General features: G+C 41.8%; 4 protein-coding genes across 4 annotated transcripts; all 4 read right to left on the reverse strand.

Moving 5' to 3' along the window:
- Window positions 1-25,526: 25,526 nt before the first annotated feature.
- On the reverse strand, window positions 25,527-35,184 carry LOC132712121 (vomeronasal type-2 receptor 26-like). Its single transcript, XM_087883571.1, has 5 exons — window positions 35,149-35,184; window positions 32,495-33,322; window positions 30,287-30,505; window positions 27,337-27,466; window positions 25,527-26,487 (listed from the first exon to the last, which is right to left on the reverse strand). Exons 1-5 carry the CDS (start codon window positions 35,182-35,184, stop codon window positions 25,583-25,585), a joined length of 2,118 nt encoding a protein of 705 aa, XP_087739697.1. The 3' UTR covers window positions 25,527-25,582.
- A 13,490-nt stretch (window positions 35,185-48,674) lies between these two features.
- Window positions 48,675-67,624, reverse strand: LOC132712107 (vomeronasal type-2 receptor 26-like). Its single transcript, XM_060692621.2, has 4 exons — window positions 66,710-67,624; window positions 59,028-59,246; window positions 51,211-51,340; window positions 48,675-49,677 (listed from the first exon to the last, which is right to left on the reverse strand). Exons 1-4 carry the CDS (start codon window positions 67,622-67,624, stop codon window positions 48,773-48,775), a joined length of 2,169 nt encoding a protein of 722 aa, XP_060548604.2. The 3' UTR covers window positions 48,675-48,772.
- Window positions 67,625-72,732: 5,108 nt separating this feature from the next.
- Window positions 72,733-81,467, reverse strand: LOC132712110 (vomeronasal type-2 receptor 26-like). The gene is made up of 4 exons (XM_087883572.1): window positions 80,556-81,467; window positions 77,960-78,178; window positions 75,103-75,232; window positions 72,733-73,637 (listed from the first exon to the last, which is right to left on the reverse strand). The coding sequence occupies exons 1-4, from the start codon at window positions 81,465-81,467 to the stop codon at window positions 72,733-72,735; spliced, it is 2,166 nt and encodes a 721-aa protein (XP_087739698.1).
- Window positions 81,468-102,905: 21,438 nt separating this feature from the next.
- On the reverse strand, window positions 102,906-129,241 carry LOC117656170 (vomeronasal type-2 receptor 26-like). Its single transcript, XM_087883573.1, has 6 exons — window positions 129,206-129,241; window positions 121,024-121,242; window positions 109,171-109,288; window positions 106,449-106,531; window positions 105,382-105,511; window positions 102,906-103,825 (listed from the first exon to the last, which is right to left on the reverse strand). Exons 1-6 carry the CDS (start codon window positions 129,239-129,241, stop codon window positions 102,921-102,923), a joined length of 1,491 nt encoding a protein of 496 aa, XP_087739699.1. The 3' UTR covers window positions 102,906-102,920.
- Window positions 129,242-134,356: the final 5,115 nt, after the last annotated feature.

The following is a 134,356-nucleotide window of genomic DNA, read 5'->3' on the forward strand; positions in this document are numbered from 1 at the left end:
TTTTATGGATCACACAAAATTACTTCTTTGCAAAACAGACTAAGATGACATCTCCAGATCCTTTGGCAGAGTTCAGTCCTTATTTCATTTAAGCAGGTTTTATCTTGGAAGACTTGAGGATTGAGATCTATGGGGAATACATTAAAATTTCCCGTTCTTCCAACAATTGCAAGAAAAAGTACCATCCTACTCATTTAGCAATACTCTCCAGACACCTGACGGGGAAAACATGTTTATGTTCCTTGCTGTTGATCCTAGGAGCAGATGGACTTGAGGGTCAAGGTGCAGGACAAGGTATTCGGCCTACCTGAAACTGAGCACCTACACCCAAGATGGAGTCTGGCCTTTGCCAGAGTTTGTTAAAATAGAAGAGCATGGTGATCAGTTGTAGCCTTGTGAAAGTGATCAATAATGCAGGTGTATGTGTGTGTAAGAACTGGTTTATTTACTCCTGCATGGTTAGGGATGATGTACAACCTTATTTCTCCTATATTTTTTTAAAATAGAGAGCAGGGTACTCAAGATTTCAAAATAACAGAATGTAAATCACCTACTCCAACCTCACCCCCTTCAATCAGGAGAACCTATACCAGGGCTGTCAAACTCCTGGCCCACAGGCCAGATGCGTCATGTGCTGGCCATGCCCACGCCTGGTTTAACGAAGGGAGGGGGGAAGTCCTGATACATTGCTGTGATGACGTGAGTTTGACACCCCTGCTCTAGACCATTTCAGCCCCTCGTCTCTGTGGCAGCCCCTCAAATGTTAGGACACTGCTATCATGTCTCCTTTGGTCCTTCTCTTCACTAGACTAGCCATGCCCGGTTCTGCAACCCGGTTGCAGAGAAGAGTAACCAAGATGATTAAAGACCTGGAGGATAAAAAAAGCAGTGCTTTGGGAAATTAGTTGATCCCTTCTTCCTTGGGGCAGCCCCTCAAATACTGGAAGACTGCTATCATGTCATCTCTGGTCCTTCTTTTCTCTAGACAAGCCAAACCCAAATCCTTCAACTGTTCTTCATATTTTTTATCCTCCAGGTCTTTAATCATCTTGGTTACTCTTCTCTGCACATTTTTCCAAAGTCTCAACATCTTTTCTATAATGTGATGACCAAAACTGGATGCAGTATTCCAGATGTGGCCTTACTAAGGCTTTATAAAGTGGTACTAAGACTCCACGGGATTTTGATTGTATGCCTCAGTCTCCTGTAGCTTTGCTCTTTCCTGTACAGATGGTCCTTGACTTATGAGCACAATAGATCCCAAAATTTATTTTGCTAAGCGAGACAATTATTAACTGAGTTTTGGCTGATGTTATGAGCTTTCTTGCCACCATTGTTAAATGAATCACTGCAGTTGTTAAGTTAGTAACATGGCTGTTAAGTGAATCTGGCTTCCAAATTGACTTTGCTTGTTGGAAGGCTGCAAAAGGTGACTCCCCAGGATACTGCATGACTCCCCAGGATACCCCAACCCTTATACATATGAGCCAGTTGCTAAGCATATGAATTTTGAGCATGGGGGTGCTGCAAGGGTTGTTACAGAGGTGGCATTCAGCAGGTTCTGACCAGTTCTGGACAACCGGTAGTTGAGATTTTGAGTAGTTCGGAGAACTGGTAAATACCACCTCTGACTGGCCCCATCCCCATCTATTCTCTGCCTCCTGAGTCCCAGCTGATCAGGAGGGAATGGGGATTTTGCAGTAACCTTCCCCTGCCTCACCCACCAAGCATGCCCACCAAGCCATGCCACGCCTACCAAGCCACGCCAAAAGAACCGGTCGTAAAAAATTTTTTGAATCCCCCCACTGGGTTGTAAGTGTGAAAAACAGTCGTAAGTCACTTTTTCAGTGCTGCTACATGTCAGGGTTCCAAGTAACACCCCCCAATGATAGAAAACTCCAAGGCTTGAGGTTCCTCGAAGTTCCATTTTATTAGAGATGTCATATTGGCACATCTGGGAAAACCCGAATCTGAAAGCTTCCTGTCCCTGCCCAGCACCCACATGTCAATCACATGGTCCAATCAATGCACCATCCCATCAGGAGATGCCTCCCAGTCACACCCCTCCAGGTGCAGGGCAGAATGTCCTTGACTCCCAGAGAAAGGAATGTTATTAGTACTATATATCTCCCCAGCTCTATACAATCACCCCTCCCAGTTTCCCCCAGCACTAAATGTGGCAGGCCTGAAGGTTCAATGCAAAAGATGGCTTGCTGGCCTGACGACTTTGAACGGTCACTAAACAAATTGTTGTAATTCAAGGACTATCCGTATCTTCGGACCCGGTTGGATGATGAGCCATCACTAATGCTGCTCAATTTCTTTTCCTCTATTCATTTTCTCTCGCCTATCTTAAAATGGAAACATTAAACCAGAGATTGTGCATTATTAAAAAAAAAAAGAGTTTTCCTTGAGTCACAGCTCTGATAATAAGATGTCTTGAATAGAACCTAAGTGGGGATCATAGTCAGGTGCTCTTATTTTAATGGTTTCTTTGTAGAAGGGGCAGTAGGGTTTATTTTAACCACAAATATTTTCCAAACTTGAGAGGGTTGACATTTGGGGTTTCCTGCTATATTTTAATACAAAATATGATGACAAGACATGTGATCCAGGAAAGGAAAAGAACTAGAAAAGCTAAATATTGTGGCCTGTCAGCCGCCGGCCCCTCCAGCACCCTCCAGCAGCCGACTCAAGAGGAGGAGGAGGAGACGTGGGAGTCAAGGTCAGCATCCTGACAATCTGAGAGCTCCTAGGGGGAAGAGGGAATGGAGCTGCCAGAGAGAGAGAGAGACAGAGACGGAGCCTGGGCCGTCCGTCAGCCCTCAGATGGAGAGTCAACAGCCCCCAGGTCTGGAGGTGGCTGATGAGGAAGAGGAGGAACAGTTGGGTCCAGTGCCTAAAATGAATCTGATTCTGAATCTGCTCCCTACTGGTATCCTATGGAACCCCCTTACCTGTGGGACCTTGAAGATGCTGAAGATGGAGGCCATCTGCTTTGAGGATTTGGTGTTGAGATCTCCGATGACAGAGAGCAGAAGGACATTTTAAAAGAGCATTAATGATTCCAAAAGTAGTTTTGCCTTTTCAAAAAAAACCCACAGAATAATAGAGTTGGGACATGGGAAGTCTTCTAGTCCAACTCCCTGCTCGAGCTGGAGACCCTACATCATTCCAGACAAATGGTTCTCCAGTCTCTTTTTGGAAAACCTCCAGCGATGGTCCAAGCACAGCTTCTGAAGGCAAGCTATTCCATTGGTTCATTCCTCTCACCATTAGGAAATTTCTTCTTAATTCTAGGTTGCTCCTCTCCTTGGTTAGTTTCCAACTATTGTTTCTCTTCTTTGTGGGAGCCCCTCAAATATTAGAACAGTGCTAAATCTGTTTTCTAAAAACACCTCCATTCTGTAAAAGGATTAGGCTTTTCTTTGAGTTTTCCATCATGACCTTCTGTAAAATTGAAATTATAATGAAAAGAAGGACTAGGGGAGATGCCACAAAGAAGAGGGAATCAAGCTATTCTCCAAAGCCCCTGAAGGCAGGACAAAAAGCAACGGTGGAAACTAATCAAGGAGAGAAGCAACTTAGAACTAAGGAGAAATTTCCTGACAGTTAGAACAATTAATCAGTGGAACAACTTGCCTCCAGAACTTGGGAATGCTCCAACACTGGAAGTTCTAAAGAAGAGATTGGATAACCATTTGTCTGAAGTGGTATAGGGTTTCCTGCCTAAGCAGGAAATGGTCCCTTCCAGCTCTGTTATTCTATCCTATTCTATAAGTCTTCACTCAGTCGGCACAGTTTCTAGCCTGTAACCCCTTCCTCAATGTTTATGCTGTTTCATCTTGATGGAACTGGAACATTCTAGCCTATTTAATGAGTCTTAATCTGGGATAGAACCAAGGCTGCTAAACTTCACCAGAACATTATGAACATCACTAGAAGAATAATTTCTGAGGGGACTCCATGAACCCAAAACAAAGAGGACAATCTTCTCCTCTTTCTCTTTTGGATGAAACAAGGCGTTGAGTTGTTAAGTTGCTGCTGCCCTGAGGGTGAGGATGGATAGATGAGATATATGGGCTTTTATGTTGCAGATTTTTAAAGTTGTGAGTTGCCCAGAGTCACCGTTATGTGAGATGGGCGGCCATATAAATTTGTGTAATAAATAAAATAAATAATACCGGTCTAAAAGTGGCATCAGTGATGGCTCACTGTTGAATTCCATCTTTATCAAGTCGGAAAAGGTTGCCAGGGGCAAATTCCCCCCAATAATGAGATCACCAGGCCTGTAATAGTCCTCCAGAATCTTCAAAGGGTTCCTAAGTGTACATACACTTTGCATTATCTTATCAGTCATTGTTGAAGGCAGGAGCCACAGGAGAAGCAACAGGAGAAGCAGCCCATTGAAAGGAGAACTCTGTGGCAGGTAGATTCCTCTAAGAACATGTTTATTGGATACATCATATCGGCACAGCCGGTGAAAACCAACTCTGAACATTCCCACGGTTTTCACCTAATTAGAAATAGAATAACAGAGCTGGAAGGGACCTTGGAGGTCTTCTAGTCCAACCCCATGCCTAGGCAGGAAACCTACACCACTTCACACAAATGGTTATCCAACATCTTCTTAAAAACATCCACTTTTTTAAAATTTTCAAAGTAAAACTCCCCCCCCCAGGTGTCACCAGTCACATTGTCCAATGAATACAGCTGGCATGCTCCTCTCCTCTTCATCAGCCACCTATTACAATGACCTTGGTTCCCACAGGAAAAACTTTTTATTTTGACTGTTACAGTAGGTGGTCTATCTACTTCCCCCCTCCCTTTCCCCTCTCAGGCTTCGTGGCAGCTATGAGGCAGCACAAGATGGTTTCAGCCAGGTCTGCTTCAGAGTTGATAGTATGTTCATCAAGAATCTGAACTGGATTTAGTCCCCAGAAAATCTCACTCAGACTTTAACACAGCAGTCTATGCAACTTGGGTGGCTTCAGGGCAAATTTATATCAAGAATGCTTCCACTTACTTGTGTTTGAGTTGTCATCAAAGAGAAAATTGATACACGTTAAGTTTCACTGTTAGCAAGAAATTACACTTCTGTGCAAGACACGCTGAGGAGACATGTCTAGCCTTCCTTGGGAGAGCCCAGAACTTATTTCTTTCAATTAGGTTTTATCTTGGAAATGTTTTCTGGGTAGAAATCCACAGGGGATACATTATGAATTACTGTTCTTCTGATAATTGCAAGGCAGACTAACATTCTATCCTCCTTAGCAATAGTGTCTCTTTGTATACCAGAAGAGGAAAAACATGTTTGTGTCTTTTATGGATGCAAGGATCAGATGGACTGGAGGGTCAGGATACAGGTGGTATTCGGCCTACCTGAAAATGAGTACCTGCACCCAAGATCGAATCTGGCCTGTGCCTTAGTTTGTTCGGACAGAGTTAGGGCCAAAGGTCAAGGTGCTAGCATGGTGATCAACTGTAGCCAAGTAAATGTGATTAATAATATAGGTATTTGTGTGGAAGGATTATTTATTCCTGAACAGTAAGAGATGATCTTAGAAGCTTATATCTTCCATTGCCCTTAAGAATAGAAAAGGAGTTACTCAAGATGGAAAGCTAATTTAAACCATGCAAGAGTGTTTTTTAATGATTAATTAGAACCTGAGAAATTTGTCTGCTGTCAGCCAATGGGGGAAAAATACTTTCAACCACAATATTGTCATAGATTCACGCTGTAGAACAAGATTTGGAAGATGTTCCTAGGTGTCTTTCCTTTTTCTCTACAGCTGACTCCAGTCAGTGAAGCTTGGAAACAATACAAAACATTTTAAAAGCAATAAATTATGCAAAATAAGTATACACAGCATCTGAGATAGTAAGCCACCAAGCACGCGACATTTCCCGAATCTGAAGTCCCTGCACTCCATCCCTCAAGCCTTAATCATCTCTCATCTGGACTATTGTAATGCACTCTACATGGGTCTATCCTTGAAATCCATTCATAAACTTCATCTAGTACAAAGTACAGATGCTCGAGCAGTCTTCAGGGCCCCTAGAACAGGGATGTCAAATTGGCAGCCCACGGGCCGAATGCATAATGCACAGGCCACACCCATCTCAGCTCCACAAATGGAAAAAAATGTCACGATACATCATGTGACAGCAACATGACGCAGTGAGCTTGACATCTGTGCCTTAAAATATCAATAACAATAGCACTTAGACTTGTATACCACTTCACAGTGCTTTTCAGCCATCTCAAAGTGGCTTACAGAGTCAGTATAGTGCCCCCAACAATCTGGGTCCTCATTTTACCAACCTTGAGAAGGAAGGAGGGGTGAGTCAACCTTGAGCTGAGGAGAACTGAACTGCTGACAGTCGGCAGAATTAGCCTGCAATACTGCATTCTAACCACTGTGCCACCATGGTGCAGTGGTTACACAGTGGCCCATATTACACCTCTGGTCCATGATTGTATTGGCTGCCAGTCTGCTTTCCAAGTGCAGATCAAGGATTATAACCGTTAAAGCCCTTAATGGTATAGGTCCAGGCTACCTGGATCAGGCCCACTTCACTCATGCTGGCAGAGATAGCTACTGCAGATCTCATTCATCAAAGAACACCAGGTGTCAATGTCTACAAGAAGAACCTTCTATTCTACAACATCCGCCCTCTGGGACATCCTACCGCACAGAGTGAGATCTGCTCCCAACCTCCTATCTCTCTTCAAGAGAGTGAAGATCTGCCTCTGCCAACTGGCCTGGGGACCCAATGAGGGATGTTCTGTCCTCACTACACGTTAGTCTGTGTGCAGCTTGACATGCAGCTAAACCCACCTATCCTCCAATGTAAGAGACCGGGTGCATAGATCTGAAGGCTTTATTGAAAGAACAGGATATGGTGAAACTGGGGAAAATAGGGATACATACAATGAGAACCAAATACTAGGTAGGCAGTATTGAGTTACTGCTGAACATAACAATTAATAAATACAAGCAATCTAAATGTCACCAGTGATCTCTGTGTGTGGGATGTGGGTTTGTCCTTGGATGACCATGTTCAACGGATTAAGATTCTTCTTTATGCTTCTGCCTTCTCCAACTGCTAAAGGAAATGGAGTCTGGCTTCCCAGCATGCACTTGTTTTGAGAGTGTGGGCTGATGGGTAATGAGGTGGGATCAGCTTCAAACAATATACTTGGTATTTGTCTCTCAGGAAGCTGCATCTGAAATCAAAAGTCTTTGTCTAAGGATTTCAGGGGCTTCCACAGTGAGAATTATCTTTCCTGCCTCATATCTCAGATGTGACTCCTTTCCACATAGGCCAACTCAATAACAAAGAGATGGAAGAACAGCCTGGGAAGCTTATGGTGCTCTGTAAAAAACAAAGCATAGTTGGTTCAAAATGATCCTGAGTGGGATCAGTTGCTCAGAGATTAGGATCTCTCCCTCTCCAATCACCGGACATTATTTTGGCTTTTTTGTGAGAGAAAGGATACTGTAAAATCTCCATTCTCTCCCCACTCCAGGGGAAGGATACTGCAAAATCCCCATTTCCTCCTGATCAGCGGGGACTCAGGAGGCAGAGAATAGATGGGGATGGGGCCAGTCAGAGGTGGTATTTACCAGTTCTCTGAACTACTCAAAATTTCCGCTACCAGTTCTCCAGAACTGGTTAGAACCTGCGGAATACCACATCTGGCACGCACACACAAACACACATGTAACAGGAGGTGGGAGAGGGAATTTCTCTATTTCAAATCACTTTTTCCCATCATTCAGTGAGATTTTTTTTTGCAGACATAAGTAGATTTAATGAATTTCTCTGACAGGCCTAGATATTTCAAGTGAGATAAGTTTTTAATATCAAAATATATTTTATTCTTTATATTGTTTCCAGTGTAACCTATCAGAAACCAAAGAATCAAAATTTCTTAATATATTGATCTACTAAATGGCTTCCTTGATCCTGAAAGTTCTACATTTCCAGCATACTCTACCTGTCTGATTAGAAATGGTCCCTTCTGGACAAGCATCACACTGGTAGCAGCAAACCTGCTCGCCCTCTGGAACTCTTTTCCTCTCCCCTGCATGGCACCTCTTAATGCCACACCTGGCAATGGGCACCTTCTGAAAGAGAAAAGACAAATACTTGTGATGAAGCTCCCACAACTTCCAAAGGCAACTTCTGTTCCATGGGTTGATTGTTCTCACTGTCAGAATGTTCCTCCTCATTTCTAGGTTGAATCTCTCCTTGGTCAGTTTCCATCCATTATTCCTTGTCTGGCCTTCAGGTGCTTTGGAAAATAGCGTGACCCCCTCCTCTCTGTAGCAGCCCCTCAAATATTAGAAGATTGCTATCATGTCTCCCCTGGTCCTTCTCTTCACTAGAATAGCCATGCCTGGTTCCTGTAACCGTTCATTGTATGTTTTAGTCTCCAGTCCCCTCATCATCTTGGTTGCTCTTCTCTGCACTCTTTCCAGAGTCTCAACCTCTTTTTTATAGCGTGGTGACCAAAACTGGATGCCGTACTCTAGGTGTGGCTTTACTAAAGCTTTATAGAGTGGTATTAGTACCTCACTTGATCTTGATTATATCCCTCTGTTAATGCAATTTAGGATTGCATTGGCTTTTCTTTGCTGCTGGCTCATATTTAGCTGGTTGTCCACTGAGACTCCAAGATCCCTCACACAGTCACTGCTATTAAGCCTGGTTTCCCCCAGTTTATATGTGTATTTTTTTGGTTTTTCTTACCTAGTTCATGGGGTCAAAGAGCAGAGATGGGGGAAGATAATGATTTTGACCACAATGGCCATAACTTTGAGGATGGGAGGTAAGTAACAGTCATTCAGTAACTTCAAACGGTCATTGAACAAATGGTTGTTGAGTGAGGATTGCCTGCAATTATATTCTTGCTCTCTGCCTTTGAACTATAGCTTCTCCTCAAAGGAAGAATCATAATCTTCCAACTAAACAGGAATGATCAATGGAGTTGATTGATGCCTTCTTGACTTGTAATCTGGATTTCAACCAGATTCCCTCTCCCATCCCAACCCTTCTTGAAAATGGCACAAATCAGACATGAATCTGTTTCGTGAAAAGCAGATCATTCAACCACAAAGTTGCCTTCTTTTCTGATTCAATCATCATCATCATCATCATCATCATCATCAATTAACAACCCCATAATCCCTTGCGGGGTGGAGTCTGGGCAACTGAATGGAGCTAACAGAGTATTTACTGGCCGGATGCCCTTCCTGAGACCAATGCGGAGTTTTGTTCAGCAGATATATTTTCATTGTGCCCAGGGAGAGAAATATCTGCCTCTACCTAGGATCGAACTTACAGACTTCTGACTGTGAGGCAAAAGCTCTACCTCTAGGCCACTGCACCACTCCTTCTTTTCTGATTCAATGAACCTTTTTTTAACATTGAGAAGCATCCCCAACAACTTTTTCCCTGAGTTCAGAACATTTCTTTCTATCTCACCTTTCCTGACCAGATGATTGCATTGGAGTTGATGGTGAAATCCTGGCCTGGAGGAGCTCCGGAATCTATTTGCCCAACTTTCATGGAGACAAAAGACCAATTGGGGAGAAAAATCCAGTTGAGAAGATCATACTGAGCTGATCCTAGTCCATCTTCTGAGAAAAAGATTTCATTTCCAACACTATTGTTGAACCGGATGTTCTTCAAAAAGGCAAGAAGCTGAAAGAAAAGAGACCTTAGAAAGTGAGGTAATTAGAAATGAGATATTTTGGCTTCTATCATTCTCTGGTGACCATCATTTTAGGAGATAATTACAGATCTTTAAAGCTAGGCATGATTGGTGGATACCTGAGTGATCTGGAGCAGCATCAAATCACAAGAATCTATTCATGGGGCATAAGAGATAGAATAGAATAGAATAGAATAGAATAGAATAGAATAGAATAGAATAGAATAGAATAGAATAGAATAGAATAGAATAGAATAGAACAGAACAGAACAGAACAGAACAGAACAGAACAGAATAGAATTCTTTATTGGCCAAGTGTGATTGGACACACAAGGAATTTGTCTTGGTGAAGTTTCCAAGCTCTGTTTCCCTATGACTATCATTAAGTGTTGTATCTTATGATTCTTGGTGAACGTATCTTTTCTTTTATGTACACTGAGAGTGTATGCACCAAGACAAATTCCTTGTGTGTCCAATCACACTTGGCCAATAAAGAATTCTGTTCTGTTCTATTCTATTCTATTCTATTCTATTCTATTCTATTCTATTCTATTCTATTCTATTCTATTCTATTCTATTCTATTCTATTCTATTCTGTTTTCCCATAAGTGAGCAGTACAACAAATGGTGTACTAAATAAATGGTCAATGTTCACACAGAATCCTAAGGCATTAAAAAATTGAAGCAAGCTAAAACGAATTGAGCTTAATGTCTTGTTACAGGTTGCATTCATACTAAATCAGGGGTGAAATGCTCCCGGTTCCGACCGGCTCGGGCGAGTAGGTAGCAATGGTGGCGGGCAGTTCGGAGAACCGGTAGCAAAAATCCCTTCCCCCCCAGCCTCCAGCTTGCTTACCTTCGCACGCCTGCCTTGCACTTGCTGTAATTCCTGCAATCCATTGCATCAGCAAGCAACTGAATCTTCCTGCTTGAAAACAAGCTCATCAGTGAGCAGCTCTATCTGCCTGCCTGCCTGCCTGTAAGTTTTTTTCCCCTTTGGGAGCTTTAAAATAAATCGTTAATTGGGGGTTTTTTTAGTTGTTCTTTTTTTAGACCAGCCATTTAAAGTTTAGGAAGTTTTAAATTTAGCTGCTTTTATATAAAAATAAAAATAAAATAAAATAAAATAATATTTGTGCAGCTTTCTGAGATTTTGTGTGTTTCTGTAGTGTTTCACTCTAACTACACAAACACACAAAATCTCACAAAGCTGTATGTGGAATTTTGTGTGTGTAAAGTGTGAAAGTTGTTTTTTTTGGACTTTTTGTGGCTGTGTGAGGTTCCTGCTTGTTGCAGGGGCCATTTTGGGTCTAGCACAGCTGCTTTTACATTGGGTGAGCCAGTTGTGTTGTGTTGTGTTGTGTGTGTGTAAAGTGTGAAAGTTGGTTTTTTGGGCTTTTTGTGGCTGTGTGAGGTTCCTGCTTGTTGCAGGGGCCATTTTGGGTCTAGCACAGCTGCTTTTACATTGTGGGTGAGCCAGTTGTGTTGTGTTGTGTTTTGTAGGTTAAAAAAGGGCAAAGAAGTGACGTCGATTTGGCCACGCCCACCTGACCAACAAGCCACACCCACCCAGTCACCTGACCACCAAGCCCCACCCACTAATTAAGCCACACCCGCAGAACCAGTAGTGAAAACTTTTAGATTTCACCCCTTAACTAAATTCTAATGTAACTTTGCTGGTTCCGCAAATGTGGCCAATATGACTTCTCCTGACCTGGGCAAGCATGTTCAAGACAGACACCCAGATTATCATCTCCCTCTGGGCTGACACCTCCTTCCACAAATAGAGTTTCATCCTCTGAAACTAACTATTAAAGATTATTCAGGACCATTGTCAATGTTATCAAGAACTGGTTCGGTTATCTATCCCTTTTTCATCAAATCATTGTTTTAGCATATTTCATTAATTGCTGATTTAGTTTGTTTTCAGATGTAGTTAGATGGGGTGGCATGGAAATATTTAATGAATTAACCAAGAAACACCCATGAGAAGTTCTAAGAATCTGTGGACCAGATCAAATTTAGAGAAATTACCTGCCATGACTGTATACTGGAGATCCTCTCTCCAAGCCTCATCATGGTTGGTCGTGCTCCATACATCGCATGCAAAGCATGTGCCACGACATAAATGGCATTGTAGATATTGTAACTTTCACCTGTCATGCTAGTTTCAAATATGTAAGATGGCAGATTCTGTACATTTTCCTTTCCTGTGCATTGTTTTTCCTCCTTTTGAAGGATCACTCCTGGTTTGTGGATCTTGCAGTCAAAGACATCTTCCCACCATGGAGGGAGAAAGATATCTCCTTTTGGGTTCAAGGGGTCTAAAGACAAAAGGAAGTGCTGGAATTCTGGGACATCATGGCTATGATCCATGAAATGCAAAGCACCGTGGAAGGGCTTTTTAAATTCCAAAGTCTTGTGATACATACTAATTTCCCAATGGGAAGTCAGGATCCAAACCTTTCTAAATGCAATTTTCGTCCATATTTCAAACAAATGCAGAGAGAGATATAGAGTTACCATACACTTGTATTCTCCAAGCAGAATGATCACTTCAGCTCTAAACCATCTTTTAATTAAAGAACTATATTTTGACATTGTAATACCAGAAGGTTCATATTCCAACAGCTGACTGAAGGCCAGGCAGATCTCCTTCTCCTCCAGCAATGGACTCAGAGATGAGATGAAACGTTCTCCACTGTCACCTTCAGGGGCAATAAGCCCAACCCAGTTCCACTGGAAATACAGGAGCAGCTGGACTAAACCACCATATTGAAGAAATTCACTGGGGCTAATTCGGAAAAAGGAAGGAAAAACAATTCTGTCTTCCTGAGTGAACTTGAGGAAGTCAAAACCGAGCTGCAAAAAAGGAAGTGTCTTGTTTTAGAAATTAATTTTTCATGACAAGGTCATATTTTATGCTGAGGTTAAAGATCATCATGCAGGTTTTTTTTTTTTTAATAATCATGTCAGACATGCAGATTCACAATGATAAGATTCCAGTTTACCACATTACAAAAGAAGATTTTTAAAAAATTGATTTACTATTAAATATGTTTTTTAGCGCTTAATAAACATTGTGTTGTCTGGGTATTTAATTTGCTTAACAATACAAATTCACATTCTTAATCTCTATCCCTCTTTTCCAACCATTGGTAAAATAAATTCCATGTTTGATAATATTCTACATCCTCTTTCTGTTTCGTGTTTAATGTCAATCTATCCATTTCTGCACAATCTAGTATCTTCTTGATTATTTCTTCGACTCACGGTATATCTTCATTTTTCTTTCTTTTCTTTTTTTTTTGATTTTAAAAAACAAACTTTATTAAATTTAAAAAGATAAAATTATATAAAACATTCACAACATTAAAATACAATCAACAATACTAATCACAACAAAGTGAAAATATGTAATATATATAAGTACAATTGTACACATTTCTGCACAATCTAGTATCTTCTTGATTATTTCTTCGACTCACGGTATATCTTCATTTTTCAATATTGTACGAAAATAGAATAGAATAGAATTCTTTATTGGGACCTTGGAGGTCTTTTAATCTAACCCCTTGCTCAAGCAGAAACTCTATACCACTTCAGAGAAATGGCTATCCAATATCTTCTTAAAAGCTTCCAGTGTTGGAGCATTCACAACTTTTGGAGGCAAGTTGTTCCGCTGGTTAATTGTTCTGTCTCCTTAGTTCTAGGTTGCTCCTCTACTTGTCATTCCCTCAGGCACTTGGGAGATAAGTTGACCCCCTCTTCTTTGTGGCAGCCCCTGAGATATTGGAACATTGCTGTCATGTCTCTCCTAGTCCTTCTTTTCATTAAACTAGACATACCCAATTCCAGCAACAATTCTTTACATGATTTAGCTCCAGTTCCCTAATTATCTTCATTTCTCTAGAGTCTCAGCATCTGTTTTATCTCGTGGTCACCAAAACTGAATGCAATATTCCAAGTGTGGTCTTCCCAGGGCATTATAAAGTGGTATTAACACTTCACGTGATCTTGATTCAATCCCTCTGTTGTTGTTAGTTGCGAAGTCGTGTCCAACCCATCACAACCCGATGGACCATGTTCCTCCAGGCCTTCCTGTTCTCTACCATCTTCTGGAGTCCATTTAAGCTCATGCCGACTGCTTCAGTGACTCCAGCCAGCCATCTCATTCTCCGTCGTCCCCTTCACCTTTTGCCCTCTATCGTTCCCAGCATTAGGCTCTTCTCCAGTGAGTCCTTCCTTCTCATGAGGTGGCCAAAGGATTTGAGTTTCATCTTCAGGATCTGTCCTTTTAAAGAGCCGTCAGGGTTGATCTCCTCTAGGACTGACCAGCTGGATGGCCTTGCAGTCCAAGGGACTCGCAGGAGTCTTCTCCAGCACCAGAGCTCAAAGGCCTCCATTCTTTGGCACTCAGCCTTTCTTATGGTCCAACTTTCACAGCCATCCATTGCAACTGGGAAAACCATAGTCTTGACTATACACACTTTTGTTGGCAGTGTGACGTCTCTGCTTTTTAGTATGCTTTTTAGTATCTCACTGTTAATGCAGCCTAAAATAAGTTCATCACTTGCATGAGTTCTTCAAATCATGTAGTCCTGATTTTCCCCAAGTTAATTTGGTTTCATCTTTGGCTTTTGTGCTTGCATCTGTCCTCTCTCTGGTATCCCATGGAACCCCCTTACCTGTGGAATCTTGAAGGTGCTGAAGATGGAGGCCATCTGCCTTGAATACTGGGAGTTGAGACCGCCAATGACAGAGAGCAGAGTGTCCTGCTTGTCACATTTGTAATCTGGAACCATTTGGCCTCGGGTCGAGAGAAGAGAGAGGCTGTTCCAGGAAATTCTCACAACAGTGTCCTTATTGTCATAAATATGGAAGCCAAGTGTGATGTTGGGAAGGAGAGTAACATCCTTGTTGATCTCTGTGACTGCATAGACCAAGGCCAGGAACAGCTGGTAATTCTTGAACGTAGTGCTGTAATGAGAAAACATTGGGGATGATTCAGTGGTGAAATCTAAAATTTGTTACTACCGGTTCTGTGGGCGTGGCTTGATGGAGGAGTAATGTGACTGGGTGGGTGTGGCCATTTTTTAAAAAACTTTTAAAACCATTTTTTCTACAACCTCTTTGGCAAAGAGGTTGTAAAAAAATGCTTTCAAAAGGCTCTGACAATCCCAGCTGAGTTGCCTGATCAGCAGAAGCTTTTTTTTCTTTTAAAAGCCTCTGCCGATCAGGCAACTCAGCTGGGATCGTCAGAGGCATTTAAAAGAAAAAAAGCCTCTGCTGATTAGACAACTCAGCTGGGATCGTCAGAGGCATTTAAAAGAAAAAAAGCCTTTGCCGATCAGGCAACTCAGCTTGGATCGTCAGAGGCATTTAAAAGAAAAAAGCCTTTGCCGATCAGGCAACTCAGCTGGGATCATCAGAGGCTTTTAAAAGCATTTGACGAACCCAGCTGAGCCACGCGATCATCAGAGGCTTTTTTTTTTTTACTTTTAAAAGCATTTTTTCCGCCGAAGGGGTTGTAGAAAAAATTCTTTTAAAAGGAAAAAAAAGGCCTCTGATGATCGTGTGGCTCAGCTGGGCATTGGGGGGATGGGCAGGGATTTTTGCTACCGGTTCTCCAAACCACCCACCTCCATCGCTACCGGATCAGGTGATCCGGTCCGAACCGGGAGCATTTCACCCCTGGGATGATTACACAAAAGCTTTTTTGTGTTGATGGAATTCACCTTTCCTTGAGTATATTTTTGTGCGTGTTCTCCTGGAAGTGATGAATCCATATGTTGCGAGCCACTGGACAAGAAAATGTGATTAAGAAGGTTATGTGGATGGTACTGCCATGAAACCATGGCTCATGAGAAGTACCACATTTGCAACCCTAAAGAGCCATGACTCATCCATGTGAGAAATATCTTAAATAGGTTTGGCAGTTTGATTGTCCTTTCGAAGGCTGTTTCAGCTCTGGGAATCACTGCTGTTCACAATACTCAACTGGAGGCCACAAGGTAGTTTTACAAAAAAAACCCACAAATGATTCCATTGTCTTTTCACACAACACCTCCACAGTGTACATGGATTGACCTTCTCTTTGAGTTTTTCACCATGACTTTCTGGCCAAATTAATACTTTAAGTCAGTGGTGAAATCCAAATTTTTTTACTACAGGTTCTGTGGGCATGGCTTGGTGGGCGTGGTGTGGTGTGGCTTGGTGGGCGTGGCAGGGGAAGGATACTGCAAAATCTCCATTCCCACCCCACTCCAGGGGAAGGATACTGCAAAATCCCTATTCCCTCCCCACTCCTGGGGGAAGGATATTGCAAAATCTCCATTCCCACCCCACTCTGGGACCAACCTTGGTGGCGCAGCAGACTAAAGTGCTGTTAAGTAGCACCAGCTGCCTGCAATTACTGCAAGTTCGAATCTCACCAGGCTCAAGGTTGACTCAGCCTTCCATCCTTTTGAGGTAGGTAAAATGAGGACCCGGATTGTGGGGGCAATAAGCTGACTTTGTATAAAAAAGAACACTGCTTGGGGGGGGCCTGAAAGCCCTACTAAGCAGGTATATACAAAAGTATGAAGGCTATTGCTTAATGCATTGTAAGCCGCCCTGAGTCTCCGGAGAAGGGCGGCATATAAATCGAACTAATAAATAAATAAACCAAAGATGTTATTTGCCGGTTCTCCGAAGTACTCAAAATTTCCGCTACCGGTTCTCCAGAACCTGTCAGAACCTGCTGGATTTCACCCCTGCTTTAAGTCAACTTCTTCACAAAGCCACCACACTTTCTCATACCTACAGTACCCCTACTATAAGTCCATGTTTTTGCCATACGCTAAATAAATAAATAAATAAATAAAGTTCCTGATTAAACTGGAATATTTAGTCTATTTTATGAGCATGGTTCTTCATCTAGGAAAACACCAAAGCTTCTGAACTACAGCTGACCTTGCAGTATCACTAGAACAAGAATTTCTGAAAGGAGTTCCCTGAAGCAATGGGTGGAAAATAATCAAGGAGAGAAGCAATTTAGAACTAAGGAGAAATTTCCTGACAGTTAGAACAATTAATCAGTGGAACAACTTGCCTCCAGAAGTTGTGAATGCCCCAACACTGGAAATCTTTAAGAAGATATTAGATAACCATTTGTCTGAAGTGGTGTAGAGTTTCCTGCCTGGGCAGCGGGTTGGACTAGAAGATCTCCAAGGTCCCTTCCAACTCTGTTATTCTATTCTATTCTATTCTATTCTATTCTATTCTATTCTATTCTATTCTATTCTATTCTATTCTATTCTATTCTATTCTATTCTATTCTATTCTATTTCCAAACAAAGCAGAAACTCTTCTAACCACTCCCTTCCAGGTGAAACATACCTTCTTAGGATTGATTTCTTCAATGGCTTACGGTCAAATTGTATCGTTCTAATGGGAGCAAACTTTTCCAGGAGCAAATTCCCTCCAATAATGAGATCTCCAGGCCTGTAATAGTCCTTCACAGTACGCAAAGGGTTGCTCGGTGCACAAACACTTTGCATTATCTTGCAAGTTGTTGAAGGCAGGAGCCAAAAGAGAAGCAGCAGGAGAAGCAGCCCATTCATTATTCTCACCTTCCTTCTAGATCATGATTAAAAAAAAAATCTCATCAAGGTTTTTAGCACAGAAGAAGTAGACTGTGACTCTTGGGTGGCCTTAATATCAAGTGGGCTTTCTCTTACCTCGTTCAAGTCATCACTGAAGAGGAAATGGAGTCACGTTTTATGGATCACACAAAATTACTTCTTTGCAAAACAGACTAAGATGACATCTCCAGATCCTTTGGCAGAGTTCAGTCCTTATTTCATTCAAGCAGGTTTTATCTTGGAAGACTTGAGGATTGAGATCTATGGGGGATACATTAAAATTTCCCGTTCTTCCAACAATTGCAAGAAAAAGTACCATCCTACTCATTTAGCAATACTCTCCAGACAGCTGAAGGGGAAAACATGTTTATGTGCCTTGTTGTTGATCCTAGGAGCAGATGGACTTGAGGGTCAAGGTGCAGGACAAGGTATTCGGCCTACCTGAAACTGAGCACCTACACCCAAGATGGAGTCTGGCCTTTGCCAGAGTTTGTTAAAATAGAAGAGCATGGTGATCAGTTGTAGCCTTGTGAAAGTGATCAATAATGCAGGTGTATGTGTGTGTAAGAACTGGTTTATTTACTCCTGCATGGTTAGGGATGATGTACAACCTTATTTCTCCTATATTTTTTTAAAATAGAGAGCAGGGTACTCAAGATTTCAAAATAACAGAGTGTAAATCACCTACTCCAACCTCACCCCCTTCAATCAGGAGAACCTATACCAGGGCTGTCAAACTCCTGGCCCACAGGCCAGATGCGTCATGTGCTGGCCATGCCCACGCCTGGTTTAACGAAGGGAGGGGGGAAGTCCTGATACATTGCTGTGATGACGTGAGTTTGACACCCCTGCTCTAGACCATTTCAGCCCCTCGTCTCTGTGGCAGCCCCTCAAATGTTAGAACACTGCTATCATGTCTCCTTTGGTCCTTCTCTTCACTAGACTAGCCATGCCCGGTTCTGCAACCCGGTTGCAGAGAAGAGTAACCAAGATGATTAAAGACCTGGAGGATAAAAAAAGCAGTGCTTTGGGAAATTAGTTGATCCCTTCTTCCTTGGGGCAGCCCCTCAAATACTGGAAGACTGCTATCATGTCATCTCTGGTCCTTCTTTTCTCTAGACAAGCCAAACCCAAATCCTTCAACTGTTCTTCATATTTTTTATCCTCCAGGTCTTTAATCATCTTGGTTACTCTTCTCTGCACATTTTTCCAAAGTCTCAACATCTTTTCTATAATGTGATGACCAAAACTGGATGCAGTATTCCAGATGTGGCCTTACTAAGGCTTTATAAAGTGGTACTAAGACTCCACGGGATTTTGATTGTATGCCTCAGTCTCCTGTAGCTTTGCTCTTTCCTGTACAGATGGTCCTTGACTTATGAGCACAATAGATCCCAAAATTTATTTTGCTAAGCGAGACAATTATTAACTGAGTTTTGGCTGATGTTATGAGCTTTCTTGCCACCATTGTTAAATGAATCACTGCAGTTGTTAAGTTAGTAACATGGCTGTTAAGTGAATCTGGCTTCCAAATTGACTTTGCTTGTTGGAAGGCTGCAAAAGGTGACTCCCCAGGATACTGCATGACTCCCCAGGATACCCCAACCCTTATACATATGAGCCAGTTGCTAAGCATATGAATTTTGAGCATGGGGGTGCTGCAAGGGTTGTTACAGAGGTGGCATTCAGCAGGTTCTGACCAGTTCTGGACAACCGGTAGTTGAGATTTTGAGTAGTTCGGAGAACTGGTAAATACCACCTCTGACTGGCCCCATCCCCATCTATTCTCTGCCTCCTGAGTCCCAGCTGATCAGGAGGGAATGGGGATTTTGCAGTAACCTTCCCCTGCCTCACCCACCAAGCATGCCCACCAAGCCATGCCACGCCTACCAAGCCACGCCAAAAGAACCGGTCGTAAAAAATTTTTTGAATCCCCCCACTGGGTTGTAAGTGTGAAAAACAGTCGTAAGTCACTTTTTCAGTGCTGCTACATGTCAGGGTTCCAAGTAACACCCCCCAATGATAGAAAACTCCAAGGCTTGAGGTTCCTCGAAGTTCCATTTTATTAGAGATGTCATCTGGGAACACCCAAATCTGAAAGATTCCTGTCCCTGCCCAGCACCCACATGTCAATCACATGGTCCAATCAATGCACCATCCCATCAGGAGATGCCTCCCAGTCACACCCCTCCAGGTGCAGGGCAGAATGTCCTTGACTCCCAGAGAAAGGAATGTTATTAGTACTATATATCTCCCCAGCTCTATACAATCACCCCTCCCAGGTTCCCCCAGCACTAAATGTGGCAGGCCTGAAGGTTCAATGCAAAAGATGGCTTGCTGGCCTGACGACTTTGAACGGTCACTAAACAAATTGTTGTAATTCAAGGACTATCTGTATCTTCGGACCCGGTTGGATGATGAGCCATCACTAATGCTGCTCAATTTCTTTTCCTCTATTCATTTTCTCTCGCCTATCTTAAAATGGAAACATTAAACCAGAGATTGTGCATTATTAAAAAAAAAAGAGTTTTCCTTGAGTCACAGCTCTGATAATAAGATGTCTTGAATAGAACCTAAGTGGGGATCATAGTCAGGTGCTCTTATTTTAATGGTTTCTTTGTAGAAGGGGCAGTAGGGTTTATTTTAACCACAAATATTTTCCAAACTTGAGCGAGTTGACATTTGGGGTTTCCTGCTATATTTTAATACAAAATATGATGACAAGACATGTGATCCAGGAAAGGAAAAGAACTAGAAAAGCTAAATATTGTGGCCTGTCAGCCGCCGGCCCCTCTAGCACCCTCCTAGAGCCGACTCAAGAGGAGGAGGAGGAGACGTGGGAGTCAAGGTCAGCATCCTGACAATCTGAGAGCTCCTAGGGGGAAGAGGGAATGGAGCTGCCAGAGAGAGAGAGAGACAGAGACGGAGCCTGGGCCGTCCGTCAGCCCTCAGATGGAGAGTCAACAGCCCCCAGGTCTGGAGGTGGCTGATGAGGAAGAGGAGGAACAGCTGGGTCCAGTGCCTAAAATGAATCTGATTCTGAATCTGCTCCCTACTGGTATCCTATGGAACCCCCTTACCTGTGGGACCTTGAAGATGCTGAAGATGGAGGCCATCTGCTTTGAGGATTTGGTGTTGAGATCTCCGATGACAGAGAGCAGAAGGACATTTTAAAAGAGCATTAATGATTCCAAAAGTAGTTTTGCCTTTTCAAAAAAACCCACAGAATAATAGAGTTGGGACATGGGAAGTCTTCTAGTCCAACTCCCTGCTCGAGCTGGAGACCCTACATCATTCCAGACAAATGGTTCTCCAGTCTCTTTTTGGAAAACCTCCAGCGATGGTCCAAGCACAGCTTCTGAAGGCAAGCTATTCCATTGGTTCATTCCTCTCACCATTAGGAAATTTCTTCTTAATTCTAGGTTGCTCCTCTCCTTGGTTAGTTTCCAACTATTGTTTCTCTTCTTTGTAGGAGCCCCTCAAATATTAGAACAGTGCTAAATCTGTTTTCTAAAAACACCTCCATTCTGTAAAAGGATTAGGCTTTTCTTTGAGTTTTCCATCATGACCTTCTGTAAAATTGAAATTATAATGAAAAGAAGGACTAGGGGAGATGCCACAAAGAAGAGGGAATCAAGCTATTCTCCAAAGCTCCTGAAGGCAGGACAAGAAGCAACGGTGGAAACTAATCAAGGAGAGAAGCAACTTAGAACTAAGGAGAAATTTCCTGACAGTTAGAACAATTAATCAGTGGAACAACTTGCCTCCAGAACTTGGGAATGCTCCAACACTGGAAGTTCTAAAGAAGAGATTGGATAACCATTTGTCTGAAGTGGTATAGGGTTTCCTGCCTAAGCAGGAAATGGTCCCTTCCAGCTCTGTTATTCTATTCTATTCTATAAGTCTTCACTCAGCCAGCACAGTTTCTAGCCTGTAACCCCTTCCTCAATGTTTATGCTGTTTTATCTTGATGAAACTCGAACATTCTAGCCTATTTAATGAGTCTTAATCTGGGATAGAACCAAGGCTGCTAAACTTCACCAGAACATTATGAACATCACTAGAAGAATAATTTCTGAGGGGACTCCATGAACCCAAAACAAAGAGGACAATCTTCTCCTCTTTCTCTTTTGGATGAAACAAGGCGTTGAGTTGTTAAGTTGCTGCTGCCCTGAGGGTGAGGATGGATAGATGAGATATATGGGCTTTTATGTTGCAGATTTTTAAAGTTGTGAATTGCCCAGAGTCACCGTTATGTGAGATGGGCGGCCATATAAATTTGTGTAATAAATAAAATAAATAATACCGGTCTAAAAGTGGCCTCAGTGATGGCTCACTGTTGAATTCCATCTTTATCAAGTCGGCAAAGGTTGCCAGGGGCAAATTCCCCCCAATAATGAGATCACCAGGCCTGTAATAGTCCTCCAGAATCTTCAAAGGGTTCCTAAGTGTACATACACTTTGCATTATCTTATCAGTCATTGTTGAAGGCAGGAGCCACAGGAGAAGCAACAGGAGAAGCAGCCCATTGAAAGGAGAACTCTGTGGCAGGTAGATTCCTCTAAGAACATGTTTATTGGATACATCATATCGGCACAGCCGGTGAAAACCAACTCTGAACATTCCCACGGTCTTCACCTAATTAGAAATAGAATAACAGAGCTGGAAGGGACCTTGGAGGTCTTCTAGTCCAACCCCCTGTCTAGGCAGGAAACCCTACACCACTTCACACAAATGGTTATCCAACATTTTCTTAAAAACATCCACTTTTTTAAAATTTTCAAAGTAAAATCCCCCCCCCCCAGGTGTCACCAGTCACATTGTCCAATGAATACAGCTGGCAGGCTCCTCTCCTCTTCATCAGCCACCTATTACAATGACCTTGGTTCCCACAGGAAAAACTTTTTATTTTGACTGTTACAGTAGGTGGGCTAACTACTTCCCCCCTCCCTTTCCCCTCTCAGGCTTCGTGGCAGCTATGAGGCAGCACAAGATGGTTTCAGCCAGGTCTACTTCAGAGTTGACAGTATGTTCATCAAGAGCTGGATTTTGTCACCAGGAAATCTCACTCAGACTTTAACACAGCAGTCTATGCAACTTGGGTGGCTTCAGGACAAATTTATATCAAGAATGCTTCCACTTACTTGTGTTTGAGTTGTCATCCAAGAGAAAATTGATACCTGTTAAGTTTCACTGTCAGCAAGAAATTACACTTCTGTGGAAGACACGCTGAGGAGACATGTCTAGCCTTCCTTGGGAGAGCCCAGAGCTTATTTCTTTCAAGCAGGTTTTATCTTGGAAATGTTTTCTGGGTAGAAATCCACAGGGGAAACATTACGAATTACTGTTCTTCTGATAATTGCAAGGCAGACTAACATTCTACCCTCCTTAGCAATAGTGTCTCTTTGTATACCAGAAGAGGAAAAACATGTTTGTGTCTTTTATGGATGCAAGGATCAGATGGACTGGAGGATCAGGATACAGGTGGTATTCGGCCTACCTGAAACTGAGTACCTGCACCCAAGATCGAATCTGGCCTGTGCCTTAGTTTGTTCGGACAGAGTTAGGGCCAAAGGTCAAGGTGCTAGCATGGTGATCAACTGTAGCCAAGTAAATGTGATTAATAATATAGGTATTTGTGTGGAAGGATTATTTATTCCTGCATGGTAAGAGATGATCTTAGAAGCTTATATCTTCCATTGCCCGTAAGAATAGAAAAGGAGTTACTCAAGATGGAAAGCTAATTTAAACCATGCAAGAGTGTTTTTTAATGATTAATTAGAACCTGAGAAATTTGTCTGTTGTCAGCCAATGGGGGAAAAATACTTTCAACCACAATATTGTCATAGATTCACGCTGTAGAACAAGATTTGGAAGATGTTCCTAGGTGTCTTTCCTTTTTCTCTACAGCTGACTCCAGTCAGTGAAGCTTGGAAACAATACAAAACATTTTAAAAGAAATAAATGATGCAAAATAAGTATACACAGCATCTGAGATAGTAAGCCACCAAGCACGCGACATTTCCCGAATCTGAAGTCCCTGCACTCCATCCCTCAAGCCTTAATCATCTCTCATCTGGACTATTGTAATGCACTCTACATGGGTCTATCCTTGAAATCCATTCATAAACTTCATCTAGTACAAAGTACAGATGCTTGAGCAGTCTTCAGGGCCCCTAGAACAGAGATGTCAAATTGGCAGCCCACGGGCCAAATGCATAATGCACAGGCCACACCCATCTCAGCTCCACAAATGGAAAAAATGTCACGATACATCATGTGACAGCAACATGACGCGGTGAGCTTGACATCTGTGCCTTAAAATATCAATAACAATAGCACTTAGACTTGTATACCACTTCACAGTGCTTTTCAGCCATCTCAAAGTGGCTTACAGAGTCAGTATAGTGCCCCCAACAATCTGGGTCCTCATTTTACCAACCTTGAGAAGGAAGGAGGGGTGAGTCAACCTTGAGCTGAGGAGAACTGAACTGCTGACAGTCGGCAGAATTAGCCTGCAATACTGCATTCTAACCACTGTGCCACCATGGTACAGTGGTTACATAGTGGCCCATATTATACCTCTGGTCCATGATTGTACTGGCTGACAGTCTGCTTTCCAAGTGCAGTTCATGGATTATAACCGTTAAAGCCCTTAATGGCATAGGTCCAGGCTACCTGGATCAGGCCTACTTCACTCATGCTGGCAGAGATAGCTACTGCAGATCTCATTCATCAAAGAACACCAGGTGTCAATGTCTACAAGAAGAACCTTCTATACTACAACATCCACCCTCTGGGACATCCTACCGCACAGAGTGAGATCTGCTCCCAACCTCCTATCTCTCTTCAAGAGAGTGAAGATCTGCCTCTGCCAACTGGCCTGGGGACCCAATGAGGGATGTTCTGTCCTCACTACACGTTAGTCTGTGTGCAGCTTGACATGCAGCTAAACCCACCTATCCTCCAATATAAGAGACCGGGTGCATAGATCTGAAGGCTTTATTGAAAGAACAGGATATGGTGAAACTGGGGAAAATAGGGATACATACAATGAGAACCAAATACTAGGTAGGCAGTATTGAGTTACTGCTGAACATAACAATTAATAAATACAAGCAATCTAAATGTCACCAGTGATCTCTGTGTGTGGGATGTGGGATTGTCCTTGGATGACCATGTTCAACAGATTAAGATTCTTCTTTGTGCTTCTGCCTTCTCCAACTGCTAAAGGAAATGGAGTCTGGCTTCCCAGCATGCACTTGTTTTGAGAGTGCTGGCTGATGTGTAATGAGGTGGGATCAGCTTCAAACAATATACTTTGTATTGTCTCTCTGGGCACTAGATGGGGCTAGAGAGCAACAACAGTATACAAAAGTTATATGCTGTGGCATGACAAGGGATTACCACATTGGAGGTGGCTACTATGGTGATAGCAAACCACAGCTCCCCCTCTGCATTCCCTTGCTTATCTTTTAATCACAATACTTTCATTTTTTTTACTTCAAAGTTTATTTCATTGTGCCTCTACTTTGCTATTGTTATGTTTGCACTTCTTTTAATTTCTCTGTTTTTAATGTTGGAAGCCACTTAGAGTAGCTCCATGATGAGATAGGTGGCAAAAAAATATATATCCATAAATAAACAAACAAAAACAATTATAATAAAACCAACCCAAAATATTTTTAAAGATACATTTTATTAAAATCAATATTTATTTATTTTATTTATTTATGTAATTTATATGCCGCCCTTCTCCCGAAGGACTCAGGGCGGCTTACAGAGAGAACATTCAACAGAACGAAAAATTACATAAAAATTAAAATCCAATTAAAATTTGTTTAAAATTATTCCAATGTAAAAATCACCCCAGTGGATCAGCCCATTTGATGAAAGAGCCACGTCTTCCGTTCGCGGCGGAAGGAGAGGAGGTCAGGGGCTGTCCTAAGGAGGAAGCTGCCCTGTTGAAAACTAACAATTATATCTTCAATGTTAATGATTTCTTTCAAGATTGCCTTTTGGATTTTCTTGGTGGACAACCGACATTAATGAAAAATAAAAGGATAGGGGATTGTTGCTGTTCAATACATACTTTGGAATTGCTCATATAATTTTATTTCCAGTTATTTAATGGACAAACCACTCCATTATTTTATTTTTTTTTGGAATCAAATCAAATCAATTACAAAACTGTTGCAAATTCAAAACAAAACTTTTTCAATCCCTGGATAAGTCAGAGATTCTTGTTCCTTATTATATTTTCTTTACAGTTCAGATGGGGCCTCAGTAGGATAATGTAGCATTTGGGGAAAAAGATACAAGCCAAGAGACCAGCCCCAGAGGCCAAGATGGAGAAAATCTCCACAGCCACCATGGACTTCCCTTTGGTGCTCAGGTAGGTGGGAAGGAAGGAGATCCAAACGCTGCAAAAGACCAGCATGCTAAAAGTAATGAACTTGGCTTCATTGAAACTATCAGGCAATTTCCTAGCCAAAAAGGCCATGATAAAACTCACGAGGGCCAGAAAACCCAGGTAGGCCAGGACAGTGTAAAACATGGAAGCTGAGCCTTCATTACATTCCAAGATTGTCTCTCCTATCAAGGAGTGGAAATCCAAGTTAGGAAACGGGGGAGAGGTTATCAACCAGATGGCACAAAGAACCGCTTGGACAAGAGGACAGGATACAACAATGCAATTGGTCAGTGATTTTCCTAAGAATTTCCTTGTCTTGTTCCCCGGCTTGGTAGCCATGAAAGCCAGAACCACCATGACAGTTTTGGCCAATACAGAAGAAACTGCAAGAGAAAAAAGAATGGCAAAGGCAGTTTGTTGGAAGAGACAGGTGAGCTTCCTCGGTTGACCAATGAAAAGGAAGGAGCAGAGGAAGCAGAGCAGGAGGGAGACCAGGAGGAGGTAGGTGAGATCTCGGTTGTTGGCCTTGACGATCGGTGTGTCACGATATTTAAGGAAAATTGCCAGGACTCCCAAGGTGGTAATGGAAAGAGAAAGTGTGAGAGAACTTAAAGCATATCCCAGTGTGTCTTGATAGGCAAGGAAGTGGATCTTCTTGGGAATACAGTGGTCCTTCTCCTTGTTGGGATATTGGTCTTCTGGGCAGGGGTCACAGGAAGCTGCATCTGAAATCAAAAGTCTTTGTCTAAGGATTTCAGGGGCTTCCACAGTGAGAATTATCTTTCCTGCCTCATATCTCAGATGTGACTCCTTTCCACATAGGCCAACTCAATAACAAAGAGATGGAAGGACAGCCTGGGAAGCTTATGGTGCTCTGTAAAAAACAAAGCATAGTTGGTTCAAAATGATCCTGAGTGGGATCAGTTGCTCAGAGATTAGGATCTCTCCCTCTCCAATCACCGGACATTATTTTGGCTTTTTTGTGAGAGAAAGGTTGGCATTTGATTTTTTCCCCCTCATGTTATAATGGGAGCCTAAGAGGATTGACTGAGCTCTCGGTCAGGGGAGGGATACTGTAAAATCTCCATTCTCTCCCCACTCCAGGGGAAGGATACTGCAAAATCCCCATTTCCTCCTGATCAGCTGGGACTCAGGAGGCAGAGAATAGATGGGGATGGGGCCAGTCAGAGGTGGTATTTACCAGTTCTCTGAACTACTCAAAATTTCCGCTACCAGTTCTCCAGAACTGGTTAGAACCTGCTGAATACCACATCTGGCACGCACACACAAACACACATGTAACAGGAGGTGGGAGAGGGAATTTCTCTATTTCAAATCACTTTTTCCCATCATTCAGTGAGATTTTTTTTGCAGACATAAGTAGATTTAATGAATTTCTCTGACAGGCCTAGATATTTCAAGTGAGATAAGTTTTTAATATCAAAATATATTTTATTCTTTATATTGTTTCCAGTGTAACCTATCAGAAACCAAAGAATCAACATTTCTTAATATATTGATCTACTAAATGGCTTCCTTGATCCTGAAAGTTCTACATTTCCAGCATACTCTACCTGTCTGATTAGAAATGGTCCCTTCTGGACAAGCGTCACACTGGTAGCAGCAAACCCGCTTGCCCTCTGGAACTCTTCTCCTCTCCCCTGCATGGCACCTCTTAATGCCACACCTGGCAAAGGGCACCTTCTGAAAGAGAAAAGACAAATACTTGAGAAGGTCTATTCAATGACCGCCTACTACCACAAACAGCCTCCCACCGGCTGGTACGCTCTCATAGAGAGGGGCTCCTCCAGGTGCCGTCAGCCAAACAATGTTGACTGGCGCCCCTAGGGGGAGAGCCTTCTCTGTGGGGGCACCCACTATCTGGAACGAGCTCCCCCAGGAGATACGGAGGATCCCGGATCTGCGCACTTTCCGCCATGCTCTTAAGACCCTCCTATTCCAGCAAGCCGGCCTGGCCTAATTTTCTCCCCTTTCTTTTAAATTTTTTAAACTGAAATTTTAATGCGTTTTAAATTATTGGGAGTTTTAATTGTCTTGGGCAAAAATTATTTAATTGGGTTTTAATCATGTTTTTTAACTTTTAGATTTATGTGTTTTATTTTGTGCCTGTTCACCGCTCTGAGTCCTTCGGGAGTAGGGCGGTATACAAATTTAATAAAATGAAAATGAAATAAAATGAATGATCATGCATCATTAAATCTCCACATTCATATTTCTGTCTTCAAAAGATCTTTAGAAGAACTGATTCACCATAGTGTAACATCAACTAGAAGGAATTCCTGGGGAAGTTTCCTAGTGGCATTGCCAGCTAACCAGTTGTTACTTGGGATTGGAACATCTCTCATTAAGGCAGTTACAAGTAGTCCTCACTTAATGAACCTTAATAACCCCTGGGCCACAGTATAGCAGAAAGTCTCAGCTGTCCCAGCACAGCACAAAGTCCTTTACCACTCGGCATAGTCTCATAGTGCAAAGCCCCAATTGCTAAAGCTCAGCTGCAAAGTCCCAGCCATCCTGTCTGAAGAAGATGGTGCAAAGACCCAGCTATAGGATAACTCATCACCCTACACCAGTGCTGGTATTCAGCCAGTTCTACCCATTTGGGTGAAGCGGTGGCGGTGGCTGTGGGAGGCTCTGCCCACCCGTCATCGTGTCCCGTTTTTGACACTCTGTGCATACCCAGAAAGTCCTACACATGTGCAGAAGTGTTGCGCATGTGCTCACATTTGTGAACCGGTAGCGAAGGTAAGTCAATATCACCCCTGCCCTGCACTCTGATTCCCCAGCTACTCCAACACCTCAACTGACCTTCATCATTTTATTGTTCCCAATGTGGCATGGACAGCCAGGCTGTTTGGGAGGAAACTCCTGGCTACACAAGGCCATTTCCCAAGGTCTCCTGAGTTAACCACCATGTATGTCCCAGGGAAGAAGCCCTTATATGGCCAGGAACTGCTTCACAAAGGGTCAAGCTGGTCGTGCATCATCACCAGTGGGAGGAAGAAGAAGTCAAAATCCAGTAGGGGCAGCAGAGGATAGAAAATTAACAGAGTTGGAAGGGACTTTATAGGTCATCTAGTCCAAACCCACCCCCCAAGCAGGAGACCCTATACCATTTCTGACAAATGGCAGTCCAATCTTTTCTTGAAAGTCTCAAGTGATGAAGCTCCCACAACTTCCAAAGGCAACTTCTGTTCCATGGGTTGATTGTTCTCACTGTCAGAATGTTCCTCCTCATTTCTAGGTTGAATCTCTCCTTGGTCAGTTTCCATCCATTATTCCTTGTCTGGCCTTCAGGTGCTTTGGAAAATAGCGTGACCCCCTCCTCTCTGTGGCAGCCCCTCAAATATTGGAAGACTGCTCTCATGTCTCCCCTGGTCCTTCTCTTCACTAGAATAGCCATGCCTGGTTCCTGTAACCGTTCATTGTATGTTTTAGTCTCCAGTCCCCTCATCATCTTGGTTGCTCTTCTCTGCACTCTTTCCAGAGTCTCAACCTCTTTTTTATAGCGTGGTGACCAAAACTGGATGCCGTACTCTAGGTGTGGCTTTACTAAAGCTTTATAGAGTGGTATTAGTACCTCACTTGATCTTGATTATATCCCTCTGTTAATGCAATTTAGGATTGCATTGGCTTTTCTTTGCTGCTGGCTCATATTTAGCTGGTTGTCCACTAAGACTCCAAGATCCCTCACATAGTCACTGCTATTAAGCCTGGTTTCCCCCATTTTATATGTGTGCTTTTGGTTTTTCTTACCTAGTTCATGGGGGTCAAAGAGCAGAGATGGGGGAAGATAATGATTTTGATCACATGACCACAGTGGCCATAACTTTGAGGATGGGAGGTAAGTAACAGTCATTCAGTAACCTCAAACGGTCATTGAACAAATGGTTGTTGAGTGAGGATTGCCTGCAATTATATTCTTGCTCTCTGCCTTTGAACTATAGCTTCTCCTCAAAGGAAGAATCATAATCTTCCAACTAAACAGGAATGATCAATGGAGTTGATTGATGCCTTCTTGACTTGTAATCTGGATTTCAACCAGATTCCCTCTCCCATCCCAACCCTTCTTGAAAATGGCACAAATCAGACATGAATCTGTTTCGTGGAAAGCAGATCATTCAACCAGACAGTTGCCTTCTTTTCTGATTCAATCATCATCATTATCATCATCATCATCATCATCATTTAACAACCCCATAATCCCTTGCGGGGTGGAGTCTGGGGAACTGAATGGAGCTAACAGAGTGTTTACTGGCCGGATGCCCTTCCTGACGCCAATGCGGAGTTTTGTTCAGCAGATATATTTTCATTGTGCCCAGGGAGAGAAATATCTGCCTCTACCTAGGATCGAACTCACAGACTCCTGATTGTGAGGCAAAAGCTCTTCCTCTAGGCCACTGCACCACTCCTTCTTTTCTGATTCAATGAACCTTTTTTTAACATTGAGAAGCATCCCCAACAACTTTTTCCCTGAGTTCAGAACATTTCTTTCCATCTCACCTTTCCTGACCAGATGATTGCATTGGAGTTGATGGTGAAATCCTGGCCTGGAGGAGCTCCGGAATCTATTTGCCCAACTTTCATGGAGACAAAAGACCAATTGGGGAGAAAAATCCAGTTGAGAAGATCATACTGAGCTGATCCTAGTCCATCTTCTGAGAAAAAGATTTCATTTCCAACACTATTGTTGAACCGGATGTTCTTCAAATAGGCAAGAAGCTGAAAGAAAAGAGACCTTAGAAAGTGAGGTAATTAGAAATGAGATATTTTGGCTTCTATCATTCACTGGTGACCATCATTTTAGGAGATAATTACAAATCTTTAAAGCTAGGCATGGTTGGTGGATACCTGAGTGATCTGGAGCAGCATCAAATCACAAGAATCTATTCATGGGGCATAAGAGATAGAATAGAATAGAATAGAATAGAATAGAATAGAATAGAATAGAATAGAATAGAATAGAATAGAATAGAATAGAATAGAATAGAATAGAATTCTTTATTGGCCAAGTGTGATTGGACACACAAGGAATTTGTCTTGGTGAAGTTTTTTCCCAAACGCCATCACTCTGCTTAACAAGTAATTCCCTCAACACTGTCAAATTAGTTACTAAGTCTGCATTACTATTAATCTTCTCATCGTTCCTATGACCCATCTCCCACTTATGACTGTATGACTGTAACCTTGTTGCTAGTATCCTTAAGATTTGTATTAACTGTTTCCCTATGACTATCATTAAGTGTTGTATCTTATGATTCTTGGTGAACATATCTTTCTTTTATGAGAGCGTATGCACCAAGACAAATTCCTTGTGTGTCCAATCACACTTGGCCAATAAAGAATTCTATTCTATTCTATTCTATTCTATTCTATTCTATTCTATTCTATTCTATTCTATTCTATTCTATTCTATTCTGTTTTCCCATAAGTGAGCAGTACAACAAATGGTGTACTAAATAAATGGTCAATGTTCACACAGAATCCTAAGCCATTAAAAAATTGAAGCAAGCTAAAATGAATTGAGTTTAATGTCTTGTTACAGGTTGCATTCAGACTAAATCGGGGTGAAATGCTCCCGGTTTGGACCAGCTCGGGCGAGTAGGTAGCAATGGCGGCGGGCAGTTCGGAGAACCGGTAGCAAAAATCCCTTTCCCCCCCCCAGCCTCCAGCTTGCTTACCTTCGCACGCCTGCCTTGCTTCACTTGCTGTAATCCCTGCAATCCATTGCATCAGCAAGCAACTGAATCTTCCTGCTTGCAATCAAGCTCATCGGTGAGCAGCTCTATCTGCCTGCCTGCCTGCCTGTAAGTTTTTTTCCCCTTTGGGAGCTTTAAAATAAATAGTTAATTGGGGGTTTTTTTAGTTGTTCTTTTTTTAGACCTAGCCATTTAAAGTTTAGGAAGTTTTAAATTTAGCTGCTTTTATATAAAAATAAAAATAAAATAAAATAAAATAATATTTGTGCAGCTTTCTGAGATTTTGTGTGTTTCTGTAGTGTTTCACTCTAACTACACAAACACACAAAATCTCACAAAGCTGTATGTGGAATTTTGTGTGTGTAAAGTGTGAAAGTTGGTTTTTTGGACTTTTTGTGGCTGTGTGAGGTTCCTGCTTGTTGCAGGGGCCATTTTGCCCCTGCTTTTACATTGTGGGTGAGCCAGTTGTGTTGTATGTGTGTAAAGTGTGAAAGTTGTTTTTTTGGACTTTTTGTGGCTGTGTGAGGTTCCTGAGTGTTGCAGGGGCCATTTTGGGTCAGTTGCTTTTACATTGTGGGTGAGCCAGTTGTGTTGTGTATCGTCGGAGGATGTAAGCTGTTCCGAGTAAGGTGGTTTTTTGTAGAGTCAAAATGTTCAAGTCCGGCAAATTTAGAATTTCTAAATAGCGGGGTAGCCCTTTGGGTATTGCTCCGAGGGCTCCAATTACAATCGGGACAACACACGATTTCTTTTTTTTTATTAATGTTATTATTTCTATTATTATTATTATTATTATTATTATTATTATTATTATTATTATTATTATTATTATTATTATTATCTATCCCTTTTTCATCAAATCATTGTTTTAGCATATTTCATTAATTGCTGATTTAGTTTGTTTTCAGATGTAGTTAGATGGGGTGGCATGGAAATATTTAATGAATTAACCAAGAAACACCCATGAGAAGTTCTAAGAATCTGTGGACCAGATCAAATTTAGAGAAATTACCTGCCATGACTGTATACTGGAGATCCTCTCTCCAAGCCTCATCATGGTTGGTCGTGCTCCATACATCGCATGCAAAGCGTGTGCCACGACATAAATGGCATTGTAGATATTGTAACTTTCACCTGTCATGCTAGTTTCAAATATGTAAGATGGCAGATTCCGTACATTTTCCTTTCCTGTGCATTGTTTTTCCCCCTTTTTAAGTCTCACTCCTGGTTTGTGGATCTTGCAGTCAAAGGCATCTTCCCACCATGGAGGGAGAAAGACATCTCCTTTTGGGTTCAAGGGGTCTAAAGACAAAAGGAAGTGCTGGAATTCTGGGACATCATGGCTATGATCCATGAAATGCAAAGCACCGTGGAAGGGCTTTTTTAATGCCAAAGTCTTGTGATAACTACTAATTTCCCAATGGGACGTCAAGATCCAAACCTTTCTAAATGCAATTTTTGTCCGTTTTTCAAAGTAATGCAGAGAGAGATATACAGTTGCTATACAGTTGGATTCTCCAAGCAGAATGATCACTTCAGCTCTAAACCATCTTTTAATTAAAGAACTATATTTTGACATTGCAATACCGTAAGGTTCATATTCCAACAGCTGACTGAAGGCCAGGCAGATCTCCTTCTCCTCCAGCAATGGACTCAGAGATGAGATGAAACGTTCTCCACTGTCACCTTCAGGGGCAATAAGCCCAACCCAGTTCCACTGGAAATACAGGAGCAGCTGGACTAAACCACCATATTGAAGAAATTCACTGGGGCTAATTCGGAAAAAGGAAGGAAAAACAATTCTGTCTTCCTGAGTGAACTTGAGGAAGTCAAAACCGAGCTGCAAAAAAGGAAGTGTCTTGTTTTAGAAATTAATTTTTCATGACAAGGTCATATTTTATGCTGAGGTTAAAGATCATCATCCAGGGTTTTTTTTAAAAAAATAATCATGTCAGACATGCAGATTCACAATGATAAGATTCCAGTTTACCACATTACAAAAGAAGATTTTTAAAAAATTGATTTACTATTAAATATGTTTTTTAGCGCTTAATAAACATTGTGTTGTCTGGGTATTTAGTTTGCTTAACAATACAAATTCACATTCTTAATCTCTATCCCTCTTTTCCAACCATTGGTAAAATAAATTCCATGTTTGATAATATTCTACATCCTCTTTCTGTTTCGTGTTTAATGTCAATCTATCCATTTCTGCACAATCTAGTATCTTCTTGATTATTTCTTCGACTCACGGTATATCTTCATTTTTCTTTCTTTTCTTTTTTTTTGATTTTAAAAAACAAACTTTATTAAATTTAAAAAGATAAAATTATATAAAACATTCACAACATTAAAATACAATCAACAATACTAATCACAACAAAGTGAAAATATGTAATATATATAAGTACAATTGTACACATTTCTGCACAATCTAGTATCTTCTTGATTATTTCTTCGACTCACGGTATATCTTCATTTTTCAATATTGTACGAAAATAGAATAGAATAGAATTCTTTATTGGGACCTTGGAGGTCTTTTAATCTAACCCCTTGCTCAAGCAGAAACTCTATACCACTTCAGAGAAATGGCTATCCAATATCTTCTTAAAAGCTTCCAGTGTTGGAGCATTCACAACTTTTGGAGGCAACTTGTTCCGCTGGTTAATTGTTCTGTCTCCTTAGTTCTAGGTTGCTCCTCTACTTGTCATTCCCTCAGGCACTTGGGAGATAAGTTGACCCCCTCTTCTTTGTGGCAGCCCCTGAGATATTGGAACATTGCTGTCATGTCTCTCCTAGTCCTTCTTTTCATTAAACTAGACATACCCAATTCCAGCAACAATTCTTTACATGATTTAGCTCCAGTTCCCTAATTATCTTCATTTCTCTAGAGTCTCAGCATCTGTTTTATCTCGTGGTCACCAAAACTGAATGCAATATTCCAAGTGTGGTCTTCCCAGGGCATTATAAAGTGGTATTAACACTTCACGTGATCTTGATTCAATCCCTCTGTTGTTGTTAGTTGCGAAGTCGTGTCCGACCCATCACAACCCGATGGACCACGTTCCTCCAGGCCTTCCTGTTCTCTACCATCTTCTGGAGTCCATTTAAGCCCATGCCGACTGCTTCAGTGACTCCAGCCAGCCATCTCATTCTCCGTCGTCCCCTTCACCTTTTGCCCTCTATCGTTCCCAGCATTAGGCTCTTCTCCAGTGAGTCCTTCCTTCTCATGAGGTGGCCAAAGGATTTGAGTTTCATCTTCAGGATCTGTCCTTTTAAAGAGCCGTCAGGGTTGATCTCCTCTAGGACTGACCAGCTGGATGGCCTTGCAGTCCAAGGGACTTGCAGGAGTCTTCTCCAGCACCAGAGCTCAAAGGCCTCCATTCTTTGGCACTCAGCCTTTCTTATGGTCCAACTTTCACAGCCATCCATTGCAACTGGGAAAACCATAGTCTTGACTATACACACTTTTGTTGGCAGTGTGACGTCTCTGCTTTTTAGTATGCTTTTTAGTATCTCACTGTTAATGCAGCCTAAAATAAGTTCATCACTTGCATGAGTTCTTCAAATCATGTAGTCCTGATTTTCCCCAAGTTAATTTGGTTTCATCTTTGGCTTTTGTGCTTGCATCTGTCCTCTCTCTGGTATCCCATGGAACCCCCTTACCTGTGGAATCTTGAAGGTGCTGAAGATGGAGGCCATCTGCCTTGAATACTGGGAGTTGAGACCGCCAATGACAGAGAGCAGAGTGTCCTGCTTGTCACATTTGTAATCTGGAACCATTTGGCCTCGGGTCGAGAGAAGAGAGAGGCTGTTCCAGGAAATTCTCACAACAGTGTCCTTATTGTCATAAATATGGAAGCCAAGTGTGATGTTGGGAAGGAGAGTAACATCCTTGTTGATCTCTGTGACTGCATAGACCAAGGCCAGGAACAGCTGGTAATTCTTGAACGTAGTGCTGTAATGAGAAAACATTGGGGATGATTCAGTGGTGAAATCTAAAATTTGTTACTACTGGTTCTGTGGGCGTGGCTTGATGGGGGAGTAATGTTACTGGGTGGGTGTGGCCATTTTTTAAAAAACTTTTAAAACCATTTTTTCTACAACCTCTTTGGCGAAGAGGTTGTAAAAAAATGCTTTCAAAAGGCTCTGACAATCCCAGCTAAGTTGCCTGATCGGCAGAAGCTTTTTTTCTTTTAAAAGCCTCTGCCGATCAGGCAACTCAGCTGGGATCGTCAGAGGCATTTAAAAGAAAAAAGGCCTCTGCCAATCAGGCAACTCAGCTTGGATCGTCAGAGGCATTTAAAAGAAAAAAAGCCTTTGCCGATCAGGCAACTCAGCTTGGATCATCAGAGGCTTTTAAAAGCATTTGACGAACCCAGCTGAGCCACGCGATCATCAGAGGCTTTTTTTTTTACTTTTAAAAGCATTTTTTCCACTGAAGGGGTTGTAGAAAAAATGCTTTTAAAAGGAAAAAATGGCCTCTGATGATCGTGCGGTTCAGCTGGGCATTGGGGGGGTGGGCAGGGATTTTTGCTACCGGTTCTCCAAACCACCCGCCTCCATCGCTACCAGATCAGGCGATCCGGTCCAAACCGGGAGCATTTCACCCCTGGGATGATTACACAAAAGCTTTTTTGTGTTGATGGAATTCACCTTTCCTTGAGTACATTTTTGTGCGTGTTCTCCTGGTGAGCCAGGCTAAGATTCGATATTGGGATAAAACTCAGATATTAGAAATCCAAATCTTTGGTCAAGACAGAAGTGCCTCTTCCGTGCCAAGGTGCTAAGATGGCAAAAGGTATTTGACATAGGCACAGAATTGTAAAAGGGCAAACTGACCCTAAACAGATACATCCTGTTGTTTAATGTTTATTACACCCCAAATGTCATGTATATCCTAGAGAAGAAATACTGCTTCCCTTACTGTCCTCTTTACTGCTCTTGAGGCACCTTTGAGCCCCTTATCTCCTCTTTTATTATGTCTTGAGCTCCGGAGCTGAGAACCTGAGCCTGTGGGAAAAGGGCTGTTATGTCTTTCCTAGAGATAGATTAAAGGGTAACTTCTACGTGTGAAATGTCTCACTCTTCATAATAACTTTGCCTTTATACTGTATAAATATCTGGTTGAAATCAGCCATCATTGTTCAGACCCTTTGCTGTCTTTGGACTGTTTGAACCATGCACAAATAAACTGTTTCCTGCATCGAAGAGCTTGGCCTGGTTCCGTTTTATTTCCTACAACACTGGAAGTGATGAATCCATATGTTGCGAGCCACTGGACAAGAAAATGTGATTAAGAAGGTTATGTGGATGGTACTGCCATGAAACCATGGATCATGAGAAGTACCACATTTGCAACCCTAAAGAGCCATGACTCATTAATGTGAGAAATATCTTAAATAGGTTTGGCAGTTTGATTGTCCTTTCGAAGGCTGTTTCAGCTCTGGGAACCACTGCTGTTCACAATACTCTACTGGAGGCCACAAGGTAGTTTTACAAAAAAAACCCCACAAATGATTCCATGGTCTTTTCACACAACGCCTCCACAGTGTACATGGATTGACCTTCTCTTTGAGTTTTTCACCATGACTTTCTGGCCAAATTAATACTTTAAGTCAGTGGTGAAATCCAAATTTTTTTACTACAGGTTCTGTGGGCATGGCTTGGTGGGCGTGGTGTGGTGTGGCTTGGTGGGCGTGGCAGGGGAAGGATACTGCAAAATCTCCATTCCCACCCCACTCCAGGGGAAGGATACTGCAAAATCCCTATTCCCTCCCCACTCCTGGGGGAATGATATTGCAAAATCTCCATTCTGGGACCAACCTTGGTGGAGCAGCAGACTAAAGTGCTGTTAAGTAGCACCAGCTGCCTGCAATTACTGCAAGTTCGAATCTCACCAGGCTCAAGGTTGACTCAGCCTTCCATCCTTTCGAGGTAGGTAAAATGAGGACCCGGATTGTGGGGGCAATAAGCTGACTTTGTATAAAAAAGAACACTGCTTGGGGGGGGGGCCTGAAAGCCCTACTAAGCAGGTATATACAAAAGTATGAAGGCTATTGCTTAATGCATTGTAAGCCGCCCTGAGTCTCCGGAGAAGGGCGGCATATAAATCGAACTAATAAATAAATAAACCAAACATGGTATTTGCTGGTTCTCCGAAGTACTCAAAATTTCTGCTACTAGTTCTCTAGAACCTGTCAGAACCTGCTGGATTTCACCCCTGCTTTAAGTCAACTTCTTCACAAAGCCACCACAGTTTCTCATACCTACAGTACCCCTACTATAAGTCCATGTTTTTGCCATACGCTAAATAAATAAATAAATAAAGTTCCTGATTAAACTGGAATATTCTAGTCTATTTTATGAGCATGGTTCTTCATCTAGGAAAACACCAAAGCTTCTGAACTACAGCTGACCTTGCAGTATCACTAGAACAAGAATTTCTGAAAGGAGTTCCCTGAAGCAATGGGTGGAAAATAATCAAGGAGAGAAGCAATTTAGAACTAAGGAGAAATTTCCTGACAGTTAGAACAATTAATCAGTGGAACAACTTGCCTCCAGAAGTTGTGAATGCCCCAACACTGGAAATCTTTAAGAAGATGTTAAGTAACCATTTGTCTGAAGTGGTATAGAGTTTCCTGCCTGGGCAGGGGATTGGACTAGAAGATCTCCAAGGTCCCTTCCAACTCTGTTATTCTATTCTATTCTATTCTATTCTATTCTATTCTATTCTATTCTATTCTATTCTATTCTATTCTATTCTATTCTATTCTATTCTATTCTATTCTATTCTATTCTATTTCCAAACAAAGCAGAAACTCTTCTAACCCATTCCCTTCCAGGTGAAACATACCTTCTTAGGATTGGTTTCTTCGATGGCTTACAGTCAAATTCTATCATTTCAAGGAGAGCAAACTTTTCCAGGAGCAAATTCCCTCCAATAATGAGATCTCCAGGCCTGTAATAGTCCTTCACAGTACGCAAAGGGTTCCTCGGTGCACAAACACTTTGCATTATCTTGCAAACTGTTGAAGGCAGGAGCCAAAAGAGAAGTAGCAGGAGAAGCAGCCCATTCATTATTCTCACCTTCCTTCTAGATCATGATTAAAAAAAAAAAATCTCATCAAGGTTTTTAGCACAGAAGAAGTAGACTGTGACTCTTTGGTGGCCATAATATCAAGTGGGCTTTCTCTTACCTCATTCGAGTCATCACTGAAGAGGAAATGGAGTCACGTTTTATGGATCACACAAAATTACTTCTTTGCAAAACAGACTAAGATGATATCTCCAGATCCTTTGGCAGAGTTCAGTCCTTATTTCATTTAAGCAGGTTTTATCTTGGAAGACTTGAGGATTGAGATCTATGGGGAATACATTAAAATTTCCCGTTCTTCCAACAATTGCAAGAAAAAGTACCATCCTACTCATTTAGCAATACTCTCCAGACACCTGACGGGGAAAACATGTTTATGTTCCTTGCTGTTGATCCTAGGAGCAGATGGACTTGAGGGTCAAGGTGCAGGACAAGGTATTCGGCCTACCTGAAACTGAGCACCTACACCCAAGATGGAGTCTGGCCTTTGCCGGAGTTGTTAAGATAGAAGAGCATGGTGATCAGTTGTAGCCTTGTGAAAGTGACCAATAATGCAGGTGTATGTGTGTGTAAGAACTGGTTTATTTACTCCTGCATGGTTAGGGATGATGTACAACCTTATTTCTCCTATAATTTTTTTAAAATAGAGAGCAGGGTACTCAAGATTTCAGAATAACAGAGTTGTAAATCACCTACTCCAACCTCACCCCCTTCAATCAGGAGAACCTATACCAGGGCTGTCAAACTCCTGGCCCACAGGCCAGATGCAACATGTGCTGGCCATGCCTACGCCCGGTTTAACGAAGGGGGGGGAGTCCTGATACATTGCTGTGATGAGGTGAGTTTGACACCCCTGCTCTAGACCATTTCAGACAGTTGGTAGTCCAGTTTCTTTCTGAAAGCTTCCAGGAATGAAGCTCCCACAACTTCTAAAGGCAACTTCTGTTCCATTGGTTGATGGTTCTCACGATGAGAAAATTTCTCCTTATTTCTAGGTTGAATCTTCTTCTCAGATCCCATCCATTATTCCTTGTCTGGCCTTCAGGTGCTTTGAAAAATAGGTTGAGCCCCTCGTCTCTGTGGCAGCCCCTCAAATGTTAGGTCACTGCTATCCTGTCTCCTTTGGTCCTTCTCTTCACTAGACTAGCCATGCCCGGTTCTGCAACTTTTATTCATATGTTCTAGCCAGGGGTGAAATCTACTTACCTTCCCAACTGGTTTGGAAGTGCACACGCTGTGTGCACTTCTGCGCATGCACAGAGTGTAAAAAACAGGTTACTTCCTGGTTAGAACCAGGAAGTAATGGTGACTGGGCAGGTGGGCAGAGCCTCGCACCGCCATCGCTACCGGTTCTCCGAACCACCAGCCGCCATTACTACCTGTTATGTCCTTATAAGGACATCCGCCCGGATTGGCTGCCAGCCATCGGGCGGGAAAGTTTGAATCACTGTCAGGGGCGGTGCGACTGCCGGAGCGAATATAAGGAGAGCTCCGGCAGCGCGCAGCCAGTCTTGCTACTGTTTCTTGTTCTAAATAAAGCTACAAATGTAACGAGCTGGTCGCGTCTTCCATTCCTGCACCGATCTAACACTACCGGTTCAGCCAAACTGGTCTGAACCAGGAGCATTTCACCCTTGGTTCTAGCCTTCAGTCCCCTAATCATCTTGTTTGCTCTTCTCTGCACTCTTTCTAGAGTCTCAACATTTTTTTTTTTATAATGTGGTGACCAAACTGGATGCAGGATTCTAGGTGTGGTCTTACAAAGGCTTTATAGAGTGGTATCAGTACCTCCCTTGATCTTGATTGTATCCCTCTGTTCATGCAATTTAGGATTGTGTTGGCTTTTTTGGCTGTCGCTGAACATGGCTGGCTCATATTTAACTGGTTGCCCACTAAGACTCCCTCTCACATTTACTGCTCTTAAACATGGTTTCACCCAGTCTATATGTGTCCTTTTGTTTTTTCTTTCCTAAGTGTAAGACTTTACTTTTCTCTACATTGAATTTCATTTGTTAGATAGGGCCCAGGGTTCAAATCTGATTTAGGAGCAGATGACACCTCTGGCCAGCAAGGCCTTTGTACAGATTTGGCTTGTGCAATACTTGTGCCTGTTCCTGGATTGAGTGCCCTTCTTCCTAGTCACTTAGGCCTTAGTCATCTCACAGGTGGACAGTTGCAATGGGGTCTCCATGGAGCTGCCTTTGAAGACCACTTGGAAGCTACATCTGGTCAACCTCTGGTAGCAATAATAATGGGTAATTGGCTTCCATATGCAATTAAGTTGTTGATTATTACCTATCAACATAAAGGTATTGGAATCTGAGGGAGCTCCAATCAGATTAAAGCTTGAAGGGACCTTGGAGATCTGGACTCTGACTGGGTAGTCTCAGGGGGAGGGACTGGGGCAGGTCTTGAGAATGTTATCTGGGATGAGTTTGATCCTGTGACCCCTGAGGACGTGGACAGGATTCTGGGTAGACTGAATGCAACCACTTGTTTATTGGACCCGTGTCCCTCCTGGTTAGTGCTGGCTTCTCGGGAGGTGACACGAGGCTGGTTCCAGGGGATTATAAATGCTTCGTCGGGTGAGGGTGTCTTTCCTGCCGCCTTGAAAGAGGCGGTGGTGAGGCCTCTCCTCAAGAAGCCTTCCCTGGACACGGCAATGTTGGTAAATTATCGTCCGGTCTCCAACCTTCATTTTGTGGCGAAGGTTGTTGAGAGTGTGGTTGCGCAACAGCTCCCCCAGCACCTGGATGAAACGACGTATCTGTGAAGAGGTTAAATGTTCAGGTATATAAACATTCTTTGGTCAAACCCCAAAAGCCTGAGTAAATAGGCCTGAAACTTTGGTCAAGGTTAAATAGTTTCTTTATGCCAGTAAGGAGTTGCTGAGATGACAGAGAGTATTTTTATCTGAAAAGAGCAGACTGACCCAGACAGATGCATCCTGTTGCTGACTTCTGCATTTAACCTCAAAAGTCATATATAACGTGTGCAATGTATAATTATACCCCAATATATTAGTGTTATTTCCTCTTTCCTGTTATCTATCCCTAAAAGTCTGGAGTAGTCTTCTTTCGTTTCCTCTAGGACCAAATATGTATTAATGCAACCTCGACAAATGTATACGTAATCAAATAGTATATAAGTAACACCTCTGTACACCCTTCGGGGTCCAGACAATTTGCTGTGTTTACTGCTGTCTGTACCTTATGCATAAATAAACCTTTCCTGCATTGAAGTGCTTGGTCTGGTCCCGTGATTTTCCTACAACAGAATGGCGACTCCGCCGGGACTATAGACTGAGGCAATATTTTGCTGAGGGCCGTTCAACCCTTCAGGCCCTCGGGGCAGCCGCTCCTGAACATCCTCCAGGGCCCACGGGAGTGCCAGACTTCCGGGAGGTGGCAGCGACTTCCCTGCGAGGCTGAAGGTGCTGTGAGCGAGTCCAAGAACCCTGCTGTGTAGGAAAGGAAGTGTGAGTGGTTCCTGGCCAGGACGTGAAGACACCTCAGGCGAGTATATGTAAAAGATTGGTACCTGTCTCATTTGAAGACAGAAGAGGGGACCTGATCCCTCCCCTGGACTCGGGACGGCTGTCCTAAAGAAGTCCCTGTGAGGTAACTGTGTGGGGTGGTTAAGTCATCGCATTTCTCTTCAGTGGCCGTGAGTTCCGGGGCTGAGAGTCGGTGACAGTGTGTTAGGATGGGGGGGAATACCCAGAGCGTGCCCAACACACCGTTGGCATGCATGTTGAAAGGTTTTGACAGCTATTTTAAGAACTCATCATATCCCAAAATGAAAAAAGAACACTTAAAATACTTGTGCACCACTGTGTGGCCAAACATGGGAACCGGGTGGCCCCCTGAGGGTTCATTCAAGGAAGAGGTAGCAGATGACTTGTGGGGTACCATAGCAAAAGATCAAGAAAAATACCCAGATCAGTTTCCATATATTGACCAGTGGGTAAATGCGCTGACAGAGAAGGCTGATGATTTGTTGCAGTGCCAGGCAGAAATGGTGAGACTTTGTGTTGCTAGACCAAGGATGAAATGTTGCAGGAAAAGTGCTGTGAAGGAAGAGAAAAGTAGATATGAAAATACATCATGCCAAACACGAAAGGTCTTAGTTGGAGATGAGGAAGAATGTTTTCCTACTGCGCCGCCGTTACCGCCATATCAGCCGCCCGCTCAAGGGGCTGCTTATCAGCCACCCGTTGGGGGGGCTGGTGCAGGGGGAGACGTGCAGGATGTTGTACGCCCGAAGGTAAAAACAAGTCCGTCGGTGGAGGAAAATGATCAGGCAGAAGGGGAAGAGGTTCAAGGAGCTGTTGGGGGTGTAGTAGAAGGAGTACAGACCCGCGCAGCAAAGGCAGCTGCTCTAGCGGAGGCAGAGGCAAGGGCTAGAGCTGCTGAGGCAGAATTGGTGGCCCCCTTGAGACAGATAGATCAGCAAGTTGTGAACGCCCAAGGTGAGATGGCAATACAGTCTATGTTTCAATATGTTCCATTTTCCACTACTGATTTGTTAAATTGGAAACAGCATTATGGACCCCTCTCTGCGAAACCTACTGAGATGGCGGACCTTTTCCAAACCATTATGCACACCCATAACCCTACTTGGAATGATATACAGCAGTTGCTGAATGTTTTACTAACCCCTGAAGAAAGAGAAAAATGGAAAGCGGCCATGCGGAAGAACATAAGGGTGGCATTCCAAGGGGATGATGATTTTGCTAGAGAATTGCCACTGCGAATGCCAGAAGTGGACCCAGGATGGAATCCTCGGGTGCCGGATGATCTGACTCATTTAACAGAATACAGATCTGCAGTGGTAAGGGCCTTGAGGACGGCAGGGAAGCCCCCAGTGAATATGTCCAAACCCTCGTTAGTAACCCAGGGGGCAGATGAGAGTCCAGAGAGTTTCTTGCAAAGGTTGGTTGAGGCTTATGAGCTGTATACGCAGGTGGATCCTAGGTTGCCAGAGAATGTAAGGATTTTGAATGAAAGGTTTATAGCTCAGAGTTGTGACGACATTAGAAGAAAATTGCAGAAACAGGAAGGGGCCTTAGGAAAGAATACAAGTGAGTTGTTGGAAATAGCAAGGAAAGTGTATGTTAATAGAGACAAGGTGGAAAAGAAGGAGAAAGAGGAGCAGGCTAGAGTCAAAATGCAGAAGAAGGCTGAGCTGTTGGCGGTGGCTTTACAAGGGGGAACGTCTTTGGGACCGAACCAGTGCGCCTATTGTAAAGGTGAGGGACATTGGCAGAGAGAATGTCCAAGACGTATGATGAGAGGTAGGGGTGAATCTAGAACCTTCTGGAGAGGAGGTGGTAGGGTGCAGCCAGCTGAAGGAAACCGAGGAAGTCAAGGGGATGGTCAGTTTGCAGGAAGAGGTGGATTCCGTGGAAGGCGAGGGAATAGAGGAATGAATAGAGGTTTCGGAAATCCCAACAGGCTTCGAGAAATACCAGAGACTGTGGGGTTGGCCGACACTGATTGGATGGACTGACGGGGACCAGGCTTGGAGGAGGCCCCATCCGAGCCATTGGTTACAGTGGATGTTGGGGGCCAACAGACAACCTTTTTGATAGATACAGGAGCAGGAAGATCAGTTGTAAATAGACCAATAGCAGCACCTGGACCTTATACAGTCCAGGTTCAGGGCGTATCAGGAACTGTGTTGGGGCACTCAGTATTGAAACCAGTAGCGTGTGATTTTAAGGGAACTAAAATAGAGCATGAGTTCCTCTATATTCCTGAGTGCCCGCTTCCCTTACTGGGTAGGGATTTGCTCAGTAAGTTAGGAGCAACTATTTCTTTTGATGCGGGTCGACAAAGAGTGACTGTCAGACATTCGCCAGAGGAGACGTGGAGATTGATGGTGGTGAGGCAAATGAAGGAAGAAATTAATGATGATGCATGGCGGGAGTTTGAGGTACAAGGATCGTGGGCTGAAGATAATCCTCCGGGATTCGCAGCTCACCATCTTCCGGTAGTAGTGGAATTGAAATCAGGTGCTGTCCCTATACGTATAGGTCAACGACCTGTGTCTAGGGAAGCAGTGTGCGCTGTGTATGACAGCATTCAGAAATATCTTGAGGCAGGAGTGTTGATACCTATTCAATCCCCCTGGAACACCCCAATAATTCCAATTAAGAAGGCAGACGGCTCCTTTAGGCCGGTACAGGATCTGCGCCCTGTGAACCGCCTGACAGTGACCTTGCACCCCTCTGTGTCGAACCCCTATACCCTACTTAGCTTAATTCCACCCCGAGCTGCTTGGTTTTCCGTTATAGACTTGAAAGATGCTTTCTTTACGATACCTATTCATCCAGTTAGTCAGCCTTTGTTTGCCTTTGAGTGGGAACACCCAAGAAATGGAACTAAATCCCAATATACATGGACTAGACTTCCTCAAGGATTTAAAAACTCTCCTACCTTGTTTGGAACAGCTTTAGCCAAAGATTTGCAATATTACGTGCCATGTCAACGGGGAGACACTATCTTGCAGTATGTAGATGATGTGCTTGTAACAGGACAAGATGAAAACACTTGTTGGGAAAACACCAAGGCATTGTTAGATCTGTTGTTGGAATGTGGGTATAGAGTTTCCCGGAAAAAGGCCCAGTTGGTGCAACGGCATGTGAGGTATTTAGGGTATGATATTGAACGAGGACAAAGAGCGCTGGGGCCAGAGAGGAAACAGGCAATTTTGGCTCTAGCAGAGCCAAAGACAAAGAGACAGCTGCGAAGCTTCCTGGGATTGGCAAGCTTTTGTCGAATTTGGATTCCAAATTTTGCTTTAATGGCCGCCCCTTTGTATGTTGCAACAAGGGGGGCAAACATTGAGCCGTTGGAATGGGGAGGAGAACAAAAGAAAGCATTCCGAGACATCAAGGAAGCTTTGACACAAGCTCCTGCATTAGCTTTGCCCAATTTGCAAAAGCCTTTCAATTTATATGTAGATACTAATAAAAAATATCGCTTTGGGGGTATTGACCCAGCCGCTTGGGAGTTGGCAACAACCGGTAGCTTATCTTTCTAAACAATTGGATGGAGTTGCGAAGGGCTGGCCTCATTGTCTCAAAGTGTTGATCCGTTCCAGTCGGGCTTCAGGCCCGGGTACAGCACAGAAACGGCATTGGTCGCGTTGGTTAATGCTCTCTGGAGGGCTCGGGACAGGGGGTGCTCCTCTGTCCTGGTCCTGTTAGATCTCTCAGCGGCTTTTGATACCATCAACCATGGTATCATGCTGCACCGGTTGGAAGAGTTAGGGGTGGGAGGCACTGTGTTGCGGTGGTTCTCCTCCTTTCTCTCTGACCGGTCGCAGTCTGTGTTGACAGGGAGACAGAGGTCGACCCCGAGGCCCCTCATATGTGGGGTGCCGCAAGGTTCAGTCCTCTCGCCTCTCCTGTTCAACATTTATGTGAAGCCGCTGGGCGAGATCATCCGTGGTTTCGGGGTGGAGTACCATCAGTACGCTGACGACACCCAGCTGTACATCTCCACCCCGGATCACCCCAACAATGCCCTTGAAGTGATGTCCCGGTGCCTGGGGGCCATATGGATCTGGATGGGGAGGAACAGGCTCAGGCTCAACCCATCCAAGACCTAGTGGCTGTGGTTTCTGACGTCCCGATATAGTCAGTTGATGCCATCACTGACTATTGGGGGCGAATCATTGGCCCCCACGGAGAGGGCTCGCAACTTGGGCGTCCTCATGGATTCACGGCTGTCTTTAGAAGAGCACTTGATGGCCGTGACCGGGAGGATTTTTCATCAGGTTCATCTGATTCACCAGTTGCATCCCTTTCTGGATCGGGACTCGTTACGCACGGTCACTCATGCCCTCGTCACCTCCTGCCTGGACTATTGCAATGCTCTCTACATGGGGCTCCCCTTGAGGAGCACCCGGAGGCTCCAACTGGCGCAGAGTGTGGCCGCGCGGGTGGTAATGGGAGCGACATGGCGCTCCCATGTAACATCTCTCCTGCGCGAGCTGCACTGGCTCCCAGTGGTCTTCCGGGTGTGCTTCAAGGTTTTGGTTACCACCTTTAAAGCGCTCCATGGCTTAGGACCTGGTTATCTACGGGACTGCCTACTACCACCAATAGCCTCCCACCGGCCAGTACGCTCTCATAGAGAGGGACTCCTCCGGGTGCCGTCAGCCAAACAGTGTCGACTGGTGGCCCCTAGGGGGAGAGCCTTCTCTGTGGGGGCACCTACCACCTACCTATTTCTGCCTTTTAAGGCATCGTCAGTGAGCCACACCCACTTCTCAGATATCCTCCCTGTAAGGGTACAATGTGTCTTTTTCTTTTTCGTAGGCTTTTATGTGCATATTTTTTCTAGCCAGGTTTTACCTATGTAAACTAAGTTGTTCTACAGCCCTGGTTCTGTGAAATCTCATTCACAGGCTTCTGGGCTTTTTTTCTGTTGACAAACTGCAACTCTGTGTTGCTCTCTGGAAGACTCAGATAGCTATATTTATCTATCAGATAAATAAATATATATATATATTTATTAATCTTATACATCCAACAAACATTAAGTCTATGCAACTTGGGTGGCTTCAGGGCAAATTTATATCAAGAATGCTTCCACTTACTTGTGTTTGAGTTGTCATCCAAGAGAAAATTGTTACCCGTTAAGTTTCAACGTTAGCAAGAAATTACTTCTTTGCAAGACATGTTGAATAGACATATCTAGCCTCTTTTGGGAAAGTCCAGAAATTATTTTTTTCAAGAAGGTTTTATCTTGAAATTTTTTTCTGGGTAGAAATCCACAGGGGATAACATTACGAATTACTGTTTTTCTGATAATTGCAACGCAGACTAACATCCTACTTTACTTAGCAATAGTGTCTCTTTGTATACCAGAAGAGGAAAAACATGTTTGTGTCTTTTATCGATGCAAGGATCAGATGGACTTGAGGGTCAGGATACAGGTGGTATTCGGCCTACCTGAAACTGAGTACCTGCACCCAAGATCGAATCTGGCCTGTGCCTTAGTTTGTTCGGACAGAGTTAGAGTCAAGGGGAAAAGTTCCAGAATAACATCATGCCTTGAGTGACTGTGTAGACTTTACAGGAATGCAGTTGTCATAAGGCACACATAACACAGAGATGGTTAAAGCAATATGTGTAGTGCTGACATTATCATCCCAATCAGAAAATCCACCACTATCAGCCAGTCTCAGCTTGGACACTTAGGAAAGAAAGACCCTTGACTCCCTTAACAGAGAAAAGGTATATTCTTACTAAGGTGAAGTGGTTACAGTCGAAGCAAAGCCAGATCTGAATATTCCTGTGCAATTTTGGTGTATTTTCCTTCTCCCAAGTCCTCTCAGTTCCTCCCTCCCTTTTGGTCATCTGGTCAGTGTCCACTAGCATTCAAAACAATTGTTTTGGTAACAGTTCTGGTTTGGGCACCTTCTTGGTGGAGGTTTGCATTCTCTTCTCATGAGTATGTCCTTGGATCTCTCAACCGTTGTCTATGATTGGCGTCTCTGGTTCCTGTCATTTCCCCCCTTACGCTCCCTTGTCCTATTCCCACTCCCCCCGTTTTTTGGCAATATGCCGGCAATGGGAAGTGAAGCTGAAGTGACGTGCTGGCAGATCTGACGGTCACATTGATGAGGTAGCACAGCAGCATTGGATGAGTAGTTGAGAATTTAAATTCTACCATTAAAAAATTAAATGAATAGAAGCATGGAATTTTACAAAGCCTCAGGAGACTGTGAAAACAAGCACGTGTGTTCAAAAACAATGAGATGGAACCAAACCCTTTAAAACACGAAAATAGTAAAATATTTAATTAAAAGGAATAAAATTAGAAAATATCCTGTTTGAAATACTGAACACCAAGCTTTGTTTCTACATAGAGCACTGGGTCTCACTGGGGACGACTAGAAGGCACGAAATGAAAAACACTGTGTGATTATTGCTGAAAACAGGAATATTTATTTATTTGGTTTTTTTTTGTTTGTTTATTTATTTATTTATTTATTTATTTATTTATTCAATTTGCACATCTACCCAACTCAACCAATTCACTCCTATTATGACCAGTTATAGCACTTGAGTAAGGCATTATTAAATGGATCTGTTTCTTCTTCTCTCTCATGTTTTAGAAATATCATCAGATACTAAACATGCCTCAAGGATAAATATGTTTCCCATCCCTGCATGAGTTAGAGATTTTTGTTCCTTATTATATTTTCTTTACAATTCAGATGGGGCCTCAGTAGAATAATGTAGCATTTGGGGAAAAAGATACAAGCCAAGAGACCAGCCCCAGAGGCCAAGATGGAGAAGATCTCCACGGCCACCATGGACTTCCCTTTGGTGCTCAGGTAGGTGGGGAGGAAGGAGATCCAAACACTGCAAAAGACCAGCATGCTAAAAGTAATGAACTTGGCTTCGTTGAATCTATCAGGCAATTTCCTAGCCAAAAAGGCCATGATAAAACTCACGAGGGCCAGAAAACCCAGGTACGAGAGGACAGTATAAAACATGAAAGCTGAGCCTTCATTACATTCCAAGATGGCCTCTCCTATCAAGGAGTGGAAATCCAAGTTAGGAAACGGGGGAGAGGTTATCAGCCAGATGGCACAAAGAACCGCTTGGACAAGAGGACAGGATACAACAATGCAATTGGTCAGTGATTTTCCTAAGAATTTCCTTGTCTTGTTCCCTGGCTTGGTAGCCATGAAAGCCAGAACCACCATGACAGTTTTTGCCAAGACAGAGGAAACTGCAAGGGAGAAGAGAATGGCAAAGGCAGTTTGTCGGAAGAGACAGGTGAGCTTCCTCGGTTGACCAATGAAAAGGAAGGAGCAGAGGAAGCAGAGCAGGAGGGAGACCAGGAGGAGGTAGGTGAGATCTCGATTGTTGGCCTTGACGATCGGTGTGTCACGATGCTTATGGAAAATTGCTAGGACTGCCAATGTGATCAAAGAGAGAGAAAGAGTAAGAGAGGCTAAACTGTATCCCAGGATATCTTCATAGGAAAGGAAGTGGATCTTCTTGGCAATGCAGTGGTCCTTGTCCTTGTTGGGATATTGGTCTTCTGGACAAAGGTCACAGTGAACTGCATCTGAAAACAAGAATCTTTGTCTTAAGTATTTCAGAGGCACCCACAGTTAGCATTATCTCCAATCCAGCCTAAGATCTCATGTGTAACTCTTTTCTGTTAGGTCCAATTCAAGAAGAATGTAAAGAAAGAATCCCATAGACAATTTAGGATGCCTTTAACAGCAAATTGTCCTTGATTCCAAATGCCTGAGAATTAAATGCCTGGAGATTAGATGTCCTTCTCCTGTCACTGGGCATTTGTATTATTATTTTGGCTTTCTTTGTGAGTGAAAAATTGGCCCTTCATTCCCCCCCCCTTATATTTAAAGCCTCAGAAGATTGACTGATCTATCAGTCAGGAATCCTGCTATTTGCTGTTTTATCTCAGGGGTGAAATCCAGCAGGTTCTGACAGGTTCTGGAGAACCAGTAGTGGAAATTGTGAGCAGTTCAGAGAACCGGTAGCAGAAATTTTGAGTAGTTCAGAGAACTGGCAAATACCACCTTTGCCCGCCCCCAGAGTAGGTTGGGAATGGAGATTTTGCAATATCCTTCCTCTGGAGTGGGGTGGGAATGGAGAGTTTCCCCTGCCACGCCCACCAAGCCACACCCACCAAGCTACACCACACCGACAGAATCAGTGGTAAAAAAAATTGGATTTCACCACTGCATTATCTGTTGGTGTGTCATAAGACCAGAAGGTGACACACACACACGGAGATGCACAAGTGCGCACACACAGAGATGTTGAACAGCAGTGGGTGAGGAAATGAGTCAATTTTTCCCATCATCCTCTCAGATTTTTTTTTTCAGAGAGGAGCTAACAGACATTGGTAGATGGATCCTTTTTCCTGACAGGCTACAAGTTTCCAGGGAGATTGAGGGTCCTGATAGAAGCAGCACTGTAAGTAATATCAGGCTTGAAAATCTGGACACACTGTGCCATTCATTCCGAAAAAGTATTAGTAGTTGGTTTTCCCATTGTTATGGAACAGGACGTATGGAAAGGACAGCCATTTTTTTTTACAAATTGCTGCTTTGAATCCACCCTGGGTGAGGAGAGCAGTCCTGCCAGGGTGGGAAGTCAGACTGTGCAGGCAGGACAATTTGTATCTGTATTCTGAAACGGGCCAAACCTAGCACTACTTAACTCTGTGGTTACTTCCCCAAACCCCCATAACTTTAACCTTAGACTGTCTACTGTTGACCTCACCCCATTCCTAAGTGGTCTATAAGGGGCGTGCATAAGAGCACCAATGGGCCTGTCCTACTGTCTCCATTTATTCATATCCTTATCCTCTATTTATAATCATGTTTATACTTATATCTGTTATCTTATACGTGTTTGCCAAATAAATAAATGACCAGAAAGCTCTTAATATTTTGATCTACTGAACGTCTTCCTTGATCCATTCGAAGGGTCCTCTACCTGTCTGATTAGAAATTACATTTTTTCCTTTATACTGTTTCCAGAAATCACCCAAAATTTCTTAGCATATTGATCCAATGAAGGGCTTCCTTGATCCTGAAAGTTCTACCTTTCCAGTATACTCTACCTGTCTGATTAGAAATGGCCCCTTCTGGACAAGGGGCACATTGGTAGCAGCAAATCTGCTCGCCCTCTGGGACATGTCTCCTCTCTCCTGCCTGGCACCTCTTCAGGCCACACCTGGCAAAGGGCACCTTCTAAAAGAGAAAAGAAAGACTGGAGATAGTGTTATTTGATCACCTGATTGTAGGGACTCTCCAATGGCCATGATTTTGAGGACCAGGCATAAGTAATCAGGCATTTGGTGCTGCCATGACTTCAAATGGTGACTAGAGGAATGGTTGATCAATGCAATTATGTTCTTGATTTCTGCCTTTGCGTTACAGTCACTCAATCAGAATCAGAACAGAGCTGGAAGAAACCTTGGAGGTCTTCTAGTCCGACTCCCTGCTCAAGCAGGAGACACTATAGGAGACACATTTCAGACAAGTGACTTTCTTATCTCATCTTAAAAGCCTCCAGTGATGAAGCACCTACAACGTCTGAAGGCAAGTTGTTCCATTGGTTAATTGTATTCACTGTTAGGAAGTTTCTCCTTAATTCTAGGTTGCTTCTCTCCTTGATTAGTTTCCATTCACTGTTTCTTGTCCTGCCTTCTGGTGTTTTGGAAAATACGTTGAACCCTCCTCTTTTTGGCAGCCTCTCAAATACTGGAAGACTGCTATCATGTCATCCCTGTTCCTTCTTTTCTCTAGACTAGCCATACCCAAGTCTTGCATCTGGTCTTCACATGCTTTAGCCTCCAGGCCTTTAAAGGTCTTAGTTGCTCTTCCCTGCACTTTTTCCAAAAATCTTTTTTTAAATGTGATGACCAGAACAGTCAGATGCAGTATTCTAGGTGTAGCCTTACTAAGACTTTGTAAAGCAGTGCTAATACTTTACATGATTTTGATTCTAACCTCTATGTTGCAATTTTTTTCAGGATCAGACTCAATAAATTTAGTAAGAGTTAAGAGTTCAAATATATCTCTCTTTATTTACACAAGGCATTCTATATTCACTGAATATTCACAGATAGAAGCGAGGAAAAGGGTGTATACAGCTCCTTATATATACAATGGGTGGAGCTAAGTATGGGAGTGGTGAATTATGAATACATTAAGAAGTGAAGAATAAATTAACCCCTGATACCCCGTTCATATACTATTTACACATTAGAGAATAAGGCATTTACATGTGACAAATCCCCCTCTAAATGCCGATTTGTTAAGCTACACCAATTACATTCAGATTCAGGACAACACAGGACATATAACTTGGAAGTCAAGTATTTATGCTGCTTAGAAGGTAGAGGCTTTGTCAGTATGTCAGCTAATTGTTCTGATGTTTCACAATGCACTGCTCTGATAAATCCATCTTGAGATAATTGTCTCACATGTTTAAATTTTATATCTATATGTCTGGACCTTTGTCCAATGGCGTCAGATCTAGATATTTCAATAGCTGCTTTATTGTCTTCATGTATAACAAAAGGTAAAGCAGGTTTTTTCCAAACATCTGAAATTAAATCATTAAACCATACAAGGTTATTTGCAGCTTTAGATAAACAAACATATTCTGCCTCTGTTGTTGAAGTGGCCACTAATTCTTGTTTGCCAGTGTACCAGTAAACTGGACAATCATTTAGGAGGAATACATAACCGGATGTACTTTTTCTACATGAGGTGTCTCCAGCCCAATCCGCATCTGCGTAACATGTGAGGTTTGGTTCCTTAACATTATTAGGTTCTAACATCAAACAAAAGTCTAATGTATTTTTCAAATATCTTAATATCCTTTTAACAGCTTCCCAATGGTACATTGTTGGTTTGCTGACATGTCTGGATAATAAATTGAGAGGTAAAGCGATATCAGGTCTTGTCCAGTTGGAAATATAAAGAAGTGAACCTATGACTGATCTATAAAACATGTTATCTTTGAATTCAGGGGATGATTCATCAGCATTTCTTAGGAAGTCAGTTTGCATAGGAGTGTCACAAGGTTTGGCACCACTTAGATTACATTTGTTTAAGAGCTCTATGATCTTATCTCTCTGAGTAAGTTTGAATCCTCTTTTTGTCTTATTAATTTGAACACCAAGATACTTATTTACTTTGCCTAAAGATTTCAATGAGAAATGTTCATTTAGCTTAGTTACAAATGTTTCTCTTCTCTCTTTATGTTTACCTATGTATAAAATGTCATCCACATAGATCAATACAAATTCTACATAATTATCACCTTTTTAAACAAAGAAACAGTTATCAGCAGTAGTAGCATTGAAATCCATAGTTTTAAGTACTTTTACTAAACAATCATACCATCGTTTACCAGATTGTTTTAACCCGTATAAACTCTTGTTTAACAACCAAGTCTCATTCTTGTTTGTATATTGACTGTGAGGTGCTCTTACATATATTTCCTTATCTAGTTTTGCGTGTAGATACGCAGTCTGTATGTCATATTGGAATACATCGAGATTGAGTGCTGATGCTACTACTAGAGCTGTTTTGACACTCTCAGTTCTTACTGTGGGGGAATACGTGTCAGTATAGTCCTCCGGATATTTCTGTGCATAACCTTGTGCAACTAGTCTGGCTTTGTATAATGTATTGCCTCCCTCTAAGTTTTTAATTTTATATATCCACCTAGTACCAATAATTGTTTTGTCTTTTGGAGCAATTGCAGGTGTAAATACATTTAATCCTTGTAAACTTTCCATCTCTTTTTTCATTGCTAATTCCCATTTTTCTTTTTCTTTACGAGGAAGTTTTAACACTTCCTCATATGTATTAGGTGTCGTTGATTCACCATCCATATGCATTATGTAATCCTTGTATTTATTTGGCATTTGATTTCTGGTGCTTCTAATTGTTTTTTCAGGTTTACTATTATTATCATGCAAATATCTTGCTTCCTTTTTTGTTAGTGTGTCTGTCTTTATTTTGTGTTGGCTATTTGTCCATGTTTTGGTTTTGTTTCTATGTTTGTTGTCATTTTGCTTTTCTATAATCCCTTTTTCTTGGGATTTTGCATCTTTGTTGTTACTTGGAAATATTTCATTAAGATGTATTTTAGACCAGTTGGCCTGCTCATGGAACACAGCTGTTCTGGAAACTATAAATTTGTTATTATTATCAATGAATCTGTATCCTTTAGTGCCTGTCTCATATCCCATAAATCTGAGCCTTCTGGACACATTTTCTCCCTTTCTTCTTAATTGTTTAGGTATGTGTACGTCTGCAGTGACTCCAAACATGTGCATGTGTGCTAATTTTGGTTTCCTATTATACATCACTTCATATGGTGTCTTATTTACAATGCTGGACCAGGTTCTATTCTGTGTGTAATTGGAATAATGTAGGGCTTCTGACCAGAATTGTTTGCTTAAGCCAGCATCTTCCAATGTGCATCTAATCATGGTTTGTAACGTTGAGTTCTTCCTCTCTGCAATTCCGTTCTGAAATGCAGAAAATGGGCTAGATGTGTAATGTAACATTCCTTTGTCCTTCAGCCATTGGGAGAATTCTTTAGACATGAATTCACATCCCCTATCTGTCATGATTTGTTTTATTTTGGTATTGTGTTGTGTTTCTACGCGCTTATAAAATTCTTTAAATTTCTGAAAAGTCTCATCTTTGTGTTTTAATGTATAAACAAACCCATAGCGACTGTAATCGTCCACTATGGTCAAGAAGTAACGTTTTCTATAAGTGATTGATGGAGTTAGTGGACCAACTAAGTCCATGTGTACTAAATCAAAAATTTTGTTGGTTGACCTAGTTGATTTCCTTGGTCTGGGGCTAGTTTTTAGTTTTGTAGACTTACATACTGAGCATTCCAAATAGTTTTCACAATTTTTTATTTTAACACCTTCTGCGTGTTCAGTCATTTTTTGTACTACAGGAAAACTGGCATGTCCTAACTTCCTATGTAAAATATGAGCGCACTCATCATGAATTGGCTTACCTATTTTTGGTTTTTTCTCATTATGTCCATCTTTGTGATCATGAGCTATTTTACATTCATCATTGTCACTATTGCTAATGTTTTCATCATCTACTTCAATACAATCTTCCATATTTGAATCAATGTTATGTAACCATTTTTCTTTTGTTATTAAATAAGGTAGACCCCCTTTAATCATCACGGTACCTATATCTGTTTTATTTTTCTCCAAGGTCGCTTTTCCTTTAGAAAAGACAATGTTAATATCAGAATCCCTGCTTAGTTTTATGGCACTTAGTATGTTATGAGGTATTTCGGGTATTAGTAATACCCCCTCTCTTTTTCCTAGGCCAGGTAAGGTTATATTCCCTCTACCTAATACTTGAACTTTTTCTTGGTTAGCTACCTTTATTACAAATTTATCTTCTACAAATGAAGATAGTATATTTTTGTTATTGGTGGTGTGATTAGTTGCTCCAGAATCAATAAGCCAATTATTGTTCTCAGATTGTTGTATGTTAGTGTTGTCTTGTTTATTTAATCCATTCAGTGAACCAGATTTTCTATCCTTTGAATTATCTGTGCCCCCTCTATTCTCTTTGTAATTTGGCGGGCTTCTATATCTATGTCTATCAATGGAAGACTGTCTGTAATTGTATTTGTTTCTGTATTCTGACCTATGTCTTTCTTTTGAAATTTTGGGGCAATCTCTTCTATTGTGTTCCCTAGATCCACAGTTGTGGCATCTAAATGTTTCATTATATTTTTCTTGAAAAGCTACTTTTCTATATGGTTTGTGTTCTACGTGATTGTTAGAGCGACTCCTCCTTGAATTGTCTTCAGCTATTAACTTATTGGATAGACTTTCTATGGATAAGTATCCTAGATTGATTGTGTCTAAATGTGACATATAATTATCCCATGATGGGTCAAGTGAGTTGATGATAACACTTTTCATTGTTTGATCTGAAATCACCTCCCCCCTTAAATGCAGTTCAGCTCTTATTTTGTTTAAAGATATTAAGTGCTCACTTATGGAAACCCCTGGCTTTATCCTAGATGAAAAGAAATCTTTAGACATCCTTGTGGTAGTAGCTACACTGTCACTGTGAAATAGATTGAACATGCATTGAATAATTTCTGAAACAGTCAGATTTTGCTTAATGCTGTGGTACATAGCAGGAGATACACTAGAAATTAATAAGAAAAATGCTCTATGGTGTAAACAGTCTAATTTTAGAGTCCAATGTCTTTTTGGGGGACTAGTGATAAAAAACAGTAAGTTTTCTTTCATAAAGACAACCTGGAGCTGCTGATACCATTCTTGTAAATTAATGCCATGTATCCTCAGCTTTGGGAAGTCACTGGGCAAATTTCCGACATTATTAGGTCCATTACTTACAACCTGAGGTAGTCCGTGGTCTCGTAAATGCAGAAAGTTACAAAACGGCATGGGGATGCTCGCAACGAGCCTGCACGGTCTTCTCAGCAATTCATGTCTTCCTGGGCCGTTTGCGTAGTCTTGCGCATGCGCGTTGTCCATTTCGTCCCTGGAGTCGTCGTGAGAGGTTCTCGTCATTGCGGCTCGCTCGTTCTGTTCTTCCTCAGATGAATCGGTCTCTGGCTCGATCTTGGGAGTCCTGACGATGTCGGCTGTCCTTTTTATTCTTTTGAGAGCGTTGGTGCTTGCATCGGTTTGTGGCGTGGGGCGGTATCGGCAGGGCTCTCTGGGTTCGGGCGTCGTCGCTCTCGTATTCAGGATGGGAGCGGGTAGATTTTGAGGCATTGGCTTGCTTGCTTGTTTCTTAGTTAGTTTCTTGGTAATTTTTAGTTTTGGCCCAAATGCAGCAAAAAGCGTTTTCATTGCTGATTTTATCTGATTATCTGTTGAATCACTTTCACTTTCCGATTCTGATTCTTCTGAGGTGTTTGAATTTTCTTTTTCATTTTTGTTGTCTGGTAATGTTTTTCGCGCCAGAAATTTTGAATCGAGCTTTCTTTTTTTTTTTTTTTTTATTGAAAAGGTTTTCAAATACAAATTTTTCCCCCTTTTTCCCCCCCCTCCCCCCCTCCCTAACCCCCCCTCCCCACCCTTCCCCCCCTGTGACTTCTTCGTAACAAAAAAAAACCCTAATTCATAACAGATTACTTACTCCCTCCTCAAAATACTGACCTTTACTTACTAAAAGTATTATAAATCCCCCTTTATCCATACATTTCAGAAAAGAAGAAGAGAAAAAAAACAAAAAAAAACAAACACATTATACTATAACTATTATAAAATAACTTATTTAGCATAATAGTGTTTTATATCTATACATTATTGCAACAATTCAAAACCACCTTCCACTTTAAAACTATACGATAAGTCCTACTTTAATAACATTTCAAAGCGGGCTCCCCATAAAATCTAATTTAACATTTATTCCACTCTATCCATTTCCTCCACTCCCCTAAATGTATCACTTAAAAATCCCTTTTCTTAAACTAATCAGTCTGTAGCTAGCTTATTCACCCACTGTCTGACAAGTTTACCATACACAACAATTCTTGATATCTTTAGTTCACTGCCCACACTACTTAAAAATATATATATATATATATTCCATTATATCTAAATAAAAAAAGAAAAGACAATAACTTTAAATTTATAGTCCATATAATATCTTCTTGAAGTCTTTCCACTGGATTGTTAAAACCAACATCCATAATAGGGTAACATAGCTTGCTGATGCAACAGTTTATTCAAGATCTCCAATCATATCTGCCCCCATCAGTAGTAAACATCTTCTTATATATATAAAAGTAAAAACAACCACCCGAGTGACATTATAATTATATTCCATATAATAATAATTGTGGGTTTCATCAGGATTATTATTATATTATTATTTTCGTTGTTTGATAACGTTTTTTCGCGCCAGAAATTTTGAATCGAGCTTTCTGATTGGCTCTGCTTCGCTCACCCTGGAGGTCTGTTGAAACCAAGATGGCTGCCATTCAAAATTTCGCGCGGGGTCACCGTTTTTCTTCTTCATAGTATTTTTTTCTGCAGTCATATCACTCACTATTTTTGGGTCTTTTGGTTTTTCAGTAGTGATGTGCTTCTCTCTCGCTGCTCCGCTGTTTTTCAGCATATCTTGGAGGTTCACGATGAGGCTTTCATCATTCTTCTGGCTCTTTAATAGTTTAAATATCTCTGACCTGAGTTCGTTGTTTTCTATTTTGATTTCCTCCCGATCATCATTTTCATCTATTATTTCTTCGTCTTCAGTGGTGTATTCTTCGGATTCTTTTGAAATCGCGTTTGTGGATTCGTCGATTATTTCTTGATCCGTTTCCATTTCTTTGCTGTATGCCCTGGTGTTGGGCCTATCTCTCTTAGACATTTTTTTTATAGATTTTTTTTATTGAGTCAATTAACCATCCTCTGCTACCAGCTTGTTGCAATATTTTCAGGATCAGACTCAATAAATTTAGTAAGAGTTAAGAGTTCAAATATATCTCTCTTTATTTACACAAGGCATTCTATATTCACTGAATATTCACAGATAGAAGCAAGGAAAAGGGTGTATACAGCTCCTTATATATACAATGGGTGAAGCTAAGTATGGGAGTGGTGAATTATGAATACATTAAGAAGTGAAGAATAAATTAACCCCTGATACCCCGTTCATATACTATTTACATATTAGAGAATAAGGCATTTACATGTGACACTCTATTTATACAACCAAGAATTGTATATTCAAACATGAATCTGATTCATGAAAGCAGATCCTTCACCACACACATGTTACCCTTTGTGAGTCAATCTACTTTCCAGAGAAGGACATTCTGCATCCTCATGAGAGAATGAATCTTTCCCTAAATTCAGAACATCTCCTTCCAGCCTACCTTTGTGGCCCAGATAATTGCTTCCAGGTCAATGGTGAAATCCTGGCCTGGGGGAGCCCGGGGGTCTATTTGCCCAACTTTCACTGGGACATAAGAGAGATTGGGGGAAAAAATCCAATTGAGAAGATCATATTGAGCTGATGCCAATCCATCTTCTGAGAAGAAGACTTCATCTCCAGCAATGCTGTTGAAGTGGACATTTTTCAAACAGGGAAGAAGCTGAAAGAAAAAAAGATACTTAGGAACTGGGATAAATTAAAAATTACAAGCCATGGCTTCTATCATTCTATGATAACTAACATTTTAGGAGATAATTGGAAGCCTGTAAAGCTAAACTTGTTAGTGTGTTGGATTTTTGAGTGATCAGAAGCTGTATCAAATCACAGGAATGTATCATGGAGATTCATAAAGGCTTCTTTTCACACAACAATCTTAGGAGTACAATAAATCTTATAGTGAACAATTGGTCTGTGTTCACACAAGATGCTAAGCAACAGAAAAATAAAGAAGAAAAATCCATCCCAATTTCAATCCGGAAGGGAAATGCTGGAAATAAAATGGAGGCTGGCTACAAGGTTTATTTGGTTTTCTAGAAACTTCAGTCACAGCAGCATGTTTCTGGGGTGGCTAACCAATTGGCTGAGTGAGTGGATGGATTTTTATAGGGTTCTGGGGTTTGGTGATTGAGATGCTCCAGGGGTGTTGTGCAAGGTAGTGCGCCTTGTGTCTTTTGCTATTCTAATGGTGGTGGGTAAATCTTTATATGTCCTAAAGGTCACATCCTTTATTTGAGTGGGGGAATGTAAATTCTTAATCCCATCAGCTTCAGCCTTCTATGGGAGCTGTGGCTGAAGGAGTTTTGTTTATGAATAGATTGACCCAGACTTTCTTAATAGGTACAAAATATCCATCTCTAAAGAAGTAAGCTTGAGGCTATGGCAGGAAGACTGGGGCTGCTTTCTGCCTTTGTTAGGATTTTTTTCTCCATTTCTCCTTTGGGGAAATATAATATTCTGCCTCTTTTAATATTCCCCAATATATTTCATTCCGTAGGAGGTGGACGCTTCCCACAGAAGCTAAACTGAATTGTCTTTTTACAGGCTGGATTCAGACTATGTTCAAAATGAAACTTAGGTGGCTCTGCAAATGTGGCCAGTGGGACTTCTACTGATACTTTGAAGCATCTTGTACAAAGGAACTCAGATTATCATCTTGCGTTGGCTGACATCTCCTCCTTGGAATGGGAAACTCAGGGAACTTTTCAGATCTTTATAGGAAAAAACTTTTTCTAGGGATCTCATGGAAAACTGGCTTAGTTTACTTCTCCCTCCTACTTCTTCATCAAAACATTATACATAATTCATTTTACCATATTGTAAATAATTGGCATTTTTATTTGTTTTGAAAAATAGTTGGATGGGTAGTGTGAAAATTGTCTATGGAGATTCTCAGTCATCTCGGTTGTCCCAAAGGTGCCTTTTCAGAAGGAAACTGGACTTTGTTTTTTCTTTGAAGACATTTCACTTCTCATCCAAGAAACCTCTTCAGCTCTGACTGGATGGTGGGGAATGGAAGTGTCAGATGTAAATGCCTTATTCTCTAATGTGTAAATAATATATGAACGGGGTATCAGGGGTTAACTTATTCTTCACTTCTTAATGTATTCATAATTCACCACTCCCACTTATAGCTCCACCCATTGTATATATAAGGAGCCACCTACACCCTTTTCCTCGCTTCTATCTGTGAATATTCAGTGAATATAGAATGCCTATTGTAAATAAAAGGAAATATATTTAAACCTTTAACTCTTACTAATATTATTGAGTCTGATCCTGAAAATATTGCAACAAGCTGGTAGCAGAGGATGGTTAATTGACTCAATAAAAAACTTAAAAATGTCTAAGAAAGATAGGCCCAACACCAGGGCCTACAGCAAAGAAATGGAAACAGAACAAGAAATAATCAACGAATCCACAAACGCAATTTCGAGAGAATCCGAAGAATACACCACTGAAGACGAAGAAATAATAGGTGAAATTGATGACCAGAAGGAAATCGAAATAGAGAATAACGAACTCAGGTCAGAGATATTAAAACTATTAAAGAGCCAGAAGAATGATGAAAGCCTCATCGCGAAACTCCAAGATATGCTGAAGAACAGCGGAGCAGCGAGAGAGAAAAACATCACTAATGAAAAGTCTAAAGACCCAAAAATTGTAAGTGATATGACTGCAGAGAAAGTCATTACGAAGAAGAAAAACGGTGATCCCGCGCGAAATTTTGAATGGCAGCCATCTTGGTTTCAACAGGCCTCCAGGGTGAGCGAAGCAGAGCCAATCAAAATGCTCAATTCAAAATTTCTGGCGCGAAAAAACGTTATCAAACAACGAAAATGAAAAAGAAGATTCAAACTCCTCAGAAGAATCAGAATCAGAAAGTGAAGATGATTCAACAAACTCCCAAATAAAATCAGCAATGAAAACGCTTTTTGCTGCATTTGGGCCAAAACTAAAAATTAACAAACAGCTACCGAAGAAGCGAGCGAGCAAGCCGATGCCTCAAGACCTGCCCGCTCCCATCCTGACTACGAGAACGCCGACGCCCGAACCCAGAGAGCCCTGCCGGTACCGCCCTACGCCACAGACCGAAGCAAGCACCAAAGCCCTCAGGGGAAGAGGAAGAGCAGCCGCCGTCGTCAAGACTCCCAAAATCGAACCAGAGACCGATTCATCTGAAGAGGAGCAGAACGAGCGAGCCACAATGGAGAGAACCTTCCACGACGACTCCAAAGAAGAAATGGACAACGCGCATGCGCAAAACTACGCAGACGGTCCGGGAAGACATGAACTGGCGAGGAGACCATGCAGACTCGTTGTGAGCATCCCCATGCCGTTTTGCAATTTTCTACACTTGCGAGACCACGGACTACCTCAGGTTGTAAGTAATGGACACAATAATGTCGGAAATTTACCCAGTGACTTCCCAAAGCTAAGGGTTGATGGCGTTAATTTGCAAGAATGGTATCAACAGCTCCAGGTTGTCTTTATGAAGGAAAACTTATTATTTTTTATCACTAGTCCCCCAAAAAGACCTTGGACTCTAAAAATAGATTGTTTACACCATAGAGCATTTTTCTTAATAATATCTAGTGTGTCTCCTGCAATGTATCATAGCATTAAGCCAAATCTGACTGTTTCAGAAATCATTCAATGCATGTTTAATTTGTTTCACAGTGACAGTGTAGCTACCACCACAAGGATGTCTAAAGATTTCTTTTCATCTAGGGTAAAACCAGGGGTTTCCATAAGTGAGCATTTAATATATTTAAACAAAATAAGAGCTGAGCTGCATTTGAGGGGGGAGGTGATTTCAGACCAAACAATGAAAAGTGTTATTATCAACTCACTTGATTCATCATGCGACAATTTTATGTCACATTTAGACACTATCAATCTAGGATATTTATCCATAGAAAGTCTATCCAATAAATTGATAGCAGAAGACAATTCAAGAAGGAATCGTTCTAGCAATCACACAGAACACAAACCATATAGGAAAGTAGCTTTCCAAGAAAAATATAATGAAACATTTAAATGCCACAATTGTGGATCCAGGGAACACAATAGAAGAGACTGTCCCAAAATTTCAAGAGAAAGGCATAGGTCAGAATATAGAAACAAATACAATTATAGACAGTCTTCCATAGATAGACATAGATATAGGAGCCCACCAAATTACAAAGAGAATAGAGGGGGCAGAGATAATTCAAAGGATAGAAAATCTGGCTCACTGAACGGACTAAATAAACAAGACAACACTAACATACAGCAAAATGAGAACAATAATTGGCTTATTGATTCTGGAGCAACTAATCACACCACTAATAACAAAAATATATTGTCTTCATTTGCAGAAGATAAATTTGTAATAAAGGTAGCTAACCAAGAACAGGTGCAAGTATTAGGTAGAGGGAATGTAACCTTGCCTGGTCTAGGAAAAATAGAGGGGGTATTGCTAATACCTGAGATACCTCATAACATACTAAGTGCTATAAAACTAAGTAGAGATTCTGACATTAACATTGTTTTTTCAAAAGGAAAAGCGATTTTGGAGAAGAATAAAATAAGTATAGGCACAGTGATGATTAAAGGAGGCCTACCTTATCTAATAACTAAAGAAAAATGGTTGCATAACATTGACTCAAATATGGAAGATTGTATTGAAGTAGATGATGAAAATATTAGCAATAGTGACAATGATGAGTGTAAAACATCTCATGATCACAAAGATGCACACAATGAAAAAAAACCAAAAATAGGTAAGCCAATTCATGATGAGTGTGCTCACATCTTACATAGGAAGTTAGGACATGCCAGTTTTCCTGTAGTACAAAAAATGACTGAACACGCAGAAGGTGTTAAAATAAAAAATTGTGAAAACTATTTGGAATGCTCAGTATGTAAATCTACAAAACTAAAAACTAGCCCCAGGCCAAGAAAATCTACTAGATCAACTCACAAAATTTTTGATTTAGTACACATGGACTTAGTTGGTCCATTAACTCCATCAATCACTTATAGAAAACGTTACTTCCTGACAATAGTGGACGATTATAGCCGCTATGGGTTTGTTTATACATTAAAACACAAAGATGAAACATTTCAAAAATTTAAAGAATTTTACAAACGCATAGAAACACAACACAACATCAAAATAAAACAAATTATGACAGATAGGGGATGCGAATTCATGTCTAAAGAATTCTCCCAATGGTTAAAAGACAAAGGAATGTTACATTACACATCTAGTCCATTTTCTGCGTTCCAGAACGGGATTGCAGAGAGGAAAAATTCCACATTACAAACCATGATTAGATGCACATTGGAAGATGCTGGCTTAAGCAAACAATTCTGGTCAGAAGCCTTACATTATTCAAATTACACACAAAATAGAACATGGTCCAGCATTGTAAATAAGACACCATATGAAGTGATGTATAATAGAAAACCAAAATTAGCACACATGCATATATTTGGAGTCACTGCAGACGTACACATACCTAAACAATTAAGAAGAAAGGGAGAAAACGTATCCAGAAGACTCAGATTTATGGGATATGAAACCGGTACTAAAGGGTACAGATTCATTGATAACAATAACAAATTTATAGTCTCCAGAACAGCTGTGTTCCATGAACAGGCTAACTGGTCTAAATTACATCTTAATGAAATATTTCCAAATAAATATAAAGGTACAAAATCTCATGAAGAAGGGACCATAGAAAAGCAAAATATCAACAAAAATAAGAACAAAATCAAAATTTGGACAAATAGCCAACACAAAATTAAGACAGACACATTAACAAAAAAGGAAGCAAGATATTTGCATGATAACGATAGTAAACCTGAAAAAACCATTAGAAACACCAGAAATCAAATGCCAAATAAATACAAGGATTACATAATGCATATGGATGGTGAGCCAACAACACCCAATACATATGAGGAAGTGTTAAAACTCCCTCGTGAAGAAAAGGAAAAATGGGAATTAGCGATGAAAAAAGAGATGGAAAGTTTACAAGGATTAAATGTATTTACACCTGCAATTGCACCTAAGGATAAAACAATTATTGGTACCAGGTGGATATATAAAATTAAGAACTTAGAGGGAGGCAATACTCTATACAAAGCTAGACTAGTTGCACAAGGTTCTGCACAGAAATATCCGGAGGACTATACTGACACGTATTCCCCCACAGTAAGAACAGAGAGTGTCAAAACAGCTCTAGTGGTAGCATCAGCACTCAACCTTGATGTATTTCAATACGACATACAGACTGCGTATCTACACGCTAAACTAGATAAAGAAATATACGTAAGAGCACCTCACAGTCAATACACAAACAAAAATGAAATTTGGTTGTTAAACAAGAGTTTATACGGGTTAAAACAATCTGGTAAACGATGGTATGATTGTTTAGTGAAAGTACTTAGAACCATGGACTTCAACGCTACTACTGCTGATAACTGCTTTTTTGTCAAAAAGGATGATGATTACATTGAATTTGTATTGATTTATGTGGATGACATTTTATACATAGGAAAACATAAAGAGAGAAGAGAAACCTTTGTAACCAAACTAAATGAACATTTCTTGTTAAAATCTCTAGGTAAAGTAAACAAATATCTTGGTGTCCAAATTAATAAGACTAGAAGGGGATTCAAACTTACTCAGAGAGATAAGATTGTAGAACTTTTAAATAAATGCAATTTAAACAATGCCAAACCTTGTGATACTCCTATGCAAACTGATTTTCTAAGAAATACTGATGAATCTTCCCCCGAATTCAAGGATAACACATTTTATAGATCAATCATAGGTTCACTTCTTTATATATCTAATTGGACTAGACCAGATATCGCCTTACCACTCAATCTATTATCCAGACATGTCAGCAAACCAACAATGTATCACTGGGAAGCTGTTAAAAGAATTTTAAGATATCTGAAAAGTACACTAGACTTTTGCTTAATATTAGAACCTAAAGACAATAAAGAACCAAAGCTTACATGTTATGCAGATGCAGACTGGGCTGGAGACACCTCATGTAGAAAAAGTACATCTGGTTATATATTTCTCTTAAATGACTGTCCAGTTTACTGGTACACTGGTAAACAAGAACTAGTGGCCACTTCAACGACAGAAGCGGAATATGTTTGTTTATCCAAAGCTGCAAATAACCTTGTATGGTTTAATGATTTAATTTCAGATGTTTGGAAAAAACCTGTTTTGCCTTTTGTTATGCATGAAGATAATAAAGCAGCCATTGAAATATCTAGATCTGATGCCATTGGACAAAGGTCCAGACATATAGATATAAAATTTAAACATGTGAGACAATTATCTCAGGATGGATTTATTAAAGCAGTGCATTGTGATACCTCAGAACAATTAGCTGACATATTGACAAAGCCTTTACCTTCTAAGCAACACAAATATTTAACTTCTAAGTTGTATGTATTGTATTGTCCTGAATCTGAGTGTAATTGGTGTTGTATAACGAATCGGCATTTAGAGGGGGATTTGTCAGATGTAAATGCCTTATTCTCTAATGTGTAAATAATATATGAACGGGGTATCAGGGGTTAACTTATTCTTCACTTCTTAATGTATTCATAATTCACCACTCCCACTTATAGCTCCACCCATTGTATATATAAGGAGCCACCTACACCCTTTTCCTCGCTTCTATCTGTGAATATTCAGTGAATATAGAATGCCTATTGTAAATAAAAGGAAATATATTTAAACCTTTAACTCTTACTAATATTATTGAGTCTGATCCTGAAAATATTGCAACAGGAAGGATTCATACTTCTTACAGACAGCTGCTCTTTTGCATCCTTTTAGAGAGTTGATGAGGACACTTGGAGGTTAATTGCTGGGCAGAAAACATCCTTCAGCCAAGAAGGATCCACACCCATTTTTACTACTCAAGTGACCCCGAGGACACAGATAAGCCTCCAAGTGGCCTCAACATTCTCTGTAAAATAATGCAAATGAATAACTGTGTGCAAGGAATATAAGTGTGGAAATATTTACTAAGTCGATCAAGAAACATCCATGGGATCTTTCTTCTCTAAAGATCTTTCAAATGGATGAAAGGTCACTGAGATTACCTGCCATGGTTGCACACTTGAGATCCACTTTCTAAGCCTTTTCATGGCTGGTCGTGCTCCTGAGCCATGCATGGTATCTAATGCATGTGCCACAGCATAAATGGCATTGTAGATATTGTAGCTGAAATCCATCATGCTCACTTCAAACATGTAAGATGGCAGAGTCTGTAAATTCTCCTTTCCCGTACAGGGTTTTTTCCCCTTTTGAGGGATCTCTCCTGGTTTGTGGATCTTGCAGCCAAAGACCTGTTCCCACCATGGAGGGAGAAAGACATCTCCTTGGGGGTTCAAGGGGTCTAAAGACAGAAGAAAGTGCCTGAATTCTGGGACATCGTGGCTATGATCCCTGAAATGCAAAGCACCATGGAAAGGCGTTATGACTTGAAATAATTCCTTAGGTTCCAGTGCACTAACGTCCCAATGAGAAGTCAGGATCCAAACTTTTCCAAATGGCACCTTAGTCTGATGTTCATATACGGACAAAGTGATATCTAGAGTTATAATTTTACTGGAGTCTCCAAACAAAACAATCACTTCAAGTTTAAACCACGTTTGGAAAAATAATATTAATGTGGTTATTGTATTCATCTCAATATTTAACATTTTAGTGAAGGCCGGGCAGATCTCCTTCTCCTTGAGCATTGGCATCAGAGTTGAGATGAAATGTTCTCCATTGTCAGTTTCTGGGGCCACCAGCCCAACCCAGTTCCACTGGAAATACAGGAGCAGCTGGATTAAACCCACATACTGAGAAGATTCCTTGGGATTAATCCGGAAGAAGGAAGGGAAAATCTTTCTGTCTCCTGGAGTGATTTTGAAAAAATCAAAACCAAACTGCAGAAAGGGAGAATCTTGTTTTAGAAAGGAGTTTTTGAAGACAAGTTCAAAGGTTATGCTGATGTATAGGGTCACCATCCTATGGTTTTTGGCTCCACCAGTCAAGCTGTTTGACTTTGGTTGGAGTGAGAGTTCTCCAGTTACGTTACAGTACAAAATGTCTTCAAGGAAAAACAAAGGAAGTCCAGTTGCTTCTTGAAAAAAGCACCTCTGGGACACCTATGACATAGTTTGCCTCCCTCTGGCATGTGAGAAGCCAAGAGAAAAAACCATCAACCTGATTCACACAATAAATTGGACTGAAGAGTGGCTACATTTAGAAAGAATCAGTCAGGAAGGAAATCATGGACTGAATTGTTTCAGAAAGAGCTTATTGTTGACCTCTTTGTCATGGGGGTAACAAGAAAAATATCCTGACAGACAAAATTCAAAAATAAACTATTCAACTCTTGCATGAGTTCTCCAAATCATGGACCCCTGATTGTCCAAAAATACCATTGACTTCGTCTTTGGATTCTGAGTGCGCTTCTGTTCTGAATCTGCTCCCTACTGATATCCTATGAAACCCCCTTACCTGTGGGACCTTGAAGATGCTGAAGATGGAGGCCATCTGCTTTGAGGATTTGGTGTTGAGATCTCCGATGACAGAGAGCAGAAGGTCCAGCTTTTCACATTTGTAATCTGGAACCATTCGGCCTCGTGTAGACAGCAGAGAGAGGCTGTTCCAGGAAATCCTCCTAAAAATATGTCTATTGTCATAGATATGGAAGCCAAGTGTGATGTTGGGGAGGATGGCCAAATCCTTGTTGATCTTTGTTACTGCATGTACCAAGGCAAGAAAGTGCTGGTAGTTCTTGGAGACAATACTATAATGATAAAACGCTTTGAAATATTACAGGGAAATTTGTGTGTTGTGATGTACTTTTCCTTCTCTCTGTGTGTGTGTGTGTTATGTATTTTCTCCTAGACTTTGGGATAGGGGAATCCTTTTCCTGTGATCCTTTAGTCAAAAATTGTGGTTAAAATATTTTATAGATGGTACTCTCCTAACATCATGGTAAGTGCAAATAACGGCTGAAATTACTAAAGGACATTTAAAAAGAGCATTAATGATTCCAAAGGTAGGTTTGCCTTTTTAAAAAAAAATACAGAATAATAGACTTGGGACACCAGAGGTCTTCTAGTCCAAAACCCTGCTGGAGCTGGAGACCAAACAGCATTCCAGACAAATGGTTGTCCAGTCTCTTTTTGAAAACCTTCAGTGATGGTACAACCACAGCTTCTGAAGGCAACCGATTCCATTGGTTAATTCCTCTCACCATTAGGAAATTTCTTCTTAGTTCTAGGTTTCTCTTCTCCTTGGTTAGTTTACAATTATTGTTTCTTGTCTTGCTTTTGGTGCTTTTGAAAATAGTTTGATCCCCTCTTCTTTGTAGGAGCCCCTCAAATATTAGAACAGTGCTAAATCTGTTTTCTAAAGACACCTCCATTCTGTAAAAGGACTAGCCTTTTCTTTGAGCTTTCCATCATGACCTTCTGTAAAATTTAAATTATAATGAAAAGAAGGATTAGGGGTGAGATGATAGCAGTGTTCCAAAATCTTAGGGACTGCCACAAAGAAGGAGTCAAGCTATTCTCTAAAGCACCCGAGGGCAGGACAAGAAGCAATGGGTGGAAACTAATCAAGGAGAGAAGCAACTTAGAACTAAGGAGAAATTTCCTGACAGTTAGAACAATTAATCAGTGAAACAACTTGCCTCTATAAATTGTGAATGCTCCACCACTCGAAGTTTTTAAGAAGATGTGAGATAACCATTTGTCTGAAGTATTGTAGGGTTTCCTGTCTAAGCAGGGCGTTGGACTAGAAGACCTCCAAGATCCTTTCCAACTCTATTATTCTATTCTAATCCAATAAATCTTCACTCAGTCGGCATAGTTTCTAGCCTGTAACCCCTTCCTCAATGTTTATGCTGTTTCATCTGGATGAAACTGGAACATTCTAATCTATTTAATGCATCTTTATCTGGGAAAGAACCAAGGCTTCTAAACTTCACCAGAACATTGTGAACATCACTAGAAAAATAATTTCTGAGAGGACTCCCTGAACCCAAAACAAAGAGGAGAATCTTCTCCTCTTTCTCTTTCAGATGAACAAGGCATTGAGTTTTTAAGTTGCTGCTGCCCTGAGGGTGAGGATGGATAGATGAGATATATGGGCTTTTATGTTGCAGATTTTTAAAGTTGTGAGTTGCCCAGAGTCACCGTTATGTGAGATGGGCGGCCATATAAATTTGTGTAATAATAAAATAAATAATACCGGTCTAAAAGTGGCATCAGTGATGGCTCACTGTTGAATTCCATCTTTGTAAAGTCGGCAAAGGTTACCAGGGGCAAATTCCCTCCAATAATGAGATCACCAGGCCTGTAATAGTCCTCCAGAATCTTCAAAGGGTTCCTAAGTATACATACACTTTGCATTATCTTATCAGTCGTTGTTGAAGGCTGGAGCCACAGGAGAAGCAACAGGAGAAGCAGCCCATTCATGATCCTCACCTTCCTTCCTGAATCAAAAATCAATGTGTCAGCATTCCGAGTAATGCACCCATTGAAAGGAGAACTCTGAGGCAGGTAGATTCCTCAAAGAACATGTTTATTGGATACATCATATCGGCACAGCCAGTGAAAACCAACTCTGAACATTCCCACGGTTTTCACCTAATTAGAAATAGAATAACAGAGCTGGAAGGGACCTTGGAGGTCTTCTTGTCTAACCTTCTGCCTAAGCAGGAAACCCTACGCCACTTTAGACAAATGGTTATCCAAAATCTTCTTAAACACATCCAGTGTTTTAAAATTAAAAGAGTAAAATTTCCCCCCTCCCAGGTGTCATCAGTCACATTTTCCAATGAATACAGCTGGCAGGCTCCTCTCCTCCTTCATCAGCCACCTATTACGATGACCTTGGTTCCCACAGGAAAAACTTTTTATTTTGACTGTTACAGTAGGTGGGCTAACTACTTCCCCCCTCCCTTTCCCCTCTCAGGCTTCGTGGCAGCTATGAGGCAGCCCAAGATGGCTTCAGCCAGGTCTGTTTCAGAGTTGACATTATGTTCATCAAAAGCTGGATTTAGTCCCCAGGAAATCTCACTCAGACTTGAACACAGCAGTCTATGCAACTTGGGTGGCTTCAAGGCAAATTTATATCAAGAATGCTTCCACTTGCTTGTGTTTGAGTTGTCATCCAAGGGAAAATTGATACCCGTTAAGTTTCACTGTTAGCAAGAAATTACACTTCTGTGGAAGACACGCTGAGGAGACATGTCTAGCCTTCCTTGGGTGAGCCCAGAACTTATTTCTTTCAAGCAGGTTTTATCTTAGAAATTTTTTCTGGGTAGAAATCCACAGGGGATACATTACGAATTACTGTTCTTCTGATAATTGCAAGGCAGACTAACATTCTACCCTCCTTAGCAATAGTGTCTCTTCATATACCAGAAGAGGAAAAACATGTTTGTGTCTTTTATTGATGCAAGGATCAGATGGACTTGAGGGTCAGGATACAGGTGGTATTCGACCTACCTGAAACTGAGTACCTGTACCCAAGATCGAATCTGGCCTGTGCCTTAGTTTGTTCGGACAGAGTTAGAGTCAAGGGGAAAAGTTCCAGAATAACAGAGTTGGAAGGGACCTTTGAGGTCTTCTAATCCACCCCCCTGTTCTGGAAAGAAACCCTATATCATTTCAGACAAATGATACTCTTAAAAACTTCCAGTGTTGGTGCATTGACAACTTCTGGAGGCAAGTTGTTCCATTGGTTAATTGTTCTAAATGTCAGGAATTTTTTTCCTTAATTCTAGGTTGCTTCTCTCCTTGATGATGTTCTGATCCATTACTTCTTTCAGAAAACAATTGAATAGTAGGAAGGAATTCTACAAAACATCGGGAAGCAAATGCTCACATTGAACCTAATCCTTTAAAACGCTAAAATATTTTTTAGAATTCAGTTAAAAGGAAAAAAAGGCATGCTTCTGGCTTTGTATATCAAGCTGGGATGATCATCATGCCTTGAGTGACTGTGTAGACTTTACAGGAATGCAGTTGTCATAGAGCACACATAACACAGAGATGGTTAAAGCAATATGTATAGCGCTGACATTATCATCCCAATCAGAAAATCCACCACTATCAGCCAGTCTCAGCTTGGACACTTAGGGAAGAAAGACCCTTGATTCCCTTAATAGAGAAAAGTTATATTCTTACTAAGGTGAAGTGGTTACAGTCTAAGCAAAGCCAGATCTGAATATTCCCGTGCAATTTTGGCATATTTTCCTTCTCCCAAGTCTTCTCAGGTCCTTCCCACTTTTGATCATCTGGTCAGTGTCCACTAGCATTCAAAACAATTGTTTTGGTAATAATTCTGGTTTGGGCACCTTCTTGGTGGAGGTTTGCATTCTCTTCTCATGAGTATGTCCTTGGATCTCTCAACCGTTGTCTGCGATTGGCGTCTCTGATTCCTGTCATTTCCCCCCTTACGCTCCCTTGTCCTATTCCCACTCGCCCCATTTTTTGGCAAGATGCCGGCAATGGGAAGTGAAGCTGAAGTGACGTGCTGGCAGATCTGACGGTCACATTGATGAGGTAGCACAGCAGCATTGGATGAGTAGTTAAGAATTTAAATTCTACCATAAAAAAATTAAATGAATAGAAGCATGGAATTCTACAAAGCCTCAGGAGACTGTAAAAAAAAGCACATTTGTTCAAAAGCAATGAGATGGGACCAAACCCTTTAAAACACGAAAATAGTAAAATATTTAATTAAAAGTAATAAAATTAGAAAATATCCTGTTTGAAATAATGAACACCAAGCTTTGTTTCTACATAGACCACTGGGTCTCACTGGGGACGACTAGAAGGCAAGAAATGAAAAACACTGCATGATTATTGCTGAAACAGGAATATTTATTTGTTTTTTGTTTATTTATTTATTTATTTATTTATTTATTTATTTATTCATTCAATTTACACATCTACCCAACTCAACCAATTCACTCCTATTAGGAGCAGTTATAGCACTTGAGTAAGGCCTTATTAAACGGATCTGTTTCTTCTTCTCTGTCATGTTTTAGAAATATCATCAGATACTAAACATGCCTCAAAGATAAATATGTTTCCCATCCCTTCATGAATTAGACATTTTTGTTCCTTATTATATTTTCTTTACAATTCAGATGGGGCCTCAGTAGAATAATGTAGAATTTGGGGAAAAAGATACAAGCCAAGAGACCAGCTCCAGAGGCCAAAATGGAGAAGATCTCCACAGCCACCATGGACTTCCCTTTGGTGCTCAGGTAGGTGGGGAGGAAGGAGATCCAAACACTGCAAAAGACCAGCATGCTGAAAGTAATGAACTTGGCTTCATTGAAACTATCAGGCAATTTCCTAGCCAAAAAGGCCATGATAAAACTCACGATGGCCAGAAAACCCAGGTAGGCCAGGACAGTGTAAAACATGGAAGCTGAGCCTTCATTACATTCCAAGATTGTCTCTCCTATCAAGGTGTGGAAATCCAAGTAAGGAAACGGGGGAGAGGTTATCAACCAGATGGCACAAAGAACTACTTGGACAAGAGGACAGGATACAACAATGCAATTGGTCAGTGATTTTCCTAAGAATTTCCTTGTCTTGTTCCCCGGTTTGGTAGCCATGAAAGCCAGAACCACCATGACAGTTTTTGCCAAGACAGAGGAAACTGCAAGAGAAAAGAGAATGGCAAAGGCAGTTTGTCGGAAGAGACAGGTGAGCTTCCTCGGTTGACCAATGAAAAGGAAGGAGCAGAGGAAGCAGAGCAGGAGGGAGACCAGGAGGAGGTAGGTGAGATCTCGGTTGTTGGCCTTGACGATCGGTGTGTCACGATGCTTATGGAAAATTGCTAGGACTGCCAATGCGATCAAAGAGAGAGAAAGAGTAAGAGATGCTAAAGTGTATCCCAGGATATCTTCATAGGAAAGGAAGTGGATCTTCTTGGCAATGCAGTGGTCCTTGTCCTTGTTGGGATATTGGTCTTCTGGACAAAGGTCACAGTGAACTGCATCTGAAAACAAGAATCTTTGTCTTAAGTATTTCGGAAGCACCAACAGTTAGCATTATCTCCAATCCAGCCTATGAACTCATGTGTGACTCTTTTCTGTTAGGTCCAATTCAAGAAGAATGTAAAGAAAGAATCCCATAGACAATTTAGGATGCCTTTAACAGCAAATTGTCCTTGATTCCAAATGCCTGAGAATTAAATGCCTAGAGATTAGATGGCCTTCTCCTGTCACTGGGCATTTATATTATTATTTTGGCATTCTTTGTGAGTGAAAAATTGGCACTTCATTTTTTCCCCCTCTTTATATTTAAAGCCTAAGAAGATTGACTGATCTATCAGTCAGGAATCCTGCTATTTGCTGTTTTATCTCAGGGGTGAAATCCAGCAGGTTCTTACAGGTTCTGGAGAACCAGTAGCGGAAATTTTGAGTAGTTCAGAGATCTGGCAAATACCACCTCTGCCCGGCACCAGAGTATGTTGGGAATGGAGATTTTGCAATATCCTTCCTCTGGAGTGGGGTGGGAATGGAGATATTCCCCTGCCACCACACCCACAGAACCAGTGGTAAAAAAATTTGGATTTCCCCACTGCATTATCTGTTGGTGTGTCATAAGACCAGAAGGTGACACACACACACGGAAATGCACAAGTGCACACACACGGAGATGTTGAACAGAGTGGGTGAGGAAATGACTCATTTTTTCCCATCAGACTTTTCTTTTTCAGGGAGGGGCTAACAGACATTGGTAGATGGATCCTTTTTCCTGACAGGCTACAAGTTTCCAGGGATATTGAGGGTCCTGATAGAAGCAGCACTATAAGGAATATCAGTTTTGAAAACCTGGACACACTGTGCCATTCATTCCGAAAAAGTATTAGTAGTTGGTTTTCCCATTGTTATGGAACAGGATGTATGGAAAGGACAGCCATTTTTTTTACAAATTGCTGCTTTGAATCCACCCTGGGTGAGGAGAGCAGTCCTGCCAGGGTGGGAAGTCAGACTGTGCAGGCAGGACAATTGAAATCTGTATTCTGAAATGGGCCAAACCTAGCACTCCCTGACTCTGTGGTTACTTCCCCAAACCCCCATAACTTTAACCTTAGACTGTCTACTGTTGACCTCTCCCCATTCCTAAGAGGTCTATAAGGGGCGTGCATAAGAGGACCAATGGGCCTGTCCTACTGTCCCCATTTATTTGTATCCTTATCCTCTATTTATAATCATGTTTATACTTATATCTGTTATCTTATACGTGTTTGCCAAATAAATAAATGACCAGAAAGCTCTTAATATTTTGATCTACTGAACGTCTTCCTTGATCCATTCGAAGGGTCCTCTACCTGTCTGATTAGAAATTACATTTTATTCTTTATACTGTTTCCAGAAATCACCCAAAATTTCTTAGTGTATTGATCCAACGAATGGCTTCCTTGATCCTGAAAGTTCTACCTTTCCAGTATACTCTACCTGTCTGATTAGAAATGGCCCCTTCTGGACAAGGGGCACATTGGTAGTAGCAAATCTGCTCGCCCTCTGGGACATGTCTCCTCTCTCCTGCCTGGCACCTCTTCAGGCCACACCTGGCAAAGGGCACCTTCTAAAAGAGGAAAGAAAGACTGGAGATAGTGTTATTTGGACAGGGTTCTGGGTAAGATTAGTGCCGCCACGTGTTTATTGGACCCGTGTCCCTCCTGGTTGGTACTGGCCTCCCGGGAGGTTACACGAGGCTGGCTCCAGGGGATTATAGGTGCTTCTCTGGGTGAGGGTGCCTTTCCTGCTGCCTTGAAAGAGGTGGTAGTGAGGCCCCTCCTCAAGAAGCCTTCCCTGGACCCGGCTGAATTAGCCAACTATCGTCCAGTCTCCAACCTTCGTTTTGTGGCGAAGGTTGTTGAGAGCGTGGTGGCACGACAACTTCCCCGGCACCTGGATGAAGCTATCTATCTAGACCCGTACCAGTCGGGCTTCAGGCAGGGGTACAGCACAGAAACGGCATTGGTCGTGTTGGTGGATGATCTCTGGAGGGCTCGGGACAGGGGTTGTTCCTCTGTCCTAGTCCTATTAGATCTCTCAGCGGCTTTTGATACCATCGACCATGGTATCATGCTGCAGCAGTTGAGGGGGTTAGGAATAGGGGGCACCGTTTTGCGGTGGTTCTCCTCCTTCCTCTCCGACCGCTCGCAGTTCGTGTTGGCAGGGGGGCAGAGGTCGACCTCGAGGCGTCTCGCATGGGGAGTGCCACAAGGGTCGGTCCTCTCGCCCCTCCTGTTCAACATTTATGTGAAGCCGCTGGGTGAGATCATCCGTGGTTTTGGGGTGAAGTGCCATCTGTACGCTGATGATACTCAGCTGTACATCTCCACCCCAGACCACCCCCAACGATGCCCTTGATGTGATGTCCCGCTGCCTGGAGGCCGTGCTGGTCTGGATGGGGAGGAACAGGCTCAGACTCAACCCCTCCAAGACCGAGTGGCTGTGGCTTCCGGCGCCCCGATATAGTCAGCAGGTGCCATCGCTGACTATTGGGGGTGAATCTTTGCCCCCCACGGAGAGGGCTCGCAATCTGGGTGTCCTCCTGGACGCGTGGCTGTCTTTAGAAGAGCATATGATGGCCGTGGCCAGGGGGGCCTTTTATCAGGTTCGCCTGATTCGCCAGTTGCAGCCCTTTCTGGATCGGGACGCCCTGCGCACGGTCACTCATACCCTTGTTACTTCCCGGTTGGACTATTGTAATGCTCTCTACATGGGGCTCCCCTTGAAGAGCACTCGGAGGCTCCAACTGGTCCAGAATGCAGCCACGCGGGTGGTTATGGGCGCAACCCGTTGTGCCCATGTGACACCCCTCCTGCGCGAGCTGCACTGGCTCCCGGTGGTCTTCCGGGTGCGATTCAAGGTGTTGGTTACCATCTTTAAAGCGCTCCATGGCATAGGACCCGGGTACCTCCGAGACCGTCTTCTGCCACCAATAGCCTCCCACCGACCAGTTCGTTCCCACAGAGAGGGTCTCCTCAGGGTGCCATCAGCCAAGTTATGTCGGCTGGCGACGAACAGGGGGAGGGCCTTCTCTGTGGGAGCCCCAGCCCTGTGGAATGAACTGCCCCCGGAAATTCGTAAGATCTCTGACCTCCGGGTGTTTCGCTGCGCATTGAAGACCCTGTTGTTCCGCCAGGCCGGACTATCAACACAATAGTTTTAAATTGGGGTATTTAAATTTATAGGGGTTTTAAATTTGAGCCACTTATTTAATTATTTTAAATTTTATATCATTGTTTTGTCTGTGTTTTTAAATAGGCTGTACACCGCCCTGAGTCCTTCGGGGGAAGGGCGGTATAGAAATAAAATTATTATTATTATTATTATTATTATTATTATTATTATTATTATTATTATTATTATTATTATTATTATTATTATTATTATTATTATTATTATTATTATTTGATCACCTGATTGTAGGGACTCTCCAATGGCCATGATTTTGAGGACCAGACATAAGTAGCATCCATTTAGTGCTGTCATGACTTCAAATGGTCACTAGAGAAATGGTTGATAAATGCAATTATGTTCTTGATTTCTGCCTTTGAGTTACAATCACTCAATCAGAATCAGAACAGAGCTGGAAGAAACCTTGGAGGTCTTCTAGTCCGACTCCCTGCTCAAGCAGGAGACACTATACCATTTCGGACAAGTGACTGTCCAGTCTCTTCTTAAAAACCTCCAGTGATGAAGCACCTACAACATCTGAAGGCAAGCTGTTCCACTGGTTAATTGTCCTCACTGTTAGGAAGTTTCTCCTTAATTCTAGGTTGCTTCTCTCCTTGATTAGTTTCCATCCACTGTTTCTTGTCCTGGTGTTTTGGAAAATAAGTTGAACCCTCCTCTTTTTGGCAGCCTCTCAAATACTGGAAGACTGCTATCATGGCATCCCTGGTCCTTCTTTTCTCTAGACTAGCCATACCCAAGTCTTGCATCTGGTCTTCACATGTTTTATCCCCCAGGCCTTAAATGTCTTAGTTGCTCTTCCCTGCACTTTTTCCAAAAATCTTTTTTGAAATGTGATGACCAAAACTGGATGCAGTATTGTAGGTTTAGCCTTACCAGGACTTTGTAAAGCGGTGTTAATACTTTACATGATTTTGATTCTATGCCTCTACTTATACAACCAAGGATTGTATATTCAAACATGAATCTGATTCATAAAAAGCAGATCCTTCACCACACAACTTTTATCCTTTGTGAGTCAATCTACTTTCCAGAGAAGGACATTCTTCATCTCCATTAGAGAATGAATCTTTCCCTAAATTCAGAACATCTCCTTCCAGCCTACCTTTGTGGCCCAGATAATTGCATCCAGGTCGATGGTGAAATCCTTGTCTGGGGGAGCTCGGGGGTCTATTTGCCCAACTTTCACTGGGACAAAAGTCAGATTGGGGAAAAAAATCCAGTTGACAAGATCATATTGAGGTGATGCCAATCCATCTTCTGAGAAGAAGACTTCATCTCCAGCAATGCTGTTGAAGTGGACATTTTTCAAATAGGGAAGAAGCTGACAAAAAAAAAAAGATACTAAGGAACTGGGATACTTAAAAATGACAAGCCATGGCTTCTATCATTCTATGATAACTAACATTTTAGGATATAATTGGAAGCCTGTAAAGCTAAACCTGTTAGCGTGTTGGATATTTGAGTAATGAGAAGCAGTATCAAATCACAGGAATGTATCATGGAGATTCACAAAGGCTTCTTTTCACACAACAATCTTAGGAGTACAATAAATCTTATAGTAAACAATTGGTCTGTGTTCACACAAGATGCTAAGCGACAGAAAAATAAAGGAAGAAAAATCCATCCCAATTTCAATCCGGGAGGAAAATGCTGGAAATAAAATGGAGGCTGGCTACAAGGTTTATTTGGTTTTCTAGAAACTTCAGTCACAGCAGCATGTTTCTGGGGTGGCTGACCAATTGGCTGAGTGAGTGGATGGATTTTTATAGGGTTCTGGGATTTGGTGATTGAGATGCTCCAGGGGTGTTGTGCAATGTAGTGAGCCTTGTGTCTTTTGCTATTCTAATGGTGGTGGGTAAATCCTTATATGTCCTAAAGGTCACGTCCTTTATTTGAGTGGGGGAATGTAAATTCTTAATCCCATCAGCTTCAGCCTTCTATGGGAGCTGTGGCTAAGGCTTTTGTTTATGAATAGATTGACCCAGACTTTCTTAATAGGTACAAAATATCCATCTCTAAAGAAGTAAGCTTGAGGCTATGGCAGGAAGACTGGGGCTGCTTTTTGCCTTTGTTAGGATTTTTTTCTCCATTTCTCCTTTGGGGAAATATAATATTCTGCCTCTTTTAATATTCCCCAAAATATTTCATTCTCTAGGAAGGGGAGGCTTCCCACAGAAGCTAAACTGAATTGTCTTTTTACAGGCTGGATTCAGACTATCTTCAAAATGAAACTTAGGTGACTCTGCAGATGTGGCCAGTGGGACTTCTGCTGATACTTTGAAGCATCTTGTACAAAGGAACTCAGATTATCATCTTGCGTTGGCTGACATCTCTTTCTTGGAATGGGAAACTCAGGGAACTTTTCAGATCTTTATAGGAAAACACTTTCTCTAGGGATCTCATAGAAAACTGGCTTAGTTTACTTCTCCCTCCTACTTCTTCATCAAAACATTATACGTAATTCATTTTACCATATTGTAAATAATTTTTATTTGGTTTTGAAAAATAGTTAGATGGGTAGCCTGGAAATTGTCTATGGAGATTCTCAGTCATCTGGGTTGTCCCAAAGGTGCCTTTTCAGAAGGAAACTGGACTTTTTTCTTTGAAGATGTTTCTCTTCTCATCCAAGAAACCTCTTCAGCTCTGACTGGATGGTGGGGAATGGAAGGATTTATACTCAATTCCGACAAAGCTGCTCATTTGCATCCTTTTAGAGAGTAGTTGAGGGCACTTGGAGGTTAATTGCAGAGCAGAAAACATCCTTCAGCCAAAAAGGCTTCACACCCATTTTTACTACTCAAGTGACCCCGAGGACACAGATAAGCCTCCAAGTGGCCTCAACATTCTCTGTACAATAATGCAAATGAACAGCTGTCTGCAAGGAATATAAGCATAGAAATATTTACTAAGTCGATCAAGAAACATCCATGGGAACTTTCTTCTCTAAAGATCTTTCAAATAGATGAAAAGTCCATCTTTATTTATTGATTAACCCTTGGGCCATATCAAAGTATGACGCTTCAGAAACAATTATTACAAAAGTTTGGTAGAAACCATTTAAATTGGAATTGGAATAGGAATACAACATGATTTAAAATGAAATTAGAGTAAAATAAGATCTAGAAATAAATCAGAATAAAATACAATAATTTGAGATATAAATTAAATATAATTAAAATTATATTACAATGTCACCCCTGCATCTACCCAATCAGTCTTAAAACCACTTTTAGAATTACATTATTAAGTCAAATGATCTTTCCTGCAATCTACCACATTCTGCTGCACCAACTTAGTCCTTTTTTCCATCAATTTTACAGCAAATTTGGCAATCCATTTCACCAGCTGCAAATTAGAACCTAACAAACTATGTTGCAAGAAGCGCTCTTTAGACTTAGGGGTGCTGGCGTAGAAGATCATGCCCATCTGATGCTCCCTCGAATCTGAGTACAGGGGGCAGTCAAAAATTACATGGGACATTGTTTCAACTTCCCCCTTCCCACATAAAGAGACTCTTTCACTTACAGGGATACCCTTATACCTACCCCAAAGCATGTTTGCTTCAAGTTGGTCTAGTCTCAATTTGGTAAAATATCTCCTTATAACTGGAAACAAAGGCACAGTTAAATATTTTTCTATTTTAAAAATTTCTTTATTGGCCGATAACCAGGGGCAGGATGAAAAGTCACTGAGGTTACCTGCCATGGTTGCACACTTGAGATCCTCTTTCCAAGCCTCCTCATGGCTGGTCGTGATCCTGAGCCAAGCATGGTATCTAATGCATGTGCCACAGCATAAACAGCATGGTAGATATTGTAGCTCTTACCCATCATGCTCACTTCAAATGTGTAAGATGGCAGAGTCTGTAAATTCTCCTTTCCCGTACAGGGTTTTTTCCACTTTTGAGGGATCTCTCCTGGTTTGTGGATCTTGCAGCCAAAGAACCTTTCCCACCATGGAGGGAGAAAGACATCTCCTTGGGGGTTCAAGGGGTCTAAAGACAGAAGAAAGTGCCTGAATTCTGGGACATCGTGGCTATGTTCCCTGAAATGCAAAGCACCATGGAAATACATTATGATTTGAAATAATTCCTTAGGTTCCATTGTACTAACATCCCAATGAGAAGTCAGGATCCAAACTTTTCCAAATGGCATCTTAGTCTTATGTTTATAAAAAGCCAGAGCCATATATAGAGTTGCAATTTTACTGGCTTCTCCAAACAAAACAATCACTTCAATTTTAAATGTTTGGAAAATTAACATTAATTTGAGTATCGTATTAATATCCATATATAACATTTTAGTGAAGGCTGGGCAGATCTCCTTCTCCTTGAGCATTGGCATCAGAGTTGAGATGAAACGTTCTCCACTGTCATCTTCAGGGGCCAGAAGACCAACCCAGTTCCACTGGAAATACAGGAGCAGCTGGACTAAACCCACATATTGAGGAAATTCCTTGGGATTAATCCGGAAGAAGGAAGGATAATTCTTTCTGTCTCCTGGAGTGATTTTGAAGAAATCAAAACCAAACTGCAGAAAGGGAGAATCTTGTTTTAGAAAGGAGTTTTTGAAGGCAAGTTCAAAGGTTATGCTGATGTAAAGGGTCACCATCCTGTGGTTTTTGGCTCCATCAGTCAAGCTGTTTGACTTTGGTTGGAGTGAGAGTTCTCCAGTTCCGTTATAGTACAAAATGTCTTCAAGGAAAAACAAAGGAAGTCCAGTTGCTTCTTGAAAAAAGCATCTCTGGGACACCTATGACATAGTTTGCCTGCTTCTGGCATGTGAGAAGCCAAGAGAAAAAGCCATCAACCTGATTCACAGTAAAGAGTGGCTACATTTACAAAGACTCAGTTATGAAGGGAATCATGGAGTGAATCATTTATTTATTTATTTATTTTATTCAATTTATATCCCGCCCTTCTCCTAGTGGACTCAGGGCGGTGCACAGCCAGAACTAAAACACATACCAATACAAAATTTTAAATTTTAAAAGAATTATATAACTGTGGCCCAAAATTTAAAACATTGAAACTAAAACCCATTTGACAATTTAAAAAGCTAAAAAGACCTTATTGTTGACCTCTTTGTGATGGGGGTAAAAAATAACCTTCACTTCCAAAAATAACATTGACTTCGTCTTTGGATTCTGAGTGCGCTTCTGTTCTGTATCTGCTCCCTACTGATATCCTTTGGAACCCCCTTACCTGTGGGACCTTGAAGATGCTGAAGATGGAGGCCATCTGCTTTGAGGATTTGGTGTTGAGATCTCCGATGACAGAGAGAAGAGGATCCAGCTTGTCACATTTGTAATCTGGAACCATTCGGCCTCGTGTAGACAGCAGAGAGAGGCTGTTCCAGGAAATCCTCCTAAAAACATGTCTATTGTCATAGATATGGAAACCAAGTGTGATGTTGGGGAGGATGGCCAAATCCTTGTTGATCTTTGTTACTGCATGTACCAAGGCAAGAAAGAGCTGGTAGTTCTTGGAGACAATACTATAATGATAAAACACTTTGGAATATTACAGTGAAATTTGTGTGTTGTGATGTACTTTTCCTTCTCTCTGTGTGTGTGTGTTGTGTATTTTCTCCTAGACTTTGGGATAGGGGAATCCATTTCCTGTGATCCTTTGGTCAAAAATTGTGGTTAAAATATTATATAGATGGTACTCTCCTAACAACATGGTAAGTGCAAATAAGGGCTGAAATTACTAAAGGACATTTAAAAAGAGCATTAATGATTCCAAAAGTAGGTTTGCCTTTTTTTAAAAAAAAAATACAGAATAATAGACTTGGGACATCGGAGGTCTTCTAGTCCATCCCCCTGCTCGAGCTGGAGACCCTACACCATTCCAGACAAATGGTTGTCCAGTCTCTTTTTGAAAACCTTCAGTGATGGTACAACAAGAGCTTCTGAAGGCAACCTATTCCATTGGTTAATTCCTCTCAGCATTAGGAAATTTCTTCTTAATTCTAGGTTTCCCTTCTCCTTGGTTAGTTTCCAATTATTGTTTCTTGTCTTGCTTTTGGTGCTTTGGAAAATAGTTTGATCCCCTCTTCTTTGTAGGAGCCCCTCAAATATTAGAACAGTGCTAAATCTGTTCTCCAAAGACACCTCCATTCTGTAAAAGGACTAGCCTTTTCTTTGAGTTTTCCACCATGACCTTCTGTCCAAATTAAAATTATAATGAAAAGAAGGACTAGGGGTGAGATGATAGCAGTGTTCCAAGATCTCAAGCTATTCTCCAAAGCATCTGAAGGCAGGACAAGAAGCAATGGGTGGAAACTAATCAAGGAGAGAAGCAACTTACAACTAAGGAGAAATTTCCTGACAGTTAGAACAATTAATCAGCGGAACAACTTGCCTCCAGAATTTGTAAATGCTCCAACACTGGAAGTTTTTAAGAAGATGTGGGATAACCATTTGTCTGAATTATTGTAGGGTTTCCTGTCTAAGCAGGGCATTGGACTAGAAGACCTCAAAGGTCCCTTCCAACTCTCTTATTCTATTCTAATCTATAAGTTTTCACTCAGTTGGCATAGTTTCTAGCCTGTAACCCCTTCCTCAATGTTTATGCTGTTTCATCTGGATGAAACTGGAACATTCTAATATATTTAATGAATCTTTATCTGGGAAAGGACCAAGGCTTCGAAACTTCACCAGGACATTGTGAACATCACTAGAAGAATAATTTCTGAAAGGACTCCCTGAACCCAAAACAAAGAGGACAATCTTCTCCTCTTTCCCTTTCAGATGAAACAAGGTGTTGAGTTGTTAAGTTGCTGCTGCCCTGGGGGTGAGGATGGATAGATGAGATATATGGGCTTTTATGTTGCAGATTTCTAAAGTTATGAGCTGCCCGGAGTCACCGTTATGTGAGATGGGCGGCCATATAAATTTGTGTAATAAATAAAATAAATAATACCGTTTTGAAAGTGGCATCAGTGATGGCTCAATGTAGAATTCCATCTTTCTAAAGTTGGAAAGGGTTACCATGGGCAAATTCCCCCCAATAATAAGATCACCAGGCCTGTAATAGTCCTCCAGAATCTTCAAAGGGTTCCTAAGTATACATACACTTTGCATTATCTTATCAGTCGTTGTTGAAGGCTGGAGCCACAGGAGAAGCAACAGGAGAAGCAGCCCATTCATGATCCTCACCTTCCTTCCTGAATCAAAAATCAATGTGTCAGCATTCCAAGTAACGCACCCATTGAAAGGAGAACTCTGTGGCAGGTAGATTCCTCAAAGAACATGTTTATTGGATACATCATATCGGCACAGCTGGTGAAAACCAACTCTGAACATTCCCACGGTTTTCACCTAATTAGAAATAGAATAACAGAACTGGAAGGTACCTTGGAGGTCTTCTAGTCCAACCCCCTGCCTAGGCAGGAAACCCTACACCACTTCAGACAAATGGTTATCCAACATCTTCTTAAAAACATCCAGTGTTTTAAAATTAAAAGAGTAAAATTTCCCCCCTCCCAGGTGTCACCAGTCACATTTTCCAATGAATACAGCTGGCAGGCTCCTCTCCTCCTTCATCAGCCACCTATTACGATGACCTTGGTTCCCACAGGAAAAACTTTTTATTTTGACTGTTAGGTGGGCTAACTATTTTCCCCCTCCCTTTCCCCTCTCAGGCTTCGTGGCAGCTATGAGGCAGCCCAAGATGGCTTCAGCCAGGTCTACTTCAGAGTTGACAGTATGTTCATCAAGAACCTGAACTGGATTTAGTCCCCAGGAAATCTCACTCAGACTTTAACACAGCAGTCTATGCAACTTGGGTGGCTTCAGGGCAAATTTATGTCAAGAATGCTTCCACTTACTTGTGTTTGAGTTGTCATCCAAGGGAAAATTGATACCCGTTAAGTTTCACTGTTAGCAAGAAATTACTTCTGTGCAAGACACGCTGAGGAGACATTTGTAGCCTCTCTTTGGAGAGCCCAGAGCTTATTTCTTTCAAGCAGGTTTTATCTTGGAAATATTTTCTGGGTAGAAATCCACAGGGGATACATTAAGAATTACTGTTGTTCTGATAATTGCAAGGCAGACTAACATCCTACTTTACTTAGCAATAGTGTCTCTTTGTATACTAGAAGAGGAAAAACATGTTTGTGTCTTTTATTGATGCAAGGATCAGATGGACTTGAGGGTCAGGATACAGGTGGTATTCGGCCTACCTGAAACTGAGTACCTGCACCCAAGATTGAATCTGGCCTGTGCCTTAGTCTGTTTGGACAGAGTTAGAGTCAAGGGGAAAAGTTCCAGAATAACAGAGTTGGAAGGGACCTTTGAGGTCTTCTAATCCAACCCCTTGTCCTGGCAAGAAACCTGTTGTGACTCTGACCCCCGAGCCCATCTTATCGGAGGGAGAAAACTCCGAAAGTGAAGGAGAGGAGTTGGCAAGGCCTCCCTCTCCAGGACCCTCCTCTCTGGCAATGCCTCAGGTGTCTCCCGAAGGAGAAGAGATAGGCCAGGAGCCAGGCATTTCCGATCAGCCGCAGTTAGACAGCGACGGAGATAAGTCTTGGCTGGATCTCCGCCAGCATCTGAAAAACAAGCAGAGAAGGAGGCATGCCAGAGATTAAGCTGAGTCACTGGACCACACCCCACAGGGGATAAAAGGGGGTGTGGTGGCCATTCAGGCTTTGTGATGGACAAAACTGAACAAGTCATTGTCGAGCCTCGGTTGGGTCTCACCATCACTGGGGAGGACAACGAGGAGGGGGCAAGTTGCTGGACTCTCCGGGGGCGTGTCATCAGCTGTTTGAGAAGTCTTTACCACTCGCGCACAAAACGAAGCAAACTCTTTCATCAGAGATAGGGGGGGCATGGAGTTTGCAGATGACGCTGCCTTGTGATGTAACAGAGGCGCGCTCCTCCTACAGGCCAGCTAGGGGAAGGAGGGATGATGTTGACTGTTTGATTGCTAATTGATTTATTGTGCTCCTCCTACAGGCCTGCTAGGGGAAGGAGGGGTGATGTTAACTGTTTAATTGCCACTTGATTTATTGCTGTGTATATAAAAGGCGCTACACTGCGATTGTGTGTAGCGCTAACTTTAAACCTTGTTTCCGGCTTGTGCCTTTCTCCTGCCTGTGTTTGCTGTGCTGAACCTAATTAAAGGATTGCAACTGCTTTATTCCATTCTGGTGTTGGCTTGTTTCCAGTGCAGTTCAGTGGACTGGCCGAGAGAAAGTTAGCACTCCCCCACCCACCAATTTCAACTGCCTATGTTCCCTAGCTGCTGTCCGGCAAGAAAGGCTGTCAGTGATGGCAGAAAGGACGGCGCTAGGTGATTCGGAGTTGGAGGTCCCTCTAGAGGCTGACGTGAGGAGGTGGTTGTGGAAGTTGTGAAGAGGAGAAGCTACAAAAAGCAACCCCTCACCAACCGGTGGTCAGACCCAAGCTGCGCCAGCCACGTGAGGAGGACTGTGTGGAGACGGCTGGTGCGCAGAGTCAAGGGCTAGACCCTTCGGGACAGGTTTCCGGTAGGGGCTGGTGGCCTAGTTCTACTCATACCGGGCCCCAATGGCCATCTACCCCCCCCGTTGGGTCCGTCATTTAGAGGTTGGCAGGAGAGACATTGGACAGACGACGAAGAGGCGGACTGGGGCTATGATACTACAGGGCCTGAACCCAGTGCTATGGATGCCATAAGAGATCGGTTTGGAGAAGGGAGTTTCCGGGACGCCCCGTCTTGGCAACCCTGGGCCACTGGGGCGGAGCCGTTACAAGGCACGTCTTGGCAGGATGAGGGCCTTTCCAGGCCAGAGGCTCGGTTTCGCATCGCTAGCCCCAAATTCCGAAGGGAACAGGAAACGGGAAAAGGAAAGGGCCAAATCGAAGACCGGGACTACCACCTGCCTAAGAGGGAGGATAGCACCAGGGGCTCCGAACAACCATCGACCAGAAGAGAGGTAGGAGCTGGAAGGTGGGCACAACGTCCTGTGGGGGAACGGAGGCCCGTTGGAGACCTGAGGAGAGATGGGGAGAACAGACCGCCTGTACCGCCCCCAGCACGGATCCTGGTTCCTGGGATGTGGGCACCACCTCCAATCTGGGGCCCTCCTTCACTGCAAGCCACCTTTGACGGGAGCCCAGACCGTGTGGCGTTGTTCTTAAGCCAGGTGGTTAGTCATCTAGACCAGTATGGTCACTGGTATCCGTCACAATGGGCCATGGTGGTAGCCATTACGGCTGTGTTAACCGGCGATGCAGCAGACTGGGTGGCGGGATTACATCGCAACCATGCTAGAGAATTGGTGGACATGGGTAGGTTCTTGGAAGCTCTCGGTCTGCTTTTGAGGATGACTCCAGTGTACAAATCGCGGAAGGAAATCTTGTAGCCCTCAAACAGCGGGGTGTTCCTGCAAAGGACTATGTACGTGATTTCTGGAAAATTGCTAGTCGCTTAAGGGACTGGCCTGAACGGATGCTAGTCTGGCAATTTCGGATGGGGCTGGATCGTGAGTTACGTCAAGCCTGTGCGTACCGAAGCCTGGCTCCGCGCCTGGCTGTTTGGTTTAAAGCCGCTATTGAACTGGACATTACACTCTGGGAGTTTAGGCCTCGGTCGGAAGTTAATGTGGGACAGAGATGGGTTCCCATGGAGAGGACCTCAGAAAAGCTGCCAACCACACGGGTTCAAGTACCTCTGCCCAGCAGCGTCCCACCTGAAAGGTCTCAGCGACCGGCATTTCGTTGTTTTCGCTCCAATCAGATAGGACACAGAGCGGCTGAATGCCCTGTACCTCCATTACGAGTACAGGCCCAAAAGCCGGCTATGGGGGTAGCAACCAGAGGCCGACCACGGCAGCCACAAGAACGTACCCAAGCACTTCAAGGACCAAAGTCCGTCATAGACCATCAGGCTCGTGATATTACACCAACCACTGTGGCGGGGAAATTCCCGGTGGTGTCGGGGGACAGTGATGACGACGAGCTGGAGGACCCTATGGTGAGCAAAACTGTGTTCCCTTTTGTCATACATGTGGTGCTGAGGAATCCCCGAAGCACAATGGGTTTTCAGTATGGCGCTTTAATAGACACTGGATGTACCTGTTATCTGGTGCGGAGAAGTGTGGTGGATGCTCTGGGCCTACAGATAAAAAAGCTAAAAGTTCCTGTGAAGTTCGAACAGATGGACGGGTCATTATTGGGGGGAGGGGGGCGCCACGTAACTGAACAAGTGTTGTTGGCGATAGGTGAACATCAAGAGTCCATCCAGTTTATTGTGGTTGAAAAAATGATAGAGCCAGTTATTCTGGGTCTCACATGGTTAGATAAATGGCAACCTCACATCTGGTGGGAGGGGGGTTATCGTAAGCTTAGAATCCCTTTGGGACCTGCTGTCCCGTCCCCTGCTTCTTCAGTGGGACAGTCGAGTGAGGGACAGGACAATAGCTGTGCCTCCACAGAGGTGTTGCTTACACCGGACTTTCCTGTTGTTTACCAAGAACTTTCAGCCGTGTTTAGTGAAGAGGAATGCGAAGTACTACCCCCCCATCAGACTACGGATTGCACTATCGAGTTGGTGCCTGGGACTAAGTTACCGAAACCTCAAATGTATTCCATGACCCAACAAGAATTATCCGAGTTACGACAATATATCGACAAAAATATAGCTAGAGTTTTCATTGTCCCTAGTAGATCTAGGATGGCTGCCCCAGTCTTCTTCAGGGAGAAGAAGGACGGTGGGGTTCGGTTATGTGTTGACTTCCGAGATTTGAATGGAGTATGTATAGAACATCTATACCCCCTTCCGCTTATGAAGGATTTGTTAGCTGCGCTATCTACAGGACGGGTATTTACAAAACTCGATTTACGGGAAGCGTACTACCGAGTACGTATCAAACAGGGCGATGAATGGAAGACCACTTTCAACTGCCCTCTTGGTAGCTACCAATATAGAGTTATGCCGTTTGGACTTCAAGGCGCTCCAGAGGTGTTCATGCAGCTTATCAACGAAGTTTTGCATGAACATTTGTATAGAGGAGTTCTTGTTTATTTAGACGACATCCTAATATATACGCGCACCTTGGAAGAACACGTGTTAGTCCGTCAGGTTTTAGAGAAGTTGTTAGCTGCTAAACTGTTTATAAAACTTTCGAAATGTGAGTTCCATAAGTCAAAAATAGATTACCTCGGGTACAGGATCTCAAGCGATGGGATAGAAATGGATCCACGTAAAGTCCAAGCTATAGTTGAGTGGCAAGCACCGAAAACCAGGAAACAACTCCAAAGTTTCCTTGGTTTCGCGAATTTCTATCGCCAATTCGTCCCCGCATTTGCCGCTATAGCACTACCGTTAACAGACCTGTTACGCACTAAATCCCCTGTGATAAAACCAAGGCCAAGCCAGTTATTGCAATGGACAGCTCAATGTCAAAGTGCGTTTGAACAGTTGAAATATCTTTTCACCAGAGAACCGGTACTTAAACACCCTGATCTGTCTCGTGAATTCATCATTCAAGCCGATGCTAGTGACGTTGCTGTGGGAGCTGTGTTGCTGCAAAAAGATGAACAGGATAGGATACGCCCTTGTGCTTATACCTCATGCAAATTAAACACCACAGAGCGAAGGTGGGCGATCTGGGAAAAGGAGGCCTTCGCTGTCCGTTGGGCTCTACTTACGTGGCGTCACATCCTGGAAGGGGCTACTATCCCGTTTGAGGTATGGACAGACCATAAAAACTTAGAGGCATTACAAATGCCTAGACGTCTGTCCCCAAAGCAACTACGCTGGGCACAATATTTTCGAAGATTCAATTTCAGACTCAAATATGTGCCAGCAGGAAAGAACTTCCTCGCCGATGCACTTTCTCATATGCCACAATATAACAGTAAGCGCGAGGAAGTAGTGGAATCTCTTATACCACCTATTGAGAGTGGGCATGCGGTTGCGGCAGTGTTACGGAAAGAAGCGTCCTTCTTAACGAATCTTCGGATAGCTATCAGCCAGGATACGTGGGTAAATCAAAACCAAACGTCAGTAATCCTACGAGATGGATTAGGGTGGAATGGGGATCGTTTATACATTCCAGAACCTCTTCGAGCTACAGTTTTAAGACTGTGCCATGATGCCAAATCAGCAGGTCACTATGGTTTCCTTAAAACACTTCACCTGATTAGACGTCAATTTTGGTGGCCACGAATGCATGGTGAAATTGAGCGTTACGTAAAAACGTGCCCAACATGCGCGGCAGCAAAACCATGGTCAGGGAAACCACTCGGTCGATTACAAACGGTGGCTGATCCTAGTTGTCCGTGGGAGGAGGTGGCGATGGATTTTATAGTGGACTTTCCGCCCAGCAATGGACATACCGTTATTTGGACAGTAGTAGACCTATTTTCAAAGCAGGCGCATTTTATACCCTGTCGGGGTTTACCATCTGCCCGACGATTGACAGACATGTTTATACAACATATCTACCACCTTCACGGGGTCCCGAAGCATATTTTATCAGATCGGGGTGTCCAGTTCACCGCCCAGTTTTGGAGGTCTTTCATTCATAGGATAGGGTCTACTCAAGGATTAAGTTCAGCCTTCCATCCCAGTACAAATGGAGCAGCTGAACAGGCTAATGCCGCTGTGGAACGATATCTACGTTGCTACGTTTCGTATCAGCAAACTGATTGGTCTGCCTAACTCCCGTTCGCTGAAGTCACGTACAACAATATCAGCCACCATAGCACGGGATTTTCTCCTTTCCAAATCATCTATGGAAGAGAATTCCCTGCCATACCTGAGGTAGAACCTCCAGCTACAGGGGTATCTACGCATTCCGGTTGGGCCGACAAGATCCGACAAACGTGGCCAGCGGTAAAAACGGCGCTTCAAAAAGCAGCAAATGAATACAAACTTTATGTTGATAAAAAAAGAGCCGACCCAAAACTGTTTTCTGTATGGGATCACGTGTATCTATCTACAAAATACCTGAAATTGCGATTACCTAGTAGGAAACTAGGTCCCAAATACATAGGTCCTTTTCCTATAACACGTGTGATCAACCCTGTCACTGTCATGCTTAAGCTACCTTCACTGTTAGGAAAAATACATCCTGTTTTTCATAGCAGCCTCCTTAAACCTGTCAAAGAGGAAAGGCCCACACATCAGCCTGTTTCCCCGGGACCGAGTCATTCAGATCAATATGAGATAGATAAAGTATTGGATTCATGTCTACATAGAGGCAGGTTACAGTACTTAGTACGGTGGAAGGGTTATCCACTAGCACAAGCATCTTGGGTGGCAGCTCCAGACGTTCATGCCGACCGGTTGCTCCGTCGGTATTATCATAAATATCCAAATAAACCAGGTCCCAGTGGGTAGAACGGTTGCTATGCTAACATCTTTATTTTATTTCCTGCAGGTGGATTCCTGGTAGAGAGGAGCTGCCTGTCAAGCCTCGGTTGGGTCTCGCCATCACTGGGGAGGACGACGAGGAGGGGGCAAGCTGCTGGACTCTCCGGGGGCGGGTCATCAGCTGTTTGAGAAGTCTTTACCACTCGTGCACAAAACGAAGCAAACTCTTTCATCGGAGATAGGGGGGCATGGAGTTTGCAGATGACGCTGCCTTGTGATGTAACAGAGGCGCACTCCTCCTACAGGCCTGCTAGGGGAAGGAGGGGTGATGTTAACTGTTTAATTGCCACTTGATTTATTGCTGCGTATATAAAAGGCGCTACACTGTGATTGCGTGTAGCGCTAACTTTAAACCTTGTTTCCGGCTTGTGCCTTTCTCCTGCCTGTGTTTGCTGTGCTGAACCTAATTAAAGGATTGTAACTGCTTTATTCCATTCTGGTGTTGGCTTGTTTCCAGTGCAGTTGGGTGGACTGGCCGAGAGTCATACTGTATCTCTGGAACTTCGTTATCTGCCTTCCTTGGATTTATTATGGACTGGACTTGACAATACTTTGGCTTTGTGAATTTATTTTGGTTTATCTGACAGAGGAGGAACACCTCCCTCTGTGAGTAAAGTTTTTGGCAAGCAGCTACTGGGTTGCTGCCAATTCTGTTATCGAAGGAAATTATTGTCTGCAAGTTTATTTTAACTCCTGGCTGACTGTTTGTGTGCATGTGTGAGATGGGGACAGAACAAAACCCTATACCATTTCAGACAAACGATACTCTTAAAAACTTCCAGTGTTGGAGCATTGACAACTTCTGGAGGCAAGTTGTTCCATTGGTTAATTGTTCTAAATGTCAGGAATTTTTTCCTTAGTTCTAGATTGCTTCTCTCCTTGATTATGTTAACAAACGCTCACATTGAACCTAATCCTTTAAAACGCTAAAGTATTTTTTAGAATTCAATTAAAAGGAATAAAAGGCATGCTTCTGGCTTTGTATAACAAGCTGGGATGACCAATGCAGGTTGAAATGGACAGTCTAAAGAAACTTAAGGTATTTACGCCTGCAAATCCTCCAGCAAACAAAAAAGTCATTGGCACCCGATGGGTCTACAGAATCAAAAAGAAGCCAAATGGTGAGTCATTGTACAAGGTCAGACTTGTAGCTCAGGGTTTCGCTCAACGTTATCCTGAGGACTACACAAATACCTACTCACCAACAGTCCGGACTGAAAGTGTAAAAATTGCTTTAGCCACCGCCACTATTCTTGGTTTAGAAGTTTTCCAGTTCAATGTTGACACGGTTTATCTACATGCTGACCTAGATGAGGAGATCTACGTGAAAGGTCCTCCAGGGTTCTGACAGCAAGAAGGGGATACCTGGTTTCTACACAAAAGTCTTTATGTTCTGAAACAGTCTGGTTTAATGTGGTACTTATGTCTTACTGACAAACTAAATTCAATGGGCTTTATTAAGTCCGAAACTGATGAATGCGTGTTTACAAAAAGATCTGATAATATATATGAGATAGTTCTTGTTTATGTTGATGATATTGTTTATATTGGTTCAAATAAGCAGATGAGTGAGAATTTTGCTAAAGCTTTGCAGAGATATTTCACATTGAAATCTTTAGGTCATGTTAACACATATTTAGGTGTTCAGGTCGTCAAAACGCAGAAGGGGTTTAGTCTCTCACAAGAGGATAAAATTGAGCAAATTTTGCATCATTGCAACATGAAAGATGCTAATACAGGATGCATACCCATGCAAAAAGATTTTCACAACTTGGCACATGAACCAAGTCCTGAGTTCGAGGATCAAACACTCTATCGTTCAGTTATTGGGTCACTGTTGTATATTAGTAGTTGGACTAGACCCAACATTGCACTTAGTGTTAATCTCTTGTCCCGACACGTAGGTAAGGCAAAACAGTTTCATTGGACATGTGTTAAGAAATTATTGAAATACCTAAAGCACACTAAAAATATGAGGTTATTGTCAGAACTGACATATACTGATCATGCAGAATTATGTAGTTATGCAGATTCTGACTGGGAGAGTGATAAGAAATCACGTAAAAATACTTCAGGTTATATGATGTTCTTAAATGGATGTCCTATTTACTGGCATGTGCCAAAACAGAATTTTGTTTCTTGTTCATCTACTGAGGCTGAATATGCTTGTGTTTCAGATGCATGTAGTTCTCTAACATGGTTTGATGCTTTGGTCACAGATATCTGGACACACCCGTTCTGACTGATCACCATGATGGAAGACAATGAATCTGTGGTTTATATTTCTGAATCACGTTTCACGGGTTCTAGGTCCAGACACATTGACATCCGTTATAAAAATATAAAACAATTAGTGAAACAAGGTTTTGTAAAATTGCAGTATGTGCCTACACACGATCAGATTGCTGATATGCTCAACAAACCGCTTCCAGCAGCTCAGCACGAGTATCTGTGTAAGAAGATGTGCCTTACCTGAGTGCCTTAACTGATGTCCGCTCAACTGACAAAGAAGGGGTTGTCACTGTGTTATGTGTTTGCCAGCTGAGCGTCCATTCTGAGCATTACGGTAGCCTGCCAGACAACTTTATCACGTCTCTGTAGCAACAGAGATAAGACTGTCTTGTGATTTCTGAGCTACTGCGCATGTCCAAGTTTAAGGAAGAAACTTCGTGATCTTTTCTTTTGTCCGGTAACAATGTAGTTAGTAAGTTTGTTTTATTTCTTTATAATAAAATGTTTCTTAGAATATATTTTGGGTTTTCTTTCTTTAAAGTATACAGCATGGAAAAACAAGATCCATCCGCCTCTAATCAAGTGCAATTACCCCAGGGGGGAGTATCGAAGCTGATTTACGCTTCGACACAAAAGTCTATTACATATACCAATTGACATGCTTATCCAATAACTCTATTTATAGTTCGATTTGACATCCAATTATACCATTGACTCCAAGACATATAGTAATCTGTGTCCCCCCGTCCTTTCAGGAACATAGTAAGCCGATTTGATTCCGCACAATTCATTATTTTCTGAATTACTACTTGTTCGGGTGGGCTAATATCCATCTTCCAGTATTGGGCCCATGCCAATCTTGCAGCTGTTGTTATATGCAGCAGCAGGTACCATGCCGTTTTATTAACATTTTCGGGTCTTATCCCTAACAAAAATACCTCAGGATGCAATTGTATACGCTGCCCCAACATTTCATTGAGCCACTTCAGAATATTCTTCCAAAATTTCATTGCCTCTCGGCAGGTCCACCATTGGTGGAAATATGTGCCTTCTTTAACGCCACATTTCCAACAGACTGAGGGTGTTCCAGGGAACATTTTTGCGAGTCTGGCCAGCGGTAAATGCCATTGATATGCCATTTTATATATATTTTCTTTATATCCTATTGACCGGGTTAATTTCATATTCTTAGTCCAAATTTCGCTCCACCTCTCAGGCTCTATTGAATAACCTAGATTCTTCTCCCAGGCATGAACCAAATTCTTCACACCTTCCTCACCTACCTCCATAGCCATAAAGAATTTATAACATTTTGATAACACCTTTTCATCCACCCCCAATAATATTCTATCCAAAATCTGCACCTCTCGGCTAATCACAAGTCTCTGCCTATGTCTCATATACTTACTGCTAATTTGCATGTACGTCCACCAGTCTAGGTTCACTCCTTGTTCCTGAAGTAACAATTTAGTTTTTAACTTCCCATTCGTGTCTAATCTTCCTTTGTAAGTCATTTTTTTCTCTGGATTTTACAGACTCGGATAGATAACAGCTTCCACAGATGAAACCCAGAGTGGTACCTTATTATAATATGTTTTCCTAATTTCCATCCAACTCTCAATCAGGACTCCTTGAATGTGATGTTTCGTAAAGTATGCTGGGGGTTTGCCTCTCTCCCACCATAGGTGGGCATGCCACCCCTGTTGGAGATCATGACCTTCGATTGCTAACAGACGTCTCCTTTTTAGTGTAATCCACTCACGGATCCAAACCAAAACCACTGAATTATAGTAATACTTCCAATGGAAGTATATATACTTTTTTTTTATTAAACTTTATTAAGGTTTTAAAAAAACAAAAACAAAAGAGAAATAAGAAGAAAAAACAAACAAACATTCAAACAATAACATAGAACAACATAAACATAATATAGATTTTCAATTTGTATCGGATGTGCAGTGTTTTAACTATTTACATAGATAATACTTGGTGACATTTTAACTCACTTTTAACCATTATTTAACACACCTTTAGATCTTCCTTTCATTCTATCATGCAACCACTTGTACCACCTTTCCCACACCATATAGTAAACTGACTTTTCATCATTTAATTCATAGGTTAATTTAGTCATCTCTGCGCACTCGAGTATTTTCTTAATTGTAAGCTCTTCTGGTGGTTGAATTTTCTCTTTCCAATACTGTGCGTATGCCAATCTAGCGGCTGTAATTATATGGATCATTAAATGTGTCATTTCCTTTCTATATGGCTTCTTTATTATTCCCAGGAGGAAAATCTCTGGTGTTAATTCAATATCTTCATCAGTTATTTCATATAACCATCTCCTAATTTTATTCCAGTATCCTTTTGCTTCCGGGCATGTCCACCACATGTGAAAGAAGGTGCCTTGACCGTGGCCACATTTCCAACAATTGGGATATATATTGGGATATATCTTTGCTAGTCTGGCCGGGGCTAGGTACCATCTATGAAACATTTTGTAATGGTTTTCCTTATATGTCACCGCTCTAGTCAATTTAAGATTTCTGTTCCATGCCTCCTCCCATTCCCCAAAATTTATATTGCGCCCTATATTTTTCTCCCATGCAATTATTTGGTTCTTCGTAACATCTTCGAACTTGTCATCGTTTAATAGATAATTGTATAATTTTGCCAGAATCTTTTTATTTGTTCCCATCAAGACTTTATCCAGTCCATTTGATCCCAGTTCTAAACCATATTGTTCTTTGTCTCTCTGATATCTGGATTTTACTTGTGCATAAGTCCACCAATCTAAAGTTATTCCTTGCTCTCATAAGATATCATTTGGTTTAAGCCACCCTCTTTCATCTAGGATATCTTTATATCTGCCCATTTTCTCCCTCTCCCACCTATTTGGGTGGGTCAGGGCCTCCATCGTTGAGAGCCAATTTGGGATTTTTTTGTAATATTTTTGCCTAATCTGGGTCCATGTTTGTATCAGGGAATCTCTAATTTTATGTCTATGGAAATGTGTCTTCCTTTTCTTCTCCGTTTCCCAGATGTGGGCGTGCCAGCCTTTTTGCAGGTCATGGCCTTCTAAGGTAAGAATTCTCTTATTTTCCAGGGTGATCCAATCTTTTATCCATACTAGCTTGGCTGACCTGTAGTATGTTTCCCAGTCTGGGAGTCCAAATCCACCTATGTCTCTTTTGCCCCTTAAAATTTTAATGGAAAATCTCGGTTTTTTCCCCTCCCATATGAATTCTCTAATAATTTTGTCTAGTTCTAAAAAAAATTTTTTATCTAAATTTATCGGTATATTTTGAAATAGAAATAATATTCTGGGGAGGATGTTCATCTTAATTGTGGCTATCTTGCCCAAAAGTGATAGTCTTATTTTTTTCCAGCTATCTAGGTCTTGTTTTATTTTTCTGATTAGGGGAATATAATTATCGTCTTTCAAGGTTGAACATCTTGATGTAATCCAAATTCCTAGGTATTTAATTTTTTTGGCAACCTGTAATCCTAGTACTTCTTCTATCTCGTTTTTCTGGCTCTCAGTTGTGTTCTTGGTCAATACTTTGGTTTTAGTTTTATTCAGTATGAAACCTGCCACCTCTCCATATTTACTTAATTCCTCCAATACTTTAGGTCCCGACTCTATAGGGTCTTCAAGGATTAGGGCTACATCATCCGCAAATGCTTGCGTCTTATAAGTCTCCTTCCTGATCTTCAATCCTTTTATTTCATCGTTAAATCTAATTTTCCTTAGAAGAACTTCTAGGGCCAGAATGAACAGTAAAGGGGATAGGGGACAACCTTGCTTTACTCCCTTACTAATTTGGAATGTTTTAGTCCTATCCCCATTCACCAAGATACTCGCCTTTTGGTTATTATAAATGGATTTAATCATCATTTCAAAATTTGATCCAAATTTCATAATCTCAATTTGTTTAATCATGAATTTCCAATTTAGATTGTCAAATGCCTTTTGAGCATCGACAAAAATCAGAGCCATCTGTTTTCCAGGGTGTTCCTCATAATACTCTAGCGTGTCTAGTACAATTCTCATATTATCCCTAATTTGTCTCCCCGGTAAAAATCCATTCTGGTCTTTATATATCCAATTATTTAAAATCTTTTTCATTCTTTCTGCCATTATGCCCATGAATAATTTGTAGTCCGTATTTAGGAGCGAGATTGGTCTGTAATTTTGAATTTGTTTTGGGTCGGCACCTTCTTTTGGCACAAGTATGACATGCGCCTCTTTCCATGACTCTGGAATTTTGTGGTCTAACAGTGCATCATTAAAAATTTCTACTAATTTCGGTTGGAGTATTTCTTCTAATTTTTTATATATTTCCCCTGGAAATCCGTCAGGTCCTGGCGAAAGGGCTATTTTTAATTCTTCAATTGTAATCTTTCTGTTAAGCATTTCTTTCTCATCATCAGTTATTTGTGGGAGCTCTACTTTTATCAAGTATTGTTCTATTTTGCCATCCGATATCTCCTCTTCTTTATATAGGGATTCGTAATATTCTCTCACCCTATCCCGTTTTTCTTCCTCGTTAATCAATAATTTGCCCTTAGAGTCTACTAAAGTATGGATTATTCCCCTTTCATTTTCCTTTTTTAATTTATAGGCCAGCCACCTCCCCGATTTGTTGGTATTCTCAAAAAGATATTGTTTCGTTCTTTTCATTCTTTGTGCCAACTCTTCTTGCTCCATGATATTTACTTTATGCTTCCACATCATCCAATTTTCTTTGGCTGCTTCATCTTCTGGATTATCTTGGAGTTTTCTTTCTGATTCTCCTATATGATTTAAGTACTCTTCCAGGGTCTTCCTTTCTTCTTTGTTTTTATGTGCAGTATATGAAATCACGACTCCTCTCAGGTAGGCCTTCATTGTGTCCCAAACTATTGCGCGAGATGTGCCTTTGTTTTCATTTTCCTTGAAAAAGAAATTTATTTCTTCTTTGAATTTTTGTATACAGTCTTTGTCGCCCAGTAATTTAGCATTAAACCTCCACCTCCGTTGGTATTTTCTCTGGAGAGACTTCCATCTGATTTCTAATGGATTATGGTCTGCCCAATCGTTTGGGTTAATTACTGCAGTTCCAATTTCCAACCCCAAATTTCTACTGGCCCATGCCATGTCAATTCTGGACCACGACTTTTGTGCATTTGAAAAGAAGGTATATTGCCTGTCGTTTGGGTGCAGGGTACGCCAAATATCAATTAGATCTAATTCATCGACTAACTCAAAAAAAGCTCTCGGTAAGTTTGTCCTTTTATTTTTTTTAACTTTATTGCTCTTATGGTCCTTCTCCGGATCTACAATGCCGTTAAAATCCCCTATCATACATATTTCAGTATATGCCATTTTCACTAATTGTTCATGCAGTTTCTTAAAAAATTCTCCCTGTTTTTTATTCGGGGCATAAATGCCCACTAATAATACCTTGGAATTCCCTCTCTTAATTTCAATCATAAGGATTCTACCCTTTGTATCTTTGAATTTCAATTCTGCTTCTATTCCTTTTTTTACGTAGATAGTCACCCCCCTCTTCTTTTTCTCTGCCAGCGAATCAAATGTTTGACCAAATTTTTTATATTCTAAACATTTACTTTCTTCTTTTTTTATGTGCACCTCTTGTAAACACATTATATCAACATTTTGTTTACCTAGTTTTATTAATATTCTTTTCCTCTTTTTGTAATCATTTAGTCCATTGACATTTACGGATATTAACTTCAAGCCATTCATCTCTAAACCCCTATCTGATTATTGGTTCTTGTTTATTTCTTACGGCCCTTACTGGTCTCGCTTTCTTCTCTTTGGCTTCTCCTTCTTCTTCTGTCTTCTCCTCTACAGTTGCTTCGCTTGTGTTCTGTTGATGTAGGGCTTCCTCCTCTACTACTGCTGTTTCTAGTTCTTCCTTGCTCCCCTGCTCTTCTTCCGCGCCTCTTAGCTTTCTATTTTAATTTTTCTTCCTTGCCAGGTTATTAGCATCCCTTCTGGGAGAAGCCACCTGAATACTATCTTTCTTTTATTCAACTGTATGGCCAAAAATCTATATCCCTTCCTCATCTCCCGGACCCTTCTTGGTATCTGTTTTAGAATTATTATTTCTTTTCCTCGATATGTAATCTGTTCGTCTCTTGCCATATTATAAAGAATATCTTTAACTTTTTTCCGTGCGAAGCGGATATGAACTTCTCTAGGAAGCTTGTTCCTTCTTGCATAGTTAGTCTGGACCCTGTATATGTCGTCCAGCTCCCTAATTATCGCCTGTTTATCTTGGTGAAGTGCATCGGCTATCAGCTCCGCCATTTTTTCTCCTAGGTCTTCCTCTTTGTCCTCGACAACATTCTGAAATCACAAATAAAAGGAAGCCCGGTCCATCTCCAATTGGATTATTGTATCTTCTATCTCTTTATTTTGACTCGTTAGTGCTTGATCCACAATGTCTAATTTCTTTTCAGTTTGGTCTATTCTTGTTTCGGCTTTTTGAATTCGTAGTTCATTATTGACTATTGATGTTTGGATATCATTCATTTTCTGGTCCAATGCATGTATGTCTGATTTTAATTCGACATGGTTATTTAATAATTTTTCCTGCGTTGCCATCATCGTTTCTTGAATCAGGGTTAATGATGCTTGCAGAGTTTGCATTGCCAGGCTTTCTGTTGATTTTTATGTCGCCGGAGAGGTTGTCGCTATAGTGGGATTAGAGGGAGTCTTTTTTCCTGTCTTCCCCACTGTGGATGCCATGCTTGTCATTTCTTTCAAGATTTTCTTTTGCTCTTTAATTATCCTATCGATGTTACTCCAAATTCTCATTCGCTAATTAGCGCCTCTATTATCTTTTTATATATATATAAAGTTAAAAGGAAGAGACAGCTGCGATCTCACATTGCTCCTGGAAGCACGAAGCCGAGAACACCAGCCTGAAGATGACGAATGAGACTTCGTCGAAACGTCGCCAAGACACTTCCAATTTTACGTGGGAGAAGACCCGAATAACCAAAGACCTACATATATATATAAATATATATTTATATATCTATATTACTATATCTAATTTTTCCTTCTAAATTTGTAAACAAGTATAGCTAGTTTTCCGGTGGGCAATCAATATCAATATCTATACAATGATTCTAATCTCTTCCTCACAATACCTTATACTCAAAGTGTTATTTAAATATATTTGATGTTAAATTGGCTTAGTAAATATAAGTTAGACAGTTCAATACTATACAAATCAAAATATCAATTAATCAGCAGATCACAATCAATGTATCAATATGGCAATTAATTTGGCTCAATATTATACTTTTTAAATGCTTAAAATACTATAAATACTATAAATAGAAATTTTGAATACTTAATTTTAAATACGATTATAATTGTATAATTATAATTTTAGATACTATAAAAATACTGGTAAATACTATAAATGCTAAACAGTTAAATATATATATAGAAAGATTTAAAATATCAAGACTTGAGAGTGTATTATATTATCTAGTCAAAAAAAAAAAAGAAAAAAGTCAATTTATCAAGGTATGTACAAATCTAACAATCAGGATACTGAAGACAAAATATCTAAAGGTTCAAGTGTTGTTGTTAATTTAATTTTTTATATATATATATACTTATTATTCCTTTTTGGGATATAGTCTATTCTTTTTTGCTCAGTCTCTGATCTTCTATAAGCTTAGGATGTTCCTCCAGGTTCAGCACTCTATCGTATTCTTGCTGCCAAACTGTCCACCGCTAGGCAGGCTATTCCTCCGTCAAGTCACTCTAATGGCTGAGCTTCCTGTTCAGTGCAAAAAAGAAAGCCAAGCTCGATCCACCCAATTTCAGCCTCCGCTGGGTCTACTTGTGTTCACAGTAAAAAAAGGAAATAAGTGCTGGTCTTAAATTTTCTCACCGATCCTCTCTGGCGCGCACACTGTCAATACAATTCTCTTTCTTATTTCGATGCCGGCTTGTCGGGCTCTCTCTCTGCCAGCATACACAGGAAACTTTCAATCACCGCTTCTCTCATTTGTAAGACTCTCCCGCCCGATTTCGCCGACCCCTTTCCTGATGTCCTCTCTCCTCAATGCAGGAAAGGTGTGTATCGATCCACACTGCAGCATCCGATCTCCCTTGCTTCCATCTGGTTGCTGGTTACCGCAGCTTCGCGTCAGCCATTAGTTTGGCCGACTCACGCGTGCTGGGTTAGACAGAGCCGCCCGGTCTTGCGATCAGCATTTTGCGCCCACTTTCACGCTCACCCGGCTCGCTCTCTCGTCCGTGGGGCTCTCCGGGCTCCACGCCCCTCAGGGGGTCCCCAAAACACGGTGACTGATGGTATTGAGGAGCAGCAGTCACTCACTCAACGCCATATCGCTGCGGGTCACCAACCGGAACTCTTTCGGAAGTATATATACTTGTTTTCATCTAGTCTAACTGGGGCCGTTTGAAAGAGAAATACCATTCTGGGCACTACGTGGGTCTTAATTAAGGCTATCTGTCCCATTAATGACAATTGTATCTTGCCCCATTTCTCCAAATCTTTTTCTAGTTGCTCAGTTAATTTTAGATAGTTATCCGCCTTTATTGAGGAGCATCTATCAGACAGCCAAATCCCTAAATATTTGACATTACGAACTACCTGGAGGCCCAAAGTGTTTTGTAATTCTAATTTTTGTATTTCCGTCATGTTTTTAACTATAATATTTGTTTTTCTCCTATTTATTTGTAATCCAGCCACCCCACCAATTGTATTATGTCAACAAGTCACCCTCCAGAGGTTAGTGGCTCTTCCAGAACAAAGACCAGGTCGTCTGCAAATGCCTGGACCTTGTATTCTTGTTCTCTGATCTTCAATCCTCTCATACTCACCTCTTGTCTTATTGACCTAAATAAAGGTTCTAGCGTGAATATAAACAGCAATGGGGATGAATAGTTGAGAATTTAAATTCTACCATAAAAAAGTAAAATAAATAGAAGCATGGAATTCTACAAAGCCTCAGGAGACTGTGAAAACAAGCACATGTGTTCAAAAACAATGAGATGGAACCAAACCCTTTAAAACACGAAAATAGTAAAATATTTAATGAAAAGGAGTAAAATGAGAAAATATCCACTTTGAACACCAAACTTTATTTCTACATAGAGCACTGGGTCTCACTGAGGACGACTAGAAGGCAAGAAATGAAAAACACTGCATGATTATTGCTGAAAACGGGAATATTTATTTATTTATTTATTTATTTATTTATTTATTTATTTATTCATTCATTCATTCAATTTCCACATCTACCCAACTCAACCAATTCACTCCTATTATGACCAGTTATAGCACTTGAGTAAGGCATTATTAAATGGATCTGTTTCTTCTTCTCTGTCATGTTTTATAAATATCATCAGATACTAAACATGCCTCAAGGATAAATATGTTTCCCATCCCTGCATGAATTAGAGATCTTTGTTCCTTATCATATTTTCTTTACAATTAAGATGGGGCCTCAGTAGAATAATGTAGCATTTGGGGAAAAAGATACAAGCCAGGAGACCAGCCCCAGAGGCCAAAATGGAGAAGATCTCCACGGCCACCATGGACTTTCCTTTGGTGCTCAGGTAGGTTGGGAGGAAGGAGATCCAAACGCTGCAAAAGACCAGCATGCTAAAAGTAATGAATTTGGCTTCATTAAAACTATCAGGCAATTTCCTCGCCAAAAAGGCCATGATAAAACTCACGAGGGCCAGAAAACCCAGGTAGGCCAGGACAGTGTAAAACATGGAAGCTGAGCGTTCATTACATTCCAAGATGGCCTCTCCTATCAAGGAGTGGAAATCCAAGTTAGGAAATGGGGGAGAAGTTATCAGCCAAGTAGCACAAAGAACCGCTTGGACAAGAGGACAGGATACAACAATGCAATTGGTCAGTGATTTTCCTAAGAATTTCCTTGTCTTGTTCCCCGGCTTGGTAGCCATGAAAGCCAGAACCACCATGACAGTTTTTGCCAAGACAGAGGAAACTGCAAGAGAAAAGAGAATGGCAAAGGCAGTTTGTCGGAAGAGACAGGTGAGCTTCCTCGGTTGACCAATGAAAAGGAAGGAACAGAGGAAGCAGAGCAGGAGGGAGACCAGGAGGAGGTAGGTGAGTTCTCGGTTGTTGGCCTTGACGATCGGTGTGTCATGATGTTTATAGAAAATTGCTAGGACTGCCAATGTGATCAAAGAGAGAAAAAGAGTAAGAGATGCTAAAGTGTATCCCAGGGTATCTTCATAGGAAAGGAAGTGGATCTTCTTGGCAATGCAGTGGTCCTTGTCCTTGTTGGGATATTGGTCTTCTGGACAAAGGTCACAGTGAACTGCATCTGAAAACAAGAATCTTTGTCTTAAGTATTTCAGAGGCACCCACAGTTAGCATTATCTCCAATCCAGCCAAAGATCTCATGTGTGACTCTTTTATGTTAGGTCCAATTCAAGGAGAATGTAAAGAAGGGATCCCATAGACAATTTAGGATGCCTTTAATGGGAAATTGTCCTTGATTCCAAATGCCTGAGAATTAAATGCCTGGAGATTAGATGTCCTTCTCCTGTCACTGGGCATTTATATTATTATTTTGGCTTTCTTTGTGAGTGAAAAATTGGCACTTCATTCTTTCCCCCTCTTTATATTTAAAGCCTAAGAAGATTGACTGATCTATCAGTCAGGAATCCTGCTATTTGCTGTTTTATCTCAGGAGTGAAATCCAGCGGGTTCTGACAGGTTCTGGAGAAGCAGTAGTGGAAATTGTGAGCAGTTCAGCGAACCGGTAGCAGAAATTTTGAGTTGTTCAGAGAACTGGCAAATACCACCTTTGCCCGTCCCCAGAGTAGGTTGGGAATGGAGATTTTGCAATATCCTTCCTCTGGAGTGGGGTTGGAATGGAGAGTTTCCCCTGCTACGCCCACCAAGCCACGCCCACCAAGCTACACCACACCCACAGAATCAGTGGTAAAAAAAAATGGATTTCACCACTGCATTATCTGTTGGTGTTTCATAAGACCAGAAGGTGACACACACACACACACACGGAGATGCACAAGTGCACACACACAGAGATGTTGAACAGAGTGGGTGAGGAAATGACTCATTTTTTTCCATCATCCTCTCCTCTCAGAATTTTTTTTTTTTCAGAGAGGAGCTAACAGACATTGGTAGATGGATCCTTTTTCCTGAGAGGCTACAAGTTTCCAGGGAGATTGACTGTCCTGATAGAAGCAGCACTATAAGTAATATCAGTCTTGAAAACCTGGACACACTGTGCCATTCATTCTGAAAAAGTATTAGTAGTTGGTTTTCCCATTGTTATGGAACAGGATGTATGGAAAGGACAGCCATTTTTTTTACAAATTGCTGCTTTGAATCCACCCTGGGTGAGGAGAGCAGTCCTGCCAGGGTGGGAAGTTAGACTGTGCAGGCAGGATAATTTAAATCTGTATTCTGAAATGGGCCAAACCTAGCACCCCCTGACTCTGTGGTTACTTCCCCAAACCCCCATAACTTTAACCTTAGACTGTCTACTGTTGACCTCACCCCATTCCTAAGAGGTCTGTAAGGGGTGTGCATAAGAGCACCAATGGGCCTGTCCTACTCTCCCCATTTATTCCTATCCTCATCTTGTATTCATAATCATGTTTGTATTCATATCTGTTATCTTATACGTGTTTGACAAATAAATCAATAAATAAGTGACCAGAAAGCTCTTAATATTTTGATCTACTGAACGTCTTCCTTGATCCATTCGAAGGGTCTTCTACCTGTCTGATTAGAAATTATATTTTATTCTTTATACTGTTTCCAGAAATCACCCAAAATTTATTAGTATATTGATCCAATGAAGGGCTTCCTTGATCCTGAAAGTTCTACCTTTCCAGTATACTCTACCTGTCTGATTAGAAATGGCCCCTTCTGGACAAGGGGCACATTGGTAGCAGCAAATCTGCTCGCCCTCTGGGACATGTCTCCTCTCTCCTGCCTGGCACCTCTTCAGGCCACACCTGGCAAAGGGCACCTTCTAAAAGAGAAAAGAAAGACTGGAGATAGTGTTATTTGATCACCTGATTGTAGGGACTCTGCAATGGCCATGATTTTGAGGACCAGGCATAAGTAGCATCCATTTAGTGCTGTCATGACTTCAAATGGTCACTAGAGGAGTGGTTGATCAATGCAATTATGTCCTTGATTTCTGCCTTTGAGTTACAATCATTCAATCAGAATCAGAACAGAGCTGGAAGAAACCTTGCAGGTCTTCTAATCCGACTCCCTGCTCAAGCAGGAGACACTATACCATCTCAGACAAGTGACTGCCTTATCTCTTCTTAAAAACCTCCAGTGATGAAGCACCTACAACGTCTGAAGGCAAGTTTTTCCATTGGTTAATTGTATTCACTGTTAGGAAGTTTCTCCTTCATTCTAGGTTGCTTCTCTCCTTGATTAGTTTCCATCCACTGTTTCTTGACCTGCCTTCTGGTGTTTTGGAAAATCAGTTGAACCCCCCTCTTTTTGGCAGCCTCTCAAATACTGGAAGACTGCTATCATGGCATCCCTGGTCCTTCTTTTCTCTAGACTAGCCATACCCAAGTCTTGCAACTGTTCTTCACATGTTTTATCCCCCAGGCCTTAAATGTCTTAGTTGCTCTTCCCTGCACTTTTTCCAAAAATCTTTTTTGAAATGTGATGACCAAAACTGGATGCAGTATTGTAGGTTTAGCCTTACCAAGACTTTGTAAAGCGGTGTTAATACTTTACATGATTTTGATTCTATGTCTCTACTTATACAACCAAGGATTGTATATTCAAACATGAATCTGATTCATAAAAAGCAGATCCTTCACCACACAACTGTTATCCTTTGTGAGTCAATCCACTTCTTTTCCAGTGAGAAAGACATTCTGCATCCTCATGAGAGAATGAATCTTTCCCTAAATTCAGAACATCTCCTTCCAGCCTACCTTTGTGGCCCAGATAATTGCATCCAGGTCGATGGTGAAATCCTTGTCTGGGGGAGCCCGGGGGTCTATTTGCCCAACTTTCACTGGGACATAAGAGAGATTGGGGAAAAAAATCCAGTTGAGAAGATCATATTGAGCTGATGCCAATCCATCTTCTGAGAAGAAGACTTCATCTCCAGCAATGCTGTTGAAGTGGACATTCTTCAAATAGGGAAGGAGCTGAAAGAAAAAAAGATACTTAGGAACTGGGATAATTAAAAATGACAAGCCATGGTTTCTATCATTCTATGATAACTAACATTTTAGGAGATAATTGGAAGCCTGTAAAGCTAAACCTGTTAGCGTGTTGGATTTTTGAGTGATCAGGAGCAGTATCAAATCACAGGAATGTATCATGGAGATTCATAAAGGCTTCTTTTCACACAACAATCTTAGGAGTACAATAAATCTTATAATAAACAATTGGTCTGTGTTCACACAAGATGCTAAGCGACAGAAAAATAAAGGAAGAAAAATCCATCCCAGTTTCAATCCGGAACGAAAATGCTGGAAATAAAATGGAGGCTGGCTACAAGGTTTATTTGGTTTTCTAGAAACTTCAGTCACAGCAGCATGTTTCTGGGGTGGCTGACCAATTGGCTGAGTGAGTGGATGGATTTTTATAGGGTTCTGGGGTTTGGTGATTGAGATGCTCCAGGGGTGTTGTGCAAGGTAGTGCGCCTTGTGTCTTTTGCTATTCTAGTGGTGGTGGGTAAATCCTTATATGTCCTAAAGGTCATGTCCTTTATTTGAGTGGGGGAATGTAAATTCTTAATCCCATCAGCTTCAGCCTTCTATGGGAGCTGTGGCTGAAGGCTTTTGTTTATGAATAGATTGACCCAGACTTTCTTAATAGGTACAAAATATCCATCTCTAAAGAAGTAAGCTTGAGGCTATGGCAGGAAGACTGGGGCTGCTTTTTGCCTTTGTTAGGATTTTTTTCTCCATTTCTCCTTTGGGGAAATATAATATTCTGCCTCTTTTAATATTCCCCAATATATTTCATTCTGTAGGAGGTGGACGCTTCCCACAGAAGCTAAACTGAATTGTCTTTTTACAGGCTGGATTCAGACTATCTTCAAAATGAAACTTAGGTGACTCTGCAGATGTGGCCAGTGGGACGTCTACTGATACTTTGAAGCATCCTGTACAAAGGAACTCAGATTATCATCTTGCGTTGGCTGACATCTCTTTCTTGGAATGGGAAACTCAGGGAACTTTTCAGATCTTTATAGGAAAAAAAATTCTCTAGGGATCTCATGGAAAACTGGCTTAGTTTACTTCTCCCTCCTACTTCTTCATCAAAACATTATACGTAATTCATTTTACCATATTGTAAATAGTTTTTATTTGGTTTTGAAAAATAGTTAGATGGGTAGCCTGGAAATTGTCTATGGAGATTCTCAGTCATCTGGGTTGTCCCAAAGGTGCCTTTTCAGAAGGCAACTGGACTTTTTTCTTTGAAGACGTTTCTCTTCTCATCCAAGAAACCGCTTCAGCTCTGACTGGATGGTGGGGAATGGAAGGATTTATACTCAATTCCGACAAAGCTGCTCATTTTCATCCTTTTAGAGAGTTGTTGAGGGCTCTTGGAGGTTAATTGCAGAGCAGAAAACATCCTTCAGCCAAAAAGGCTCCACACCCATTTTTACTACTCAAGTGACCCCGAGGACACAGATAAGCCTCCAAGTGGCCTCAATGTTCTCTGTACAATAATGCAAATGAACAGCTGTCTGCAAGGAATATAAGCATAGAAATATTTACTAAGTCGATCAAGAAACATCCATGGGATCTTTCTTCTCTAAAGATCTTTCACATGGATGAAAAGTCCATCTTTATTTATTGATTAACCCTTGGGCCATATCAAAGTACGACGCTTCAGAAACAATTATTGCAAAAGTTTGGTAGAAACCATTTAAATTGGAATTGGAATAGGAATACAACATGATTTAAAATGAAATTAGAGTAAAATAAGATCTAGAATTAAATCAGAATAAAATACAATAATTTGAGATATAAATTAAATATAATTAAAATTATATTGCAATGTCACCCTGCATCTACCCAATCAGTCTTAAAACCACTATTAGAATTACATTATTAAGTCAAATGATCTTTCCTGAAATCTACCACATTCTGCTGCACCAACTTAGTCCTTTTTTCCATCAATTTTACAGCAAATTTGGCAATCCATTTCACCAGCTGCAAATTAGAACCTAACAAACTATGTTGCAAGAAGCGCTCTTTAGACTTAGGGGTGCTGGCGTAGAAGATCATGCCCATTTGATGCTCCCTCGAATCTGAGTACAGGGGGCAGTCAAAAATTACATGGGACATTGTTTCAACTTCCCCCTTCCCACATAAAGAGACTCTTTCACTTACAGGGATACCCTTATACCTACCCCAAAGCATGTTTGTTTCAAGTTGGTCTAGTCTCAATTTGGTAAAATATCTCCTTATAACTGGAAACAAAGGCACAGTTAAATATTTTTCTATTTTAAAAATTTCTTTATTGGCCGATAACCAGGGGCAGGATGAAAAGTCACTGAGGTTACCTGCCATGGTTGCACACTTGAGATCCTCTTTCCAAGCCTCCTCATGGCTGGTCGTGATCCTGAGCCAAGCATGGTATCTAATGCATGTGCCACAGCATAAACCGCATGGTAGATATGGTAGCTCTTACCCATCATGCTCACTTCAAATGTATAAGACGGCAGAGTCTGTATATTCTCCTTTCCCGTACAGGGTTTTTCCCCCTTTTGAGGGATCTCTCCTGGTTTGTGGATCTTGCAGCCAAAGACCTGTTCCCACCATGCAGGGAGAAAGAAATCTCCTTGGGGGTTCAAGGGGTCTAAAGACAGAAGAAAGTGCCTGAATTCTGGGACATCGTGGCTATGATCCCTGAAATGCAAAGCACCGTGGAAATACTTTATGTTTTGAAAGAATTCCTTAGGGTCCTGTGAACTAACATCCCAATGAGAAGTCAGGATCCAAACTTTTCCAAATGGCATCTTACTCATTTGTCCATACATAGACAGAGCAAAATATAGAGTTAAAATTTTACTGCTTTCTCCAAACAAAACAATCACTTCAATTTTAAACGTTTGGAAAATTAATATTAATTTGGGTACCGTATTAAGAATATCAGTATTTAACATTTTAGTGAAGGCTGGGCAGATCTCCTTCTCCTTGAGCATTGGCATCAGAGTTGAGATGAAATGCTCTCCACTGTCATCTTCAGGGGCCAGAAGACCAACCCAGTTCCACTGGAAATACAGGAGCAGCTGCACTAAACCCACATACTGAGGAGATTCCTTGGGATTAATCCGGAAGAAGGAAGGATAATTCTTTCTGTCTCCTGGAGTGATTTTGAAGAAATCAAAACCAAACTGCAGAAAGGGAGAATCTTGTTTTAGAAAGGAGTTTTTGAAGACAAGTTCAAAGGTTATGCTGATGTAAAGGGTCACCATCCTGTGGTTTTTGGCTCCACCAGTCAAGCTGTTTGACTTTGGTTGGAGTGAGAGTTCTCCAGTTCCGTTATAGTACAAAATGTCTTCAAGGAAAAACAAAGGAAGTCCAGTTGCTTCTTGAAAAAAGCATCTCTGGGACACCTATGTCATAGTTTGCCTCCCTCTGGCATGTGAGAAGCCAAGAGAAAAAACCATCAACCTGATTCACAGTAAAGAGTGGCTACATTTACAAAGACTCAGTTCTGAAGGAAATCATGGAGTGAATCATTTATTTATTTATTTATTTTATTCAATTTATATCCCACCCTTCTCCTAGTGGACTCAGGGCGGTGCACAGCCAGAACTAAAACACATACCAATACAAAATTTTAAATTATATAACTGTGGCCCAAAATTTAAAACATTGAAACTAAAACCCATTTGACAATTTAAAAAGCTAAAAAGACCTTATTGTTGACCTCTTTGTGATGGGGGTAAAAAATAACCTTCACTTCCAAAAATAACATTGACTTCGTCTTTGGATTCTGAGTGCATTTCCGTTCTGTATCTGCTCCCTACTGGTATCCTATGGAACCCCCTTACCTGTGGGACCTTGAAGATGCTGAAGATGGAGGCCATCTGCTTTGAGGATTTGGTCTTGAGATCTCCGATGACAGAGAGCAGAGGGTCCAGCTTGTCACATTTGTAATCTGGAACCATTCGGCCTCGTGTAGACAGCAGAGAGAGGCTGTTCCAGGAAACGATCCTAAAAATATGACTATTGTCATAAATATGGAAGCCAAGTGTGATGTTGGGGAGGATGGCCAAATCTTTGTTGATCATTGTTACTGCATGTACCAAGGCAAGAAAGAGCTGGTAGTTCTTGGAGACAACACTATAATGAGAAAACACTTTGGAATATTACAGGGAAATTTGTGTGAAGTGATGTACTTTTTCTTCTCTCTCACACTCTCTCTCTGTATGTTATATATTTTCTCCTGGACTTTAGGATAGGGGAATCCATTTCTTGTGACCCTTTGGTCAAAAATTACATAGATGGTACTCTCCTAACATTATCGTAAGTGCAAATAAGGGCTGAAAATTACTCATACAGGTGAGGAATCTCTATGGTTGATTTGACAAATTGTCCTTTTCAAAACCGATTTCATTGTAATACTCACAATACTTCATAACATAGATTTACTAAAGGACATTTAAAAAGAGCATTAATGATTCCAAAACTAGGTTTGCCTTTTCAAAAAAAAGAAAAAAGAAAAACAAACAAACAAACAAACAAACAAAAAACAAACAAAGAAAGAATAATAGACTTGGGACACCGGAGGTCTTCTAGTCCAACCCCCTGCTGGAGCTGGAGACCCTACACCATTCTAGACAAATGGTTGTCCAGTCTCTTTTTGAAAATCTCCAGCAATGGTACAACCACAGCTTCTGAAGGCAACCTATTCCATTGGTTAATTCCTCTCACCATTAGGAAATATCTTCTTAATTCTAGGTTGCTCCTCTCCTTGGTTAGTTTCCAACTATTGTTTCTCTTCTTTGTAGGAGCCCCTCAAATACTAAAACAGTGCTAAATCTGTTTTCTAAAAACACCTCCATTCTGTAAAAGGATTAGGCTTTTCTTTGAGTTTTCCACCATGACCTTCTGTCCAAATAAAAATTATAATGAAAAGAAGGACTAGGGGTGACATGATAGCAGTGTTCCAATATCTCAGGGGCTGCCACAAAGAAGCGGGAATCAAGCTATTCTCCAAAGCACCTGAAGGCAGGACAAGAAGAAATGGGTGGAAACTAATCAAGGAGCGAAGCAACTTAGAACTAAGGAGAAATTTCCTGACAGTGAGAACAATTAATCAGTGGAACAACTTGCCTCCAGAAGTTGTGAATACTCCAACACTGGAAGTTTTTAAGAAGATGTTGGACAACCATTTGTCTGAAGTGTTGTAGGGTTTCCTGCTGAAGCAGAGGGTTATACTAGAAGACCTCAAAGGTCCCTACCAACTCTGTTATTCTATTCTATTCTATTCTATTAGTCTTCACTCAGTCGGCACAGTTTCTAGCCTGTAACCCCTTCCTCAATATTTATGCAGTTTTATCTTGATGGAACTGGAACATTCTAGCCTATTTAATGCATCTTTATCTGGGGAAGACCAAGGCTTCTAAACTTCACCAGAACATTGTGAACATCACTAGAAGAATAATTTCTGAGAGGACTCCCTGAACCCAAAACAAAGAGGACAATCTTCTCCTCTTTCCCCTTCAGATGAAACAAGGCATTGAGTTGTTAAATTGCTGCTGCCCTGGGGGTGAGGATGGATAGATGAGATATATGGGCTTTTATGTTGCAGATTTCTAAAGTTATGAGCTGCCCGGAGTCACCGTTATGTGAGATGGGCGGCCATATAAATTTGTGTAATAAATAAAATAAATAATACCGTTTTAAAAGTAGCTTCTGTGATGGCTCACTGTAGAATACTATAGATCTAGTGAAAAAGGTTACCAGGGGCAAATTCCCCCCAATAATGAGATCACCAGGCCTGTAATAGTCCTCCAGAATCTTCAAAGGGTTCCTAAGTATACATACACTTTGCATTATCTTATCAGTCGTTGTTGAAGGCTGGAGCCAAAGGAGAAGCAACAGGAGAAGCAGCCCATTCATGATTCTCACCTTCCTTCCTGAATCAAAAATCAATGTGTCAGCATTCCGAGTAACGCACCCATTGAAAGGAGAACTCTGAGGCAGGTAGATTCCTCAAAGAACATGTTTATTGGATACATCATATCGGCACAGCCGGTGAAAACCAACTCTGAACATTCCTGCGGTTTTCACCTAATTAGAAATAGAATAACAGAGTTGGAAGGGACCTTGGAGGTCTTCTAGTCCAACCCCCTGCCTAGGCAGGAAACCTACACCACTTCACACAAACGGTTATCCAACATCTTCTTAAAAACATCCAGTGTTTTAAAACTAAAAGAATAAAACTTCCCCCCTCCCTTTCCCCTCTCAGGCTTCGTGGCAGCTATGAGGCAGCAAAAGATGGCTTCAGCCAGGTCTGCTTCAGAGTTGACAGTATGTTCATCAAGAGCTGGATTTGGTCCCCAGGAAATTTCACTAATACTTTAACACAGCAGTCTATTCAACTTGGGTGGCTTCAGGGCAAATTTATATCAAGAATGCTTCCACTTACTTGTGTTTGAGTTGTCATCCAAGAGAAAATTGATACCTGTTAAGTTTCACTGTCAGCAAGAAATTACTTCTGTGCAAGACACGTTGAGAAGAAATGTCTAGCCTCTCTTTGGAGAGCCCAGAAATTATTTTTTTTTCAAGCAGGTTATATCTTGGAAATGTTTTCTGGGTAGAAATCCACAGGGGATACATTAAGAATTACTGTTCTTCTGATAATTGCAAGGCAGACTAACATTCTACCCTCCTTAGCAATAGTGTCTCTTTGTATACCAGAAGAGGAAAAACATGTTTGTATCTTTTAATGATGCAAGGATCAGATGGACTTGAGGGTCAGGATACAGGTGGTATTCGGCCTACTTGAAACTGAGTACCTGCCCCCAAGATCGAATCTGGCCTGTGCCTTAGTTTGTTCAGACAGAGTTAGAGTGAAGGGGAAAAGTTCCAGAATAACATCATGCCTTGAGTGAACTGTGTAGACTTTACAGGAATGCAGTTGTCATAAGGCACACATAACACACATACCATTTCAGACAAATGATACTCATAACAACTTCCAGTGTTGGAGCATTGCCAACTTCTGGAGGCAAGTTGTTCCATTGGTTAATTGTTCTAATTGTCAGGAAGTTTTTCCTTAGTTCTAGGTTGCTTCTCTCCTTGATTATGTTCTGATCCATTGCTTCTTTCAGAAAACAATTGAATAGTAGGAAGGAATTCTACAAAGCCTCAGGAAGCAAACGCTCACATTGAACCTAATCCTTTAAAACGCTAAAATATTTTTTAGAATTCAATTAAAAGGAATAAAAGGCATGCTTCTGGCTTTGTATAACAAGCTGGGATGACCATCATGCGTTGAGTGACTGTGCAGACTTTAGAGGAATGCAGTTGTCATATAGCACACATAACACAGAGATGGTTAAAGCAATATGTATACTGGTGACGTTATCATCCCAATCAGAAAATCCACCACTATCAGCCAGTCTCAGCTTGGACACTTAGGAAAGAAAGACCCTTGATTCCCTTAATAGAGAAAAGGTATACTCTTACTAAGGTGAAGTGGTTACAGTCTAAGTAAAGCCAGATCTGAATATTCCCGTGCAATTTTGGTGTATTTTCCTTCTCCCAAGTCTTCTCAGGTCCTTCCCACTTTTGGTTATCTGGTCAGTGTCCACTAGCATTCAAAACAATTGTTTTGGTAACAGTTCTGGTTTTGGCACCTTATTGGTGGAGGTTTGTATTCTCTTCTCATGAGTATGTCATTGAATCTCTCAACCGTTGTCTCCGATTGGTGTCTCTGATTCCTGTCATTTCCCCCCTTACGCTCCCTTGCCCTATTCCCACTCCCCCCCCTTTTTTTTTTGGCAAGATGTGAAGCTGAAGTGACATGCTGGCAGATCTGATGGTCACATTGATGAGGAAGTTCAGCAGTATTGGATGAATAGTTGAGAATTTAAGTTCTACCATAAAAAAGTAAAATAAATAGAAGCATGGAATTCTACAAAGTCTCAGGAGGCTATAAAAGCAAGCATATATGCTCAAAAACAATGAGATGGAAACAAACCCTTTAAAACATGAAAAAGGTAAAATATTTAATGAAAAGGAATAAAATGAGAAAATATCCACTTTGAAATAATGAACATCAAGCTTTATTTCTACATAAAGCACTGGTCTCACTGAGGACAACTAGAAAGCAAGAAATGAAAAACACTGCATGATTATTGCTGAAAACAGAAATATTTATTCATTCATTCATTCATTCATTCATTCATTCATTCATTCATTCATTCTTTATAAGGAAGGAGTTAGACTACAACTAAAATCTATGGAACAACTAAGAGAAGAAGGAATAATTAGAACTTGGTTTCAGTATGGACAGCTGCAGGCCAGATGGGGAGAAGATCAGAAAATTGGTATTTTGCAACAGGATGAGAACTTGATAAAACAAATAAGAGACAAAAGTCAAAGGCATATAAAAAGCTTGTATAATGTATTAGTGGAAATAGGTTCAGAAAGAGAGCTAGTCAAGGATTGTATGATAAAATGGGCACAAAATATAGGAGAACCAATAATGATGGAAACATGGGAAAAGATATGGGTTAGAAATGTAAGATTTACACAAGCCCAAAATTTAAGAGAGAACTTTTATAAAATGTTTTATAGATGGCATTTAGATCCAAAAAAACTAGCCTGTATGTATCCAAATGTACAACCTAAGTGTTGGCGATGTGAGTGTAAAGATGCTACATATTTTCATATATGGTGGACATGTAAAAAAAATTAAGGCTTTTTGGATAAAAATATGGTGGATTATTCAAAACATTTTAAAGAAAAAAATTAAATTTACACCACAGTTTTTTCTGTTGGGAATAGTTATGGATTGTACTGTGACAGAGACTAAGTTGGTTTTGAACTTAATAACAGCTGCCAGGTTACTGGTGGCACAGTACTGGAAGAAAGAAGATCCACCTACTATTGAGGAATGGACATTAAAAGTTGTGCATTTGGCAGAAATGGCGAAAATTTCATCATATCTTAAAGACCATTCAAATGAAAGATACATATCGGAATGGAGAAGATGGATCGATTACATACAGAAGAAGTATCCGAATAAGAAGATTCATATAGCATATGAATGAAGTAATTTTAAGTAATTTATGTTTGTTTTTTGAATTATAAGGAGTTAAGGATCGAGGGAGAATATGAAACGTAATAATTTGTTAGCATATTTTAGCTTTTGATTTGTGAATGCTATAACCTGTGCTTGTTCTGGGAAGTCTAGGGAGGGGGGTGGGGTGGAAGGGGAAGGGGGGGTGGGAAAGGGGAGGGAGGGGTTGAGGGGGGAAGGGTGGGGGGTGAAAATGTTTGTATTCTCTATAAAATTTTTAATAAAAAAAGAAAAAAAGAAATGAAAAACACTGCATGATTATTGCTGAAAACAGAAATATTTATTCATTCATTTATTTATTTATTTATTTATTTATTTATTCATTCATTCATTCATTCAATTTCCACATCTACCCAACTCAACCAATCCACTCCTATTATGACCAGTTTTAGCATTTGAGTAAGGCATTATTAAATGGATCTGTTTCTTCTTCTCTGTCATGTTTTAGAAATATCATCAGATACTAAACATGCCTCAAGGATAAATATCATTCCCATCCCTGCATGAGTTAGAGATTCTTGTTTCTTATCATATTTTCTTTACAATTCAGATGGGGCCTCAGAAGAATAATGAAGCATTTGGGGAAAAAGATACAAGCCAAGAGACCAGCCCCAGAGGCCAAGATGGAGAAGATCTCCACAGCCACCATGGACTTCCCTTTGGTGCTCAGGTAGGTGGGGAGGAAGGAGATCCAAACGCTGCAAAAGACCAGCATGCTAAAAGTAATGAACTTGGCTTCATTAAAGCTGTCGGGCAGCTTCCTAGCCAAAAAGGCCATGATAAAACTCACCAGGGCCAGAAAACCCAGGTAGGCCAGGACAGTGTAAAACATGGAAGCTGAGCCTTCATTACATTCCAAGATGGCCTCTCCTATCAAGGTGTGGAAATCCAAGTTAGGAAATGGGGGAGAGTTTATCAACCAGATGGCACAAAGAACTACTTGGACAAGAGGACAGGATACAACAATGCAATTGGTCAGTGATTTTCCTAAGAATTTCCTGGTCTTGTTCCCTGGCTTGGTAGCCATGAAAGCCAGAACCACCATGACAGTTTTTGCCAAGGCAGAGGAAACTGCAAGAGAAAAGAGAATGGCAAAGGCAGTTTGTCGGAAGAGACAGGTGAGCTTCCTCGGTTGACCAATGAAAAGGAAGGAGCAGAGGAAGCAGAGCAGGAGGGAGACCAGGAGGAGGTAAGTGAGATCTCGGTTGTTGGCCTTGACGATCGGTGTGTCACGATATTTAAGGAAAATTGCCAGGACTCCCAAGGTGGTAATGGAAAGAGAAAGTGTGAGAGAACTTAAAGCATATCCCAGGGTGTCTTGATAGGAAAGGAAGTGGATCTTCTTGGCAATGCAGTGGTCCTTGTCCATGTTTGGGTATTGGTCTTCTGGACAGGGGTCACAGTGAGCTGCATCTGAAATCAAAAGTCTTTGTCTAAGGATTTCAGGGGCTTCCACAGTGAGAATTATCTTTCCTGCCTCATATCTCAGATGTGACTCCTTTCCACATAGGCCAACTCAATAACAAAGAGATGGAAGGACAGCCTGGGAAGCTTATGGTGCTCTGTAAAAAACAAAGCATAGTTGGTTCAAAATGATCCTGAGTGGGATCAGTTGCTCAGAGATTAGGATCTCTCCCTCTCCAATCACCGGACATTATTTTGGCTTTTTTGTGAGAGAAAGGTTGGCATTTGATTTTTTCCCCCTCATGTTATAATGGGAGCCTAAGAGGATTGACTGAGCTCTCGGTCAGGGGAGGGATACTGTAAAATCTCCATTCTCTCCCCACTCCAGGGGAAGGATACTGCAAAATCCCCATTTCCTCCTGATCAGTTGGGACTCAGGAGGCAGAGAATAGATGGGGTTGGGGCCAGTCAGAGGTGGTATTTACCAGTTCTCTGAACTACTCAAAATTTCCGCTACCAGTTCTCCAGAACTGGTTAGAACCTGCGGAATACCACATCTGGCACGCACACACAAACACACATGTAACAGGAGGTGGGAGAGGGAATTTCTCTATTTCAAATCACTTTTTCCCATCATTCAGTGAGATTTTTTTTTGCAGACATAAGTAGATTTAATGAATTTCTCTGACAGGCCTAGATATTTCAAGTGAGATAAATTTTTAATATCAAAATATATTTTATTCTTTATATTGTTTCCAGTGTAACCTATCAGAAACCAAAGAATCAAAATTTCTTAATATATTGATCTACTAAATGGCTTCCTTGATCCTGAAAGTTCTACATTTCCAGCATACTCTACCTGTCTGATTAGAAATGGTCCCTTCTGGACAAGCATCACACTGGTAGCAGCAAACCCGCTTGCCCTCTGGAACTCTTCTCCTCTCCCCTGCATGGCACCTCTTAATGCCACACCTGGCAAAGGGCACCTTCTGAAAGAGAAAAGGGAAATACTTGAGAAGGTCTATTCAATGACCGCCTACTACCACAAACAGCCTCCCACCGGCCGGTACGCTCTCATAGAGAGGGGCTCCTCCAGGTGCCATCAGCCAAACAATGTTGACTGGCGCCCCTAGGGGGAGGGCCTTCTCTGTGGGGGCACCCACTATCTGGAACGAGCTCCCCCCGGAGATACGGAGGATCCCGGATCTGCGCACTTTCCGCAGTGCTTTGAAGACACTCCTATTCCAGCAGGCCGGCCTGGCCTAATTTTCTCCCCTTCTTTTAAATTTTTAAATTGAAATTTTAATTCGTTTTAAATTATTGGGAGTTTTAATTGTCTTGGGAAAAAATTATTTAATTGGGTTTTAATCATGTTTTTTAACTTTTATATTTATGTGTTTTATTTTGTGCCTGTTCACCGCCCTGAGTCCTTCGGGAGTAGGGCGGTATACAAATTTAATAAAATGAAAATGAAATGAAATGAATGATCATGCATCATTAAATCTCCACATTCATATTTCTGTCTTCAAAAGATCTTTAGAAGAACTGATTCACCATAGTGTAACATCAACTAGAAGGAATTCCTGGGGAAGTTTCCTAGTGGCATTGCCAGCTAACCAATTGTTACTTGGGATTGGAACATCTCTCATTAAGGCAGTTACAAGTAGTCCTCACTTAATGAACCTTAATAACCCCTGGGCCACAGTATAGCAGAAAGTCTCAGCTGTCCCAGCACAGCACAAAGTCCTTTACCACTCGGCATAGTCTCATAGTGCAAAGCCCCAATTGCTAAAGCTCAGCTGCAAAGTCCCAGCCATCCTGTCTGAAGAAGATGGTGCAAAGACCCAGCTATAGGATAACTCATCACCCTGCACCAGTGCTGGTATTCAGCCAGTTCTACCCGTTCGGGCGAAGCAGTGGTGGTGGCTGCGGGAGGCTCTGCCCACCCGTCATCGTGTCCCGTTTTTGACACTCTGTGCATACCCAGAAGGTCCTACACATGTGCAGAAGTGTTGTGCATGCGCTCACATTTGTGAAGCGGTAGCGAAGGTAAGTCAATATCACCCCTGCCCTGCACTCTGATTCCCTAGCTACTCCAACACCTCAACTGTCCTTCATCATTTTATTGTTCCCAATGTGGCATGGACAGCCAGGCTGTTTGGGAGGAAACTCCTGGCTACACAAGGCCATTTCCCAAGGTCTCCTGAGTTAACCACCATGTATGTCCCAGGGAAGAAGCCCTTATATGGCCAGGAACTGCTTCACAAAGGGTCAAGCTGGTCATGCATCATCACCAGTGGGAGGAAGAAGAAGTCAAAATCCAGTAGGGGCAGCAGAGGATAGAAAATTAACAGAGTTGGAAGGGACTTTATAGGTCATCTAGTCCAAACCCACCCCCCAAGCAGGAGACCCTATACCATTTCTGACAAATGGCAGTCCAATCTTTTCTTGAAAGTCTCAAGTGATGAAGCTCCCACAACTTCCGAAGGCAACTTCTGTTCCATGGGTTGATTGTTCTCACTGTCAGAATGTTCCTCCTCATTTCTAGGTTGAATCTCTCCTTGGTCAGTTTCCATCCATTATTCCTTGTCTGGCCTTCAGGTGCTTTGGAAAATAGCGTGACCCCCTCCTCTCTGTGGCAGCCCCTCAAATATTGGAAGACTGCTCTCATGTCTCCCCTGGTCCTTCTCTTCACTAGAATAGCCATGCCTGGTTCCTGTAACCGTTCATTGTATGTTTTAGTCTCCAGTCCCCTCATCATCTTGGTTGCTCTTCTCTGCACTCTTTCCAGAGTCTCAACCTCTTTTTTATAGCGTGGTGACCAAAACTGGATGCCGTACTCTAGGTGTGGCTTTACTAAAGCTTTATAGAGTGGTATTAGTACCTCACTTGATCTTGATTATATCTCTCTGTTAATGCAATTTAGGATTGCATTGGCTTTTCTTTGCTGCTGGCTCATATTTAGCTGGTTGTCCACTAAGACTCCAAGATCCCTCACATAGTCACTGCTATTAAGCCTGGTTTCCCCCATTTTATATGTGTGCTTTTGGTTTTTCTTACCTAGTTCATGGGGGTCAAAGAGCAGAGATGGGGGAAGATAATGATTTTGATCACATGACCACAGTGGCCATAACTTTGAGGATGGGAGGTAAGTAACAGTCATTCAGTAACCTCAAACGGTCATTGAACAAATGGTTGTTGAGTGAGGATTGCCTGCAATTATATTCTTGCTCTCTGCCTTTGAACTATAGCTTCTCCTCAAAGGAAGAATCATAATCTTCCAACTAAACAGGAATGATCAATGGAGTTGATTGATGCCTTCTTGACTTGTAATCTGGATTTCAACCAGATTCCCTCTCCCATCCCAACCCTTCTTGAAAATGGCACAAATCAGACATGAATCTGTTTCGTGGAAAGCAGATCATTCAACCAGACAGTTGCCTTCTTTTCTGATTCAATCATCATCATCATCATCATCATCATCATCATCATCATCATCATTTAACAACCCCATAATCCCTTGCGGGGTGGAGTCTGGGCAACTGAATGGAGCTAACAGAGTGTTTACTGGCCGGATGCCCTTCCTGACACCAATGCGGAGTTTTGTTCAGCAGATATATTTTCGTTGTGCCCAGGGAGAGAAATATCTGCCTCTACCTAGGATCGAACTCACAGACTCCTGATTGTGAGGCAAAAGCTCTACCTCTAGGCCACTGCACCACTCCTTCTTTTCTGATTCAATGAACCTTTTTTTAACATTGAGAAGCATCCCCAACAACCTTTTCCCTGAGTTGAGAACATTTCTTTCCATCTCACCTTTCCGGACCAGATGATTGCATTGGAGTTGATGGTGAAATCCTGGCCTGGAGGAGCTCCGGAATCTATTTGCCCAACTTTCATGGAGACAAAAGACCAATTGGGGAGAAAAATCCAGTTGAGAAGATCATACTGAGCTGATCCTAGTCCATCTTCTGAGAAAAAGATTTCATTTCCAACACTATTGTTGAACCGGATGTTCTTCAAATAGGCAAGGAGCTGAAAGAAAAGAGACCTTAGAAAGTGGGGTAATTAGAAATGAGATATTCTGGCTTCTATCATTCTCTGGTGACCATCATTTTAGGAGATAATTACAAATCTTTAAAGCTAGGCATGGTTGATGGATACCTGAGTGATCTGGAGCAGCATCAAATCACAAGAATCTATTCATGGGGCATAAGAGATAGAATAGAATAGAATAGAATAGAATAGAATAGAATAGAATAGAATAGAATAGAATAGAATAGAATAGAATAGAATAGAATAGAATAGAATAGAATAGAATTCTTTATTGGCCAAGTGTGATTGGACACACAAGGAATTTGTCTTGGTGAAGTTTCCAAGCTCTGTTTCCCTATGACTATCATTAAGTGTTGTATCTTATGATTCTTGGTGAATGTATCTTTTCTTTTATGTACACTGAGAGCGTATGCACCAAGACAAATTCCTTGTGTGTCCAATCACACTTGGCCAATAAAGAATTCTGTTCTGTTCTGTTCTGTTCTGTTCTATTCTATTCTATTCTATTCTATTCTATTCTATTCTATTCTATTCTATTCTATTCTATTCTATTCTATTCTATTCTATTCTATTCTATTCTATTCTGTTTTCCCATAAGTGAGCAGTACAACAAATGGTGTACTAAATAAATGGTCAATGTTCACACAGAATCCTAAGGCATTAAAAAATTGAAGCAAGCTAAAACGAATTGAGCTTAATGTCTTGTTACAGGTTGCATTCATACTAAATCAGGGGTGAAATGCTCCCGGTTCCGACCGGCTCGGGCGAGTAGGTAGCAATGGTGGCGGGCAGTTCGGAGAACCGGTAGCAAAAATCCCTTTCCCCCCCCAGCCTCCAGCTTGCTTACCTTCGCACGCCTGCCTTGCTTCACTTGCTGTAATCCCTGCAATCCATTGAATCAGCAAGCAACTGAATCTCCCTGCTTGCAATCAAGCTCATCAGTGAGCAGCTCTATCTACCTGCCTGCCTGCCTGTAATTTTTTTTCCCCTTTGGGAGCTTTAAAATAAATCGTTAATTGGGGGTTTTTTTACTTGTTCTTTTTTTAGACCAGCCATTTAAAGTTTAGGAAGTTTTAAATTTAGCTGCTTTTATATAAAAATAAAAATAAAATAAAATAAAATAAAAGGGAGGGTGTCTTTCCCGCTGCCTTGAAAGAGGCGGTGGTGAGACCTCTCCTCAAGAAGCCTTCCCTGGACCCGGCAACATTGGCTAACTATCGTCCAGTCTCCAACCTTCGCTTTGTGGCGAAGATTGTTGAGAGTGTGGTTGCACGACAGCTTCCCCAGTACCTGGATGAAACGACGTATCTAGATCCGTTCCAGTCGGGTTTCAGGCCCGGGTACAGCATGGAAACGGCATTGGTTGCGTTGGTGGATGATCTCTGGAGGGCTCGGGACAGAGGTTGTTCCTCTGTCCTGGTCCTATTAGATCTCTCAGCGGCTTTTGATACCATCGACCATGGTATCATGCTGCACCGGTTGGAAGAGTTGGGGGTGGGAGGCACCGTATTACGGTGGTTCTCCTCCTTTCTCTCTGACCGGTCGCAGTCTGTGTTGACAGGGGGGCAGAGGTCGACCCCAAGGCTCCTTATATGTGGGGTGCCACAAGGATCGGTCCTCTCGCCCCTTCTGTTCAACATTTATGTGAAGCCGCTGGGTGAGATCATCCGTGGTTTCGGGGTGGAGTACCATCAGTACGCTGATGACACCCAGCTGTACATCTCCACCCCAGACCACCCCAACGATGCCCTTGAAGTGATGTCCCGGTGCCTGGAGGCCGTACGGATCTGGATGGGGAGGAACAGGCTCAGGCTCAACCCATCCAAGACCGAGTGGCTGTGGTTTCCGACGTCCTGATATAGTCAGCTGGTGCCATCGCTGACTATTGGGGGCGAAGCATTAGCCCCCACGGAGAGGGTTCGCAACTTGGGTGTCCTCCTGGATTCACGGCTGTCTTTAGAAGAGCACTTGATGGCCGTGACCGGGAGGATTTTTCATCAGGTCCGCCTGATTCGCCAGTTGCATCCCTTTCTGGATCGGGACTCGTTACGCACGGTCACTCATGCCCTCGTCACCTCCCGTCTGGACTATTGTAACGCTCTCTACATGGGGCTCCTCTTGAGGAGCACTCGGAGGCTCCAACTGGCGCAGAGTGTGGCCGCGCAGGTGGTGATGGGAGCAACGTGGCGCTCCCATGTAACGCCTCTCCTGCGCGAGCTGCACTGGCTCCCGGTGGTCTTCCGAGTGTGCTTCAAGGTCTTGGTTATCACCTTCAAAGCGCTCCATGGCTTAGGACCTGGCTATTTACGGGACCGCCTGCTGCCACCATTAGCCTCCCACCGACCAGTACACTCCCATAGAGAGGGGCTCCTCCGGGTGCCGTCGGCCAAACAATGTTGACTGGCGGCCCCCAGGGGGAGAGCCTTCTCTGTGGGGGCACCTACGATCTGGAACGAGCTCCCCCTGGAGATACGGAGGATTCCGGATCTGCGTACCTTCCGTCGCGCGCTTAAGACGTTTTTATTCCATCAAGCTGGCCTGACCTAAATTTTTCCTCTTTTAAATGGAATTTTAAATTTGGTTTTAATTATTGGGGTTTTAAAATGTCTCAGCCAAATTTATTTAATTAGTTTTATCTCTATTTTAAATTTTGTATCTACATGTTTTATTTTATGGCTGTGCACCGCCCTGAGTCCTTCGGGAGTAGGGCGGTATAGAAATTTAATAAAAATGAAAAATGAAAATCAAATGAAAATAATATTTGTGCAGCTTTCTGAGATTTTGTGTGTTTCTGTAGTGTTTCACTCTAACTACACAAACACACAAAATCTCACAAAGCTGTATGTGGAATTTTGTGTGTGTAAAATGTGAAAGTTGTTTTTTTGGACTTTTTGTGGCTGTGTGAGGTTCCTGCTTGTTGCAGGGGCCATTTTGCCCCTGCTTTTACCTTGTGGGTGAGCCAGTTGTGTTGTATGTGTGTAAAGTGTGAAAGTTGTTTTTTTGGACTTTTTGTGGCTGTGTGAGGTTCCTGAGTGTTGCAGGGGCCATTTTGGGTCAGTTGCTTTTACATTGTTGGTGAGCCAGTTGTGTTGTGTTGTATTGTATTGTGTTGTGTTGTGTGTGTGTAAAGTATTAACATTGGTTTTTTGGACTTTTTGTGTCTGTGTGAGGCTCCTGCTAGTTGCAGGGGCTATTTTGGGTCTAGCACAGCTGCTTTTACATTGGGTGAGCCAGTTGTGTTGTGTTGTGTTGTGTGTGTAAAGTGTGAAAGTTGGTTTTTTGGGCTTTTTGTGGCTGTGTGAGGTTCCTGCTTGTTGCAGGGGCCATTTTGGGTCTAGCACAGCTGCTTTTACATTGTGGGAGAGCCAGTTGTGTTGTGTTGTGTTTTGTAGGTTAAAAAAGGGCAAAGAAGTGACGTCGATTTGGCCACGCCCCCTGACCAACAAGCCACGCCCACCCAGTCACCTGACCACCAAGCCCCACCCACTGATTAAGCCACGCCCGCAGAACCAGTAGCGAAAACTTTTAGATTTCACCCCTGAACTAAATGCTAATGTAACTTTGCTGGTTCCGCAAATGTGGCCAGTATGACTTCTCCTGACCTGGGCAAGCATGTTGAAGACAGACACCTAGATTATCATCTCCCTCTGGGCTGACACCTCCTTCCACAAATAGAGTTTCATCCTCTGAAACTAACTATTAAAGATTATTGAGGACCATTGTCAATGTTATCAAGAACTGGTTCGGTTATCTATCCCTTTTTCATCAAAATAGGGGTTGCTCCTCTATCCTGGTCCTGTTAGACCTCTCAGCGGCTTTTGATACCATCGACCATGGTATCATGTTGCACCGGTTGGCGGGGTTGGGGGTAGGAGGCACCGTTCTGCGGTGGTTCTTCTCCTACCTCTCTGACCGGTCGCAATCTGTGTTGACAGGGGGGCAGCGGTCGACCTCGAGGCACCTGGCTTGTAGGATGCCGCAAGGGTCGGTCCTCTCGCCCCTTCTGTTCAACATTTATGTAAAGCCACTGGGTGAGATCATCCGTGGCTTCGGGGTGGAGTTCCACCAGTACGCTGGTGACACCCAGCTGTACATCTCCACCCCAGGCCACCCCAATGATGCCCTTGAAGTGATGTCCCAGTGCCTGGAGGCCGTGCGGGCCTGGATGGGGAGAAACAGGCTCCGACTCTACCCCTCCAAGACCGAGTGGCTGTGGCTTCTGGCGTCCCGATATAGCCAGCTGATGCCATCACTGGCTATTGGGGGTGAATCACTCGCCCCCACGGAGAGGGCTCGTAACTTGGGCGTCCTCCTGGACGCACGGCTGTCTTTAGAAGATCATCTGACTTCCGTGGCCAGGGGGGCTTTTTATCAGGTTCGCCTGATACGCCAGTTGCGCCCCTTTCTAGATCGGGACTCCCTACGCACAGTCACTCAGGCACTCGTCACTTCCCGCCTGGACTACTGCAACGCTCTCTACATGGGGCTCCCCCTGGGGTGCACCCGGAGGCTCCAGCTGGTCCAGAACGCGGCCGCGTGGGGGATTATGGGGGCGACGAGGCGCTCCCATGTGACACCTCTCCTGCGCGAGCTGCACTGGCTCCCGGTGGTCTTCCGGGTGCGCTTCAAGGTGTTGGTGACCACCTTTAAAGTGCTCCATGGCTCAGGGCCGGGGTATTTACGAGACCGCCTTCTGCCACCAATAGCCTCCCACCGGCCAGTATGCTCACACAGAGTGGGCCTCCTCAGGGTGCCGTCCGCCAGACATTGTCGGCTGGCGACCCCCAGGGGGAGAGCCTTCTCTGTGGCGGCGCCCACCCTCTGGAACAACCTCCCCCCAGATATACGTACAATAACAGACCTCCGGATTTTTCATCGGGCCCTGAAAACCCATTTATTTCAGATAGCTTGAGTTAAATTTTAAACTGATTTTAAATTGGAATTTTTAAATTACGGCCAGAATATTTAATTATTTTAAACAGTTTTTAGATTTTGTATGTCTTATTTTTACTTTGGCTGTTCACTGCCCTGAGTCCTATATTGGAGAAGGGTGGTATAGAAATTTAAATAAATAAATAAATAAATAAATAAATAAATAAATAAATAAATAAATAAATAAATAAATAAATAAATAAATAAATAAATAAATAATTGTTTTAGCATATTTCATTAATTGCTGATTTAATTTGTTTTCAGATGTAGTTAGATGGGGTAGCATGGAAATATTTAATGAATTAACCAAGAAACACCCATGAGAAGTTGTAAGAATCTGTGGACCAGATCAAATTTAGAGAAATTACCTGCCATGACTGTATACTGGAGATCCTCTCTCCAAGCCTCACCATGGTTGGTCGTGCTCCATACATCGCATGCAAAGCGTGTGCCACAACATAAATGGCATTGTAGATATTGTAACTTTCACCTGTCATGCTAGTTTCAAATATGTAAGATGGCAGATTCTGTACATTTTCCTTTCCTGTGCATTGTTTTTCGTCCTTTTGAAGGATCACTCCTGGTTTGTGGGTCTTGCAGTCAAAGACATCTTCCCACCATGGAGGGAGAAAGATATCTCCTTTTGGGTTCAAGGGGTCTAAAGACAAAAGGAAGTGCTGGAATTCTGGGACATCATGGCTATGATCCATGAAATGCAAAGCACCGTGGAAGGGCTTTTTTAATTCCAAAGTCTTGTGATAAATACTAATTTCCCAATGGGAAGTCAAGATCCAAACCTTTCTAAATGCAATTTTTGTCCGTATTTCAAAGTAATACAGAGAGCGATATAGAGTTGCTATACACTTGAATTCTCCAAGCAGAATGATCACTTCAGCTTTAAACCATCTTTTAATTAAAGAACTATATTTTGACATTGTAATACCGGAAGGTTCATATTCCAACAGCTGACTGAAGGCCAGGCAGATCTCCTTCTCCTCCAGCAATGGACTCAGAGATGAGATGAAACGTTCTCCACTGTCACCTTCAGGGGCAATAAGCCCAACCCAGTTCCACTGGAAATGCAGGAGCAGCTGGACTAAACCACCATATTGAAGAAATTCACTGGGGCTAATTCGGAAAAAGGAAGGAAAAACAATTCTGTCTTCCTGAGTGAACTTGAGGAAGTCAAAGCCGAGCTGCAAAAAAGGGAGTGTCTTATTTTAGAAATTAATTTTTCATGACAAGGTCATATTTTATGCTGAGGTTAAAGATCATCATCCAGGGTTTTTTTTTTTTTTTAATAATCATGTCAGACATGCAGATTCACAATGATAAGATTCCAGTTTACCACATTACAAAAGAAGATTTTTAAAAAATTGATTTACTATTAAATATGTTTTTTAGCACTTAATAAACATTGTGTTGTCTGGGTATTTAATTTGCTTAACAATACAAATTCACATTCTTAATCTCCACCCCTCTTTTCCAACCATTGGTAAAATATATTCCATGTTTGATAATATTCTACATCCTCTTTCTGTTTCGTGTTTAATGTCAATCTATCCATTTCTGCACAATCTAGTATCTTCTTGATTATTTCTTCGACTCATGGTATATCTTCATTTTTCTTTCTTTTCTTTTTTTTGATTTTAAAAAACAAACTTTATTAAATTTAAAAAGATAAAATTATATAAAACATTCACAACATTAAAATACAATCAACAATACTAATCACAACAAAGTGAAAATATGTAATATATATAAGTACAATTGTACACATTTCTGCACAATCTAGTATCTTCTTGATTATTTCTTCGACTCACGGTATATCTTCATTTTTCAATATTGTACGAAAATAGAATAGAATAGAATTCTTTATTGGGACCTTGGAGGTCTTTTAGTCTATCCCCTTGCTCAAGCAGAAAACTCTATACCACTTCAGAGAAATGGCTATCCAATATCTTCTTAAAAGCTTCCAGTGTTGGAGCATTCACAACTTCTGGAGGCAAGTTAAATGTCTCCTTAGTTCTAGGCTGCTCCTCTACTTGTCCTGCCCTCAGGCACTTGGGAGAATAAGTTGACCCCCTCTTCTTTGTGGCAGCCCCTGAGATATTGGAACATTGCTGTCATGTCTCTCCTAGTCCTTCTTTTCATTAAACTAGACATACCCAATTCCAGCAACAATTCTTTACATGTTTTAGCCTCCAGTTCCCTAATCATCTTCATTTCTCTAGAGCCTCAGCATCTGTTTTATCTCGTGGTCACCAAAACTGAATGCAGGATTCCAAGTGTGGTCTTCCCAGGGCATTATAAAGTGGTATTAACACTTCACGTGATCTTGATTCTATCCCTCTGTTGTTGTTAGTTGCGAAGTCGTGTCCGACCCATCACAACCCGATGGACCACGTTCCTCCAGGCCTTCCTGTTCTCTACCATCTTCTGGAGTCCATTTAAGCTCATGCCGACTGCTTCAGTGACTCCAGCCAGCCATCTCGTTCTCCGTCGTCCCCTTCATCTTTTGCCCTCTATCGTTCCCAGCATTAGGGTCTTCTCCAGTGAGTCCTTCCTTCTCATGAGGTGGCCAAAGGATTTGAGTTTCATCTTCAGGATCTGTCCTTTTAAAGAGCCGTCAGGGTTGATCTCCTCTAGGACTGACCAGTTGGATGGCCTTGCAGTCCAAGGGACTCGCAGGAGTCTTCTCCAGCACCAGAGCTCAAAGGCCTCCATTCTTTGGCACTCAGCCTTTCTTATGGTCCAACTTTCACAGCCATCCATTGCAACTGGGAAAACCATAGTCTTGACTATACACACTTTTGTTGGCAGTGTGACGTCTCTGCTTTTTAGTATGCTTTTTAGTATCCCACTGTTAATGCAGCCTAAAATAAGTTCATCACTTGCATGAGTTCTTCAAATTCATGTAGTCCTGATTTTCCCCAAGTTAATTTGGTTTCATCTTTGGCTTTTGTGCTTGCATCTGTCCTCTCTCTGGTATCCCATGGAACCCCCTTACCTGTGGAATCTTGAAGGTGCTGAAGATGGAGGCCATCTGCCTTGAATACTGGGAGTTGAGACCGCCAATGACAGAGAGCAGAGTGTCCTGCTTGTCACATTTGTAATCTGGAACCATTTGGCCTCGGGTCGAGAGAAGAGAGAGGCTGTTCCAGGAAATTCTCACAACAGTGTCCTTATTGTCATAAATATGGAAGCCAAGTGTGATGTTGGGAAGGAGAGTAACATCCTTGTTGATCTCTGTGACTGCATAGACCAAGGCAAGGAACAGCTGGTAATTCTTGAACGTAGTGCTGTAATGAGAAAACATTGGGGATGATTCAGTGGTGAAATCTAAAATTTGTTACTACCGGTTCTGTGGGCGTGGCTTGATGGAGGAGTAATGTGACTGGGTGGGTGTGGCCATTTTTTAAAAAACTTTTAAAACCATTTTTTCTACAACCTCTTTGGCAAAGAGGTTGTAAAAAAATGCTTTCAAAAGGCTCTGACAATCCCAGCTGAGTTGCCTGATCAGCAGAAGCTTTTTTTTCTTTTAAAAGCCTCTGCCGATCAGGCAACTCAGCTGGGATCGTCAGAGGCATTTAAAAGAAAAAAAGCCTCTGCTGATTAGACAACTCAGCTTGGATCGTCAGAGGCATTTAAAAGAAAAAAAGCCTTTGCCGATCAGGCAACTCAGCTTGGATCGTCAGAGGCATTTAAAAGAAAAAAAGCCTTTGCCGATCAGGCAACTCAGCTGGGATCATCAGAGGCTTTTAAAAGCATTTGACGAACCCAGCTGAGCCACGCGATCATCAGAGGCTTTTTTTTTTTACTTTTAAAAGCATTTTTTCCGCCGAAGGGGTTGTAGAAAAAATGCTTTTAAAAGGAAAAAAAAGGCCTCTGATGATCGTGTGGCTCAGCTGGGCATTGGGGGGTTGGGCAGGGATTTTTGCTACTGGTTCTCCAAACCACCCGCCTCCATCGCTACCAGATCAGGCGATCCGGTCCGAACCGGGAGCATTTCACCCCTGGGATGATTACACAAAAGCTTTTTTGTGTTGATGGAATTCACCTTTCCTTGAGTACGTTTTTGTGCGTGTTCTCCTGGTGAGCCAGGCTAAGATTTGATATTGGGATAAAACTCAGATATTAGAAATCCAAATCTTTGGTCAAGACAGAAGTGCCTCTTCCGTGCCAAGGTGCTAAGATGGCAAAAGGTATTTGACATAGGCACAGAATTGTAAAAGGGCAAACTGACCCTAAACAGATACATCCTGTTGTTTAATGTTTATTACACCCCAAATGTCATGTATATCCTAGAGAAGAAATACTGCTTCCCTTACTGTCCTCTTTACTGCTCTTGAGGCACCTTTGAGCCCCTTATCTCCTCTTTTATTATGTCTTGAGCTCCAGAGCTGAGAACCTGAGCCTGTGGGAAAAGGGCTGTTATGTCTTTCCTAGAGATAGATTAAAGGGTAACTTCTATGTGTGAAATGTCTCACTCTTCGTAATAACTTTGCCTTTATACTGTATAAATATCTGGCCAAAAACAGCCATCATTGTTCAGACCCTTTGCTGTCTTTGGACTGTTTGAACCTTGCGCAATAAACTCTTTCCTGCATCGAAGAGCTTGGCCTGGTTCCGTTTTATTTCCTACAACACTGGAAGTGATGAATCCATATGTTGCGAGCCACTGGACAAGAAAATGTGATTAAGAAGGTTATGTGGATGGTACTGCCATGAAACCATGGATCATGAGAAGTACCACATTTGCAACCCTAAAGAGCCATGACTCATTAATGTGGGAAATATCTTAAATAGGTTTGGCAGTTTGATTGTCCTTTCGAAGGCTGTTTCAGCTCTGGGAACCACTGCTGTTCACAATACTCTACTGGAGGCCACAAGGTAGTTTTACAAAAAAAACCCCACAAATGATTCCATGGTCTTTTCACACAACGCCTCCACAGTGTACATGGATTGACCTTCTCTTTGAGTTTTTCACCATGACTTTCTGGCCAAATTAATACTTTAAGTCAGTGGTGAAATCCAAATTTTTTTTACTACAGGTTCTGTGGGCATGGCTTGGTGGGCGTGGTGTGGTGTGGCTTGGTGGGTGTGGCAGGGGAAGGATACTGCAAAATCTCCATTCCCACCCCACTCCAGGGGAAGGATACTGCAAAATCCCTATTCCCTCCCCACTCCTGGGGGAAGGATATTGCAAAATCTCCATTCCCACCCCACTCTGGGACCAACCTTGGTGGAGCAGCAGACTAAAGTGCTGTTAAGTAGCACCAGCTGCCTGCAATTACTGCAAGTTCGAATCTCACCAGGCTCAAGGTTGACTCAGCCTTCCATCCTTTCGAGGTAGGTAAAATGAGGACCCGGATTGTGGGGGCAATAAGCTGACTTTGTATAAAAAAGAACACCACTTAGGGGGGCCTGAAAGCCCTACTAAGCAGGTATATACAAAAGTATGAAGGCTATTGCTTAATGCATTGTAAGCCGCCCTGAGTCTCCGGAGAAGGGCGGCATATAAATCGAACTAATAAATAAATAAACCAAAGATGTTATTTGCCGGTTCTCCGAAGTACTCAAAATTTCCGCTACCGGTTCTCCAGAACCTGTCATAACCTGCTGGATTTCACCCCTGCTTTAAGTCAACTTCTTCACAAAGCCACCACACTTTCTCATACCTACAGTACCCCTACTATAAGTCCATGTTTTTGCCATACGCTAAATAAATAAATAAATAAATAAAGTTCCTGATTAAACTGGAATATTTAGTCTATTTTATGAGCATGGTTCTTCATCTAGGAAAACACCAAAGCTTCTGAACTAAAGCTGACCTTGCAGTATCACTAGAACAAGAATTTCTGAAAGGAGTTCCCTGAAGCAATGGGTGGAAAATAATCAAGGAGAGAAGCAATTTAGAACTAAGGAGAAATTTCCTGACAGTTAGAACAATTAATCAGTGGAACAACTTGCCTCCAGAAGTTGTGAATGCCCCAACACTGGGAATCTTTAAGAAGATGTTAGGTAACCATTTGTCTGAAGTGGTGTAGAGTTTCCTGCCTGGGCAGCGGGTTGGACTAGAAGATCTCCAAGGTCCCTTCCAACTCTGTTATTCTATTCTATTCTATTCTATTCTATTCTATTCTATTCTATTCTATTCTATTCTATTCTATTCTATTCTATTCTATTTCCAAACAAAGCAGAAACTCTTCTAACCCACTCCCTTCCAGGTGAAACATACCTTCTTAGGATTGATTTCTTCAATGGCTTACGGTCAAATTGTATCGTTCTAATGGGAGCAAACTTTTCCAGGAGCAAATTCCCTCCAATAATGAGATCTCCAGGCCTGTAATAGTCCTTCACAGTACGCAAAGGGTTCCTCGGTGCACAAACACTTTGCATTATCTTGCAAGTTGTTGAAGGCAGGAGCCAAAAGAGAAGCAGCAAGAGAAGCAGACCATTCATTATTCTCACCTTCCTTCTAGATCATGATTTAAAAAAAAATCTCATCAAGGTTTTTAGCACAGAAGAAGTAGACCGTGACTCTTGGTGGCCTTAATATCAAGTGGGCTTTCTCTTACCTTGTTCAAGTCATCACTGAAGAGGAAATGGAGTCACGTTTTATGGATCACACAAAATTACTTCTTTGCAAAACAGACTAAAGTGACATCTCTAGATCCTTTGGCAGAGTTCAGTCCTTATTTCATTTAAGCAGGTTTTATCTTGGAAGACTTGAGGATTGAGATCTACGGGGGATATATTAAAAATTCCCGTTCTTCCAACAATTGCAAGAAAAAGTACCATACTACTCATTTAGCAATACTCTCCAGACACCTGAAGGGGAAAACATGTTTATGTGCCTTGTTGTTGATCCTAGGAGCAGATGGACTTGAGGGTCAAGATGCAGGACAAGGTATTCGGCCTACCTGAAACTGAGCACCTGCACCCAAGATGGAGTCTGGCCTTTGCCGGAGTTGTTAAGATAGAAGAGCATGGTGATCAGTTGTAGCCTGTGAAAGTGACCAATAATGCAGGTGTATGTGTGTGTAAGAACTGGTTTATTTATTCCTGCATGGTTAGGGATGATGTACAACCTTATTTCTCCTATATTTTTTTAAAATAGAGAGCAGGGTCTCAAGATTTCAGAAAAACAGAGTTGTAAATCACCTACTCCAACCTCACCCCCTTCAATTTTTATTTATTTATTTTTTAAAATTTGTATACCGCCCTTCTCCTAGTGGACTCAGGGCGGTGCACAGCCAAGTAAAAAACATTTCAATACAAAATTTAAAAATTTAAAAGAATTATACACTTTGGCCAAAAATTTAAAAACCTCACAACTAAAACCCATTAGACAATTAAAAATCTAATATCTCAGAAAGGGGGGGGGGTTCATGCCAGCCCTGCTTGATGGAAAAGAAAAGTTTTTAGGGCACGGCGAAAAGCCGGGAGATCTGGTATCCTCCGTATCTCCGGGGGCAAATCGTTCCAGAGGGTGGGTGCTGCCACAGAGAAGGCCCTTCCCCTGGGGGTTGCCAGCTGACATTGCCTGGCTGACGGCACCCTGAGGAGTCCCTCTCTGTGGGAGCATACTGGCTGGTGGGAGGTTATTGGCAGCAGAAGGCGGTCCCGCAAATACCCAGGTCCGATGCCATGGAGCGCTTTAAAGGTGGTGACCAACACCTTGAAGCGCACCTGGAAGACCACCGGAAGCCAATGCAGCTCACACAGGAGAGGTGTCACATGGGAACGCCCCCTGGCTCCCATAATCCCCCGCGAGGCCGCATTCTGCACCAGCTGGAGCCTCCGGGTGCACCTCAAGGGGAGCCCCATGTAGAGAGCATAATCAACGAGAGAAGCAACCTAGGAGAAATTTCCTGACAGTTGAGAACAATTAATCAGTGGAACAACTTGCCTGCAGAACAGTGGTGGGTTCCACTTACCTTTGCTACCGGTTCGCTATCATGACCGCTTGTGTGCGCCCCTGTGCTTTGAGCCCATGCATCGGTGCATGTGCAGAACCTGTGCATGCACAGACCGTCTGTGATGACATCCGGGTGGGTGGGTGGAGCCTCCCATCACTGCTGCTACTGGTTCTCACGAACCGGGATGAACCGGTAGAAACTTACTACTGCTTCAGAAGCTGTGGATGCTCCAATAC

This window comes from Pantherophis guttatus, chromosome 1 (genome assembly GCF_059756535.1).
Source record: "Pantherophis guttatus breed Tessera chromosome 1, ASM5975653v1, whole genome shotgun sequence".
Lineage (NCBI taxonomy): Eukaryota > Metazoa > Chordata > Lepidosauria > Squamata > Colubridae > Pantherophis > Pantherophis guttatus.

Coding starts and splice junctions, on each gene's coding strand:
- LOC132712121 (XM_087883571.1), bottom strand. CDS start 35,184: ATGGCCTCCATCTTCAGCACCTTCAAGATTCCACAG. Junction 27,467..30,286: donor CAATCATCTGGTCAGGAAAG/GTGAGATGGAAA, acceptor TTTCTCTTTCAG/AAGGTGCCCTTTGCCAGGTG. Junction 26,488..27,336: donor GACCATTTCTAATCAGACAG/GTAGAGTATGCT, acceptor TTTTGATTTCAG/ATGCAGCTTCCTGTGACCCC.
- LOC132712110 (XM_087883572.1), bottom strand. CDS start 81,467: ATGGTGACCCTTTACATCAGCATAACCTTTGAACTTGCCTTCAAAAAC. Junction 78,179..80,555: donor CAAGTGTGCAACCATGGCAG/GTAACCTCAGTG, acceptor TTTTTTTGTCAG/CTTCTTCCCTATTTGAAAAA. Junction 75,233..77,959: donor CAATTATCTGGGCCACAAAG/GTAGGCTGGAAG, acceptor TTCCTCTTTTAG/AAGGTGCCCTTTGCCAGGTG.
- LOC132712107 (XM_060692621.2), bottom strand. CDS start 67,624: ATGGTGACCCTATACATCAGCATAACCTTTGAACTTGTCTTCAAAAAC. Junction 51,341..59,027: donor CAATTATCTGGGCCACAAAG/GTAGGCTGGAAG, acceptor TTTCTCTTTTAG/AAGGTGCCCTTTGCCAGGTG. Junction 49,678..51,210: donor GGCCATTTCTAATCAGACAG/GTAGAGTATACT, acceptor TCTTGTTTTCAG/ATGCAGTTCACTGTGACCTT.
- LOC117656170 (XM_087883573.1), bottom strand. CDS start 129,241: ATGGCCTCCATCTTCAGCACCTTCAAGATTCCACAG. Junction 105,512..106,448: donor CAATTATCTGGGCCACAAAG/GTAGGCTGGAAG, acceptor TTTCTCTTTTAG/AAGGTGCCCTTTGCCAGGTG. Junction 103,826..105,381: donor GGCCATTTCTAATCAGACAG/GTAGAGTATACT, acceptor TCTTGTTTTCAG/ATGCAGTTCACTGTGACCTT.